The sequence below is a fragment of the Mytilus edulis genome, chromosome 1, assembly GCF_963676685.1.
Source record: "Mytilus edulis chromosome 1, xbMytEdul2.2, whole genome shotgun sequence".
Lineage (NCBI taxonomy): Eukaryota > Metazoa > Mollusca > Bivalvia > Mytilida > Mytilidae > Mytilus > Mytilus edulis.
This window is the reverse complement of record NC_092344.1, coordinates 70,261,731-70,393,151: the sequence shown is the minus strand read 5'-3', so window position 1 is coordinate 70,393,151 and position 131,421 is coordinate 70,261,731. Positions and strand designations below refer to the sequence as shown.

Genomic DNA, 131,421 nt, shown 5'->3' with positions numbered 1-131,421 from the left:
GTAGAAAGTTGATGAACCAGTGGTATGTCAAAGAACGTCTCGTCTTTTTTCTAAAAAAGTTCATCGGAAGGTATCAAGACCTTGATGATAAATCATCCGTATCAACTTCACAAATAATACACGATGGTCTTGATGTATAGATTCTGCGTACTGATGTTGTTTATCATCTTAACAACGTGTTTTATAGTTTTTTCATTTGTCTTTGTTCTATTATTAATATTACTTTTACTGTTTAATGGTTTTGTGTGATATCCGTTTGACGTGGCTCGGTACTTATACATCTCGTCAATGTGTTTATATTGTCTTTCATATTTTGGTTGCCTGTTTTGTATATGCGACTTTTTGTATTTCTTTGGTTCTTATAACGTGACTCTGTACTTTGAAAGATCCCGTCAGTATGATATTGTTCTATTTTATGTCATGATATATATTTCTATTGTGAATTACAAAATACGTTGAACCATAAACGTCAAAATCATTCAATCGTGTAGTGGAATTAACTATTTGTGGATTCTTATAAATTCTATATATAACTTTTGGACTATTTTCAATCTCGGTCTATTTATGAAATTTATTCTTACATACTTTGATTTTTTAACCCTATATGCTAACATTGCCTATGCAAATAAAATTGTTTGTATGCACATTAAAAAGAGCGCACCTCAAAAGACTATCAACACGTTCACGCGGCTCGGTTTTGTGTAGTTTTCTGTCCTTTTTAAAGGTATTGTTTCTACACACAAAAATGTTTTTAACTCAAACTTCAAGGTGGAAATTGAGCGCGAGTGTATATAAACGTATCAGGTTTTGATGATACTTATGGATCAGATTGATCACACGTTTGGTTTTCTGTTTCTAATCTAAAGACACTTCAATTTTGCCTGCTGGTGTATATCTTGTACATGTAGCATGCCCGATGGTACACAACTCTTTCATCCAAGGAAAGCATATTATTTAAAGAAGGTAGTTGTAATCACCCTGTCGCACATCAAAATCTCTGCGTGTATCCATAGCTTCAATTTAACTTTTTTTCCCGAACGCTTGCAAACATATTAGTTGCTCTGACGTTGAACATTGACAAACAATGCGTTTTTCCCCATACAATATCATTATTCTCCTTTTGGGACTAGTAGGACTGTACTGGACTACCATAACTAGCCATTATCCAGATCAAAATCATATCCAAAGGATTCGGGTAAACTGTTATAAAATTTAAACAACAAAAATAAAACTTATTAAAGAAAAAACAAAAAAAACCTACTATATAAAATCAAGTCACACTTCAAAAAACTCAAAAATAATCAACGAATCAAAGAAAATGTACAAAATATTTGTAAAGTAAAACGGCCTTTTGACGAACTTGGTAGATGGTACATGTAACTATAATGATTGAGCTGATTGGCAGGATATAAAATTTCCGTAATAAAAACAAGGTACTAGTGATGCTTTTGTTTTTCAGTTTTTGACAAAACTGTTTAAGAAAAAATTGATGCAAACTATACTTTATTGTAGTTAAACATGTGTAGGCATTATATTTGTGATTATTTTTGCCCGAGCGATTGTGGTAAAACTACAATGAAGTATAGCTTGCATCAATTATTTCGATTCTGATTAGGACAATTAACGTAATTTCTATGTCTGATCTGTATAGGTTTAAAGCGTTTGTGTAGGCTCTTTGACGAACCTCCCTTTTTTGTATATAAACAAGCAAACGACTGGCAATGTGATTTTTCAGAGGAAGACGTTTTCAACAGCCAGCATGAACGGTTGTCGTATCTAGGTCAATTATGTCAATTTCGAAGTGCAACACATGACAGTCATAATAAATTAATTGATTACAACATGTGCATCATTTAAGAGTTTGGAAGTGTTTTAAGTTGATGAAATATATTAAATTCACCAATCTGCAGTAGTCAATATACGCATGTGCAAACAAATGTTATTGGATTAAGATCATGGGTTTATCATTGTGTTTATTCACAAAGCGAAAGAAGCAAGTGATAAAGGAATAGGAATTTGACCATATAGATTTGCATGAAGTATCACAATAATGTAATTGTTCCTCGCAAATGGCAAATACTGATTTTTGATCCTATGTTTTCCTCTTCTTTTTTTTTTAAAAAAAAACGCTAAAATCTCAACCTAAAACAGCTAACTTTAAATTTAAAAATTGTATTCAGGAATTGTATTATATATATGTCTTCATGATTCCGATGATCCTTGATAATATGTGTATTTCATACACAAATGTTCCCACGCGTTAGCTTCATTGAAAAACATGATTTTGCTTAAATCAAGTTATTTTATACCTAGTACAGTAACTAAGGTGTACAAGTGTGTAATACTATGACTGCTGTTGGTAACCATTGTAAATCTTTATTTCATTAATTTATTTATTTTTAAAAATCTTATATAGTAAATACAAAAGTAAGCAGTGAAAAGAGAAAATGGGGTGCTTTCCACATTCCAAAAGGAAGTTAAAACTAAAAGTCTACAAGTAAAGAAAGTAGTTCTACCCCTCCCCCTTTTTAAGGTAAGAAAAGGGGAGGTTCATGTGTACCTTGTACTTTAAATTAAAGTCTGTTATTATTTAAGGAGGAAGTAATCATATTGTTTAACTTTCGGACAGTATTTTTTTTTCATTTCGGAATTGTATGGTATAATAATGGTTTCACCCTAATACAATGTATAGAGATAATTATACTGTATTTGATAAATATATATGCTTTACAGGTTAAAGGTATGAAATAATATCGGATTTAACTTGAAATTGACATATAATAGCTCGGGAAATTGACAAATGTACTTCCTAGTTCTATTGTTTATTTACTGTGAAAGTATTTCTGATGTAAGGTACGTTTTCTAATTCTTCTTGTTAAACTATCATTTGTTATTGTCTTTACAAAATATATGCAAGTAGTAATACTCTGTATAAAATAATGAGGGTTACGTATCTTATCATTTCTATAGTATGAAAACATTTTTATTAGATTATTTGAATTTAGTTTTAAACATATTTTTTTTACAGGGGATTGGTAAATAAGTTATAACAACGTATATTAATTCCTACAACTCTGCTGGTGCGTGTGCTTCCTTGTAGTCTGTTCTTTTTCGAAATCTACAAGAGTGTCTTTTGCGTGCAAGAGATATAGCTCTCTCTTAACACGGGTAATAATCAGAAAAGTTCTATACTAAAACAGTTAATTAATAATTCGGAGTAGATTGCAAAGTTTTAGATATTAAAATCTTCTGTCCACAAAATAGGGTAGGAAATTTAAGAAAGGAAAAAAAAGAAAACTGTATAAAGAGAAAAAAAATCAATAAACATTGTATAACTTAAAGGATAGATTAAAATGGCTAAATAAACAAATTGAAGTAAAACATTTTAACAATAAAATACTTTACAATATTTAAGTATATCATAAATATCATAAACAATCTGTATTAATATTTGCACAAGATATTTGAAATTAGAATACACATCACATATGTCAGTAGTAAACATTGGGCATCAGTGACCGAGTGGTCTACGTAGTCAAACTACTGTATCACTAGCCTTCGAACCACACTGTTTTTGCGAGTTCCTTTTTCCGAACATAACAGGTGCGTTCGACTCCATTGTTATTAAGCACATGATGCCAGTATTCCTACCGAGGTTCTGTGGTTCCCGCCGGGTACACTGGCTTCCTCAACCAATAAAACACTGAACACAGCGAAAAAGTAAATACAGAAAGTATCGAATGTGGCGTTTCATAGAGAACAAGTTAAGAGTGGAGGTAAGATATGGGGTAATTTTATTACAACGTTTGCTATTTTAATTACATGTGTTTTTGTTGGTTTTTTCTCTTCAATTTTGTTCGTACAGAATGGTCCTTGTTCGCCGTTAAAATATTGATATTCATTCGGAACTTTAGGTGTTCTTAATTATAAATCTAAACATAGAAATATTTAAAAAGCATATTCATATCAAATAATTTCATGTCTAATTATTAACCGATCGCACGAGACTCTCGTGGGTAGTCAGGTTAATGTAGTTAAACACAACATAGTATAACTTAATATGTGTAGTTCCTTTTATTTTAGCAAATCATAAGTTCCGATTATACCTGCTGGACATTTTGCCATCTAATATGCTGCTCCTATTACTTATCAACACATCTGTTTTGTTGACAGTAACAGCTCAACGTAAGTTGAATTTAATTTTTGGTTACTGTAGAGATTTGTCTAGAATTTCAATAACGCCCGGGAAACAGACTACCTTGGTGGCCGAGTGGTCTACGTAGTCAATGTACTATATCACTAGTCTGTCAACAATGAAATTGTGAGTTCAAATCCGGTTCGAGCTTGTGCGTTCGACTAAAATATTAAATTTCTAGGATTTTCAGTTTTCCTACCGAAGGTTGGTGATTCTCTCCGGGCATTTTGGCTTCTGACCGCTACGAAATAGCACAATAACTATAAACGTTCCGTTAAACAACAATCAATTAACCAATCAGTAAGTCATTCGCTATATATAGGTTATGCATGGGAAAACCCGATTATGTGTACCACTGCTGGTGGACGTTTCGTCCCCGAGGGTATCACCAGCCCAGTAGTCAACATTTCGGTATATGCAATATGAAGACTCTCAATATAATGTAGCAGTAAAAGCCGTGGAGAAGAAACTTCGAATTGATTAATTAGAAATACACTTTATTTTTTTACTCGGCTCGAAACAGTTGTAGTAGCTCGCTAAAAGCTCGCTTACACATTGTTTCCTAGCCTCGTACCCATACTACAGCTGATAATTAAAGACACTAAACAGTTATTGTCTTTATCCTGCAATTAATTCTTTACGTTATTTGTATTTTGAAAGACACAAAAACACATGTTTTTGCATTTTTCTATTTGAAATCCCCATGAGGCCCGTGTAGTAATAAGATACATTAACCACGCATTCAACTGAGGACGGGTTCGCAAAAAAAGAATTTCGAATGGTCAACAATAATATACGCTCAAGGTGAATAATTATCTATTTTAACATAACAACAAATTTCAAAAGTAAAATCAAATAACAAAACATTGTCCAATTTGAAACAGGAGTGTACGAGTTGTCCTACGCTTCTGAATCGACGTAACATGCATGATTGTTTTTGTTACACAATCATACACATTTAATTTTTGAACTCGATTGTTGACATCGTAGAAAAGACTGCTGTTCATGTGTGTATGAAAATTGGTGTGATTCTTATTGCCATAAATAAATGTTCGAAAACAAACAGAACGTATAAAAGTAATTGATAATTCGCAATCAATACGTCTTTGGAATGCGACTGTAGTACACATTCTGAGGTCACAAAGGTTCATACAATACTCATTCTGGTAGTGGACGGAGCTTTAATGCCATATCTGTATAGTATACAGATCTGTAGGGCTATATCTGTATAGTAGAACACCCAATTGCAAGATTAATATACGTATGTTCAAGTAGTAAACAGAAACGCGAAGGTAACGGAATTTAACAGAGAAATTGTTTTTTTAAAAAAAGGTCAGACTTTGGAGAAAGATAGAAGGCTAAAACATTGTCCTGTTTTTCAGTGTCTTTTCTTTGATATCTTTTCTGAAATTCTCGATAAAATCTTCTACAAAAGTGATTCATCCTGCAACAGTTTAAATACTTTCAACCAAGCTGTAAATGCCCGCGATTTCGCGGGTCTGTACTAGTTTGAATACAGTAACATTTATTTTTTGTGTAAAATTGTTTGAACGTTTAATTAGGCTTAATATAATATAAATCAAAATTGTTTGCTAGTCTCTGTAATAAATGTAAGATAACTCTGGTCAATTTCCCCAACATTCTATCATTAAGGGGAGATAATGCAATTCTGATTTTATTTATGGTCTTACATAACATAAAGTATAACATGTTTTGTGTAGGTTCCAATTATAATTATTCACTTAAGCAAGCGGCATAAGTTTGAAGTTTCTAGAATAATGTGGTGGCTATGGCGTTATGTTTTTTGTAGTGCGTATTGTGTGTTTGTATTAGGGGTATTACACGTTTTTCATGAATTTTTCTTAAGGGATCGAGTAATTCATAAATATTAAAACAGCGTTACTGTTCATTTGAGTTCTGACATAAGTGTATACACCATATTTAAGCAACAAATGCCTTTACAAGTAATAAGATAATGATTATTTGATGCATACCACAACTTGAAACAGTGTATTCTTGACAGCAGAGTTTAACATGTGTTATTCACAGGCATATTGTACCTCAAATTAAAAGTAGAGAGAGAATTATTTTAATCATTACCAGAATACGGCCTTAAAGAGAGCAATTTCATGATTACTCGGAAGAAGATGCTCTTTCTGTGATTTTAGAGTATTTTTCTCATCACGCTAGAACACTTAATGATGCTGAGGATACTTTAGATTTGACCTTGCAAATCGATGATGGTCTGGCACGGTCGGAATATTCTGAAGTAACACAACAATATTTATAAGATTATTAGATAATTATTCATGTTGGTATATATTGATTTTAAACATTTCTAATCAAATAAATAAAATTATGAAAATGGACATGTATCATTGTCTTTAATAAACTAATAAAAAATGCTAAGATCTAGTACAAATTTTATAGATTTTTTAACGAATTTCAATTCATTAGAATACATGTAACTATATGTAATTAAAAGATGAAATTATAACCCTGTTCAAGAAAGACAACCAACACATTGGTAATATTCAAGGTCAGATTAATCTTCTTTCAACTTTCACCAAGAAAGGAAAACATTTTGAAGAGCTCTGAATTTATTGTTTTGGAAGGTCGCTCTGACAACATATCGGTTGCTTTTATTCTGCTCGCAGTTCTCAATATGTTACGTTATAATTTCTTGACATTTGTTTCATTAATAAAATCTAATTCTCCATTCAAAATAATTGTACACGATTCATCAGTGAATAACCTAGTACAACACGACCTAACTGTACATCTCCACCTTATTTCTCCAGTTTTCTTTACAATTGCCTGACGGAATTTGTGTTCTATAACAATGATGACCAGTTTTCCTCTATCCGACTCCATTTTCCTGAATGGTATATCAGACATCTTGACTCGTGAAACAATATTCTATTTCTAAACAATTAATTTTTTGGTGAGTTTTCTAACATTTGATGTGTTTTCGGTGATATCTTCAGTGGAAAGGTTAATTATAATAGTACATGTACATGTATTATATAGGTAAAACATGTAAAGGTATGATATAGGTAAAACATATTTACAGGTTAATGTGGCGCAATTTCATTTCATTTATTGGCGCAATTAATACCATCAAAATAAAAGAGATTGGCGCAATAAATACCTTTTTAAAACTTCAATTGGCGCAAATTAATTCTGCCCGTAAATCTATAGGGAAAACGGTAGTATTACATTTTCCCAGCATTAGGTTGGCCTTTTGTGTACCCAAGGCAGGTAAAGGAAGTCAAATTAGGAGCGCTGTGATTGGATGTAAGGGTACAATATATTTTTTTAATTATCTATGAATAAATGCAGTGTGTAAATTTACAATATAAATTTTAAAACCTATTGAAATATTTTTTAGAGAATTATTCGAAAAGGCTTCCAAAATTTCAAAAAAATGTTGTAAAATGACGGTGGTCATGGATAACATAAACAAGCTCCGTTGGAAATTGGTCATGATACTATTTGGCTTTAATTTTTAAAATAGAATAATAAAGTACTAACACCACACATAACTGTTTTATCCAGGTTTTTATTATAAAAAGTGGTAAATTTAGGAATTGTTAGTATTGTCGCCTATGGCAGAATAAATAGTACCGTTTTCCCTATAGGATAGTGATAGGTAATGAATGCCTACCCACAGTGAAATACAGTGGGGATCACTTCTAACCTCTCATTAAATCTGTCAGGAGAACTGTTCTAGAACAGTACGTAGAACTGTCAGCCTGACACCTTTTAGTCAGTTCTAGGTTAGAACTGTTCTAGCTAGAACTGATTTGGTCAGTTCTACCTAGAACTGATTTGGACAGTTCTACCTAGAACTGATCCTGACAGTTTTACCCTAGAACTGATCCTGACAGTTCTAGCTAGAACTGACCAGATATTTGGTCAGTTCTACTTGTAGAACAGTTCTACGGTTAGAATTGATTTCTAATTCTACGGCTAGAATTGATTTTTATAAATTCTACGGCCAGAATTGATTTATAAATTCTACGGCTAAAATTGATTTATAAATTCTACGGCTAAAATTGATTTATAAATTCTACGGCTAAAATTGATTTTTATAAATTATACGGCCAGAATTGATTTATTATTAACTCTACGGCTAAAATTGATTTATAAATTCTGCGGCTAAAATTGATTTATAAATTCTGCGGCGAAAATTGATTTATAAATTCTACGGCTAGAGTTGATTTATAAGTTTTAAGAACACTTTGCTATGGGTTTTTTTTGGAAAAAAAAGTTTGTTTCCAGTTTATGTAATGCTAAAATTGAAAGAAAAAAATTGTTTTCGGTTTGTCGCTAAAAAAATAGATTCTTCTTCGTCGAAGTCGAAAAAAAAGTTTGTACAGAAAAAAAAACCCATAGCCCCCCCCCCCCCCCCCCCCGAAAATCAAATGGTTGCTGCCTTAGAGAACATGTTTAACCTGTTAACCCCGCCATATTCTGCATGTATGTGCCTGTTCAAAGTCAGGAGCATATAATTCAGTGATTTTCTTTTGTTGATGTGTTACATAAATTTTTGTTTTTCTCTCAATTTTATACATAAATTAGGCCGTTAGTATTAGGGGGGGGGGGCATTATTATTTGAATTGTTTTACATTTGTTATTCCGGGAGTCAGGATGGCTCATTATCACGTGCACATAACAAAGTTTTCGGATCTCAATAACCAATGTAATATCTTTTTACGAGTAGTTTTTATACCTCGGACGACCTGTTTAACAAAAATCTTTTGACCGCATTAATCTAAACTGCCTTTATTTGCTTTTTCTTTCTGCAAATCTATATAGCTGCACAGTACTTCAGTTTTAATTTTAAGTCTAGAGGGACTGTAATATACAAGTAACAGCAATTTTGAAAAAAAAATGTAATTGTTCACATCAATTTATAGTGCCAGCATGCAGGGGCACCTAGATCCAGGCTGGGGGTCCCATTCATATGCATTGATGTTAAAAAAAAAAGTGGGGTTCCAACCCCTGGACCCCCATCCCCTTGATCCTCCAATGAGCATGTCCTTGTTTTATTCAAAATATTGAATCATAAACAAATATCAGTAGTTTTTATACTTCAGACTGAGTCGTGTAATAAAATCTTTTGACTGCATCAAACAAAACTTACCATATTTGCTTTTTATTATGTAAATCTATATAGCTGCACAGTAATTCAGTTATAATTTTAAGTCGAGAGGGACTGTAGTATATAAATAACTGCAATATTGGAAATCAATGACCATTTTTTCGCAGTAATTGAGGATGCCAGCATTTCCTATATTTATTCAAAATATGGCATCAGAAACAAATATCAGTAGTTTTCATACCTCAGACTGACTCATGTTACAAAATTATTTGTCTGTATCAATCAAAACTGACCATATTTGACAGCATCAACCAAAACTGACCATATTTGACCACATCAACCAAAACTGACCATATTTGCTCTTTTTTTTATACAACTCTTATAGTCGCATAGTAAATCTGTAATATTTTTATGTAAGGATGGAGTGTATAATGATTATAATACAAATGATCTATATTATAGGGTTATTGCATGAATATTGGGGAATATTGTTCCGAGTAGAATTTTATATTGCGCATGCTTATATTTTTATTGTTTTGATTGTTCAATATAAACATGATAAAGGAAAGCAACATTGGAAAACAAAATTATGCTCGCATCAGTTTAAAGTGCCAGCATGTCCTCTTTTTAATCAAAATTTTGAATCGTAAACTAATTTCAGTAGTTTTGATATCTCAGACTGACTCATGGCTATAACAAAATTATTTGTCTGCATCAACCAAAACCATGAAAACTGACCATATTTGACCGGATCAACCAAAACTGACCATATGTGACAGCATCAACCATAACTGACCATATTTACACTTTATAATGTAAATCTAAATATATGCCCAGGTGGTCGTGTGATCTAGCGGGACGGCTGCAGTGCAGGCGATTTGGTGTCACGATATCACAGTAGCATGGGTTCGAATCCCGGCGAGGGAAGAACCAAAAATTTGCGAATAAGCAAATTTACAGATCTAACATTGTTGGGTTGATGTTTAGACGAGTTGTATAAATATATTGCCGCATAGTAAATCACTTATACATGTAGTTACATATCATGATGGATTGTATAATTCAAATGACAGCAATATTGTAACACATTGGCTAAAAAAAAAATTTCACATCAATTTAGAGTACCAGCAATTTTCTGCAAGTCCTCTTTTTATTCAAAATATTGAATTGTAAACAAATTTCAGTAGTTTCGATATACATGTATCATACTGAGTCGTTTAAACAAAATTATTTGACCATATCAACCAAAACTGAACTTATTTACACTTATCATGTAAATATATATGGCCTCATTTTAAACCAATAAGATTTCTATGTCAGGAAGGATCGTATGATAAAAATGGCACAAACTTTGGAACACAATACACCTATATTGCTAATCCTGGCTGACCCGGCCTCTTGAACTTTTGAAGCATACAACAATCACTTTTCCATTGTGGCGTCAGATATTTTGTTTTATGATATCAAATTTTTACGGGAACCTGTGCGATATCCAGGAATGGCAGACAAATAGCGGTAAGGTGTAATTATATCATATCTAAAAATTTAGCGCACCCTTATTTTCTCTCTGTATCCATAATAATGAACCGTCACTAAAGTGACTTTTTAGTCAGTTAGTTTGTGGTGGTTTTTTTTTTAAACAAAACTATTTTACGGCATCATCCAACACTAACATGACTGATTCATATACTTTATTTTAAAATAAAAAGTACATGCATGGGAAGTTCTCTTCTTGGAATAGTATACAGTTATAACTGTTAATATAATTTGAAGACAAATGGAAGAACTTCAAGAAGGCAAAGACAAATGCATGATTTTGTTTGTAGCCGAACGTCCAGTGGCAAATGCTTCATGACATAACATCCGTATGAGGGTGTGGATACGGCTTACAAAATAGAGTATAATATGTAAATAATATGGAAATGAGAATAATCGGCGCCAGATACAAACGAAATGAAAATAGTGGAGTGCTAGAAAATAAAACGAATAATGGGGTGGTAAATCATGAAGAATAGAAAAGGAAAGAGAGAAGAAAGTCCCTAAAATTAGAAAAACAAGTATGAAGACACTTATCCAAACACTTTATTTGGCCTTTTAGGTTTTTTGGATTCGAGGTCACTGATGAGTCTTTTGTAGACGAAACGCGAGTCTGGCGTAAATACAAAATGTAATCCTGGTATTTATGATGAGTTTATTATAAACATTTTATTTATTTTTAATACATTTGAAGAAGAACTCTTATATTAAGATCACAAATGTAGTTTATAAAATAGCCAGAGCCGGTTGCATTCTTGCATCATGTCTTCATAAATCATCATTTTTTTCATGATCTACATGTACAGTGGAGACCACTTTTAACCTCTCATTAAATCTGTCAGAATCTGTCAGGAGAACTGTTCTAGGACAGTACGTAGAACTGTCAGCCTGACACCTTTTAGTCAGTTCTAGTTAGAACAGTTTTAACCTAGAACTGATGTGGTCAGTTCTACCTAGAACTGATTTGGACAGTTCTACCTAGAGCTGATCCTGACATGTCTACCCTAGAACAGTTTTAGACAGTTCTAGCAGTTCTAGCAGTACTTCAGTAATAAGTTAAGGTCAAAAGGGACTGTAGTATATAAATAATTGTAATATTGCAGAACAGTTTTAGACAGTTCTACCCTAGAACTGAACCTGACAGTTCTACCTAGAACTGATTCTGACAGTTCTACTTAAAACAGTTCTATGGTAGAACTGTTCTGGGTAGAACTGTTCTAGGACAGGTTAGAACAGTTCTATGAGAGATTATTCTGACAGTTCTAATGAGAGGTTAGAAGTGATCTCCACTGTATGTGCTGTATTATCAATAACAAATAATCAATTTTGGCGTGCATCGTTACGTACTATTTGAATTGAATGTTGAAAATCCATTCAGATATTATAACGGAAAGGAATTTACAAAATATTTCAAAAGTCCGTTCACATTTTTCGCGAAGTCGGTCAACATCTTTCACAGAATCGGTTTATAACTATCACGGAATTGGTTTAAAACATTCGCGGATTCGGTCAACAACTTTCACGGAATCGGTCCACAATTTTCGCAGAGTTTGCAAAAACATTTACGGGATTCGGTAATCTTACACGAGTAAGTACTGTTTCATTACACTGTAAAACTTGCAAGGAGTCGGGGTCCCGTATGGCTTTCCATAGTTTAAACATTGATATAATATTGTTGTTAAACTCTTATAGACCATTAACCTCTCACAGTACTAGTATTAAAAACTATATAACTATACACAAAGGGATATGTATTTAAAGCGAAAACATTTTGACATATTGTTTACATTTTATCCATGTTTGAATTATAATAATATCACAAAATCCGGTTACGATTTGACTTAATACCAATATCCCGATATTGTCAGGTAAATATGCTAGATCATACACTGCTGCAAAGTACAATCAGCACACAATTGACCTCTCAAATACATCGTGTGCAATTTAAGACGTATCATACAAATGAGGACATCCTTTATTGATAAAAATGCATTGGGGTCGAGATAATAATTGAACAACAGCTCATATGAAACACCGAGGGACCAACATACTGTTGGATATCGTAAAATCTAACGGATATCAAATGTACATCTAAATTAAGTGTATTATTTAAAGATCATAATATGCATTTTGACTATGTTCTACTTATTGTTTTAACAGACAACCTTGCCATATTTGGACAAGCTACCCAAAGTTCAACATATTCTACCGGTTACGCATCAAACGCCATATATCCACCATTATCCAATGAATGGGGTATTAATAAATGTTCTCACACAATAATTGGCAACACACCAGCGTGGTGGATGTTTCAATTTTCTTTCGAGTCGGCTTATATAACAGATATTAACATTTACTACAGAGAAGTGTGTAAGTATACACAAAAATATATAAATTCATAATATCAGTGTAGAACTTATATAATTAACTTTGCTGCAATTGTTTCCTACATGTACAACGCAAACAAATAATTTTGTTGGTAACATTAATTCTGTCATAGTTGAAAGCACCGTGCTATTTTATATTATTTTTATGAACATAAAAAATGTAACAACATGTATAACCAATTCAGAACAACAATTTTTTAGTAAGTACAATGTAAACTAGCATACATTATTTAGCACCAGCAAATGTTATTTGTTAAGGAAGTAAAACTTATTCCATGTTTGGGTGTCTTAAATTATCGCATTGGTTGAGAAATTTCCTTATGCTGAACGATTAATAATCACGGCGTCTCAATATTTTGCCTTAATTTTAACTTCACGGAAACCAGGTATATTCTGTATTAAACATGTATCACATTTCTTCATGCCAATTTTCAACCCATTTGAAACGTCTTCTAAGAAGGAACTGTCATTGGAACGACAAACACTTAGTCTACTAAAAACAAATTGTTTTCTGGAAATCTTAAGTTAGTAAAGTATAATTACTATGGAGCGCATTAATCCTCAGAGTGTAATGCAAACTGATAGACAAGTACATTTTGGCTCAACATGATCTAAATATATTTCTTTCCCCAAAAGCTTCATTTCTGCAAATTTGTTGGTTAGCTTGCCATGTTTAAGTAAAGAATGACACCAAAAGGAACTATTTTGTGTCAGAGTATGGCTATGTTTTATCTGACAATTGTAACACATACTGTATACTATTACTTCTGACAAAGATTATTCAATGGAAGAAAAAAAAATATTAGTCAAATATGATGGTCTTCAAATGCTGTGAGTTTACGTACGTGGTAAAATATGCATAATTAGGTAAGCTGAAAGATAATGTATTGATTTTTATAGCTTTTCCAATTCAAGAAAACTTCGTAAAATGATAAAAATAACATGGAAACACAAACAAATGATAAAACAAAGTGTTAAAGCCCTTTTTCGTAAATAAAAGTCGAACTAAATTTTCAGACAAAAAGTTCTGTACGAATACAAATGGAAACGGTAACCATCATTCCATAACATTGTATGTGTCTTATTTTTTCAAACGAATCAATACAGGTCATAACTTGCATCATACATGTTCGAACAGAAATTATGACCCTGTCTGTATATAAAATGACAGGCATTTGTCCGGTAAGTATGTTTGAATGTCACAATTTGAAACACATTTACAAACATAATCAAATCGATAAATACTAGCAGCCTAATTTGTAACAAACAATTTAAAAAAGACCAAACATTGCAGACATGAATCAACAACAACCACTGAATATTTATCTGGTTTGCTTAAACATTTTTTTCTTTCAATATAACGGTACTTTAAACAACTGTCATACATGTACACGTAAAGCTAGTTATAAAATAAGGTTTAATCAACAATTTTCTAAGAAAAATTCTCACCAAGTCAGGAATAAGACAGTTTCTTGCTATTCTTTCTTGTTGGTTGGTTACGTCTGATGTTTGATTTTGTCAGTTGTTCAATGATTTCCCTCTTTTAAACTCACCTGAACTCTTGGTCTTGAAAGTTTTTTTAATGTTGGTGGCTCGAATTTCTTACCTGCTCAGACATTTTATGATATGTCTTTATTGAATAATATCAGGGAGAATATCACGTCTCCGGTATTAATGTTAGAGGAGACACCTCGATGTAATTTTTTGGGGGGTTCGATAAAGTTTATTATTTTTAAAAAACAAAAAAGATTGCAAATTTAAATATAATATAACGTTGAATAATATACTAGTACAATCATTAACAAATTGTTATCATTGTTATATATAAAATAGTTTTAGGAAACCCTTTGCGTGTTTTGACTAGTGTCCCAGAAGGTTTTTTAGGCTTTTCTGGTAGCATGCTATTTCTAAATTCAGGATTAATCAAAAATGAGTATACACATGGTGACTATATGATTCTGATACCCTCTTATTTGCCTTTTTTCTCATATTGACAGTCTTGCGTACTCATTGGTTCGTTACGTTCGAACTTTTATATACTAGTTTCATTATTATTACAGTGGCTCGTCGTATGGATGGATTTAAGTTATATGTTACCAACACATCAACTATTCCACCTGACGGTTATCTTTGTTATGAAGATGGTCCAGGTCTTCCAAACATCACACAGACAATTCCTTGTCATGAACTTGGAAAATATGTCATTTATTACGATTCTACAGGATCGTGGGAAAACCCAGATCGCTACGATGGACCTGTTGTTGAGTTATGTTATGTTGCCATAAATGGTGGGTTTAACAGTAGTGTGTACATATATTGATTCTTCTGTAACAAAAGCACAAGTACTTTTAAGACTAAGCTGAGCTTATTAATACTCATCACAAATTTTTCGCGGCTATAGCTTGTCAGGGTACTTTATTTAAGCTGTATAATTCAATATATGTTGACTGTGATCTGTATGTGCTTTGTTTGAAATAAAGCATAGGAGAAACTGGTTTAGATATACAAAAGTAAGATATAGGGGAGAAGTGCTATAAGTAATAACAGTGTAGAAGTAAACTATATTGGTTCACATCAACAAACGATTTTGAATTTATACACCTATATTTTTTTTTTATTTTTACCTATTATGTCCGTTTATTTTTTTCACGCATCGTAGTCAATATAATGGATTTTTATGTGACTGTCATACAAGAGAGAGGTTCATCTTGCTTTATAACCCGTTAAATACACCATTTTCTACTTAAGAACATGCCTGTAACAAGTCAGGAGTATGACGGATCGTTTGTTTTGTATGACCTTTCAATTTTGCCATTTGCTTATGGACTATCCTTTTAGAATTTTTCTCGGAGCTCGGTAGTTTTATTATTATATTTATCTTTGTAATTTTTAAATAGGGGGAAATAAAATAGATCTTTCTACTTCCTTTTAAAATACAAATCATGTTTGTGTCTCGATCTTTAAATGAAGGATACATATTTTATAGAGCATTTTATATTAAATATTTTACAATCCGTTGCAGTTGAAATATTGTGTCATATAGATTATTTATTGATATCAATCGTTATTCACGTACAATAGAACTTAGATTTTTTTAGGATGTGAAAAAAGTAGTTGGGGAAGTACTTGCCAGTTTGTGTGTGCCGACAATTGTATAGAGCGAAATTGTTACCCTGGAAATGGTTCTTGTGTTTGGGGATGTGACCCTAAAAACTGTTTAAATGATATTTGCAATAAAAATACTGCAGTCTGTACCGACGGTTGTAAGGAAAGACGAACAGGAAGGTATTGTAACAAGTGTAAGTAATAGTGCATAAACAATATTCATTACAACCGTTTTTGTATTAGGCTTCCAATACTTTTGAAGCAAAAGGTACACGATCAAAGTTATTTTTCCAGAATATCCTGATTGCAAACTAAAATCAGTTTTAAAAAACAATTATATATTTATTATAAAAATTTGCAGCAATAGTTTTCCTTTCGAAACAACTTTTAAAATTAAAAAAGCAAACCAACCTGTGTTAAATTGTCCTTTGCTGGCAATAACTCCTACAGGGGTCAATTGCCATTTTTGGTCATATAATATATAGATTTTGTAGATCTTACTTTGCTGGACATTTTTGCTGTTTACAGTTTATCTTCAAAAATGTTCAAGATAATAACCAAAGACTGCAAAATTTCTTTAAAGTTAAGTGGCAGCAACCAAACAATAGGTTGTTCGGATTGTTTTAAAATTCCAGAGCTGAGAGATCCTACTTTTTGAACATTTTTACCCCATGTCAGATTTGCTCTAAACGTTTCTGAGATAGAAGCCAAAACTGCATTTGACACCTATGTTCTTGTTTTTACCATGGCGGCCATGTGTGTTAATGAATAAAACCTTCGGATACAATTAATAAACTAGATTCCTAAAGGAACATTCATTTAAATTCAGAAATATAAAGCACAATAGTTTCAAAGGAGATTTTTTTTTTAACGTTAGCAAACTTGTAAAACAAGTTGTGTAAAATTATCTTTTAAGGGCAATACCTCCTTATAGTGGTCAATTGACAATTTTGGTCATATATAGCTTTTTGTAGATCTTACTTTGCTGAACATTATTGATACACATCAATAATGTTCAGCAAAGTAAGTTTATAACTATCTATGATAACATTCAAGACAATAACAAAAAAACGGCAAAACTTCCTTAAAACTACAATTTCAATGGCTTTGGTTGATTCGTCTGAAAATTTCAAGACTGATAAATCTTGACAAATTAACCAATTTAATCACATGTCAGATTGGCTCTAAATGCCAAGATTCGAGATATAAACCAAAACTACATTTTACCTCTATGTTCTATTTTCAGCCATGGCGGCCATGTTTGTTGATGGATCAAATCTTGGGATATAATTGAAAAACAAGATACCCTAAGGGAACATTTAGTTTAAGTTTGATGGCATTTGGCCAAGTAGTTAACAACGACAGACGACGACAGACGACGACGACGACAGTCAACGGATGCCAAGTGAAGTGGAGATCACTTCTAACCTCTCATCAAATGTATATAAATAAATCAAAACAATATAATATATCTTCAACAATTCTCATCACAGCACTGTTTTAACATTCAGTGACGGCATAAATAACTGTTTTACTCTCCTGACAGATTTAAACAGTTCTGCTAACAGTTCTACAGTTAGAACTGATTTGGTCAGTTCTGATGACAGTTCTGCGACTAGAAGTGATTTAAACAGTTCTATCTAGAACAGTTTTATACAGTTCTACTAAGAACAGTTCTTGGGTAGAACTCTTGTAGGTAGAACAGTTCAATGACAGATTATTCTGACAGTTCGGATAAGAAGTAAGAGTGATCTCCACTATCAGCTCACAAGGTGTCCTTTGGCCCCCGATGAGTTAAAAACATATTTACGTGTCCTTATATAAATTGACATAAAAAAATTAATCTGTGTGGTATTCATTCTTATTATAGATAACATAGCATCTGAAGGGATGGTATGGCAGGTTCCCAGCGGTAGTATAGATGATGGTCTAGCAAATGATGGAATTGAAACAACATGTACAAAAATCACAGGACCTAATGTCAGATTTTATGTTGACCTAAAGGAGAAAAGTATTGTAACAGGAATATATATCATTTTAGGTATGTGACTAAAAAACATAGTCATGATACTAGTAAGTTATTTTACTCCTTTTTGGATAATTACATAGAGAAATCTTTTTTAGAATAAAGTTATATACATTCTTTTAATCATAAGTGTTCACAGTTTTTGTTTTTAATATCACCTCCATGTACAGTTTCTTGGGAATTTAAAAGACTGTTTCGCCATTTTCCTAAATGATTTTAAATGTGAATTTAAATGTTGCATAAGTTAATGAAACTTATACTGCATTCCTTATCGAGGTTTTGATTGTCGATAACTTATTTGAAGATTTTTGTTAATACAGATGAAAATCTGATGATAGAATAAAAAGTCATGAATCCTTTGAACTATCTTACGATTTATTATTAAATATTCGAAAGAAACCAACAGAAGTCAATTGAGGAATACGATATACCAGTTAAAAGATAACCTAAATTCGTTGAAATCCCTCGTTATATTTCCAACGACTCCAGATTACCTTCGTTATACAAATGTAAACAAATTGTTAAACAAACTAATATATGATCATAATAAAAAACAACAAATAGTAAGTTTGGATTTTGGCAATTTTTTGTCATGGATTTATTAGGACAGTTCAACTATGTATCAACCGGCCAACGAATTTGCATTCATCGACAATTTCTCATTAATGTCCAAGATAAAAACATTGAAGGAACCGTCATATGTTTTCTCCAAATGGCAACTGGGCTACCAGACGCCAACTGTGATAAATTCAGCCCTTCAGTAAAACTATGTATTCAGTTAACATTCTGTCCAATCCATGACGCCTCTTTTGACAATATCTGAAAATATACAACAAACAGCAGACAAATATTCTAAAAGGTGAGATAGGGCGGGTTTTTGTTTTCCTTTAGAGTTCAAATAACGCAATGAACAAATCACGAAAAGCATGCAATTTTATACCAAATAAAAGCAGGAAAACCGCTTATGAAAATGTAGGTTAACAAAAGACACTTAAGTCCGTCAAAATTAAAGAAAAGTCAACTCAAGTTTAACAGACGATACCCTCAATTTATTAAATTGATTTAATGCTGAATGATTAAATCTTATTAAAAACTGTGAAGGATGACTTACGATGTACGATATTCAAAGACAGTTGATAACAAACACCATTGACACAATACACGTTTGATGAATAAACCAGTAAAACATATCTAAATATGAGTTCCTTGTCATTACTGTCAGTTATGTTTTAAAAAAACACTACTTTTGTCCTAAAAAGGCTGCATTCAAATCAACTGATATAATTTTGCTGATCTGTTTTCAATTGCACACCCGTATAATACGCCAGTTTACGTTGTGATTCGTGCATTAAATACTGCCTGTGTGTTGGCATTGCAACATGGTTTCTAGGACTTTATACTACATATGTATTTTAATTAATTCTGTAGAGTGGGGAACATGATTTATTAATTAAGAAATAATTGATGCAAGCTATACTTTATTCTAGTTTTAACATGGGTAGGCATAATATTCGTGATTATTTTTGCCCGAGAGAAAGTGAGGGCTAAAATAACACGAATGTAATGACTACCCATGTTAAAACTACAATAAAGTATAGCTTGCATCAATTATTTCGATTCTAAATAGGACAATTAATGTAATTTCTATGTCCGATAAGTATAAGTGTAAAAGCGTTTGTAGGCTCTTCCATGAACCTCCCTTTTTTGTTTGTAAAGAAGCAAACGGCTGGCACTGTGATTTTTCAGAGGGAGGAGTTTAAACTGCCAGCATGAACGGCTGTCGTATCTAGGTCAAATATATCAATTTCGGAATGCAGCACGTTACAGTCATAATAAATGAATAAGTAACATCATGTGCATCATTTAAGAGTTTGAAAGTGTTTTGAAGTTAAGGAAATATATTAAATGCATGATAATTTGATAAAATTCATTATTCTGAAGAATTCAATATACGCATGTGCAAACAAATTTTATTGGAATTAGAGCATGGGTTTGTTCACATACCAAAAGAAGCACGTCATATTAGAATAAGTTATAATTGGCTAGCGTCAAGTTGACGTGAATTTCCTTAAATCATTCCCTTGTGTCTTATTACATATATGAGTTTTATGTTTCTGTTTTCTTATTTTTTAATTGGTGCTTAACTATAAAAAATTTATATCTAATGTTTATTGTTCGTTGGGATTTGTTTTTAACAATACGGTCCTAGCTAAGGCTGTTATTATTTATGTGTCTGTCCCAATTCAGTAGCCTGTAGTTGAGTGGTTGTCGTTTTCAAACATTTTGGTAACTTGAAATGTCTTTTTATTGTATACGCTTATCTCATATATTAGTAAGTATGTATTGTGAAACTGAAATAAAACATTTATTCTGTCTATTTTAGATGATAGAACAACAGAGGGTCATCATACTGTTTACGCTTCAAATACTAGCAATAACTTGAAGAGTGGAACTGTTTTATACAACGGAACATATCTGCCTACTGACATCAACGTTGAAGCCGTTTTTAGATTCCTAACTTATGTACCTTCATTTCACAGTCTAGTTACAGAACTTGAGTTATGTGAAATTGGGATTATAGGTGCGTGCTATTACATGTAGAAAACACAACGTTTTAAAATGGTTGTATATTCACAGTTGAAACGTTTAGAAAGTCTTAATAGTTTTTTCGCATAAAATTTTGGCCAGATTCGTAAGACTGTTCTTACACATTTTTCAAATATAGTGGATTAACATAAACAACTACAATTTAAAGTAATGTCTCCTGCTGTGGCAACGATACTTCTAAAATTGCGGCTACACACATTCCTAATGTCAACACAAAGGTGAGGGTTTCCTCCAAAAGTTGCACTTTTTTGTCTTTGGGTTTTGACATCCCTATGTTAGGTAAATTCTTCTCAAGAATTCGGTATGGCAAATATTCCTCAAGAATCCATCTAAATTAGAATAATTTACCCTTTTATTCAACACACAATAATTATCCAACGGCAGTAGGAATTCAACACTTTATCCGTATTCGTTGTGAAATAAATCAATCGACGACCTTAAAACCTGGGAGAAGAACCTAGTTTGTAGTTCATTCAGTGAATATTGTTTATCATCGTGCACTGGCTAACTCGATATCAAAGGTTTGCATTGTAAACCTCGTTTTTGCAGGGACACTGATATTTTACTGATTATCAGCTCGAATATCATCTCTATCTGGTAGGTTCTACTTTTATTCTTGCTGTCAAGGTCAGCATCAAAAGCTGAAAGTTCAACTTCTGTTAAACAATGTATACGGTATGATCTTTTATTGATAAAATAGCACAGTAAGAATCTGTTATGATGTATTATACATTGAGCCATCAATTTGGTTACACATATATTTCGACTATATTTTTTGATATAGGTTGTCCACCTACACATTATGGTCCATTCTGTAATACAACGTGTCCAGTAAATTGTTATGGACCATGTGACCTTGACAACGGGATTTGTAAATTTGGTTGTATGAATGGATGGACTGGTGATAGATGTGAAAACGGTAAAACATATGTTTTTTGCTTATACATGTACATTTATAGCGACTAAAAGGTTACATTAAGCCTAACTATTGAAATTATTTTGAATCAATTTGTAACCAATGCAATAAACGCGAATAAAAAAGATGTTAAACTAATGACAAATATTAAATACATTCATAAAAATACACAAAATAATTACTTACTTACTTAGTCCTTGTTATGCCTTTTGGCACATAGGGCAAGGACAAGTTGCCGCCACTCCTCTCTGTTTTCTGCTTTTTTCTCAATAGTTCCCCAGGTGTAACCTCTCTCTTTCATCTCTGTTTCTATTGTTCTACGCCATGTTGTTTTTGGTCGTCCTCTCTTCCTTTTTCCCTCTGGTGTCCATCTTAATGCAACTTTGGTCATATCTCCTTGTGGTTTTCTTAGGACATGACTAAGCCATCTCCATCTTTTCTGTAGCAGAGTTGTTTCGATATCTTGGCTTTTTGTTTTCTTATGAAGATCTTCATTTGTTATTTTGTTTGGCCAGTATATCTTCATGATTCTACGTAGGCAGGTGTTATGAAAGCTGGATAACCTGTTAATGTCTTTTTCGGTCATTCTCCAGCATTCAGCTCCATAAAATAAAACTGATGTTACACAGCTGTTATAGATTTTCAGTTTGGTCTTTTTTCTGATTGATGGTGTTTTCCAGATGTTTCTTAGTCTGTGAAAGGCTGATCTTGCCTTGCCAATTCTAGTTTTGATGTCCTGTTCAGCTCCACCTTCTGATGTTACAACACTACCTAGGTAAGTGAAGGACTGTACCAATTCCAGTTGTTCTCCATTTACTTTGATGTCTGGTGTATTAAGCATGTTTACTGTCATTATTTGTGTTTTCTTAGAGTTGATTTTCAAACCAACCATTCTGGCATTCTGTTCTAATCTCTCCGTTTTTTCTTTCATTTGATTTTCAGTATGGGATACTAATGCTAGATCATCTGCATAGTCTATATCCGCTAGGTTTGAAGTGAGTGTCCACCTTATTCCGTTGTTGGTATTTGACATTGTTGATTTCATCACCCAGTCGACTGCAATGATAAACAAGAGAGATGACATCACACATTCTTGCCTCACTCAAGATTTTACCAAAAAACTAGTGTCTTGGTCAGAGTCTACAGTGCATTTAAAGTTGTCGTAGAAGGCTTTGATGAGTTGTATTATTTTTTCAGGAATTCCATAGCTTTTTAAGATGGTCCATAATCCCTGTCTGTGTAAGCCAAAAGCCTTTTCAAAATCTACAAAGTTGATGATTATTTTTCTTTGCCATTCTGCACATTGTTCGAGGATGTTTCTGAGGACAAATATGTGGTCTATACAGCTTCGTCTTTGTCTAAAACCTGCCTGTTCTTGTCGCAGTGTTCTGTCTATAGCTGTTTTAATTCTTGAAATTAGGATTTTGCAAAATACTTTGCTGGGAATAGAGAGAAGAGTGATACCTCTCCAGTTATTGCAATTAGTAAGATCACCTTTCTTTGGTATCCTTATGATGTCACCTTCGGACCAGTTGTCTGGTATGATGTTGTTCTCCCAAATTTCTTTAAAAACTGGGTAAAGGATATCTGGTGTTTGCTTAACATCAGCTTTAAAGAGTTCAGCATTTAATTGGTCAATGCCTGGTGCCTTTCTATTCCTTAAACTTTTTAGTGCTCTCTGGATTTCTAGTTTGGTTGGCGCGTAAAGATCTATATCTAATTCTAATGGTGTTTTAGTCCGGCCGATCCGTGAAAAAAATGCTCAAAGAATGAGGAAAGCACCAATTTTTGCTTGATAGTACATTTTTGTGTACTGAGCAATTTTAGCTATGGACCCACCCTCAAAATTCAAAATGGCGGCTTATTTCAAGATGGCTGCCGTACGTTCTAAAATATTTTCCAATATTGCACAAACAAGTGGATTTGATGCTAGAAGCACAAAAATCAATATATTTGTATGACTTGGTGTACTTAGCAAGATTTTGTTTTGATCTATCTTAGAAATACAAAATGGCGGCTATTTTCAAAATGGCCGCCTTGAAAAATAAGCAAATATTCATTATTGAGAATTGACCTGAATATAAGCATTTTATTGATGTAAAGTGTAATTTATAGTATCTGTCCCAGTTCTGTCCTTTTTGTTTTTGCCTTCCTTGTCATTTCATACACAAAGTAGTTGCTTTCATAAAAAGCTGCAGTAGTAGCTTTCATTAAAAGCTGCAGTAGTAGCTTTCATTAAAAGCTGCACTGTTTGTTGTCTTGGGTCGTACATAAAAGCTGTGGTTTGGGATTTATCTGCCTTAAGATATTATTCAGTGCCTATCTTATTTCTTGGGTCGCAATATTTTGCTATTTGAGATATTAAAGAGTGAATTGAGAATCATTTAAACACATATCAGTGAAATGGCAGGAATTGAGGACAACACGGACAAGAACATTAAAATGGCAGAAGCTGAATCACTTGGGGATATTGAGAAACCCAAAGCTGAAGACGTTTTAACAGAGGACAGCTCAGAAATTACTATTAAACTATTGTACGAGGAATGTTTAGTAGATAGAAAATCTAATGCTTAAAGAACAGTTGAGATTTAACGCAATATAAAACAGAGCGAAGCGCGAATTGATAAAATATGTGTTGGTCTCATTACGTTTTAATTTGAACCGAAAGAGGCACTGAATATTAATAACGAACAGATGAAATCAATATCTCGGCAACTTCAGCAGTCTGAAGACATGATAGACCACAAGGCTAGTAATAATTGCTTGGCGGAATTGATGGTAAGACCAATACGATATTCAATGTTGTGGTTAGATGAATGGACAAGCTGACAACAACTGAGGAAGGAGACACAGTTCAATTTATAAGTGCATTTGAACAGCAGGGTACCTTCCAACAACTGGCATCTGTTGTAAATGAGTTATTGGACAATCGAAATAATGAAGTTAAGATTCCTGCAATGAACACATCATCTAGGCCAAAATGTGACCTTAGCCAGTACAACGCAAGTTTACAAAAAGTACACAACAAAATCCATGCCTTGGGTCTTTCCCCAATTGTAGTTCGCATGAACCATCAACCGCACCAACTCTGTTGAAGGTGTCTTCACCATAAGTCAAAAGTTCTATGTCAGGGCCCTTGGCCCTGCATAAGACAGTTCAAATTATTCAACAACAATCTCTATTTAAGAAAATACTATAAACCTCTAGTACTAATCAAGGATACCAGCAAAAAGGCTTATGTGTCTTCTTACGCACACTTACCATCTACTATGAGTCAAGAATATTTAGTTAAGAGCAGCACACAATTACAAAAACAATTGGCTGCAAGTGGATTCTATCAAGTTTCTCCAATGCTGAATGCAGTGCCTTTACTTACGGTATCATCCCCGTCGAGTCAAACGGCAAATCCCACATTTATCACTCCAATTATGACAACTTCGTCAGCTACTGGAGCTCTAATAGGCTTCCCATAACAGGAAGCTGACTCCACTGACCGATCCAGGAAAGGGCAGAGGAAATCAAAAGAGTGTGGCAACACCTCTTCTTCAGACTCCTCATTGGAGAGAGAATATACCCGATGGCAAGAAAATCTTGGTGCAAGGGACCGGAACCGAAGTCCACCTCCCAAAAATGCAACAACTCAATTGAAGAGGATCCATGACTTGGGCGGCGTTCATTTTCCAATTTGAACGAACTGTCGGTAGATGACAATGGTAAAACAGGAAAAATGTGTGTAGGCCCCAGATTGCCAGGCTGATGTTGGCTTTGAGAACGCTCGCAAGGTAAACACAGATGATGATTCCAAGGCCTTAAAAAAGCATTCATTTGAAACAGCGCTTCAGCAAGAAAGATCAGACCAGATTGGAACTATAGCAATCCGTCGAGGATGTAAAGACAAAGATTCTATAACACATGTTATAGAGAGGAACCCAGAAACATTAAACAAGGCGTTAAAACAACTGAAAACCTTAATAGCAAACCAGATGGCGATATTTTGATCAAAAAGTGACCAATTATGACCATCGACAAGTCTACTTTGCTGATGGCGCAGTATCACCGATCGACAAAAGAAATATGAGCAGTCCTTTGGATAATGAGGTGCATAACTTCACACAAATTGTCACAAAACTAGCTGATGTTATGCTTTCAACTAATCAGCATAACCGTGGATTGGCCGATTAATATAACCTCGGTTCTTCTGATCCAGTAATCATGGAAGATCACCAGTTAAGTGGAAGATCACCTGATCAATATACACGTGGAAGATCTCCTGAGCAATACAATCGCGGTAGATCGCAAGATAGAAATACACCCAACCTTAATGCCTATCGATCAGCAACACCCCCACTAAGCTAGAGATCATATGGCCCATAAAGACAACGGTTAGCATCTCCACGGACAAACTCCAGAAATCCCGTTTATTTCAGACAACGGTCACCTTCACCAGGATACGGAGCAAATCAAAGTGCAACCCAAACAATAGAGTCTTAAAACAGCAAAGGGTCGGGCCAGTAGGCCAACGCACGATTTCAAAGTCTATTGGCCATGAAACATCACCTCACCACAAAATCGATCAGATGCCAACGTCCTCGTCAGATATTGTCATCAGACGAATCATGTGAAAGAGTTTAGCAGTAAGAGGTACTATACATGACCAGAATGTAAGCGTGATTGTTGACACTACTGCAATGATAACATTAGTAAATGAGAAATTAATTCCGGCAAAAAATTTGAGATTTGGAGAACGTAGCGCTACGTGGTGTTGGTTAACAGCTTGTTATAGGGAAGATTATAAAAAACGACTCTCGACATTAATAGAGTACACATACAATGGGATGTGTGCAAAGAGCCATTAACAGACGATGTTATACGTAGGGTAGATATTATGGACACACTGAGCGCAGTGATAAACCTGAGTACTCCCACAATTACCATCAACAATAAAGTGATAAATGCGGCATTTGTTAACAATGAACACGAGATTTCAACTCAGCAAGTTTGCATAAAACGAACCATCACAGTTCCGCCAAACTCAAAAATGACTGTTACCATTAAAACTAATAAAAGTGCTGACCAGGAGTGCATTCTAGGACCATGCTCGCTGAATAGTTGCGAATTTGTTTCGCACGTAGTTGGAAAAGGAAATAGTTGCCCCTTAACCGTTTTAAGTGAAGGCAATCGTCTAATCCCCCTGAAGAAAGGTACACCTATTGATTACATAGAATAATTTGACGATGCAGTGCGTACGGCAGATGAAAACTCGATAAATGACTCAAGACGTGGCATTGAAGAGACACGAGACAGGTGCACTCGGCACTGCCTCAAAGTTCAGAGGAGTTACCTACTATTCAACCCAATTTAACCGACATATACTAACTTTCAATCGACTCGTTTAAACCTATTTCATTCCAACCATTCAAACTGAAAGCGTTTAAAGAACAATTACAATAACATGTAACATATTGATTAACATTTTGAATTTCTCTTTTTGTTTTTGTATATGCAGCCATATTTGCAAATGTGTGTGTTATAGAAATAACCAAATAATTTTTTTCTATATTTTAAAATTAATTGATAACAAATTTAAAAACATGAAGTCCATTTTTAAAGAATCATTACTTTAATTTCCGAAATTATATAGAATACCTATAGGACAATCTTGATATTTATACCGTTTTTCCGCCATCTTGAAAATGGCAGCCATATTGGATTTTTCAGAGTGGGTCCATAGCTGAAATCAAAGGCTATATAATCAAGAACTACTATGTAAAGTTTCATGCTTTCCTCATCAAGTGAGCAATTCTGCTCTATATCTGCACCAATCGGCCGGACTATTTCTGTGATATCGATGCTAACTGTATTTTCTGGTTCTTTTCCATTGAGAACTTCTTGAAAATGTTCTTTCCATCTTTCCTTTTGTTCTTTTTCGGATGATAATGTGTTGTTTTGTTTGTCTTTAATTGGCATGCTCTTATTAGTTTTCTTGTTGCATAGCTGTTTTACAACTTGGTAAACCTGTCCCATTCTCTGGTTGGATGCAGCATTTTCTGCTTCTTTTGCAAGGTCTTCTGTATACTTTATTTTGTCACTTCGTGTTGCTTTCTTCACTTTCTTATTGCATTCTGAGTATTCCTTCCTCAGCTTATCTTTTATTCTTTCTGAATACGTCTGACAGAGTTTGTTGTTTATTTCTTTTCTTTCATCAATCAATTTCCATGTTCCTTGTGTAATCCATTCTTTATGTATTTGTCTTTTATAGCCAAGAACTTTTTCACTGGTTTCTTTGTATATTTCTTCTACTTTTAACCATTTGTTGTTTATCGATGCTGGTTCTGATGCTTCTTCTATTGTGTCTTCTTAGGACCTGAAATCTGTTCTTTATCTTCAGGTTAAATTCTTGTTTTACTTTGATGTCTTGCAATTTATTTATATCAAATTTTCTTTTAATGGTTGTTGGTGAAGACATCTTTTTAAGTTTCAACTTTATATTGGCTGTTATTAGAAAGTGATCACTTGCAATGTCAGCTCCTCTCTTTACTCTGACATCTTGTAAGGATCTTTTCCATTTTCCATTGATCATAATGTGGTCTATTTGATTTTTGTCTCTTGCATTTGGCGAGTTCCAAGTTAGCTTGTGAATGTCTTTATGTGGGAAGATGGTTCCACCAATTACTAAGTTGTTAATTCCACAAAAGTCAACCAGAAGTTCTCCATTTTCATTCATTTGCCCACATCCATATTTACCAATTACTCTTTCATTTCCTGTATTATCGTTGCCAACCTTTGCATTTAAATCACCCATTACAATTGTCAAATCATGTGTTGGTACTTTTCTGATCTCAGCTTGCAAGGTGTTATAGAATTCATTTTTTACTTCCTCTTCCGCTTCATTTGTTGGTGCATAGCACTGAATAAAAGTTACTTTGCCTTTCTTTGCATGGAAACGGGCTCTTATAATTCTTTCATTTACAGGACTGTACTCAATAAGTGATTTTGCTGTTTGTTTGTTCCTAATTATAGCAACACCTTGTTGATGCTTGTTGTCTGTCCTTCCAGAATGTATGATTGTTTCTCCTGATCTTGCTATAGACTTTCCACAACCTGTCCATCTACATTCACTAATGCCTAGTAAGTGGAGCTTATAATTTTTCATTTCATTTAAAATTTGTGCTTGTTTTCCTGTTTCATTCATTGTACGAACATTCCAACATCCTACCTTCAGTTTTGTTCTCGTGTTCAGAATACCATTCCTGCTACTAGCTTCCTCTTGGCTTTACTGGCACCATTCATACTAGCATGTGATTGCTGGTATTCCGAGTGTCCGAGACGAGTTAAGTTTCTTGTCCTTGTTTCCGTAACTGTTTGTTTTTTGCGAGACGAGATAGTTGGTCTTGTGCTCAACCCCCAACCTGGAGGACCAGGAAATTTTCTTTCAAGGTTCTCTTCCTTTAGATCAGTTGTCGTCCCCGACTATGAGTTATGATCTACCCATGTTTCAATTCAGAGTTGTCTCTCCTAGATAGATAGTCATCCCTGACTACGACCTCTATCTGACCGTTTATTTTCCCATAACTGGGGCAAGCTAGGTTGATGAGTGCTAGGGCGAATCCACACACCGATGGGCCTACACACTGCATCTCTAGGGTCCTTGCTACTCCGAGATCTCCAACAGATTAGCCTGACTAACTAAGTAATCAGTATCCATGTGTTAACGCGAGGAGGATTCTGCTGGAGTCTTGATAATACAGAGGCTATGTACTGGCAGGAAAGGCTTACACACTCGGCTTTCTTTTCACAATAAATTGCTAGCCAGCGGCATAAGACATCCACAAGGGACAGTCCCATACACTAGACGCATGATATTACCCTGTGGTATACACCACCAACACACAAAATAATTACTGACGAGTTTTAAAAAGTTCTTAAAACGGAAACGGGATCTTCACATTGGAATTCACAAAGTCAAATATGTACAGCTTAAACGATATCGGGGACTGAAACCAAACCTTTTTTGTTTCTAGTAATTTATCGTAAAGTTTTCAGACTCGGTACGAGTTTACTCTGTACATTTTGGAATACCAATTATTCATGTATTAATTTTTCTATTTAGTTGGGTTTTTTTTTTTTTTTTTGGTCCAATTGATGTAAATCAAAATCTCCATGTATTCATATTTTCCAAAGATATGTTAAACCATATGATTTAAATGTTAACATTATTTCGTTACTACATATTGACAAATGAACTAGCCTACCAGCAGTGTCAACGAATGTAAAATTAAAGCTATGCTGTATTAATGGATTACACTAAAGTCAACCTAAGTGCGTTAAAAGCACACATAACCGAAACAAGGCTGTTATTGCTTTCATTATCATTGGTTGTCCGTGACGTTTTCATCATGGTGCAAAACTCTCATCTGACTGCAAGTTCAGATTCAAATGGAAAAGGGAATTCTGAATTTAAAGTAGATACCCTTAGCTCTATTTGGCAAAGCCTTTAAGCATTTTTGAGCCCTCTACACATTTTTATCAATAAAAGGTTTAAGAAATATTTGATTTTTGAACATAAATAAGCATTAGATCTTTTTTGTATATTCAATCGTAAATAATGAATAAGTTCATGAGAGATCTCAAGCTACTTAACAGATGGATCTCTCACACTTGCGGAGTACCTTAGTTTATTTTTCAGTTTCGCTTAAGTTTACGTTGCTTAATTTTTAGTAGTCTTTGCACCATTAATCAGCTGTTTATGTCTTTGAAAAACAAACAAAATAAAGTATTAAGAATTGTGAAGACGAACAACACAGTGTTTTGTCTAATTGTATATAGCTAAAGTGTTGAATTATTTTTCCGTTAAGTGTTTCATATGCATTTTTATTTGGTAAATTTTATCTTACAGAATGCACTTATGGTTCATACGGCAAAGATTGTCTTGAACAATGTTCAGCAAACTGTTGGTATACTAAATGCAATCACGTTACAGGCAAATGCATTGGTGGATGCAAGAATGGATGGCAGGGATTCAATTGTTCACAAAGTTTGTTCCTTATTTTCCAAACAATAGTCTAATTGATTACCTTTTATTCAATTACAAACAGAAGTTATTTCTTGAGATTTAGAAGTAACATATTAGGACTGACCGTTAACTTGAACTTGTACATTTGACGTTAGAAATACACACACTGTTCAATTCTACTTTTAATCAATGGTTTATTCCCTTACCAACTTTACATGTTTAGGTAATAACTGTGTCAGTTATTTCAGCGATTCATTTTTTGTTCTCTCTCAAATAATAAGAAATTTAATTAAAGATATATTTTGATGTGAAATTTGTATACATATTTTCAGCGTGTCCTAACGGTCAGTTTGGGAGAAACTGTTCTGGATTTTGTGACGGATGTGTATCAAGTATGTGTGATCATGTTAGTGGGTTGTGTGATAACACCACTAGCTGTAATCCTGGTTACGAACAAACCGCAAAATGCGACTTATGTAAGTAAAGTTATATAAAAACTGTGCGACAATTTCGAAGAATGAATTATAATCATATGAACGTAAATCCAAGATATCATACATTTGGTTATCATAGAAATACAAGTGTGCAAAATGCTTTTAATTACCTTTAAACTCTTAATGATTTAGTTGTTGTTCTCAATGAGGATAGGCATTTTACTTTTCTGAATAAGCGTAGACGTTTGAATATTTTTCAACTATAACAATCCGGAAATTTATATGTATAAACCACGATTAAGAACGGATGCCGATTTGATTCAAAGGTGGATTAAACTGGAAGAACTGTCAATATAGTTTGCCCTTGATACTTATATGACATACAATAAGCTGCTATCAGCAGGTTTTGAAGTCAGTGGTTCAGGGTATGTCTAAACCAGTTTTGTGAAGATCACTCGGTAAAACTATCAAACGTGGTAAACCATCACTACAAGAACATTCGCTGTTGTATAATGTTATAACAAGCAGTTGATGAAAACTTGTAATAGGAAATTGGTGTACAAATAGAAAGTCTTTATATAAGAATATTTTTGAATTTTTAATATTTTATTGAAAACTACGCTTTATTTTACCTCAGCTTGCGACGATGGAGAATTTGGTATTGGTTGTGCAAATAAATGCTACTGTCTTATCGCAACTTGCAGCAAGGCGGATGGAACATGTCCACCTGGAGGCTGTGAGGTGGGTTTCTATGGTAAATCATGTAACCAAGGTAAGACACATCCAAAATAGTAAAAGAGGGACGAAAGATACCAAAGGGACAGTCAAACTCATAAATCTAAAACAAACTGACAACGCCATGGCTAAAAATGAAAAAGACAAACAGAAAAACAATAGTATAGTACACATGACACAACATAGAAAACTAAAGAACAAACAATACGAACCCCACCAAAAACTAGGGGTGATCTCAGGTGCTCCGGAAGGGTAAGCAGATCCTGCTCCACATGTGGCACCCGTCGTGATTTCAAATCCGGTAAATATTCTAATTCGGTAGGTCACATTCATGAAAGGGAAGGGGATTGTTGTTACGACGTAAGGAACATATCCGATATCATTTGTGAAACGGTTATTCCATAACGGTCAACCAACTCGTGATGGCGTCTGTAAAATTTACGAAGGGATGATTTCAACTTCACCATTTGGAACTCTTGGTTTAATAGCTTCCTTGTGAGCAGTAACCATCTATCAATAAAATCTTGATAGGAAATGCAAGCACGGGAATATCGTATCAATTGGGAGATATATACCCCGTATGCAGGTGCTGCTGGAATGTTGCTACTTAGAAATGGAAAGTTCACAATTGAAAAGCTGAAATCATCTCTTTTGTCGTAACGTTTTGTTTTCAACCGACCCTCATTGTCAATTACTAGATGTAAGTCAAGATATGAAGCCGACTTAACTGTATCTGTAGTATCCTTTATCTCCAATTCGATGGGATAGATGCGTTCCACATAGTCACCAAATTTTGAATTGTTTAGTGAAAGAACGTCATCTATATAGCGGAAAGTAGAGTTAAAGGATATTGCTAACTTCTTATCTTTCTTCCTAAGAAGTTCCTGCATGAAGTCAGCCTCATAATAATAAAGAAACAAGTCGGCAAGTAGAGGGGCACAGTTTGTTCCCATTGGGATGCCAACAGTCTGTTGAAAAACACGTCCTCCGAACGTTACAAATATGTTGTCAATCAAGAAATCAAGCATCTTGATAATATCGGTTTCAGAGAATTTTTTGTTTGAATCAGAGTGATTCTTTACAAAGTATGATTTATCCATCCCTAAGACAAGATACTTGTATCTACGTTGGCCATTCTTTTTTATGAAGCAAAGTAATACCAACTCTTTTAATTTGTCTTTTAGTTTGGAATGTGGAATACTTGTTTACAGAGTAGAAAAGTCAAATGTTTTAATACTGTTACAAGATGAAAGAGAGTTAGACTGTATGTACTCTAAAAGATCTTTGGAATTTTTAAGTATCCACATCTGAATCACGCCACCTCTAGATTTTTAAAAATATTGATGAACAAAAATTCTTTTGAAAATGTTCCAGTAAGGCAAATACGAATAATAAGTAAACACTTTGTAAAACCCAATACCATTTTGTATTAACATAATGACAAAGCAGTACAGACATATATAAAAATAGGGAACATTTGTTTTTATCATTTCAAAAACGACAATACAGAATTTACTTATTCGACTGCTTTGAATCATGGGATTCGGGATCTACCTTCATTGTGGAACAGTTGTTCTTTCATAATGATTTTAAAACATGCATATGAGTTATTTGCATGTGTTCATGTAGGTTCCAATCAAACATTTTAGAAAATCTCAGCAAATTAACGTTGTCAGTCTGAATGATAATATGGTACTTCAATACAAGTCCAACTTTCACATCAATCATATAAACAATATTCGACCGTATTTTGGTAAAACATTCAAATATTTGTAATGCTTTGCGATACACCTTTTCAGAGTTAGAGTAAGGTTTCTATCCACCTTAACTTCTCTGAACTTGTTGACGCGTATGTTATGTCTACAATATAAACTTAGATTTTGAACAACATGTTACCCCGGTAAAGCTGTTAAAGCTTATGTTTTACTTTATTCGTAAGTCAAGATATGAAGCCGACTTAACTGTATCTGTAGTATCCTTTATCTCCAATTCGATGGGATAGATGCGTTCCACACAGTCACCCAATTTTGAATTGTTTAGTGAAAGAACGTCATCTATATAGCGGAAAGTAGAGTTACAGGATATTGCTAACTTCTTATCTTTCTTCCTAAGAAGTTCCTGCATGAAGTCAGCCTCATAATAATAAAGAAACAAGTCGGCAAGTAGAGGGGCACAGTTTGTTCCCATTGGGATGCCAACAGTCTGTTGAAAAACACGTCCTCCGAACGTTACAAATATGTTGTCAATCAAGAAATCAAGCATCTTGATAATATCGGTTTCAGAGAATTTTTTGTTTGAATCAGAGTGATTCTTTACAAAGTATGATTTATCCATCCCTAAGACAAGATACTTGTATCTACGTTGGCCATTCTTTTTTATGAAGCAAAGTAATACCAACTCTTTTAATTTGTCTTTTAGTTTGGAATGTGGAATACTTGTTTACAGAGTAGAAAAGTCAAATGTTTTAATACTGTTACAAGATGAAAGAGAGTTAGACTGTATGTACTCTAAAAGATCTTTGGAATTTTTAAGTATCCACATCTGAATCACGCCACCTCTAGATTTTTAAAAATATTGATGAACAAAAATTCTTTTGAAAATGTTCCAGTAAGGCAAATACGAATAATAAGTAAACACTTTGTAAAACCCAATACCATTTTGTATTAACATAATGACAAAGCAGTACAGACATATATAAAAATAGGGAACATTTGTTTTTATCATTTCAAAAACGACAATACAGAATTTACTTATTCGACTGCTTTGAATCATGGGATTCGGGATCTACCTTCATTGTGGAACAGTTGTTCTTTCATAATGATTTTAAAACATGCATATGAGTTATTTGCATGTGTTCATGTAGGTTCCAATCAAACATTTTAGAAAATCTCAGCAAATTAACGTTGTCAGTCTGAATGATAATATGGTACTTCAATACAAGTCCAACTTTCACATCAATCATATAAACAATATTCGACCGTATTTTGGTAAAACATTCAAATATTTGTAATGCTTTGCGATACACCTTTTCAGAGTTAGAGTAAGGTTTCTATCCACCTTAACTTCTCTGAACTTGTTGACGCGTATGTTATGTCTACAATATAAACTTAGATTTTGAACAACATGTTACCCCGGTAAAGCTGTTAAAGCTTATGTTTTACTTTATTCGTCCAAGACAAATAAAACTTTTAGTACAAATTACAATTTCCATTAGATGCTGCCATCTTTTCAAACACAAATATGTTGTATGATAAAAAAACTTCTCATTTTTTACCAATTATGAAATCATTCACAAATTGATAACTTCACAATTTTGCAGACTTATAGACAATCTGCAAACATATGCACACTCAAACTTCGAGGCCTTATATACTAGAAGTTGACCATGCGGTGTAGGATGTTCTAGTTTTTTAAGGCCGTACAATGGTCTATCTTTCCTTAAATCGGATTCATTGAAGCATCTTAGAAAGTTTTCTCTTTAGCACTCATATCATATATTCTAGTTTTGTATAATAATATATAATTTACACTTCGACATCAGAGAATTTTGTACGGTTTCTGATACACAAAATGAGTCTTGATTATATCACGGGAACGCATTGCAATTACAATTTAGAACATTGCATTTCCATTGCTAATAAATAAACCAATTAAAAGACATTACATAGCATATTTACCTGACGATATCAGGATATTGGTATTTAGTCAAATCTTAACCGAATTTGTGACACAATTAGAATTCTAAAATTAATAAAACGTAAACAACATGTCGAAATATTTAAGCTTGAAATAAATAAATTTTGGGATAAGTTAATGCAAGCACACGAGGTGTATAGTGTCCTTTACGATTACAGGTTTGTAATGTTTAACAACCATATTATATCAGTGTGTAAACACGTTAATTATGAGCTTTGAAAGTCAAGTAGTTCAAGCATTTTTCTGAGTAAGTGTTAAAAAATTTCAAACAAATATTCTTTACTGTGGTTAGCATTCATTAGTCGTCAGTATCTATAGATTAACAACTTGTGGTTATATTGATAATTTTGAATCTTCCTTGAAGGTGGCGGACAAATTCGCAGCTAAATAATTCGATTGATGTGTCATTTGTATACAAGAGTTATATTCCTTTGAACTATGAGTCTATGTTCAATTTCATAAAGTCAATATGTTGATTGTCTACCTTGAACAGGGTTATAAATTTATCTTATACATATAGTTTTTTTATTGAATTTAAAATCGTTTCAAAATCTGTAATATACTAGATTCTCGCATTTTTCATTAGTTGACCAAAGACATTTATGTATATATATAATTTCTTTTATTTGATTTGAAATGTTTAAAATTAATATATACCAATATAAAGAATTATTTTGTTATCTTATAAATATGTTTTATTTTTTGATAACTGAAATCATTCATACCGTGTTTATACGTCAAAAAATAAGCAAGGTCAATCAAATCTGCCTTCATCATCCCTAACTTTCTTAGAGCGATGAGACAAACTGCTCTAAATCACAGATCACAGGCACACTTTTCAGAATAAAAATTTCCTTTATTTATGAATGTAATGCTTCTTTTTGTAACTTCATTGAGGTGTAAAAGCGTTGACAAAAGTACATTTCGTATAAAGCGCAGAAATGTGCGCACGGTCAACGCTCTTACAACCCTATGAAGTTACAAAATTAAGCATTCGATACTTATAATTACATTTTTTTAGCTATGATCATGAAAACAAGATGTTTATATAATTTTTATTTAATTCCCCTGTGTTCTTTATTATGGGACCACGTGTTATCATGAATGGTAAGTTTTATTGAGTAATGCAATTGCTTTAGGAATAACACGTGATGTGCAGTTAGTCAATCAGAATAAAGTATTATAATGAAACATACATCTAATGGAATTATTATACCTTATTTTACCATTAAGGTAAATAGGGGGAAATATTCTGAAACAAGTGACTATGTCACAGAAAAAGCATCTTCCAAGTATTCATGAAATTGCTCTCTATTAAGGCCATATCCTGGAAATTATTTAAAAAAAACACTTTTTTCCTACTTTTAATTTGAGGTACAATATGCCGGTGAAAAACATTAATAGTGCTGTCAAGAATATACAGTTTCAAGTTGTGGTATGCTTTAAAGATGCCCAACAGCATTCGTCCTTCTACTCGTAAAGGCATTTGTTTCTAAGATCGATATGGTGTATACCATTATGCTAGAACTCAAATGAAACAGAAAGCTGATGTAACTTATCTGCTTTACTCGATCCCTTAAGACAAATACATGAAAGAAGTGCTACAACGCCTAACACAAACACAAAACAGTACACCATAGCCAACACTTTATTCCAAAAGCTTCTAACTGATGCCGAATGCTAGAATGTAAAATTGTAATTGGGACCTACCCAAAACAATTAGAACTTTTCTGAAAAAGACTATAAATGAAAACAGAACTATATCATCTTCCCGTAATGATTGAATGTTAGGAAAATTGACCAGAGTTATCTTACTTTAATCACAGAAAAAGGAAAGCAAACAATTTTTAATTTAAGCATAATTAACATTAAAACAGTTTTCCACTAACAAATAACGTTACCTTATTGAAATATAAGGACTTCGTTAGCTAAATCTATTAATTTTATTAGACATTATGATTTTTTATGACAATAGAGAAACATGCTACATTACATTCGATTAAATGGTGAAATGTCAGTACGTTTTACTCTTTTCAACTCCGACATATTTAACAATAATATAACTCCAAGCCTTCTCCAAACAATCATTTCGCCAAGGATTTATAAGTTTAAGAATGTATACATTAACAAACCAAATACTGGACAATGCTTGTGTTTTTATAACAAGGTTGGCATTTGTTTTGGTTATATTTTTGCGTTTCAAAATTTTTCGTTGATGTGATAGATAAACTCAATCCATGCTGAGCCTTACTTCTATTTACTTTTTTTATAACTTCCCAAGAAGTAAAAACGTTTCAATATCGTACACTTTATAAACATTGCATTATAGAAACCACGACATCGGTTAGTCAGATATTTATTTGTAGTTGTATTAAAGACAGTTAAGAATAGAAAGTTTAGATTTTTAGATTATCTGACGAGATGGTAAATCTTTATTGTGTAGTACTAGTAACACAAAAATGTAGGATTATTTCACGATATGTTTCAGAATGTAACAGTGGTACGTTTGGTCAACATTGTAAAAATGTATGTGAAGGATGTATATCTTCTATGTGTGACAGGATTGATGGATTGTGTAACAACACATCTGGGTGTGAACATGGTTATCTATACGACAAATACTGCAATAAAAGTACGTAGAATGATATATAATACTTTTATTGTACTTTCATATGAGTCAATTCACCATCGTTTCCTGAGCTCATAAATGTAATTCCATGAATATGTATTAGTTGTCGTAACCACTATCTTGTCCTTTTGTACTGGATTGCAACACATCTCTGATTTTGTACTTTTCATGAGCATTTGTTTGTACTTTCGAAATATTGTAAACACTTTAAAATGTTCAGTTGTATTGAGTGACTAGCTTTTCAAATGTAGAAGAATTTGTTATACACAATTAAGATGAGGATAGTAGAATCACTACATATATTTGATAAACATACTTTTTTCTTATTATTACCACTGTTTTAAACAATTAAAACTAAAACTACTTAAACTAGCTAAGATAGATTTAATATCATTTGAGCAAGACAGGCACACTGTTTATTAATTGTTTTACACTTTTTTTATACTCAGTTGATAATCAAGAATATCCGTTACTATATTGGCATATATAAATGTTTGTTTTATTATTTTACTAGCCTGTGACGATGGACATTTCGGTAAGAACTGCACAGGAAAGTGTTCTTGTTTGACTGGCACGTGCGACATTTCTACTGGAATATGTGGAGGTATTTTTTTCAGTATAATGAAATTTAACAAGACAGCTTTGTCAATGCTATTCCGATCTAATCATCTTATCTTTACTATTGATATAACAATTATTAGTATAACAATGAACATGACAAATTTACCAAGAAAAAAGTTATCAATAGTATAGCTATGCATAATATTCTGGTTTCTTTTTGCTAATAAAATTTTTAATATTAGTACATGCCCGACTTTCAACCCACAATTTGTTTTTAATAAAATGTCCTGTACTAAGTCAGGAAAATGATATATGCTATATGTGCTATATTAAAGATGAATTTCAAATAGGAAGTGAACAAACGTCTAACGTGGCTGCTATAGGTGGAAGTGTTGCTGCTTTCATAATTGTTGTGCTGATAATAGTGGCGGTATTTATCTTTTACAAGTAAGTTTAAATCTTAGTTAAGTAGAAAGTAAAATAACAAAAGCTCTGAGCTGCAATCAAAATTAATAAACGGAAAGTCCCTTATCAAATAACAAAATTAAAAGGTTAGATAAATCAAACGAATGGAAAGCAACTGTCATTTGTCATTATCATTGAGATATGACAGTTGTTATCCATTCGTTTGATGTGTTTGAGCTTTTGATTTTGCCATTTGATTAAGGACTTTCCGTTTTGAACTTTCCTTGGAGTTCAGTATTTTTATAATTTTACTTTTTCCTGACTGGGTACAGGCATTTCAAACGGTGGATTAAACCTCTGGTTACACAGCTAGCTAAACTTCTCACTTGTATGACAGTTACAAAAATATCAATAATTTTGACAACAATGTGTAAACTAAACAAACAGACATTAAGTCGTATTAGCTATATAGCAGCAAGATACAATTATCTTTTTCCTTTTAGAATGGCAATTAGAATGAATCACACGAAAACTGGTATCCTCACGATATTGACCAATTGGCACGTTAATATCCCATACTTATATTTTGAATTAATGACCGTTCTATTATTTTGTATACTCTGGTCTACTGTTATAAGGCAATTAACTGTAGATTTGTTTAAACTAGAGGAAAATCATTTAAAAAAGAAAACAATGCAAGATAAGAGTAGAGGACATGTGACCAATTTTAAAATGGTTTGTCTGAAGACCTAATTAGCATAATGTGATGAACATCAGGATTATCTGTGCGATCACAAACATGCTTTTAATATTTATATCTATCCAGGCATATTATAAGGTTTTTCTTATTACCCTACAAATAAATTCAAAAATTAAATCAACTTTACAATGTCGCGTACTTCTTACCAAATATAAAGAAATCATTTGAAGGTACACATGCAAAACACTAGCAAACAGCAGAAAAACAAAAATAACTAAAACACCGATCCCGAAGAAAATTCTAAACAAAGTTGAAAAATTAAAAGCACATACACGTCAAACGAATGGATAACAACTGTAAATAAAAAAAAAAACACGTCGAAATAACGTTAATGTTAATCATTTGCAAAAAGTCAGCTTGAAGATTTATGCAAGACATATTTTGATGAAAACAATTAATTTTGTAGTCTTAGTTTTTATTAGTTATGTAGGTTAGGTTAATCGCTATAGTTAAATGCACTTAATTGTAGTGTTAAAATCAGTGGTGACAGCAAAAATGAATAGTAAAACATCTTAAAATAGACGACACCTTTATTAATTTATTTACAATTTTCCATGGTTCCTAGTACTAGGTAATGGTTAAATAGTAGAACATCTTAAAATAGTCGACACTCATTAATTTATTTACAATTATCTATGGTTCCCACTACTAGGTAATGGTTTAAAAGTAGAATATCTTAAAACAGTCGACACTCATTAATTTATTTACAATTGTCCATGGTTCCCACTACTCGGTAATGGTTAAATGGTAAATCTTCTTTTTTCTTTACATTATTACTTTGCTGTATCAGGTGGATTAATCGATATCTTCATTTTTTCAATAACTATTTATAATACTGTGTATATTCTGAAGTTTGCTGTCTGAAGTTACACAGATGATAGGTATTCAAGCTTTAATTTTATAAAGTATTCACTATAAAGAGAATTCGTTATTAGTAATTCATCGTTTATTGGTTGAAACATTTTCTTTCGATAAGCTAAAATTCTCATGTATCATTTGACTGGCCGAGTTATACAACCAAATTGCTATCCAGTATCTCGCAAGATTCGAATTACGAATTACGCACATGCTTCAAACAAGAAAATGCAACTTTTTTTTATGAATGATCAATTTCGTTATTTTTATTCAAGCTCTCGAACGAAGCGTGTGTAGAAGAAGACATGCCAGACGTAATATATTAAATTTTGTATCTTAGATTTACAAACACATGAATTGACTTTGTGGGTATACCAAACGAGTTGATAATACACTCTATATAGGAAATGTGATGGGATTGCTAATATAACATTTATCCAACATAATGTAGCGATTAAAGCAACTATGGGTCATTTTATCAGTTATTGACAAGTTCTCATACCTCGTATCTTAAAAATCTTATACATCATTGTGTCGTCTTTTACTTTGCAGGCGCAGATTAATTGCATCAAAAGATACGGCTAAGAGGACAATGTCAAGCGATACGACTACTTACGGTGAGGAAAATGTTCTCGTTGGGTTTTTTTTCATTCTTAAAAAACAAAATAACGTTCTTTTAACCCAAGTTTTACTACTATTGAACCATAAATGAGGCCTCCATTACCTGCTGCATATACGCCTGTCCCAAGTCAGGAGCCTCTGGCCTTTGTTAGTCTTTTATTATTTTAATTTTAGTTTCTTGTGTACAATTTGGAAATTAGTATGGCGTTCATTATCACTGAACTAGTATATATTTGTTTAGGGGCCAGCTGAAGGACGCCTCCGGGTGCGGGAATTTCTCGCTACACTGAAGACCTGTTGGTGACCCTCTGCTGTTGTTTTTTATTTGGTCGGGTTGTTGTCTCTTTGGTTGGAAATTGCAATCCGCAACAAAATGTACTACTCTACATGTATTTGTTTGGTTGATTGTGTTGTCCCTGGTCACAATTAGTTATGTTGTAAGGTAAGAAAAGTAAAATGTTCAGATAGTGAGTATTTTGTATTTCTTCTGATTATAACAGACACAATAAAATCCATTGTATGGTTAATCGGCAGCTACGATTATGGCTCTAGTATATTAGCGGGGAAATAAAATTTGCTGCACTATTTTGCAATACCAGCGTACTTGATTTTTTTTCGTTTTTGAGTATCAATGATGAGACTGTTCAAACGTTCTGAACATTTTGTATTTCAAATTAAAAGTACAATATATGTTTCTTAGCTTTATACCACCCTAAATTCCTAAGATTACTCCAATTTTTGTCTGGGAATCGTATTTTGCAGTTTTTTTACGACAGCAGTTGGTCTTGTCATGTAGTCCTGTTGACCTTAACTTTAAGTCCTTTTAATTGCCTCTTTAGTAATAGCTAACTGTATTATATCAAGTATTAAGAGACATGATTGGTTTGTAAATAAAAAACTCGCAACTACAAACTGAAGGAAGTAGACCTTAGCATCATCGTTAGGCCTTCGGCACAGGCCAAAGTCATAAAGCAAAGTCAAAGCATTATATAAAAGGCACTATGCGGAAAAATACGATACAACTCAAATCAATTGTTTTAATTATGCTAGAAGAAAGAACGACATATACAAGTTTGACAGACAAATACCATGACAAATTCGACTGTTGATCTGGGACAGTGGTTTTACTTCACAACGAGCGAATAACTCAGTAAAAAGATGATCGACTCACAATATCGAGGCACTATCAAGACTTAAAAAGCAAAACAAATGAAAAATAAAAGTTACCTTACAAACAATAGTGTTTTGTTATCGTTTAGTGACTTTGATATCTTGATATTTGCAGTATTTCATTGAGATTGTTTTTCTGACAAACTTTGTATATGAATGGTAATCAACATCAACGCATTGCAACATCCATCTCAATCACAAATTGCATAAAAAAACTTCTTTAGAAGATTTAACAACAATAATTATATAATCATAACAATATATATCTTGTATGATAAAAAAAAGCTGCTGTTATTATAGTATAACCAATATTTGAGATAATTTAATCCAAATTGACGGCACGGCGACACTTTAAATTCAGTACTGAATGTTACCCGAATTCTATTACGTTGTAAAAGCAAAAAAACACGATAACATATGATAGAAAATATAATTCCGGGAAACTTAAACTTAGCTAAACGTGACGTCATACAAAGAAAAAGTTCAATATTTAACAGACATTTCATATGTTACAATTTACATAGAATACACCATATAGGCGAGTGACTTTAACCATAAAATTAAAATTTTAATGCACCTATCTAACACACGGCTAAATTATATATCATTTGAAAGCTACACTTCTGTACTATCTGTTTTGCCCGGTCGTAAAAAAATCGTTCGGTACAATTTCCGTCAAAACAAAATTAAAGGTCAAGGACGAATAAGTGCATATTTTCTAAGATTTCAGCCTGATTGCATAATATGACTTTCATATACTAAATTCACATATGCAAACAATTTAAACTTTAAGCAGAGAGATTAACAGTCATTATTAAAATGCATTTTTTAATATTTAAAGCGTGTTTTTGATAGAGAGCACATGTTTCCTGAAATTCGAGTAATAGTTAACAAAATGTGTGAAAACCCAAATTTGTCTTTCTGGTGCAAATACTAATCAATTAAAACTAAGTAAAACCCTGTAATGACTATCAAGGAAGTTTTTGACATCATAAAATTTCTTAAAATTATGCTTACTTCTAATCAAACAGCAAATCATAACAACTCATACAGTTGCCCAAAATACTGCCATCTGCGAAAAAAACAGCTTTTAAGCATTTCTTCCTATTTAAACATTGTATGTGGTCAATATAAGATTTAATAAACAAATTCTTAAGAATCTGAAAAATTTAGAGTAAAAAAATATGTGTGCGAATCATCTTATTGCTTGAAATAAAGGGGGTGAAACAAAGAGATTGCAATCTGCATTGTAACTACCAGACTGAAATAAACATATTTCGACTTTTCTAATTGTTTGATTTGTAGCTTCATTATCAATATTGATGTAGTGAAAAGACCTTTTATTTATTTAATGTGAATTGAAAATTAAGACCAAAATAAATAGAAAATAAATTGATGAAAATTGAAATTTCAAAGAATTTCAAAAACTAGTAAACATATTATAAAACTTGACTACTTGATTGCTTAAATTGCGTTGTTCATTGTTTACATGCATCAATTCATCAAATAAGAATAATTTTGAAGAAAAAATATCCATTAATACGCATTGATTCTAGTTACAACTAGACTTCCTGAATAGCTTGAATGACTAGTTCATTTTTCATACGAGGATGACTTCATGCAAGAGTTTCTGATGACGACTGAAAAGAAGCTATCATTATCTTGAAACTTCACTTTCCATTATATAGATGATGTCATCTCACTGAATACTGCAAAATTTGTGACAATGTTGGACTCGTATTTTCCATTGAAATTGAAAATAAAAGACTCAACAGATATAGTTTACTCTATCACGTATCTTGAAATCGATGATGAGGGTTGGTTGAGAACAAGTTTTACGACAAAAGGGAGGAGCATAAAACAACCCATCAAAACACCCCTTACTACCAAATTATAAACTTTTCATTTCTATGTAACAACATTATAGCAACGCCTGCATTTCTATACTACTAAAGGAGGAGACCGATTTCATTGAGCCTCAACTCTTCTGAAATAAAGGCAACTATAGTATACCGCTATTCAATAGTCATCAATCGATTTACTAGTAACTGAAATAAATCCGAGTCACAAAGCAAAACCTAGGAAAACGCATCAACTATAAGAGGAACACAACGATATAACAGAAACACTGAACTGCTACAAAAACAAACGCAAACATACAAAGAAACAGATTATTCGATACCAACTGCTATATGCCTGAATTGGTACAGGACATTTGAAGAAAAATGGTGGTTTAAACATGTTTTAAACCAGAGTTCAAATGCAAAGTTGAAATCATCCCTTTGAAAATTTCATGGACGCCACTACGAGTTGGTTGACAATTATGTGATATCTGTTTCGCCAGATGACGACTGATAAGTTCCATCGACGTAACCAAATTGCCGTCATTTCTGCCGTGAATGTCACCAACCGAATAAGCCTTGGCACCGAGTTAGAAAATACATGAGCCACAAGACGGGTAAAAGAAAGCCGTGGTGTAGTGGTTAGTGCATCGGACTACTAACACAAAGGTTCCTGGTTCGATTCCCGTTCCGTGATGAAAATTTCAGGGACTGAGTTTTCGACTCTTCCTTGACACCATTTGTGAGTATGGTCTTGAGGAAACGATGAAAGTCCGTCGGAAGGGGACGATAAATGGCTGACCCGTGTTAAGAGAGAGCCATATCTCTTGCACGTTAAACACCTTTGTAGATTTCGAACAAGAGCAGGCTAATGCCGCTACAAGGCATCACTCGCACCCGCAAAGTGGAAAGCGATTAATTTAAGTTGCAAAACTTGTTTCCCAATCCACTATAAATAAATATGTTTAAATTAAGACGGATGTCACATGTGGAACATGATCTGCCTACCTTTTGGGAGCCCTTGAGTTCACTCAAAAAAAATTTTGGGGGTTTGTGTTACTAAATCTTTAGTTTTATATGTTGTGTTTTGTATACTGTTGCTTGTCTTGTTCGTTTTTTTGCCCGGCTTTGTCAGTTCGTTTTTAATTATGAGTTTGATGTCCCTTTGATATATTTCGTCACTATTCAAGTAGTAAAAGGTTTAAAAATTATAGATCAGTGTAGCTAAATGTATCATGATAACGATTTGGTTCTATATATATATATCACCGTGAACAAATTAAGTTTTTTCGCAGATATTTGTCTTATTGCGTTAATCTTCTTCACATTACTTTGAGGTGGTTTTTTGGCCGATTTTCATTACTGCAAGTTAATGTCTTTAAAGTAAAATAATACCAAAGGGACAATCAACATCTCAAACCATGAATCAAGTAAAGTTAATTAAAACCATGAACAAAATAAAATTAAAGTCCAAGAGACGAACAACAGTCCAAAAAACACAACATACCATGAAAACGATCACTCCTAAAACAGCGAATGATCTTATGAGGTCAAGAAGGGTATTTAAATTTTTTATTTTGTTATTTCACAACTGCTTATAGTGTTTTACATACACAATGACATGCATTTGTATTTCAAAAGCTTATGTAGAAAATACTCAAAGCATCTTTTATTAAAATAATTAAAGCGATTAAACTTCTAAACACATTTAATATGACTTACTACGTATAACACGATTTTAAAATAAATAAGAAGCAGCCGCATTTTATTTAGTTCGTTTACATCCTGCTTTAGACAACCAAGTGTTTCTAAACAAGGTTACTTATTTCAATGTTGCCTACGATTTAGTAGCAAAGTAATGTTTGCATTTAAACATGATTACAAAAAGTAAAAAAATTGGACTTCGTAAAAAACATTTTTTAACCTAAATTACCTCGCATATATTATTTTCTTACTTTAAATACCCCTTCTTTTATTATGGAAAATCATTCTTCTCCCTGATATTGACAATTAGCAATGTGCTATTTTAACATAGATTAACAAAATAATCGCTATTTGCAGATGGCAGATTTTTGGGCAACTACAAACTCTTCAATAGAAGGCTGTTCCATGAACAATAATTAATAATTGCATCTTAAAATTACAAAACAAATATTCCTTGACCTAAAACATATACATTTATCTATTTTTTTAGCATACAAATATCGATTCCCCAAGATATATTTTTCTTTTTGAATAATTTTTCATTTTTTTAGGATTTGTGATAAATTTCAATTTTCGGGAAATTTTGCACATCGAATCTCTTATTTTTTGTTTGATTTGGAAATTATGTATCATGTTCCATAAAGTTCATATGATCTTTTGGAAAATTTTATGGTTCACGAATTAGAAAATGGCGTTTTATTTAGTAATCGCAAAAATTGGAATGTTTTTTCATGATCTTTGACCTTGATTTAACAAACATTGCACCGTACGATTTGTTTACGACCGGGCAAAACAGAAAGTACAGATTAACAGCTTTCGAATGATATATAATACAGCCGTGTGTTAGGTGGGTGCATTAAAGTCGTTAACTAAGCGTCTTTTTGAAATAAGTCACTCGCCTAATATACATCTGATTGGACATTACATGTAAGAGTTTGTTAATAGATTTTGTATTTAAAATGTAGAAACATTTTTTTTGAAAGGTTGAAATTTTAAGTTTTATGATCGTATTTGTATTTAATTAACATTCTCACGAAGATGATCGCTTTCATATAATTATGTTATATGAATATTTATTGCAGAAACTAGGAATACTACCGATAACTCACATCAGTAAGTGTATATAATTTTCGAAAAGTTTTTTTCACCCTTGAATTCTACATTCTTGTACATGTATATGAGTCTCGATTATAAAGTGTCTGTAAGTGGTACATAAATATCGAAAGCAATAAATGCCTAAGGTTAATGGGCATCATCATATTCAGTTGTAACAGCACTTTATGCAGCTGTGACAGCATTAATGTTCCGACAACTGCAGATAATTCTATCAAGACTGTGTATAATGTTGTGAATACTGCATACAATGTTTTAACCACTGCATATAATGTTAAAACGACTGCATATAATGTTGTGACCACTTCATACAAATTTCTGACCACTGCATATGATGTTGTAAAAACAGCATGTACTGTTGTGACCACTGCATGTTATTAATGCTGTCACGGATGCATATAATGATGGGACCACTGCATATATAGATGATCATCAACATAAGGCGGTCATGGCGTTCCATACAGAAACATCTAACAAGATTATTTATCATATTTGTTCGTCTGAGTTTACTTTCTTTCACTCTATAATTCAATTTTGTTAGTTTATAAATGGCACGTATACTTAAGCGAGGTTGACATTTAAGATAATACAAACACAAGTAGTCAGTTTTTCGTCATTGCTAATAACTAGAGGATATCATACATCTGTTATTCACTTTGATATCAACCAATTTATAAATGTTTAAGTTCAAACTTTGGTCAACCTTTTCTCCACTATATAAAAAATACAGAGAAGAAGCATTGCATTCTTATCATCGAACGAAGATGTGGAACAAATAAAACACGATACAATCAAATCTTGTAGTTTGCTGTGTTTTGTTTCGAAATATTTATTTGATTTGTTGAATCTTTGTCATGTAAACATGTTCATTCGAAAATTAGTACCTCTTTTGTTGTCTGTCAATAAAGATGATGGAATACTGATGAAATATTATTATGTATTTGTGAATGCATTCTTATGAAGTATTTATGTATCGCTTTGAATGATAATTTACGATTGGGAACAATGCCTATTCCTCTTAATGCTTTATCTGCTAATGAACTGTTACTCCCCAGGAGTATCACTTACTCGGAAGCCAGTGCTTTCTGTGCTCAAAGGCATATTGCTTGTGGTCCTTTTTGGTTTAATTAGCTCGTTAACGTATGCTTGTTTGGACTTTCTGGTTTTTAATCTCGAATCAATAACGATACGTTAAATGTGCATCTGGTGAAGGCAATTGGTACAGATTTTGTGTTTATGATAATCTGTTTTTAACAATTTAGTTTAAATCTGAACAACCGAAATTTAAAAATGATTTACCTAAAAAGTCAAAGGACATTTGTGTAATTCAGTGAACATTATATATATATATGATCCTTTACATGAATTCTAATGATTTGCATAATTAAAATGTACCACCCACACACTCCTCTTTTTATATGTGTTAGTTATTGTGTATGTAAAACTGCCATTATTTACATTTTCAAACTTTCAATGTTTGTCTTTTTATGCAGAAACGAGCAGCAGTATGATGACCTTATAAGAATGGACCCCGCATCACTATATCAGGATCTTATTCTAAATTCAGCATCAAATGAATATGAACAAATCGATAACTCATATGTAAACCTAAGCGTACAAATATAGCAATTGTTTGTTTTTTTCATTTTCTAAACAACTGCAGAATTATGTAAATATTGTTAACGTTAAACTCAATTTAAGATGCCTTTGAATAGGATAAATAAAGACAGTAAGGAACAGTATGACAAAAATAATGATGTATGCCATATTAAACAAAACTATAATGGAGGACAATAGCAGAACAATGAATGTTCTGAAACTCATAAGTGCTATTGCTGAAGGTTTCAAGAGTCATAATTCCTAAACATTTAAAACCGTAACCTCTTTTTTGTCAAAAGAAACAATGTTTTAACAATTTAAAAGCAAAGAAGAGTCTTCGATTGATTAAGCCGTGTTTTTAATTTCTTTATATCTATAATTAGACAAAACAAAATGAAGTTAAAATTGAAAACACATACAGAATAACAATTATTTGCATTATCACCAACTAAATCAGCTTCACATATATCTACATGTATTTTATGAATCTTCAAATAGTCTTATATAAAGAAGATAATTGCAAATAGTAGAATATAGGTTGTCTTTCTGTTGATATATACATTGCAATTTCCAATCGGAACTCCTTGAACAGCTAAAACTGGGCTACTTTCACAACTAAATTTCGCCAAAAAATATTTTCTAGAATGAAAATGCCATATGCACAACTATTTTATTCAATATTCTAAAGGGTTGTTCGTCATATTTTCAACATGTGTATGCCTTGAAATTCTACAAGTTCAAACTTATACTTTTATTATGTACTACTTTTCCCTTCAGGGTCTTTCTCAATATTATATCTAGCAGCTATCCATGTGTATTTATACTGGTAACATTCCCAAGTAGTGTCTCATATTTAAAACAAGTAGGTAAACAAAACAAAAGATCTCCCTAAAAGAAGGGTGTTTTGTCATCCACTTTTGATGTTAACTGTAATTCAAACAAGTTGGTTGACAATAATGAATTAATCGTATGGTCTTCAAAACTTCAATGGCCTCATCGATTATAAAGCCAAAATGGAACACGCAGAATTACAAAAATCTTTTACATCATAATGGTGTGAGACCAGTCGGATGGTTTTATACAAATATATCATGCTTACAAAGGGTATTTGCCAAAAATACCGGTTGAGAGGTACACATTTCCAGAGCCGTTAGGCGAGGGAAATTTGATTACCTAGAAACCGGTATTTTTGGCAAATACCCCTTGTAAGCATGATATAATTGTTTAATTCCACCGAATGTTCTACCTCAGAAAGTTTATTATAATTAAGTATCATATGAAATTTCGACTTGAATGTATAATTTTTGTATACACTGCAGCTGTGCTATTTGCGCAGTCAAATTGAATTGACCGTATAATCATTTCTTATCATTTTTTTATGTACAGTCACTGACTGTATATATCTCCCTTTTTATTATAATAAGCTGGTTCTCGGCTGACTACTACACTTTGTTCATCAGTTTCATTGAAGCGTAATACAAGTGGATTCCAGTTTTATGTGACCGGTTGACAATTCGTTTCCGTTGAGTTTTATTTATGACGTCACTCCAGGAATTTTTACGTCATTCGGTCCCAATTCAATAATGATGCTTTTTATCCTAAATATTTGATCTGGAACCATGAATTTGTCATATTAGAATAGAAATAATTCATTGACTTATTTTTAGACATGGTATTCCCCATCTGCCATGGTATTTGCTAGCAAATACCCTGGTATATGGAATTCCGTAATGGCAAATACTCCGGCAGAGAAAAGAAAATCTCAATATATATAGAAATTGGTGAAAAAAACCATGGTTCTCATCCAATCAAAATACAGCATTATTACATAAGGTGGAATTAAAGACAATATCATGACTATGTACTGATTTGTTATCATTATTAAAATCATAACATCAAAGTATTGTTATTTCATAATTAAATGAATTTATTAGATATACAATTTATTTCATAATTAAATGAATATATTAGATATACAATACATATTGTTACTCACATCTTGACTTACGTTTGAAACGTTACCAATGATTGCCTGTTGAAAACAAAACTTTACGACACAAGAGATAACTACATTTGCCTAATTGTGAATTTTCCATTTCGATATTCCAAAACTTGTATTTCCTATTATGATTTCCTTGGTAGATGGTTGCTGTTGTACACGAGGAAGCTATTATACCAAGAGTTTAAATTGGGGCAGTTGTAATTAACATCATCACATAATTGAATATCTGTTTCACTGATGACAACGGATATGTTCAAATTGTCATACGTATAATCTAGTCCCCTTTCGCCGAATTATACTTATCATTGTGTTTGTACTATGATGTGCAACACGACGGATGCAACATGTGGAGCAAGATCTGTTAACCCTTTCGAAGCACTTGAGATCGTCCCAAGTTGTTGGCGGGGCTCGCATTGCTCAGTCTTTAATGGTTTTTTTGTGTGTGTTCTGCATTTTTGTTAGTCTGTTGTTCTTTATTTCTACTCATAGCGTTGTCAGTTTATTTTCGAATTATGAGTTTTAATGTCCTTTTGGTATCTTTCGGCATACTTTCATAAAACATGTATCAGAAATTTAAAGGTTGATCAAAGCCAACACAAGGCGGATGTGAACTAATGTGCTGGGAAAGGATAAGGTCCTCAACTATAAACTTAATAAGTCAAACTTAGTTTTCACAAAGTGATAAAACGTGAACTTTAAAACAAAAACAGAACAATTATCTGGTTAACTTATTTAAAACAATCCAGGCCATTGCGTAACATATTTAGCTGAATGTATAGGTCACGATATTATTTTTAAAAGTGTGATGAAATGCTACAATAATATTGTGACAATAATTAAGTCACTTTGGTATCTTTCACCTCTTTGTATTCTTTAAACTCAAATTTATCTTGTTGATTTAACGTCCTAGTCCACTGAGTGATCCTACAATACAAGGTCTTCCAGAAATACTCTTTATTCGCCATGAAATTGGGAGCAGATGTCATTTATTACCTTTACTGAGACTACTTGGTTACAGTTATGATTGCCAATGATTGACGATTTTTTATGGAAAGGTTTAAAAAGTTGGCGGGTGGTTTAATTATTTTGATGTGTTTCCATATTGAAGGATTCAAGCGTACCTGGAAAGTTATTCGGGAAACATGTGTCGTGCACATTGAAAATATTGAACCAGAAAGATTTATGCACATTATGACATTTTTTTTAATGCTCTTTGTTGCTTCTCGTATGCTTACTCTGTTTCATCCAAAAAAAAAAAAAAAAAGTACATGTATTGCGAATTGAAAAATTAGAGTAACAACTCCAAGTCATATTTTGTATTAAAAAAATGGTATATTATAACGTGAGGTCTTATCGCTAAATAGAATGTTTACATTATAGCTGACTGAAAATAAACATTTATACTTGCTTCAATACTGCTTATACATCTGTCTATTTTACTTAACACTAACTCTAATAAAATAGGTAGAACGCATAGAATGTATATCATGCAAGATAGCATGACGAAAACTGTAGTATTGGATGCGTGTAGAATCTGTATAAAATGTATTTGTCAAAAAGATAAACAAATTTAAAGAACAGCTTTGTAGGGGGGAAAAAGGGGGGGGGGTTTCTTGATGAGTGTCAGTTCATTTAGCTTTTATTCCTGCAGACATCATATCTTCTCGTGCAATTTATGCTTCCTGGTAGAATAAAGGAAATAATTTTTATTATTTTATACAAAAAATATATGCATCAAAATGTATAAATTTAATGCCGTAAATTGAATTAAAAGAAATATGGTGCATATGTCAATGTTACAGCAACGAAAAGAGGAAAACGCCAAAAGATATCTTGTTGGCCAAATATTATTTTTTAAACAAACAGGTGTCCATACAATCTGTCAAACTCTGAACCGTCCCATGTTAACAAAATTTATCTCTACACTTAAAGAACAAAATTAAGATTGCAGCCAATTCTCCAACTAAAGAAAAACATTTCGAAAAGGTTACAGAACTATATTTAGGAATAAAAAATAAACATTTGGAAAAGGAAACAAACTTTTGAGATTTAAATAAAAACAGTTAGAAAAGGTTTAAGATCTATCTATGGGATAGACAAGTGAAAATTAGAAATTTTTTTTCAATCTTTACCTCTCCATATTTTTTTCACGATGTATCCTATATGGGTGGATGAAAATGTCCATCCAGTTCATCCAGTTCATCCAGTTCATAACCATATCATCTCCTGTGTGACACAATTTAATGTTTACATGTGTGTCAATTTTTTTTCCGTTTCCTGTTGTCATATTACGTCTCATTTGTTTTTGTCTAAGTTGTTCTCTATATAGACTCATTATCGATCATGTAAGTAGCAGTCTCAGTTTTATTTACATACATATAAGTGAACATCTTGAACGCCACTTCATATGTACTTGAACATTTCAAATGCGCCAAGAACCTAAATGGGAGATTTAACATACATTCGGAGGGGGGAATAATAGAATATTAAAAGGTTATACAAATCGTACGTCTGACTATATCAGATCTCTTTAAAATCTTCAGTTAGAAGTTATCTGTTTGCAAACGACATTTTTAACACAAATTATTCACACAGCTAGTTTACTCTATGCTACAACATTCTTTTTGGTCGGAGAATGGTATTGATAATATTAAATAACTGTTAAATATTTAATGGTATGACACATTCTCCATTTCCTTTCTCAATTTTATGTTTTAACTGAGCCTCAAGTTGTACCTAATAATCCGGAGATATAGTTAACATTTTTTTCAACATACAATTTCCGTTTAAGTTAGATAAAAAAAAAGATTTAATACACAATAATGACTACCCTTCCTCTACTTCCTGGTCTAGAACATATAATTAAATATAATTTGATTTTGAATAGAAATGTAAATGAAAATTGGACGTTTACAAAAAGACGTTTCTAGTAAGTACATTATGTTACATCCTTTAAAAAAAAAATTTTTTTGCAGATCGCTTTTCTCCATAGGTATAAAAGAGGGTAATAGCATACATGTACGAATATTTCATGTTGATTCCTTAGTATAAAAAATGTATTATCTGCCGATATTGTTACTAGTCTTAGTATTTTATTTATATACCGAAAGTAGAGCTTCGAAAAAAAGCTATCAGAATACTGATTTTCCTTATTTTTGTTAATTTCCAAGGGCCTTGGAGTCCCTTGGAGATCAGATTATTCAACATTAATCAGCAACACTCGTATTTTAAGCGTAGAAAAATGAATTCGACTCCTATCCTTATTGATAACAGTTCTGTCTAGATACTCCGACTGCCACCTCGAAAGAAAAAAAAGCTTTTAGGCTGCGTACCCGTCAACTTACATGTATTTGTTAAATATAAATCATTTATATTTCAAAGATTTTATACTTTTCTGACTACCAACTAGACTTTCTCAACTCACAACTAGACTTTCGTAACTCGCAACTCGACTTTCATGACACGGAACTCGACTTTCTTAACTCGCAACTCGACTTTTGTATCTCTCAGCTCGACTTATTTATTCGCAACTGGATATCAATTTTTTAGAAACCATCGAATTGTGCCTGTCAATCTATTTCTATACACTAGTCAACCTTCCCTACCTTATCTGAAGAAATACTACAGGTTTAATTATATATTTATAAATAATTTTTGGCCGTGATTTTATAATTTATAAATTACATATATGATGGACTATTGATAAGGGGGACTCCAAAAGGTTGAAAAATAAGCCGCTTAATTTAAAAGTTTCATGTTTTACTTTTAAAATATCTCTACCTCCGTCCGATGCCAACCAACCCAACCCTTCTGTTTCTTTTATAACATTTCATCGTATAAGTGCAAAATGTACTATACAAATATCTCAACATGGTTTACAATTATTGTGATATGTATAGCAGTGTTGTGATTGATAGAAAACAATCGCGTTTATATTGAAATGAAAGGTTACATTAAGTATATAGTAGTTAGTGTATTTCATACACAAAACATTCCCATGCTTTAAATTCAATGAACAAGTCATTTTCCTTAAAGCAAGTTATTTTACACCTAGTACAGTAACTAGAGTATACAAGTGTGTAATACGATGACTGATACAGGTGACCATTTAAAAGCTTCATTTCATTTATTTACATCTTTAATTCACATTTACATTCAAAAGTAAGCAGTGAAGAGAGAAAATGAGGTGCTATCATCAATAACAAAAAAGAGTTAAAACTACACGTCTAAAAAAAGAAAAAAAAAGTATTTCTAAAAGGTAGGAAAGGGGAGGCTCATGTTCACCTAGTTCTGGCTCCTTTATAATTATTTAAAACCGTTATTTTTTATGGTGTAAACAATTTTTCTGAACGTATTTTGTTTCAATTCGTAATTGTATAGTAGCTATTGTTTCACCTGAAACACAATGAACTGAGATAATAATACTGTACGAAATGTATCCATGGCTGGTTAAAGGTATAAAATAGTATCGATTAAACTTGAAATTGACATATAACTCGAGAAATGAACAGATGTACTTCCTAGTTCTATTGTATACTTACTGTGAAAGTATTCCTGATGTAAGGTACGTTTTCTTTTGTTAAAATATCACTTGTTTTTTTGTCTTCACGAAATATATGCAAGTAGTCATACAACATATACAAGTTGAAGATAAAGCATCTTATTATTTCTATAGTATGAATACATTTTATAAGATTATTTGCATTTGATTTAAAACATATTTATGTATAGTGGATTGTGATACAAGTACTTTCTTATATTAATCTTTTTTCCCGTTGCTGTTGCGAGCGCTGCCTTGTAGCGGCATCAGTCTGTTCTTTTTCGAAATTTACAAGAGTGTCTTTTACGTGCAATAGACATAGCTCTCTCTTTAAAGGGGTAAACCATTTAGCGTCTGATGGACTATTATCGTTTCTCAAGACTATACTCGCGAATGGTGTCCAATGAGAGCCGAAAATTCAATCCCCAAAATTTCGATCGAACAAGGAACCTTTGAGTATCCAATGCACTAACCACTACACCAAGGCTCCTGATCATTTGCATTTAAGTTTAAACATAATCAGGTAATCCTACCAAAGATTCATATCTAATATGTATTTGCATTAATCGTTTGTTTCATCCAATCAGACGAATATTTCGATCGGTATGCATCTTTTTGTATTAGTGATTCTAAAGCATCATGTTGCCGTTTTTGCACCAGAAGATTTTTAAATGTATGTACACAACTAGTACACATTTTTGATTAGGGGCTAGCTGAAGCCGGCCTCCGGGTGCAGGATTTTTTTAAATCCTTTGGTGACCCTGGCCTGCTGTCTGATCTTTTGTCGGGTTGCTGTCTCTTTGACGCATTCCGCGTTTTCATTCTCAATTTTAAGTCGACGTAAAAGTTCAATTTACAATGAATCATATCCAAATAATATGTCTCTCATTCAAGGAAATCATTTATGTTTAGACATGTACATGCAATTAATTACTCTTTGGAGCATTAAATTGTAATTACAAAATATTATCATGTGATTTTTTTTATGAATTTGCATATTACGTTACAGTCCGTTTATAAGTAATATTTTCTAAACTTTGCCCATTCCGTGTTTTCAGAACCCAATTGGCCAAAACATCACGTTACACGTATCATCAAATAAGTTCCTGTTCGAGATATTCTTTTGGAGTATAAGGGGTGAAGACAGGTCAATGAACGATACTTCGAATAACACAATAAACAATCATTATAAAAAGATCACAATCGTCATACATGAATACATTGTTATAGAAGATTTTGTCAACTTCTAGCGGAAACCGAGATCGCGATGGAAGATTTTAGTATAATGATTTAATTCATAATTGGGAAACTTAGTAACCAGTTAAATATTTCATATCCGAGATACAAGGAATAACGACTTGATGACGATTGAAAACGGGAGCGGTTTAGCAAAATTGCCGATCACTTTTCTGATATCAGAAAACAGATTGATTTGGAAAATAGATCCTTTGCAACAATAGCATGTTCTTCCAAAAAATGGGGGACACGACGTCGTGAATTGATTGAATTTACTTGCATGTAATATTTTGAACATCGAAAAAAGACAGGCATTATGTTTGTTAACCATATTAATATCATTATGTGAAAAATCTACACGAAAATCCGTATTTAGGTGACATAAATCAATTTTATTCAAAACCTGGTCTGTTAATGGGTCGGATGTATAAAACTTGGTCTGTTAATTGGTCTGTTAAGAGTTATGAATGACAATACAAGTATAATTTGATTGCTATATGTGGTGTTATCCGAACAAATGGGTACGCTCAAGACGAGTGGCTAAAATATACAGAAACAACACATGAACAATGAAACATATATTTAGAAAATTGATAAAAATGGTTGTAATATTAAAGTAATATTAATTCCATCCAAGAATGGTCACACATATCATGTGGATTCTGTTTTATTGTCATGAATGAAACCAATTCGTCATCTACATTGGTAACCAGTATATAAATCAGATCTGTGATATAGATACAATGGATAAGCGTTGATTCTTGAAAAAGAAACCAGATTCAGATTCAATAGTTTATTAAAGTCTCACCACATACAACATGATTAAAACAAGATACAATTATAAAATTAATTATACAGTAAACATAGTTAAAACAATTAAATACATGTATGTGCCATTCTTAAAAGAATTATGAGAGACTATTAAAATACAAATAATACTTATTCATTTTATAAAAAACTACAAATACAGTAGTTAATGATATAAAATACTGTTTCTCCTTGTTAAAATGTTATTGCAGGTTTTGGCAACAATATTACAAATATTGGTATTTTTAAACATATATATAAATTTTTCTTCATCAGACAAGTTTAAAAACATATCATTATGACACAATATATCAATAAAAAGAGCATGTCTTAGATCTTCATACAAGGGACAATTTAAAAGTACATGTTTTTCATCCTCTAAAACATTGCAGTTAAAACAGACTCTTTCGTCTAGATTTTTTCTTTCATATCGACCAGTTTCAATTTTTAATGGTGCTACACCACATCTAAACTTTGAAAAAGCACTACGATGGCGCAGTGGCATTTTTTGTAGCAAATATTGCTCAGTGTTATAAGTATGTTTAAAAAGTTTATATGTTCTCAATTTACAACCGGTACTATATGAAAAAATTCTGGTACACCAGTCTTTTTTATATTTATCAAACATTTTCTCTTCTAACTGAGATATACTATAACTATCAAGAAAATTTTCATTTATTTTACAATATCTTTCAAAATCAAATGATTTCAACATCTCCATAACTTTGTAGCACCAATTTTTTAATTTACAACTACCTTTCATCACTGACCATTTAAAAACTTTATAATTAATTCTATTATTGTCCATTTTTGTACATTTGGACCAGTGTCTAAAAATATTTATCCACTGTTTAACACATGGTGGTTTCCAGCCCATGTCACCTGACACAGCATCGTTTGGGGTATATTTACCCACACCCATGTAGAAACGCATGGCGCGATTCTGTACTGCAGTGATGCACGAGAAATCTCTCGTGCCCCAAATAGACGAGCCATAATTTATGACTGACCAAACCATCGTATCAAATAGCTTTGTGTAGATATTGTGCTGAAAACCACCATGTGCTTTACATTTAACAATAAGTAAACCTAATGCCCTACTTGCTGACCTGGCTACAGCTTTTGCCATTAATTGGTAGTCTAAAAACTCTGTTAACAATAAACCTAAGTTCGCAGGGCGAATGGTTTGTTTTTCATGAATCAACGTTTATCCATTGTATCTATCACTTAAACTATTGTGATAATGTCTTTTGAAAATTAAAGTCTATTCTTAATTAGACGGTATTGTAAGTGAGTTTAATTAACCATGATAATATTGTGTCAAACGATCCATAACAATAAATTAGATATCACAATTAAATATTTAAACAAATACAAATATATTATAACACAACACGTCTGCCCTTAAAGATCTTCATATCATCAGACATCCGAATGCTATCTGTTTTTACAAAATAAGACATATTCGAACTTATTTCTATTTGACTTGATCTTAATGGAAATGGAGAATGTGTCAAAGGGACAACAACCCGACAAAAACATTATATATAGTGCATATAATAAGCATGTTTCCGGAATTTCTAGCAATAAGCCTAATTCAAGACATATCACGATTTTCTAGCATAGGAATTTTCGAATTAAAATTTGTAAAATTATGTAGTAAAACAGATAAAATCATATAATATTAATTTATAAAACAAAAATGGACCATTATTATGCAATCCATTTTTGTTTTCTTTGAAACATATGGAATAGCAAACCATTTTCCGATAATAAACGACCAAAATCGCTTTTATACACAAAATATCCACAATAACATTCAAAACAAGAACAAAAAAACTGGAAATCTAGACTAGTTTGGAACAACAAAAAGAATTCAGGGAGTCGAACCTAAACAGACAAGTCCTTAGCTTTAACTCATTTATCTTAACTACGAAACCTCGTGGCTATCAACTTATACTATACGATTACCTATTATGTACTATATATTAAGGTACAAGTCATGTGTGTCCGTTGTACCGATGTATATCATATATTTATTTATATATATATAAAATAGACTTTTAAATCGTAACCGATTGGTAGCCCAGAGGTTTCGTCGATATGTTAATGTCAGTAACAAGTTACAAAACTTATGGACGGGTTCGATTCCCAGTGAAGGCATATAGAAATTACAAAAATTAAAGGTAAGTTTTTAAAAATAATTGCATTAGTGAACAGAAATCAGGAAATTAGGTCTCGGTTATTGTATAGAAAGGTATATACTATGAAAATTAGAGCGAGGGGCTTTGCCCCAAGCTCTTATTTTCATAGTATATACCTTTCTATACAATATCCAATTTAGCACATATTTACAACTTGAGTAATCCTGTAATTAGTCTATTGATATGTTTTTGCTGACTGGATGTAGCTCAAATACGTAGTTTTGTAAATCTACTCGCTATAATATCATTGTAAAAATGGGATTTCAAAAGGCCCTTGACTTTAGAATGTACAGAAGGTAGCTGCTGGTGTAAGTATGTTTATTGATATGAACGAAGCGTTGTTTTACTATACATGTACTTATTTACATGGTAAGATGACAAAATGAATTGACCAAGAGCAGACAATTCTTAAATTGAAGTGAAAGCTTTACATTCTTGAAATCATTTTTTTTATTTCACATAAAACCTAAAACTATCACAAACAGTTGGATCCCCCTCCCACATCTTTGGTTGAAACACCTTTTAAAAATGACTGGATCTGCCCCTGGTAATTGTACCCAAAGGTAGTCTAGTGGATAGTTTATATGCATGAAATATTTGTCACTGGACATTAGGCAACCAATTATCGACCAACTTATGAGTAAATATATCAAATTGCTTTTATTATTAATAATTTCCCTTCAAAAGATTCATGGTTGACTTTTTTTGTGTACAAAGTAATTGCATGGAAGATAAAGGATTACACATTTTAGATTGAGTTGTACTTTAATCAAGGTATAAAGCACCATTATTATTACTCTTTATTTAAATGAAAGAAACTTTTTTAATTGTCAAAATAAAATTTAGATCAAAAGATTGATTAGTAGGATGTTAAAAATCTGTTTGAAAGCTAATTACAAACTATTTAGTTAAATTTGGAACACATCATTTATTTCAAAATAGCCAGTAGCAATTTTTGTTCTAATATCTTGATTACAATACAATGAAATCTTACCCTTGTGGTTATTCATGCGTAGTTACTTAGTACACGGAAAAAGTATGTACTATGAAAATAAGAAGGCAAATTCAAGCAATTTGATTGGACGAGAAGTTGTAAGTATGTGCTAATTAATTCAAACTTAATGATAATAGGAACACAAAGGAAACAATAGAATATGATCTGGTGAGTCCATTTCAGCGACGGATTTAGGAAGCGTTGATTCTAGAAAAAGAATCCACGGTAAATTAATAGGCTGACGTCACCACAATGGTTTAAATAAACTTCGTATGTTTTTTATTTTAGCATGAAGAGAAAAAATTGGAAGTTACTTTGTAGCGATGAAACATCGCGGAAAATTCAAATTTATAAAACATTTAAACAAATTATTAACCCTCTGCTGTTGTTTTTTATTTGGGCGGGTTGTTGTCTCTTTGACACATTCCCCATTTCCATTCTCAATTTTATTATACCATGTGTAACATATTCAAAATTTAGTCTTCACTTTTAAACATTTTTTTATCTAATGGACTGAAATATGTTTATAATTGCATACTAATGTAAATAAACCTGTCAACATCAACCTTTCTCTACACCAACCTGAAGGTAACTCGATACAAAAACAAGCACGTTTGCGGACTGCTAGTCGGCTAAATAGCTTACAATGGAAATACATCATTACTCGAAATCAAAATTAATATTATGCATTTGTTGTGATTTCCAAGAAAATAAAACATTCTTTTTCTTACACATTAAAGTTAATCAGCACCCAACACAAATATTGATAGAAAAGAAAACTTACTAAATAAATGTCGATGTATTGTTTAGAACCATGTCCTACTAACGAATAGAAAACAACGGTAATATTCTTTACTTGGTACAGACATTTCCTTAGGCAGAAAATGACAATGATGACAAGATAGAAAAAACAATGCATATCGGAAAACGCATGGAAATTAACCAGATGCATTGCAACACATGACAGATAAATAGTTGTTGCAGACTTTGAACAGACTAAAAAAATAAAGCTGATTGATAACGTAAATAATAAATACATACATATTCCAGCGGCCAATCCATATCACGCTACTAAGTATATTGAAGTGACACACCCTTCAACAAAATGCAAAGACAGTCAAAATAAAAATGTTCTTACTAGAAGGGTACTGTTGCACCGTATTGTCATTTTTCTACACAAGTACATCTTATTCTTTTAAACCTTTTCAATGGGAAAATATACAGGTTTCAAAACTATTGTCATGGCTAAATATCTCTTAACTGACACAATTTAAATTGTCCAACCCATTTACAGACTTTATTCCCGTAATATTCATTAAAATATGGTATTACTTAAGTTGTATTACTATTATGAAATATTTACTAATGTCGATTCATTTTTAGAACCAAAGTACTATTTTGTGTCATTTAAATGATATCTAAAAAAAAATCAGCCTTTTATCAAAAAAAATGTTATGCGTATAAGCATAAATACCAAATACTTGCGCGACGCCTTTTACTGAAAACTGCGCAGGCTATGAAACCTTTTTAACAGGTGGAAAATGTTCTGTTATATATATCATTTTGTTAGACAATTTTTTTTTTATTTGGTTCTTATAATATGCCAAAAATCTGTATATTTAAAGGGGCAAATTCATATTCACCGATTTTAATCAAATTCTCATATTTGATTTATAACAATGTAAAACAGTTATCCAAACTATTAAAAGTCTACATTAAACAACTAACAGGGCACGGGCATGACAAAAACGTAGCTTCGTTTCGTGTGTATTTGAGTCTAGACGCCATCTAATTAATTATCGAGTTGACTTCTAAAGTCATCCGATGACCATATAAGCGATGTAAACATAAATATAGAAATAAATAGATTAAGCAAACTCGTGCTGTTGAATTATTCTAGGTCTATTTAATTTCATATTATAGATGAACAAAAAATGTTTATCATCGTTTTTATCTGTATAAGAATTTTTTTGTGGATCGAATCAGTCAATCAAATGATTTACCTTTGTTTCACTTTCAATGTTGACATAATTTCCTTTAAATATCTTTACACATACAAATCACGTGTTATCCATCTCAAGCTAAGGGGTTAAATTAAAGTTCAAATGAATACGGATTCAATGAGGTCGATTTATTCACTTGCAAGTGAATAATTCATAATCAATTTATTTTTGTTGGCTCATTTTGACAAAATTGAACCATATTGGCTGCTAAAAGCGAATTATTTCATTATTTGCATTTCATTAATGATTGAGCAAAAAAAAACCAACATATTATTTTTTTCATATATCTCGTAGCTAGTGACCCTTTAATTAACAGAGTTTAACATTAAATTGTGCGTTTTTACTCTTAACATATGTATAACTGACCCGATTAACAGACCAACCGCCCATATAGCCGCATACTCAATATAAATTAACCGACCAATCTCTCGATTAGCCGAGTGACGGCCGTGTAGGAATACGAGGACCTATATATTTTTATATCGTTACATTTATTATTAAAATTGTGTTAGCGCAATTTTATATTTCGCAGAGTTTTTCTTTAATAGTTAACATTGGCAAATGGGCTATTCATACATTTTTATCTTCTCGAGAAATGGCATTTTAAAATGAAAACATGTTAACGAGTTCTAAATGATTACAAATAATCTTATAATAGAAATAAAAAAAGATATCGCTCAATAGAGGTTTCTCATCATCTTACGAACGGACGAAAATCACCTTAACTTGGCGTAACTTGCCGTAACGAGAAAAGAGGGAGCACTCATTTATTGAATGATTAAAGACTATCGGATGTGCACTTCCTTTCATTAAGATATGCATACAGGGTTCTTTGAAAACATTTTGAGTTGTGGATATATTATTATAATGAATGCGAGTTCTCTCTGATGTGTACTTTGTGAATTAATGTCCTTTTTTGTTGAGATGGAAGGGACAATGAGTATTTTTGAAAGCTAGGCGCAGATCAAAGGTAAAAAGTCCTGCGCAAAAAAGAGGTACTAGTAAATTGAATCTAGGAGTGAACGACTCTAGAAAAAAAAACGGTTTTTAATTTTGGGTTCGAGATAACTTTGTTGCCTCAAAGCTCTAAAATCATAATGGTCAGTTCTTCACCTTACATAATTATTATTGAACTATTTTCTACCTAAATGGCAAGAAAATGAATAATGGGAACTACTGAAATATTAAGTAGATATTTGAGAGAAAAAAAAGTTCACTTGAAAAGATATTCTGTAATGTATTGTTGATTTTTGTTTTATTTTCAAGGCCTTTCTTATCTTTTTTCTCAATGTTTTTGTTATCGTACACAAAAGTCATATAAGTATATTAGTATAATTAAATTTTTTGATGCACATTTTAATAACTATATTACAATCATTTTTGTTGTTGCTGTAGCACTCATACTTTCCATTAGAATACACACAACTCGATTACTTACGATATAACTGATTCCCCCAAAAAAGACATTTAAAACATATAAATAAATAGCGGTTTTAACGACATATATCATATCAAAGATGCATAAACAAATTCAATGCCGCCTTTTCTTGCCGTTAGGAGTGGTTACTAATATTTATTATTGAGTACTATCGAATAAATGTGGAGATAAATGAAGAAATTTAACTGTCTTAAACGACATCTTATATCTTTATCTTTTTTTATTTAATATACATTGTATTTATTGAAGTTGCTTTACACTTATGTATGTATTAACATTAATAAGAATATATGAAAAAAGGGTTAGGGTTAACGAGTTTTTGTGTTAGACCTTTCTTGTCACCTTTAATTTGTTAATGAAGTGACCTTTCAAAATTCCTCTTTATTATTTGTCCACAAATACGTAAAGGAAAAGATTAGTCTACTTTGTTTGAACTATAAGAATTAGCTAAGGCCATATGCACTGCTGATATATTAGTCGGTGCGGCCTATAAATCAACGCAAAACATCTCTATAATACAGTGATCTGCTTGTCTCACGCAGATACAAATGTATAGAGCTGTTTTTTATTAAGTCCAGCACGCTTGGGTGTAAAGTCTAGCGCTGTAGATGTAAAGTCGAGCGTTAGAGATGTTTAGTCTAGAGTTGGAGATTAAAATATTAAAGTTGTGACCTCTCAATCACTTTTCAATCCTTTATCAAATGTTAAAATCGTCGTGAAATGCATGGAATACTCGCCACTGAACGTTTTATTAGAAAAACATCCAACAATCACTCAGTAAAATGCGAACCAAATGCAACGAATATCAAAAACATTGTTCTTTTTAAAAGGATAAGGGAAATAAATCGAACGCATATTCGACATGTAAATAAACGGAACTCAACGTAAGGTTACGCAACATTCTAAGACAACACAAAACAAATTGGAACACTAATGTTTAACCACAGCAATAAATTACAAGGTTGCAAAACGAAAATTACATTGTTTACTGGTGTTTTTAAACACGCTGCAATATCGGTAGAAATTTTTACTGCATAAAATTAAAGCTCCCTACATGTAACTATACGTTCGTCGAGTTTCGTCCGTTCGTAATATGTTGAGAAACCTCTAATTTCCTTATTGCTTTAAGTGTCTTGTGAATACTTACTTACTAAGTAAAGTTGGGTAAGATATGGGGTGAATTAATTTTTCTTGCAACGTTTGCTATTTTAATTACAAGTGGTTTTTGTGGGTCTTTTTTCTCATCTTATATTTGTACGAAATAATCGTTATTCACCTTTGAAATATATACATATGGAACTTAATTTACCAGTTAAACCTGTTTTAAGAGACCACTTAAGGGAGAGCAAAAAAGTGGTCTCTTACATGTAAGACAGGTAGTAGAAGTAAGTCTTTTAATACAGGTTCAATTTATATGAAATGTACCACCGAGGGATCTAAAATTGGTGGTCTTTTAACACAGGTTGTTTGCTTAATATAGCTGGTCTCTTAAGCAGGTTTGACTGTATTTTAAATTTCATCGTCAACACACTTTCGATCAGTGAACGGTTCGTCTCATATATTTCTTTGTTTTCGAGATTCCGTACTATGTTCGTTATTTTTTTTTTAAATCTTAATCAAACAGTTAATATATGAATAAAGAAATGCTTCGGCATGGGATTTCAATGAGAAGGGCGTTTATTCCTTGGTTTAAAGAAATATATCTGTATAATATCTGTGAAATTTCTGTATACATGATTTTGTAAAATGTCTGATTCCACAAAAAAACACCAATGGATGACAATCTGTCACTCAATAACGCAAAAATAAAATAACATCATTTTCAGATAACAATAATGATATCGTTGACAGGTCAAAGACAGGACAAGAAAAATTTCATACCCTTTTTTTTCGAAGGTACCAATTTTCATGAATTTGAAATCTTTTGAAGGTTATAATTAATAGACGAAACAAGAACATTTTACTTTTACAAGTGATGTGATTGGAAACAATAAAATAAAAAAAGCAAAGATGACAACGTAGGGAAATAGAAGATTGGATATTTAAAAATAAAACGAATGGATTCCCATATTTAGGTAGATAAATGTAACTTATAAATTAACTTTGTTCGAAACACAACAAAGATTATTTACTTTAAAATATATACTTTTTAGACCATTAATGCATCCATAGGAAATTTAGGTTTTCCCGTGGGGACTGGAAATCCCAATTACCCATGGAAAATTTATTTTGAAAGTACATGTGAGCTTCTGGGGTGACATGTGTCATATGCCATTGTTTATCCCCTTTTATTGCCTTACTGTTGTTTTTTACAATATTTTATTAAATTGTTACTAGTCAAAAGGCAATTATAGAATGTCAAATTTGTCTCGCACAGTGTCAAGTACTTTCTTGAATATCGGATTTCGTGGTTTTGCCAAATTCTGCATTGAATATATATTTCTGTTCACAGATATCCACCAGATCCACAAAGACTATAGTATCCCATGAATAATAATGAATTCACAGTAGTTTTATTATAATTGCTATGACTTTACATATAAACTAGAACACACCCGTGATATCGCGGGTCCGTGACTGAATTAAAGTATATAACTATGCGCAAGCCTTATTTTAGTATTAGTACGGTCATCTGATAAAGTCATGCCGATTAAACCCCTAGTTTTTGGTGGGGTTCGTGTTGTTTATTCTTTAGTTTTCTATGTTGTGTCATGTGTACTATTGTTTTTCTGTTTGTCTTTTTCATTTTTAGCCATGGCGTTGTCAGTTTGTTTTAGATTTATGAGTTTGACTGTCCCTTTGGTATCTTTCGTCCCTCTTTTATAAGATACAAATTTTTTTCTGGCTATCAAATCTTTCTGTTTGAATCCGTCGAACTGGAACTTATCAATTATTGGTAATATTAATTATTTAGAAAACAAAAGGTCCTGGAATGGAGTATTTTTTAATCAACAGCATAGTCCTTTATTAGTAATAAATAAAGTTGAATTCTTTGATTCGCTGTTTTACGTCATGCCCGCTAACAAATTGAAAACTGTTCCTATACGCCTTATTTTCAGTCACAGATTATTAGTATTCGTATTGTTATCTTAGAAAGTCTTACTGATTAAAATACTACAATAGGTAACAATTTGACAATTTAGTAGTGTCAACCCTGTGATAATGACCCGTGTATATATCATATTAATCCTAACTACACCGTTTGGTGGTGCGCCTGTCAGATGCGGAACGTACAGTTAAGGTAATAGGTAACAGGTGAATATACTATTGGTATCGGTATCGGGCTCGACCCGGAACTTCTTAATTATTGGCAGTATTAATTACGTGGAAAACAAAAGGGCCTGGAGTGGTGTAATTTTTAATCTACACCTTTGTACTATATTAGTTATATATAAAGTTGAATTCTGTGATTCGTCGTTTTTACGTGATGACGGCTGACAAATTGTACCTCGTAATTTTAGTATTATAGATGTATGGGCAGGGCACATAGCATGTTAATTGCTCTACTGTTTACACAAATTAAGATGTTACCCTGTCCCGATGCAAAGTTCAAGTAAAAAAACTAAAAGTTCTAATAGAAAAATAATAATGTTTTGTACATGTATTATGTAAGATTTCACAATGTATAAAGACAAACTTTTTACAAGATTCTAGATGCATAACTTTGTCATTCGCCTCAGCTATCACAATTAACGGAACACGGTTGACAATATTGTGGGTACGAGGATACAATAAATATAAAAAACCCGATATTGATCTATTTATCTATTGCTTATTTGTGCGCATCAAGGAAAATTATACTAAAGTCGAAGTAGATGATATTTATCTCTTGTGAATCAAATCAACAATGACAGGAAGTGCAGTTCAAACTAATTCACATAGTTTGTCGCAAGGTTTTAAAATGTTGATTATTTAGAAAGTTTACAACAGGAAATATCAGTGAAAATTAATTCAAGAAGTTTGTCGGGGTTTTCCACGAAGGCTGTCTCTCAGCTCTTAATCCTTGAATAAGCTTCAGATTTTCAAATATTTTGGCCTCGATCAGCACTGAAGCTGAATTGCGCATCTGGTGCAGAAAAATTGGTACCTTTTATGGTATTACAAAAATTTTCAGTAAAGCATTGTACACCTTTCCATTTTCTACTGGCATGCCCCGCCCGCCCCCCTTTATAGCAACACATGGCAACCCAGCATCGTAGGTCAAGCTAATCAACAAAATGGCGGTTATATTATGAATACTAAATAATTATAGCAAAGTGAAGAATTTGTAATAACAAAATTAATATAAAGAAGAGCAATATTTTGTGCATATATTTGTTTTTGTGTTAAAGTATGATGAAGTTACTCCTGAAGGGTTGAGAGATAGATTTATTTTTGCAGAAAATTATGTCCATTTATACAAAATAAATAGAAACAATTAAAATATTGCAAATTTGAAGCTATTGGATTACCCTCATTCCCCAAAAATGTAGTTTTAACAACAAGATATAGAATATAACATTACATGATTCCACAAAACAATGTGACTCATTTATACATCATCAACACGGACAATTTCTTACTGCTATCTTATCCCCGCCTATTAACCCACGTGAATGGGGGCGGATCTTTTTTCAAGGTTTATAACATGTCTAAACCTAAAAATTCTTCAGCCACCCAATGTGAGCTCAACAAAGGCACGTAGCTAAGAGAATCACTCAATGTGAACTCAAAAATGGCACGTCGTTTTAATAGAAATGCTAAAAGCAAAAATTCCGATTCTACAATAAAAAAGAACGGAATAAATACAATATGCAGCAAAGAACTGCACTTGCGAAAAAGCATATAATTAATCTATCAAAACGCAGATTATCAAATCAGGAATATATCCTGTTTGCGAAAGGCTTGAAATTTATACCAACGCCGTCAAGCAAAAATGCAAAAATGTCTATACTAAAAGACTACAATGAATTTGCTAGAAAATTACGATGTCGGTATATGTTCAGTAAAGAAAAAACTGACCTTCATCCATTTCGTAGCAATACAAGATATAAAGCTGCCTCTACGTGCCATACGTTGGAAAATTAAATAGATTTAACCAAGCCTGAATTGTTTTTTCTATCAATAGAAAGAAATGTAAAAAACAATCTTACTAAGGGCGAAAGAATAGCGCTACCCAATTTGAAGAATGATGAAACAATAGTAATAAAAAAGGCAGATAAAAATTCAAATTATGTTATTTTAGACAGGCTAGACTACATAACAGAAGTCACTAGACAACTAAATACTCAACATTACTGCCAATTAGATTCATTTAAGGTAGCACAATACAAAGATTTTATAACTCCAACTCCCAAGTTTTAAAATGCTGTAACTTTCTTAATAAAGCTTGAAAATTTATAAAAGTGGTAGTTTTGGATATCTAACAGATTACTCTTTCAAATAAATGCAATGTTAGTATTATGCAACATTTATGTAACCAATTATAATGTTAACTGTGTCTAAAATATTTTCCACCAAATTTCAACTTTCAAATGAAATTAGCTTCTGCATAGGTATCCCTAGAGGGTTGATTTTATCATATGTTGTTCCTATGGCCTATATCTACAAAACGGTGTCTCAGAACAAATTTTACACCTAATTAATCATTATCTTCTTTTATGTGGTTAGGATGTTTACACTAATTAGAGATTTATGAGAGAATGGAATACCATAGAGACAATCTGAGACACCCTTTTGAAGCCCAAAATGTGTTGATTAAGATTTCGGTAAAATTTTCTGTATAGTGAAAGATGATAGAGCTAAATTCATTCAAGTGAACTTACCCAGATTTTGCCACTAATTACATAATAATTGATTACGTAATGATTGCATAATAAAAATATTGCATTCATTTAAAAGATAAATCTTTTATCTATCTATATATACCTCTTTTATTATTTTCTATGCATTCATAAGAAAGTTTTAGCATTTCAAAGGTTAGTGATTGGAAGTAAAAAAATCTTTGTATTGTGCTACCTTAAAATGGCAGAACTAAAAATCCAAGTCATTGAGTATGTTAAATCATTATACGACCAAGGCATAATCGACGAAATATCATTTAAATTTTTAACAAATGGTCAAAAATTAAGAGATGCACGATTAGGGAGAATTTATATTCTTCCACCAATTCACCGTCTTTAAATAGAGACGTTTAAACAAATACAACATGATGGATTAAATGAATTAAATATAATTCCACCTGGCAGACCAATAATATCACAGTGTGGTTCTGTAACTGAACTTATAGGTCATTACGTTGACTATTGTCTTATAACAATAGTTCAAAATCAGTCTACATATATAAAAGATACTACATTTATTACAATTCGACGAAGACTGTGTACAAATATTCAATACAACACCAATAGTTGCGTATAGCAAACATAAAAGTATTGGAGGATGCTTAGTAGATCAAAGTTAAAGACTTTAACATAAAATTGACAGTTGGACCCCTGATGATGAATAATTTTCATATTTGATTATATTCAAATAATGCATCTTAAAATGACCATCCCAAGCTTAACTGCCGAAACACGACATTATTTGTGTCGGGTCCTATCATGCAATATGGGATGCGTGGTTGCATGGGTGTTTTTTTTTATAACAAAATATCCCAACGCAACTTATACAATGTCTTCCTTTCCCACCAAAGCACATTTATAACGAAAAGGTAATGTTTAAACATTTACCCACCGTACGAGACACTCACTGTATCAAGGTCAGGGTCGTAGACATTTTTTTAAAACCAGTACTAAACATACATTGACCTATAATGGCTTACTTTTATAAATTGTTATTTGGATGGAGAGTTGTCTCATTGGCACTCATACCACATATTCCTATATCTATGTATTGTTCCTTTATTTTTTTTTAGCAAAACATAAGTTCCAAACTGTACCTGCTGGACATTTTGCCATCTATTATGCTGCTCGTGTTACTTATCCATACATCTGTTTTGCTGCGAGTTACAGCGCAACGTAAGTTCAATCGAATGTTGGGTTATTTATCGAGATGAGGTTCTCTTTAACATTTATTTACACCGATCACTTATTTGAGCAACGAGTCATTTCTTTAGGGTGTTGCTAAACGGCGGAAACGGAAAACGGAACGGAAACGGAAACGGAAAGAAATATTTTTATGGACGGAATTTAAGGGGGAAAATGGAAAGAACTACGAACATCAATAACGACTGATGTAACGAAATCACATGTAACAATTATGTTGACAATAGAATAGGAGCTAGATATAAACAAAAAATAGCAAACAGTTTTGGAAATACATAACAGCTATAAAAAACACGAGGCTATAAAAATCACGTGCCATTCATCTTGGTTTATGTACATTTTAACAAAAGGAACCCTCCAACATTATAGACTTGAATAGTTCATGACAAAAATCACTCTATCTTTTTTAGTTTTTAACCCAAAACACAAGAAAGGATAAAAAAAAGTCGTCATCTAAGGGCAATCATTACTTTAAAAGTCTATTTACTATAACGGAAATTTTGACTTGTCAGTAGATCTTATCTTGCTGATCATTTTTTTGTTTGAAAGTTTCTTGCTATCGCTTATAATTTTCAAGTTAATTGGCAAAAACACCAAAGATTGGTACAATCATTTAGAGCAAAAACTCCAATAACGAGTCGACTAACGATTTCGCCGGACATTTTGACCTCCTTGTAGATCTTGTCTTGATTGCAATTTTTGCTATTAAAAGTTTCTATCTTTTTATTATATATTTCAATATAAAAGGCAATCATGGAAAGTGGTAAAATTCGTTATATCAGGGCGATAACTCCTATAAGAAACCATTTGACCGTTTTGACGTGAATGGACATTTGGTAGAGCTCAACATTCTAAACATGTCTTTCACATCAGGTTTTAGCTATTCATAGCGGTTTTCGATAGACAGCACTCGCATTTTATCCCTATGTCGGCTATCTTGGCTGGCAGCAGTGGCAGACAGGGTTATCCAGCACACTTTTTAAACTAGATACACGGTAACACCAAAGATTATTGTTTCCAAGTTTAACCAAAGCTGTCAGACGACTTCCTTTAAGACAAGTGTTCGGTCACATTTGGCTTAGTAATTTCAGACAAGATTTTTGAAAAGTAAATTAAGACGAAAACGGAAGAGTCACGAGTGACGAGAAAAGCTCACTTGGTAGGACCAGGTCAGTTCATGAAAAAGAACTTTCAAAGTATACCACCACTAAACACTGAAGCAAATATAAAAAAGAAGATGTGGTATGATTGCCAATGAGTCAAATCTCCACGAGAGACCAAATGACACAGAAATTAACAACTATAGGTCACCGTACGGCCTTCAACAATGAGCAAAGCCCATACCGCATAGTCAGCTATAAAAGGCCCCGAAATGACAATGTAAAACAATTCAAACGAGAAAACTACCGGCCTAATTCATGTACAAAAAATGAACGAAAACCAATTATGTAACACTTAAACAAACGACAACCACTGAATTACAGGCTCCTGACTTGGGACAGGCACATACATACAGTATGTGGCGGGGTTAAACATGTTAGCGGGATCCCAATCCTCCCCCTAACCTGGGACAGTGGTATAACGGTACAACATAAGAACGAACTATAAAAATCAGTTGAAAAAGGCTTAACTCATTAGATGGATAAAAATACAAATACTACAAATACAAGTGGACGTGGCCCGGTAAGTCCACCAGCAGAAAACGACCAAGACAGAGCAGAAACATTGAATGAACAATTCACTATAATTGTATCAACTATGAAGACATCAACTAAATATGTACCACTAAACAAACAGTTATATCCAAAATGGAAAGATATAATAACTTAAGTAAGGACGAGAAAAAAATTAGAATATGGACTCAATACATCAAAATTATGAGGGCCAGAAGAAACGAGCCATAGATTGTCTAAAACATATGTAGTATGACTACTTTCATATATTTCGTAAAGACAAAAAAACAAGTGATAACTTAACTAAAGAAAACGTACCTTAGCAGGTATCATATCATTACTCACCAATTTTTCAACAGTCATCAATACAAGCTTATTACCTGATGAATGAACAACAGCAGACATTTGTGCATTTGCGCTAAGTATCTCAAACATGCATTCTCTGCAAGATGCTCTAACATAACGTATGCTCCAATATAATGTGTAACCGGCTAGAATATTATAATATCATCGATGCTTTTCGTAAATATCCCAGTTGCAACTATGTGCTGTAATCAATGATTGCGTCAATAACATCGGTAAAAACACGTTATAAATATATTCATGTTGTATTTTGAAAAAGGCCCATATAAACTACTTAAATCGAAATTAAACAGTAACAAGAAATCAGGTTAAACACAATGTTTACTCATTCCTATGCGTTGTCAGTTTATTTTCGAGTTGTGAGTTTGAATGTCCCTTTGGTATCTTTTGACTGTCCTTTAATGTTTTCAACTGTAGTAAAAAGTATAATCACAAAAAATACTGAACTCCGAGGAAAATTCTAAACGGAAAGTCCCTAATCAAATGGCAAAATCATAAGCTCAAACACATCAAACGAATAGATAACAACTTTCATATTCCTGACTTGGTACAGAATTTTCATATGTAGAAAATAGTGGATTAACCATGGTTTTAAAGCTAGCTTAACCTCTCACTTGTATGACAGTCGAATCAAATACCATTATATTGACAACGATGTGTGAACAAAATAAACACAATAGGTAAAAATGTCACAAATATGGGTACAACAGTAACACGAACCCCACCAAAAACTGAATGAGTGACACTATTTTCAATTGTAATATTATGAAATAAAACTCACGGCTACCTTAGAGGGATTGCATTTTCAAAGAAGAACCGGTTAGCGGCATGATATTTAAAGCAATGTGGACAATTTGAGTTTGAAAACCCTAGGACATGACTACGACTTACTTGGTAAGGGCATTGTGCAAATCGTATATCCATGTAGGCTACTAATTTTCCGCCACTTGTTTCACATCAATTCGTATTTATTGATTTGAAATTTCAGGAGATGTCATGCGTTTCCGACGTTAATACCAAACAGTGTACTTCAGTATTGTAATCGGGTGAGAAAGGCTTTTTATAGTGAGTGATTTTGTCAATTTTAAGTGTATTCCAGTTTCTATTCTACTTCCAGGGTTTCCATCATTGTCCCATTTGGTTTCTTTAACGTTTCCTTTCCATTATACAAGAAAAGATACAACCAAAATCACCAATGCAGAACAACGCAACAAGATACACCACATCACTAATTTTGATTCAAGGCAAATTATAAAAAGAAACAAAGAAAAGACGATCAAAAGCATTCCTCCAAAATTTTATTATTCACAACCTATCTATAGAATCGAGGCCAATGTCCAACTTTTTAGGCCGTATGTATTTTTTTTTCGTGTTGTTGGGTAACTATCTTAATGACATTTATCCAACATTTTTTTTAATAAAGACGAGCAGACTATACTGACTCGCATGAACGACGAACGTATAACCTTATCAGATATTTCAAAAACATAGTCTCATCATCTCCTCCTAATTATTTCAATACTTTATTGCTTTAAAATCTTTTATTTTAATTTGATTCATGTTTTTCTTTCTTGTAAACATGTGTTATACTATATAAAACATGTCTATGTAGATGAAATAACCAAAAAGAAAAAACGTTAATTCTTTCTGTTTCCGTTTTCCGTTTCCGTTCCGTATTCCGTTACGTTTTCCGTTTCCGCCGTTTAGCAACACTCATTTCTTTACCATGTTTACATATGTCCCTTGTGCTTTATTTTTCTCTGTGATCAATTAACTTACATCCCAGCTCCTTTTTTCTTCCAGGGGTGATCTGAGCCGGATCACCCCTACCAGATCACCCCAGCTTGAGTTTCTTTGTTTTGCATGCTTTCCTTTGTTCTGTAACATTTTGGCGGGAATGTAAAATCTACTATCAAACTATAATTAATTATACGGAAAAGATTATCTATCAAAATTTACGTAGAAAAACTCCAGTGTCTATGCTGGGATTCGAACTCAAGACCTTTAGCATATCAACCTACGACACATACCACTACAACAGAAGGACTGGATACCAACTATCAGTAATTTAACATACTTAAAGGAAGCCAGACATTTTTATAAGACGGGCGAGTTGGCAGACCTTTAATTTATTCAGTGGGGTTTTAACCCTTTTTGGTACCAGTCTTGTATTACAACCCCAGTTTCCGGTGCATGTCAAAACATGGAGGGAAACGAAATAGTGCCTTTTTTCTGATTTTTTTCTGAACTCAATTTTTTCTGTTTGATTATAGGTTTATGCTGAATTGAAACATATATATATAGACTTTAAAAAAATCTTGCATCTTTTGGGGGATATCAATTCAGAAAAGTGGAAGGATATCATGTTTACTGGAAGTGGTGCGGCCTAGTAAAAACAGCAAACAGAAAGTAGAAAAATAATGTTTTGACTTCAGGGTTACGTAATTTTTTATTCTTCGTGGCAAGACCCACTTTTTTTTCTCGATTAAATCAGAATTTCACATTAGTACATACATGATATGAACGTGATTTTTTTTTTCTATGTAGCATTTTTAATTTTTATTATTTCAAAGATCAGCTGTTTAACATGTAAGCCTATGGAGCAGTCAATTACAAGACTGCAACCTTTTGTAAATAAGTGAGTTGTCAGACTGATTGTTCAATTTGATTTTACATTTTTTCAAAAGTGGGGCGAGTCGGTAAACAAGAGTGGGGCGTTTTTTTTATAAAGTGGCGAGTTGACATTGTTTCATATTTAATCATCGTGTTCGTGGGTCATAAAGGGTATACATTATATAGTAATATATAAAGCATTTTATAATGGTTGTGTGGCGTTCTAAACTAAATTATGAACTGTAAATGGTTTTTCGTCTAATCTAAAACAGCTGGGATGTAAAATAGACTGTTATCCCATTCAGACTTTATCTTACACTGACACACCGCGTCCTCATGGGATAACTATTAGAGTAAATGTTATACATCATTTAGCAATTTAACTCTCATTTTTTCATATGTTGAGGTCTTTGAGCTTATTGCATCTAATAAAACAAAACAAAGCAGTGGTTTTTAATTCAGAGATCTATCTATTATTTAGATTTTTACGTTTTTTTCATAATATTTGTATGATATTGAAAACTCAATATTTGTGAAAGTGAAAGAGAAGTAACTGTACTCTTTTTACTTCGGCAATATTGTTGTCTGTCATTTGTAAGGCATAGTTTACTGTAGATTGCTAAGGTCATGACAAAATTGCGCCCGTTACTCTCGACTAAGATGTGTATATTTCTGTTAGAAGAAGGGATGTGTGTATATTTCATTAAAATAGCATTCGTGTCATTAGAGGACAGATTTATACATTCAACAAATTTTGACTGCTCAAAGAGACCGATTACAATTTAAAACTTATTTTATCGAAGGGGATACACTATATTGATAAAAATGAATTCGGGTTAATGAGATAGTTATTGAACAGAATAGAATATAATAGAATATTTTTATTTCCCAAATTACAGGGCCCACAAAGGGCATAAAATCAGATACAATTGATTTACATAATTGGTAACAATAACAATAATTGCGACATACATATATATTTAGTATATAAGCATTGGTCAGAATCAGAGCCAAAAACCACACATATATTGTGAATAAAAGAATAAAGTTACATTATATGCATTTATTCTCAAATCATTTACTTCACTTACATTGTAGTGTCAATATTCACACCTGATCTCCTTTATTCAAAACAGTCACAAATATAGCAGCCCAGTTTTTCCATAAGAGTGACATTTTCTTGGGTCAAGTGTCATACAAATTAAGAAGATTTATTTAAATTTATTAAATTATAACAATTGTAAAACATTTTCCCTTTGAATATCATAAAGAGGGCATTCTAATAAAAACAAGAGGCTCTCAAGAGCCTGAATCGCTCACCTTAATTTTTTTGGTTAAATCTCTCATCAATGATTATTTTGGCTTTTCAATTTATTTAAATGTTCTTTGAATCGTCCTATTTTCTTCAAAAGCAAAAAAAAAATCATTTTCTCCTATGTTCTATTCTAGCCATAGGAGCTATGTTTCTGACATACAAGGAAATGAAATATAAAATTTATACTAAATACTCTGAAACTCATTTAGCCTAAGTTTGGCTGAAATTGATACAGCAGTTTCAAAGGAGAAGATTTTTTAAAGTAAGTCAACATGATGAACAAATTGTGAAAAAAGTCTTTAAAGGGCAATAACTCCTTAAGGGGTCAATTGACAATTTTGGTCAAATTGACTTATTTGTAGATCTTACTTTGCTTAACATTTTTGCTATTAACAGTTTATCTGTATCTATAATAATATTCAAGATAATAACCAAAAACTGCAAAATTTCTTTAAAATCATCAATTCAGGGGCATTATACCTGAAAAACCAGTTACCCAATTCGGCTGAAAATTTCAGGACAGGTAGACCTTGACCTAATAAATACTTTAACTTCTTGTCTTATTTGCTCTAAATGCTGGAGTTTTTGAGATATAAGCCAAAAACTGCATTTTACCCTGTGTTCTATTTTTAGCCATGACGGCCATGTTTTTTGACGAAATAAAAAATAAAGCACAAACTTTATTTTATACACCCTACTGATCATTCAGTTGAAGTTTGGTTGGATTTGGTTTAGTAGTTTTAGAGGAGAAGATTTTTTAAAGTTAGCAAATATGATGAACAAATTGTGAAAAATTGTCATTAAAGGACAATAACCCCTTAAGGGGTCAATTGACAATTTTGGTCATATTAACTTATTTGTAGATCTTACTTTGCTGATCATTTTTGCTGTTTACAGTTTATCTTTATCTATAATAATATTCAAGATAATGACCAAAAACTGCAAAATTTCCTTAAAATTACCAATTAAGTGGCAGCAACCCAACAATGGTTTGTTTGATTCATCTGAAAATTTCAGGGCTGATAGATCTTGACCTAATGATCATTTTTACTATGTCAGATTTGCTCTAAATGCTTTCGTTTTTGAGATATAAGCCAAAAACTGCATTTGACCCCTATGTTCTATTTTAAGTAACGGCGGCCATGTTTTTTGACGGATCAAAAATCGAAGCAAACACTTTGTGCAGGATAATCTAAGGAACAATCATGCTAAGTTTCATTCAAATCCATTCAGTAGTTTCAGAGGAGAAGATGTTTGAAAAATTGTTAACGACGACAGACGACGACGACGACGACGACGGACGCCAAGTGATGAGAAAAGCTCACATGGCCTTTTAGGCCAGGTAAGCTAAAAATGAAACTCATCTTCGACTTTACCAAGTGATCAATTTGAACAAAGACGCTCAGCTCTTTCTATATGTTTTTTTGAATATCTGTCTGTCTCAATTTTTAAAGAGTGAACGCTTATTTTTAACTTACAAATTGACAATCCTGTAGCTCTAAATATGTTTCTTTTTTAAAACATTTTTTTATAGAAAAATAAGTACCAAGCTTCCCTTTTTTCCGAGTTAATTGTTTGATACTTCAGTGTATTCCAAAATGTTAAATAACTTTTACATAGTTTATTTTTAACATACTGACATAAAGAACCAATTGATTGGTCAAAATTTGGTAATTCAATCTCTCTCTGAATATAATCTATACTAGAGTACCATGTATTTACATTAGAAATATGTAACTGTCTACAATATATAAATGCATCAAATAATAATCCTTCTTTCAAACCTTCCAGTCTATGACAATATTTTAACATTGATAAAATTATAGTAAAATAAATAGGAAATCTACTAAGCACTGACATCACAGCTATATTACTTGACTTTCTGTTTACACCAAGAATATATTTCATAAATTTGTTATGAGCTTTTTCAGAAGAATCCTGACCAAAAACTTTTTCTAATATATAATCATTATCTTTTTTTACACGCAGCTGAATCAGTACGAAACATTCCCCATATTTCACTGCCATAAAATAGTATGGGTTGAATTGTATGTTCATAAAGATGTAAAAAAGTGGCAATACTAGGGTTAGATGATGACAAGCATCTCTGTACCTTAAATTATGATTTTAAAGATTTGTTGTATAATTCATCTTTACACTGCTTGAATATACCACAAGATGTAAATGTGATTCCAAGATATCTATATAATTTTGCACATTCAATCTCTTTACCTCCAAAATGTAAAAAGCATTTCAAAACATTTCCGGGCTTGTTAAAAATTATACTTTTTGTCTTTTTTAAATTAACATCAAAACTCCACTCTAAACAATATTCATGTAACATATTAATTCTCTTTTGCAAGCCTTCCTGTGTTTCTGAAAAAATTACTACATCATCAGCATACATAAGACAATCTACTCTACGGTTAATAATATTTACTGGATCAGGACAAGATAAAAAATTGTCAGGTAGATCATTGATAAATATTTTGTAAATATTTGGGCTTAAAACATCACCTTGTCTAACCCCTATAAAAGATTTAAAACATGGGGTCATTTCATGATCAATTTTTACACAGAGGTCACTTTTATTATGTATACATATCTTTAATGAAAGAATAAAACTTTCCAGTACTATTTTTTGTTAATAGCGTATATCTGATACCCTCATGAATCACTTTATCAAAAGCCTGTTTAAAATCTACAAAACAGGCAAATAGTTTACCCCCCTTTTTACTTATAATTATATCTATCAATAATGGTTTTTTAAACAAAACATGATCAGATGGTCTACCTTTTTTTTGAAAATCCAATTTGACATGGATTAATCAATGATTACTTTACCAAAAAATAATCAAGTCTGTTATTCAAAACAGAGTTAAACAAATTACCAACACAAGAGTTAATGGCAATGCCACGATAATTATCTGTTTTACTTGGATCACCAGACTTAAAAACAGCAGATAAATAAACTGATGACCACTGCATTGGATATATACCAGATGAAAATACATGGTTAAACAGCTTCTGAATTAAAGGATTTAAAACTAAACTTCCTGCCTTTATCATCTCATTAGGTATACCATCCATACCTGAGGATTTGCCACTTTTGAGTTAAGATATTGATTCAAATATTTCTTAAGTAGAGAATCTATAATCTAATTCATAGAAAGTTTTATTTTTTTCCATATTTTCTATCTTAGAATTAATTTTTTAAATTCTTGTGTCACTGATTGAAGGAGATTTATTCAAATCTGAAAAATGATTAAACCAGGTTTCTGGTTCTGCTGACTTTCTTTTACTATCATCTGTAGACTCCTTTAAAGAATAAATAAGTTTCCAGTATTGTTTTGGATCAGAATCTCTTAAATTGTCAAGACTTTTCAGGATGGACTGTTTAAATGTGCGCATTTTATATATACGCAATTTATTATAGTCTCTGTATCATTTATAATATGAACCTCTGACGATAGGATCATACGGAAATTTTGACAATAATTCACCTTTTGATACTAGAGTTTTCCTCTTTACACCTAAATCAGAATCAACCCATTTACAATTAGGTCTTCTTTTTTTAGATGATTTATGGCGAAAAATATTTGCCTTTGTACACAAAATGTAGCAGCAACATTTATAATATTAAAAAAATCAGAAACTGCTCTCTCTGAATCTTCAATGTCATAATCATGATTCATAAAATTATTTAAAAGAGTTTTGCAAACAGGGTGGCAAAGTGTAATACTATCTTCAAATTTACTTGTTGATGAATTTGTCCACTTATAACCACCTGGAAATGCATGCATTTTAAATTTATTAACAGATAAATGTGAAGAATAAGTTGCTAAAATTCCAAGAGACAACTTACAATGACAATCTGAAAATTTTAGGATGAAATCTGATATTTTGAAAGATAAAATTTTAGGTAAAAGTGCTTCTGAAACAATAACATAATCTACAACACTAGATCCTCATTTACATATCATCGAGGGGATATAGCATACTATGTTATGCAATACAAACATAAACAGTACTGTATGACTACTCTTGGATATCGTAATATCAAACGGATATCAAATGATTATCTAATTTAAGTGCATTATTTAAACAACATGATTATATATACTAGTATGTATCTCGATTTTTTTATAGAGAACCTTGCAAGATTTGGACAGGCTAGACAAAGTACAACGCAAAGTAGTGGTGTCGCACAAAATGCCATAAATCCACCAATATCCAATGCATGGGGTTTTGATAAATGTACTCACACAAGAATTGGCAATAGACCTGCTTGGTGGATGTTTACATTTTTCCTCGAGTCTGTTTATATAACAGATATTACTATTTACTACAGAAAAGACTGTAAGTATACTAAAAGAATATATAACTGCAAACTCACTCCTCTAAAATACGTTACTGCATACGTGTGAAATAGAAATTGTATGAATTGAAGTTTAAAGTTGCTTCTTTATTGCAATGAACTGGATTTGCAAAAATTAATGTTTTACTATAAGTATATATCAAATTTGTTTATAAAAAAGCATGAGAACGTTTACTATAAAATGTGATGATCAACATGCCATATGTGAAATTGTCAAACAAATATGATGTATGCACATTTTTAACCTATGTTGGAGTTGTCCCTGAAATTGTAATTTATATAAAATTTAAAAAAAAAAACTAAGTTTTTAATACGATAAGGTAGAATTGACCAGCAGGTCAATTAAATTAATCCTATCTCATCCTATAACATTTTCAGAAAAAGTACCGTTTTTGAGTTTTGCCCCTGAAATGCCAAGTCATATTGATTGCAAATTTTGCAATTTTGGGGTATTATCTTGAAAACTATAGTACTAGAGCAATTTTTACTCAGTAAGAATGAAAAGAACAGTAACACCGTGTAGAACGCTACATGCGGGGTTTCGGCTATGTTTGACACGGGGTGGCAATTTCGAAGCGAAGAAAAACTATAAAATTAAGTATCAAAATTTCTTTTTTTAGAATTCTTAGTACCACATAATGTATTGCACGAAAGGAACTGAAACATAATCTATTTCCTGCAACCAGAAGCAATCGTTTCCAGTGCTCTGTTTTCTCAAACACCTCTCCCTAGTTTTCCGTGTTGCAGATTTTGAGGCTTCATATGCAAATTTCTGGATAAACAACTACTTTAGACGACTTCTCCCTGTATCATTTATATAGAATTCTAAAAAAAAAAGAAATTTTGATACTTGAACTTTCTTTAATAGTTTTTCGCTTCAAAATTGCCACTCCGTGTCAAACATAGCCGACAGCCCGCATTTGGCGTTCTACACCGTGCGTAAGACCTTCAAATAAAAATCAACACGGACGCATTGTCAATTAATTATGTGTAAGATGTTTGCCCTTGCAAAAATCGCTATATTGATTTTGTGAAGAAACTCTTAGCTATATAAGGATAAAGAAAAATTTACTTTTAACTATTGTAAAATCAAATGTGTTCAGCAAAATAAAGTCTTCAAATCGACCAATAAGGATAAATTGTACTATTTTGATATGAGCGTCACTGATGAGTCTTATGTAGACGAACCGCGCGTCTGGCGTACTAAATTATAATCCTGGTACTTTTGATAACTATTTACACCACTGGGTCGATACCACTGCTGGTGGACGTTTCGTACCCGAGGGTATCACCAGCCCAGTAGTCAGCACTTCGGTGTTGACATGAATATCAATAATGTGATCATTTTTATAAATTTCCTGATACAAAACTTTGAATTTTTCGAAAAAAATAAGGATTTTCTTGTCCCAGGAATAGATTACCTTAGCCGTATTTGGCACAACCTTGTGGAATTTTGGATCCTCTATGCTCTTCAACTTTGTATTGTTTGGCTTTATAACTATTTTGATATGAACGTCACTGATGAGTCTTATGTAGACGAAACGCGCGTCTGGCGTACTAAATTATAATCCTGGTACTTTTGATAACTATTTACACCACTGGGTCGATGCCACTGCTGGTGGACGTTTCGTCCCCGAGGGTATCACCAGCCCAGTAGTCAGCACTTCGGTGTTGACATGAATATCAATAATGTGATCATTTTTATAAATTTACTGATACAAAACTTTGAATTTTTCGAAAAAACTAAGGATTTTCTTGTCCCAGGAATAGATTACCTTAGCCGTATTTAGCACAACTTTTTGGAATTTTGGATCCTCTATGCTCTTTAACTTTGTATTGTTTGGCTTTATAACTATTTTGATATGACAAGAAGTTTATTAATACACTCAGGCACATTGTGTGCAACAAGAGCAACAAAATGTAGTATACAAAATAATACATTGGTCAATAAATGTTACAAATAAAAATAACGCAACTCTTTTATCGAAAAAGAGGTTTTCAGTTTTTGTGAAGTAAGTTCAGGATAGTACTAGCGTAGAGTTAAATTTTTAAGATAGATTATTGATAGAGTTCATGCACCTCGGATTGATTTAATATTGGCCAGGCTTTACGAATGAGGTTCGTCAGAATCAATTCTGTTCAACTTCTGATTTTTCCGTTGTTTTAGTATCGGACGATTCCATGGGTAGAAATCACTGGGTTGCGTTGAATTAATTAATGGACTTTTATCTGCATCGATATTATGAGCGTCACTGATGACTCTTATGTAGACGAAACGCGCGTCTGGCGTACTAAATTATAATCCTGGTACTTTTGATAACTATTAACTATATCTATTATAGGGTTTTCTTGACCTTAAAAAACGTTGGCTATATGAGTTAGTTGTTGAGCTTGACATTTGGTTATTTATGATTTTTTTTTTCTTCATTTTCTGCAGATATCACTATTATAATAGATATAGAGAAATTGGAAAATAAAAAGATGTTAAAAACAATAAGATCTGCAAATAAGTAAAAGTGCTTTATTTTCGACTGATTGTTTTTGGAAGTTATTTCCCTTTAAAGGTGCACTAGCTGTCAAATTCATGTCTACCAATTTGACTCAAATTCTCATATTTGATTTATAACCATGTTTATTATTTATCCTAATTATAAAAACCCTAATTTAAAAATAACGCCATTTAAATAATTATCGAGCTGACCTCCGAAGACCTCCGAGGGTCATTTAATTGATATAAACATAAATATAGACATAAATAGAAAGTGAACTCGTGCAATTGGATTTTTTTTAGGTCTGTTTAATTTCATATTATAGATTAAAAATTTATGTTAATCATCGTTTTTACCTGTATAAGAATGGAGGGTTTTTTTGTGGATCGAATTAGTCAATGAAATGATTAATCTTTGTTTCACTTTCAATGTTGACATTATTCTCCTTTAAAAATCCATCTCTAGCTAAGGGATTAAATTGGAGTTTACATGAATGTAATTTCAACCGTTTGAAGGAACTGAATTAGATTGAAATTAATTTCTTCTAGTTATATAGACCGTTATTCATATTCCCGCGCTTCATAGTACATAACCATTCGACACGACAGGGCCGACTCGATTAGACGTGTTTCCCAGTTAAAATGTTCATCTTGCTTATGTGAATATATTTGATGTTATATTTAATGTTTTGATTTCAGTAGTATTTATAAAGTACAATGTACGGACTATATTTTGTCGTTGTGATATTATGTATCATAATGTTCAATTAAAATCAGCACATGGCACTGTCGTGTGGGAATTCAATTTGAACTTTAGTTTGGTTTTTATTAGTCTTATGCGTATAGAGTAGGGTAGCCTATAGGCGTAAGTATTGTAGAAGAAATATGGATTCAATGAGGCCGAATTATTCACTTGCAAGTGGATAATTCATCATCAATGTGTCTTAGCTTTATTTGAGAAAATTGAACTCTACTGGCAGGTAAAAGCTAATTATTATTTCACTATTTAACTTTCATTATGGATTGAACCAAAAAAATTAACTTCAGATTTTTTATATATCTCAGTGCCCCGTTAAAGATGCTATTCCGGTTTCGATTTTTTTATAGACAACTTCTGTCTTTTTTAAATTATTGATGATAAGCAGTAGATGTTAGTCAGATGTCCAATGTTGAAAAAAAATACAATTTATTATTTTGGCTGTAGTTTCAAGGTGCGATCATTAAAACACGGTAGATTTGTGTATGTTAGGAATGTTTGTTTCACCTTCTTCCTCTATATTTTGTCTATGTAGTTAATCAATTAGAATACAAACTCAAACAAAACTCTTCTAATGATCTACTAATGAATTTATAGTCGACACCAATTTTTATTGATGAAGACTAATCTATGTTTACAAACACTATCAACATTACGGTGTATAAAGCTTTGTCATTATCATCAGTTGGAAATACAAGAGTAAAACCACAACAGAACCCATGGATTGTTGGGTTGACAAAATTGGAAAGTGGCAAATTTTAATAGAAGTAAAACCTGTATGTTGTTTACAACCAAACACTTTTAAGCTGAGTTTTACTGTGCGTGTTGCTGTGTGTTTGTTCTGTCTACATTGGCTAGAGGTATAGGGGGAGGATTGAGATATCTCAAAACACGTTTAACCCCACTGTCCCAAGTCAGGAGCCTCTGGCCTTTGTTAGTCTTGTAAGATTTTTGATTTTGGTTCATTTATATATTTCGGAGTTTGAAGCGACGCTCATTTTCACTGACCTAGTACGCATTTTTGTTTAGGGGCCAGCTGATACACGCTTCTGGGTACTGGATTTTCTAGCTGTGTTGAAAAACCATTGGTGGCCTTCGGCCGTTTTCTGCTTGATGGTCGAGTTGTTGTCTCTTTGACACATTCCCCATTTCCATTCTCAATTTAATTGAAAGTTAGTAAAAAAATTTAATAATCATATTTAACCTTGTTTTTATCTAAGGTTGTCTGTGACGGTGCTATATCAGGTTGCTGTTGTTGGTGGTTTCGGTTAAGTTGGTTTTTTTTGCGGTGCTTAATAAGTTTTTCAGTGCCGGTTCTCATCAAAATTTGCCTGGAATGTGCATATGTGCTATATTGTTAGTTATTGACGATGCATACTATGTTTGTTGGTGATTGGGCTTAGGTTGTTAGCGACAATTGCAATGTTTTATTTCTATGTGAACCTGTGATCTCTGGTGGCCGACTCTAGCACTAGAAAGGCAGCGGCACTTCAACTTTGTGTTGATTTGGCTTTTTAACTATTTTGATCTGAGCGTCACTGATGAGTCTTATGTAGACGAAACGCGCGTCTGGCGTATAAAATTATAATCCTGGTACTTTTGATAACTATTTAATATAATATAATAGATTGTTAGAAATAACAACAAAGCTGTTTAACAGTTTAAAATATAAAAATCAGTCATCATGACAAGATCAGAAAACAACCGAAGGCCCCCAATTGGTCTTTAATAAAGCCAGAAAATCGAGATATTACCTCTCAATAATTTTTATCTATTTCTCTCATTTTGTTCTCATTTGTTAAATTCAGTCTGTAAATACAAATTAGAGAGAAACAATAAAAAGATAAAAAGTCAGCAAAATAATAGCCTCAAGTCAACATGGCCGATGTGTCATACAAATCAAAATACTAGCTGCAATAGATGGGTATAAAGTGTGAACAGTAAAATAATCATTATAAGAAGACGTACCAAAATGCCACTAAAAAGATAAACAAAAAAAAACCCAATAAATATCAATTGAGCGATTCAGGCGCTGGGAGACGTTTTTTAGGGTTTGTGGGCTTTTTCATATATGTACACTAACTGTTTTATTCCAGCGTCACTCCTGAGTTTTTTGTAGACGAAACGTGCGTCTGGCAATCAAATTTTAATCCTGGTTCTCTCTAATTCGTATTTTATATTGTTTCTCTCTAATTTGTATTTACATGTATCTACGATAAGTTTATTGTTACCGTTTCTACTCGTTAATCTGTGATTAAGTTTTTTTTATCAAAATTTTAACCATTTTAGTACATGACTTTGTATAATCATTCATTGTTGCAACTTTTATTGCACTATATAGGCTATTAAGATATACATTCGAAAGATGCATTCCTTAGTATTATTTATAAATTATTTTGAAATTTTTAAACAGAAAATAAAAAAAAAACCACAATAATCGAAGTTCATGCCATTGCTTAAATGATTAAGAAAAAAGGACACCAATTCCCGCGGGTAAAGTTAAAGTAAGATGGATTTATCATTACATTTTCTAAAAAGTGTTCGGTACTAATATATGCTAAGCTCTCTTAATATCTGGCTTTGTGCGTTCCTGCTAAAAGGTAGCCAAGGAAGAAGGGTAACCAAGAAAAGCGTTTCTATATAGTCAGTTGTTTTAATGTATGTGATGTATGCTTGAACAGTTTTGGCTACTGTATCCCAATTATTGTTACAATATCTTATAATAATAATAAAAAAAACAAAAAAAAACCCAGATTTTGTATGATTACCAATGAGACATGTATCTAAATGGATGTTAGCAATTTAAAACAATCATACGGCCTTCAACAATGAGAATACCAATACTGTATAGTCGACTGCAAAAGGCCCCCAACAAGACAAATGCGAAACTAGCAGCCTAGTTTATAGCCAAAATATTTTACAAAAAGGCAAATATTATAGTCATACATTATCCAACAACCACCACTGAATGTCGGTTATGTGGAACATGTGTAGCAGGATATGCTTACCCTTCCGGAGCACCTGAGATCACCCCTAGTTTTTGGTGAGGTTCGTGTTGCTTATTCTTTAGTTTTCTATGTTGTGTCATGTGTGCTATTGTTTGTCTGTTTGTCTTTTTTTCATTTTTAGCCATGGCGTTGTCCGTTTATTTTCGATTTATGAGTTTGACTGTCCCTCTGGTATCTTTTGTCCCTCTTTTATGGTTTCTAAAACAATTTCAGTATAATAGAACTATCAACAATTGTCACACAAGTGGCAAGTTTATAAAACTATAATACCAGGTTCCTATGAAAATGTCTGTACCAAGTCAGGAATATGACAGTTGTTTTCCATCTGTTCCGTTGGTAGATTATGTAACGCTAACGTTTGATTTTTTCCGTGTGTCCTTTTTCCATTATTTGTTGTCAGTCGTCTGTCGTCGTCGGCCGCTAACCTTTTTACAAAGATCACCTCATTTGAAACTACATGTCAAAAATTGTAACTGTCTAATTTCTTAAAAACCACCATAAACACAGAAAAAGCATCAATCTACAAGTACGATTAGATCTACGTTGTGTCTTTTGACATAAAAAAAAAATGAGTTGTTGCCCTTAAAAGACGAATTTTACAACTTTTTGTTCATATATGCCTATTATCTCAAAAGTTAAAGTAGATACTAGACAGAAACCTGAAATAACAAATAGGATGAGCAAATCACGATCTACATATAAGTCAAATGATCATAATTGTTAGTCGACACCCGTAATGAACTTATTGCTCTTTAATTTCTTTTTTTACAAAATACTCAATTATGTTTCTCATTTCTGCCTATTAAATTGAATACTACAAATAATGGTCAGCAGGATAATGATGATTTTTACCAAAAAGAGGCCATATTGCGTGTAGACACATCTATTGATGAAACCTATACTATATGGGTCATTTTCAAAAAATGTCGAATTTTGAAATTGAAAAATTTATTAAACGTTACTTATTCAAACAACCCTCTACATAAGCAAATCAAAACAAACAGTACTTTAAGAACAACATATCAAAAGATGCAATCTTAACGATGTCATACAAGAATATCTTGAAATTTTTTTTGATCGATGGTACAATATTTTGTCTATCCTGTTACCATTTTCAAAAGAAATTTTGGGTTATTAAGAAAAGGTTTAGATAAAATGTTAAGCTTGTTTTATGTTAAGGTTTTCAAGAGAATAAACTTCTATATATATTCATTCTGTAAAATAATAGATTATTTGCCAATTTTCTAGGTTGTACTGAAAAATGGCTCTATGAATTGGTTTTCAAAGGTTGAAAAATTACCACCAGTTATGCAAGTCTAAGATAGCAATTTATATTGTTCGGCCTTTTTTCACCCTTTCAAATAAACCCATCATCAAATAAATCCCTCATAAGTTAATTTACTTTTCTCTTTATTTCTTTGGTAACAGGAACGTACGTTTCTGATATATCACTATATAAAAGTCTATCCTGTTACCTTTTTGTCTATCGTCCCGATATCAGTATTGCACCTGCAAATACTTAAGTGGGAAGAGTAAGACGTTATAACCTTAAAGATGAGTTCAAACAATGAAATATTTCATTCGTTTTCCACCTACATGTTAAGATAAAAAATTTAACGACGTTTTTGTCTATAATTGTCTATCCTGTTACTGTAACCATAGCCACCATAGTAACAGGATATACATAACAGGATAGACAAATTTCTTCGTTTTTGATTGCTGTTGTGAAATAACTACTCCCTTTGCTGAAGTGATTATGGTTTTCTATTGTGAATTTGGTTTCCAACACGTAATTGCACTTTTTACAACCATACTGTTAGTGTAATTAATCAAAATGGTTGGTAACAGCATAGACATGAAAAAAAGTACGCTCTATTTTTTTCACTAAATGTCTTGAAATTTCTTTTTTCAGACTCTACACTGTCGTTCAAGAAACGAGGCGTTTTAAATGTAAAGATTACTTTGCATTTTTGAAATCAACACTGACTGATTCGATATTCATAGGGAGAATAATTTAACGACTGATTTAAGTAGCGGTAACAGGATAGACACGAACCTCCTGTACGCTGATTGAATTTAGTTTGTAGATAATCTGTTACATATAATGATAAAGAAGCTACGATTTTGCGTTAGAATTATAATAAACGTTCTTAAAAAGTCCCTTTTGCAGATATCAAGGCGATCAAAAAATCGGAAAAAAATCATTTGAAATGTGTTTTTCTGACAATGTACGCACACAAATACCCCCAAAATCGGACTTAAATGCAGTTTAAACTTATCAAAATAGGTATAGTGTGTTTATTCTAATGTTCTGAATCACAAATCCGACAAGCTTTCATTTAAACCATTAAAACTGAAATTTCCATTAGAAATAAAAATTTTAGCATGGGTGTACTGAAAATTCGACATCTTTTGAAAATGACCCATATGTTGCCTTCTTAATGTCCTTAATGTGTTCGTGTCGGAGGTTGCTTTCTAATTGGTGTGTAACCTACATCTCCTACAGTTTTAATTCCGTTTGTTGTACTTTTAAATCTGTGTATGAAAAATCATACCTAAAATGGTTATTGTGTATTGTATATTGTAACATTAATGGTAAACTTTCATTTGATCTTCTAGTGAGTTAATTCGGTTATTTTTAGAGGAGTGCGTTAACTGAATGATTATTTAGTTATTTCACTCTCCAATCCCTTGTCTTTCTTTTCCTCAATAATATGCTTAGAGGAAGATTGACCGATGAGAGATGTACAGAGACACTTGTTTCTATCAATTGAGAGGTCGCCTATCCATAGGTAAAATATATTAATAGTCGACTTTCCCATGTAGAGATGTACCTAAATCAAAAATATTAAGTAAGCAGAAAAAAAATGTTTCACTTTTCAATCTTTAACTCTCCCCATCTCCCCTTCCAATTCTACTGTTACAGTATTAATTTTTGAAGACATGTAGCATCAAAACAAAATCTGATTGATCTGTGTATACTCCTCACGATGTTTTGATACAAACTTAAATATGATCCTCATTAAATTCGAACCCAAAATAATTATAAATATTTTATATACCACCGTTTGATTGGAAAATATATCATGTTTTAGCATAAAATCGTCAAAAATTGTTTTTTAGTCTCGATCGCTACACTCGGTGATATTTTTTATTTTTTGGGGAATTACACCAATTCCGGGTCCGCCCCTTAAAGTAAGAGTACTTTTAACTGTGCAATATATCTGAGGTAGTTAATGCAACCTTTGCCAGATTATAGCACAGTAAAAATAAAGAGATTTTACCCATGTCCTGTGTTAATAATAATTTAAATTGTTTAATCGAAATATCATTGTGACAGAAATTGTTTTCCAGGGTTTAATCTCTTTAAACTACAATGTATCTATAGATTTTAATTAGTAATCAGAGGTCATCTCTTGTGGTCTTGGATGTTTTACTCTGATTTTCCATGTTTGGGCCTCGAACTCGTACTGAATCTATAGACAAAAAGATTTCAATTGAAATGAAATTTAACGTAAAATAATAGACCAGCATAATTATTAATAAATTGTCATAAATGTATAAATATTGACAGACACCTTTACACTGATTGTTTTAGTACGTTCGAACTTATACTAGTTTCATTGTAATTACAGTAGCTCGTCGAATGGATGGATTTAAATTATATGTGTCCAACACATCAACTATTCAACATGACAGTTATCTCTGTTATGAAGATGGTCCTGGTCTTCCAAACATCACACAAACAATTCCTTGTTATGAACTTGGAAAATATGTCATTTATTACGATGATAAAGGATCTACAGAATCAAATGGTCGCGTTGATGGACCTGTTGTTGAGTTATGTTACGTTGCCATTAATGGTAGGTTTAATAGTGATGTGTACAGATACGTGATCTTCTATAACACAGGCTCAAGTTCATTTCAGTACTTAGCTGTGCTTATCTATAATTTTCACATGTTTATCGGTTACAGCTTTTCAGGTTATTTTTAAAGTTTATGATTCAACAAATGTTGGCTGTGATCTATGTGAGCTTCGTTTGAAATAAAGCATAGAAAAAAACTGGTTTGAATGTTCAAAAGTAAGATAAACGGAAAAGTGCATTAAGCAATAAGAGCATAGGGAGAAGAAACTATATTGGGCCACATTAGCATAAGATAGTGTGAATTTGTACCACGATTTTTTTTTACATATTTACATATTATGTCCGTTTATTTTCCACACGTCGTTGTCAATAAAATGGAAGGGTATGTGACTGTCATATAAGTAAGAGGTTTATCTAGCAATAAAACCAGGTTTTATCCACCATTTTCTACATAAGAAAAGGCCTGTACAAATTCAGAAGTATGACAGTTGTTATCCATTTGTTTGATCTGTTTGACCTTTTGATTTTGACATTTGCTTATTGACTAGATATTAGAAGATGTGGTATGAATGCCAATGAATACAACCTTACACCCAAGACACAATTTATAAAAGTAAACCATTAGAAGGTAAAAGTACGGTCTTTAACACGGAGTCCTTGGCTCACACCAAACAGCAAGCTATAAAGGGCCAAGAAAATACTAGACAAGTGTTAAACAATTCAAACGGGAACACCAACGGTCTGATTTATATATATAAAAAAAACAACGGGAAACGAGAAATCACTTATGAGCCACATCAACAAACGACAACTACTGAACATATTTAGATTCGTTTTAATGGTACCAAACCTTCACCCTTATCTGAAACAGTAGTGTAACATCACAACATAGAAAGACACACTATGAAAATATCCGTTCATTATTTTCTCCGGGGTTCTGTAGTTTTGTTATTTCACTTTGTTTTATAAAATATGGGTGGGGGAAACTAAAATTCATTTTTTAAGTATCGTAATGAACCAGATCTCTGTAACATAATTTTTTAAACACAAATCGTTTTTGTGTCTCGATCTTTAAATGAAAGATACATATAAAGAAAAGCATTGTATGTACAATATTTTACAATCCGTTGCAGTTGTAATATATTGTTATATAAAGATCATTTATTGATATCAATCGTTATTTACGTACACTAGAACTTGAAATTTTCTAGGATGTGAAAAGAGTAGTTGGGGAAGTACTTGCCAGTATTTGTGTGCCGAAAATTGTATAGAGCGACATTGTTACCCTGGAAATGGTTCTTGTGTTTGGGGGTGTAACCCTAAAAACTGTTTGAATGATATTTGCAATAAAGATACTGCAGTCTGTACCAACGGTTGTAAGGAAAGTCGAACAGGAAGGTATTGTAACAAGTGTAAGTAATGGTATTTAAACAATATTCATACTTTGTGATTAAGGAAATTCTATATTTAGCATTTTTTTTTTAAATTTAAGGTTACTCATTTATCTTACCTTGATGAAACTTCTATGCGATTTTAAGTAATACGCCGCGTGACAAATGATCTTACGTGGTCTGCTTGTTATACATGATATTTTTTGACTCTTATCGAACCTAGGGTTGAAACATCAACCGGCAAAGTGAACAATAAAAATAGTTTGAATATTGTTTTTGTCTTTTTCAATTTTAAGTAACAGATTTCATCTTTCTATATGGTTTTTGCTATTCTGCTTAGTTTTTTTTTATCCTAACAACCGTTTCTGTATTTGGATTGCAATACTTTTGAAGTCAAAAAAATTATCGACCAAAATTAGTCCAGAAACTCCTGTCTTGTATACTAACGTCAGTTTCAAATACAAAAATATATGTTTTAGTAAAGATTTGCCAGAATTTGTTTCTTCTCAAAACAAACTTGCATGTTTAAATTTAAGTTTTCTATCTAAATTGACATATATTTCGTATATCTATTTTCTCATTTTATTGTCATATAAAAACATGAATTTGACTCAGCTTGGTATTCATTTTTATCATAGATAACATAGCATATGATGGTCATGTCGGGCAGGTTCCAAGTGGTAGTACAGATGATGGTCTAGCAAATGATGGAATTGAAACAACATGTGTCAAAACCACCGGACCTAATGTAAGATTTCATGTTGACCTTAAGGAGAAAAGTATTGTTACAGGAATGTATATCATTTTAGCAGGTATGTAACTTTAAAAAAAACATACGATATTATGCCTTTCAGATATTTACATCGGGAAACGTTTTTAAAAATAAAGGTATATACATGTATCATGCTTTTAATTATTAGTGTTTAAAGTTTTTGTTTTTAATATCACCTTCATATACACTGTCTTTGGGTATTTAAAAGACTGTTTTACCAATTTCCTGAATGATTTTAAATATGATTATATATGTTGCATAAGGTAATGAAACTTGTACTGCATTCCCAATCAAAGTTTGATTTGTCGTTAACTCATTTCACGACTTTTAATACCGATGAAATTTGGTGATACTTGTAGAAGTAAAACATAATAATGAATCATTTGACCTTTCTTACGATTTATTGAAAACTGTGAAGACTGACATAATATATAAGATATTCCAAGACACTTGCTAACAGACAACATTGACACAATGCACGTTGGATGCATAAACCAGTCAACAATATCAAAATATTAGTTTCTTGTCATTACTGTCATTACTTTAAAAACAAAACACCTACTTTTGTTCTCAAAATGATGAATTTAAATCAACTGATAAAATTATTTTCAATTTATTTTTAATTTTGCACCCGTATAAACCACCACAATGAACCTTCATAAAATCATAAAAATGATATCAATATACATTATTATTATAAAATTATTATAGTACATTGATGTTGCAATATCATTCCAATGACTGATTGCAAGACTTTAATCATGTGCTGTTTTGAAGGGATTTAAAATAATAAAAAAAATCACTCATTACGATATGCACTACAAATGAAACTAAAATCAATGTGTAGGTCTGTTAAAAAAAAAGAGTAAACAAACAAATGATTTATATCGGAGTTTGCTTTAGATTGTTTCACATTTAAAAAAAAGATATATAAAAAAGACATTGTTGATCGTCTGCTTTTATCAAGAATAAAGCTCAATTATACCCGCTAAATACAAAATGTGTACGATCAACACTATCTATCTTGCAATTAAAATACGTAAAGGTATTTACATGTATAAACCTGATGACAGTCAACTAAATTAAAGCATATAGATGTATATTTCGCTGAATCGGCATAAGCAAACATCAATTAGTCAATTTTTTTTTTGGTGTTTTGTCGAACCTAGATTTAAAAGTCTTGTCCTGTGAAGTGTACCTGCCTCCATTTCAGAATATAGCGTTGTTTTATATATAAACAAAACATGTACCATTATTGCTTATATACACTTAAATAATCAATTGATAATTTTGTTAAAATGATAGATTTAAATTATTGGTACATTTTTTTAACTGCCCGCACAATTTATAAAACACGTCAGATTTATTTTGTTTCATTTTATTGATATGTTTGATAACCAAAAGTAAGCAATCATGTCAAACAAAACTAGCTATCATCATGGTTATCGCCGACATGTGGATACATATGTAGACTGAAGCCTTATAAAGTGGGTTTTGTAAGAAAATATTATTTGGGTCTGGTTATTTAATTAGTTATCAAAGGTACCAGGCTTATAATTGTATACGCCAGACGCGCGTTTCGTCTACATAAAACTCATCAGTGACGCTCAGATCAAAAATGTTTGAAAGCCAAAATTAGTACAAAGTTGAAGATAATTGAGGACCCAAAATTCCAAAAAGGTGTGCCAAACACGATTTGTAAGGAGCTTCTATTCTATTTTCGAAAATAAAAAGAGAATAGTGATCTTCATATCATAATATATCTGTGTAAAAAGTAAAATCACAACAGTACTGAACTCCGACGAAAATTAAAAAAGGAAAGTCCCTTATCAAATTGCAAAATCAAACGCCCAAACACATCAAACGAATGGATAACGACTGTCATGTTCCTGGTTTGATACAGGCATTTTCTTATCTGAAATGGGGAAGTGAACCTGATTGTATAGCTAGCTAAACCTCTCACTTATATGACAGTCACATCAAATTCCTTTATATTGAAAACGATGCGTGAACAAAACATTTTACAAAATTGAAAAAAATTCTTATGTCATCTCATTGATTGTAATGAAAAGGTGGTATTGTCGGTCTGCTTCATTACCAGGCTTATACATATTTGAATACACATAGAAAGTTGTGAAGCCACAAGGCAACAAAACATGGAATGATCAAAATACTTTTTATGATTTAGTTGGTTTTATTAGCTTTTTAACACTTTTTAGGCTTTTTTATTTTTGAATAATTTGGCCTAAAGCATCACTGAAAAGAAATTAATATCAACATACGCCACTAGTATTGTAAAACTGGTTTCTTTATATACTTATTCTTAAATGTTATCAAGTAAGCAACGTAATAAAATCTTAAATAATGTTAGTATCGCTACTGAAATTGATTTGTTCTAATCAAATGACAACTACATATGTCTATTTATGAGCCCACATTGTCCTATATTCTGTCGAAACTGTTTACATATGTGTTGGCATTACAACAAGGTTTCTAAGACTATTGGTGACGTCTTTATACTAAATCCGATATATGTGTACTGATTGATACTGTAGAGAGGGGTAGAACTTGATATATTTATCCGTTATAACTGGTTTTGAACTAGCGTCCATTTTATTTTTGCGAATTTCTTTAAACCGGTGCCTTGTGTCTTATTAGTTTTATGTTTGTGTTTTTTTCTTATATATATTTGTGCTGATCTATCCAGGAAAGCGATTTATATCTTATTTTTAATGTTTGTTTGTTTGTTTGTTTTAGCAACACGGTCCCTGACTAACGGTGTTTAGGGCTCACACATTTTATTTAAAAAGACACATTGTGTTTGTGTCTGTCCCAATTCAGAAGCCTGCAGTTCAGTGGTTGTCGTTGTCATTTTTCACTTTGGTAAACTAAAATTATTTTATACGGTTATCTCCTATATCAATAAGTTTATATTGTGAAACTAAAATTAAGCATTTATTCTACCGTTTTTAGATGGCACAACAACAGATGGTTATCATACTGTTTACGCTTCAAATACTAGCAATACCTGGACTAGTGGAACAGTTTTATACAATGGGACACATCTACCTACTGATATCTACTTTGACGCCGTTTTTAGGTTCCTAACTTATGTACCTCCAGTTCACAGTCCAGTTACAGAACTTGAGCTATGTGAAATTGGGATTATAGGTGCGTGCTTTTACATGTAAAACGTTTTGAAATGGCTTTATATTAACATTTGAAACGTTTAGGAAGTCTTACGTCCAGGTATTTTTATCCAATTGTTTATGATAATATTCTTTACAAAGCACAAAAATGTCGACATTCACCTCAAAAGCTAACAAAACCTTTAAACAGACTATTTAATAAGAAGGGATATGGTAACGATACTGTTGTTAGGTCATTAAAGGTTGCATATTTTGGCTTTAATATTAATTCACTTATAGGGTCTTTGCATCGGAAATAAACACATTATCAGAAACCAGTTGTTGGCATAATAAGGGTTATGTTCTCATATATTTTATGATGGTATAATATTTGCCCCCTTATTGGAGGGGTTGTACTTGATATTCATATGATGAGACATAATCTTTCAAGTTTAATTGAGGTCTGTAGCTGGCATGTCAGTAACTGCTATAGTAGTCATTTGATAATTTATGTATCTTTATCATTTTGTTTAGTTTCTTTTGTTACCTATTCTGACATCGGACTCGGACTTCTTTTGAACTGAGTTTTACTGTGCGTATTGTTGTGTTTTTTTACTACATTGCCTAGAGGTATAGGGGGAGGATTGAGATCTCAAAAGCATGTTTAACCTCGCTGCATCCAAGTCAGGAGCCTCTAGCCTTTGTTAGTCTTGTATGTTTTTTTATTTGAGTTTCTTGTGTATATTTCGAAGTTTAGTATGACGTTCATTATCACTGAACTAGTATACATTTTGTTTAGGGGCCATCTGGAGCACACCTCCTGGTGCGGGAGTTTCTCTCTGCATTGAAGGCCTTCGGCTGTTGTCTGCTCTTTGGTCGGGTTGTTGTCTATTTGACACATTCTCCATTTTCATTCTCAATTTTATATTTTTTTAATTTATGAATGTTTAAATATGTATTTAATTTATTATATTGATGCTGCATACTCAGTCTGACCGCCCGTTGCACACACCAGATGCGTTTTTTACTGGGCGTATTGTTGTGTGTTTCTTTTTTTCTACATTGGCTAGAGGTATAGGGGATTGTTGAGATCTCAAAAAACATGTTAAACCTCTGGCCTTTGGTAGTCTTGTATGATATTTAATGTATGTTTTTTGTGTATATTTCGGAGTTAAGTATGACGTTCATTATCAATGAACTAGTATACATTTTTGTTAAGGGGCCAGCTGAAGCACACCTCCGGGTGCAGGAGTTTCTCGCTGCATTGAGGACCCATTGGTGGAATGTTGCTGTTGTCTGCTCTTTGGTCGGGTTGTTGTCTATTTGACACATTCCCCATTTTCATTCTCAATTTTATATTTTTTTAATTTATGAATGTTTAAACATGTATTTAATTTGTTATATTGATGCTGCATACTCAGTCTGATCGCCCATTGCACACACCAGCTGCGTTTTTTACTGTGCGTATTGTTGTGTGTTTGTTTTTTTCTACATTGGCTAGAGGTATAGGGGATTGTTGAGATCTCAAAAAAATATTAAACCTCTGGCCTTTGGTAGTCATGTATGATATTTAATGTAAGTTTTTTGTGTATATTTCGGAGTTAAGTATGACGTTCATTATCAATGAACTAGTATGCATTTTTGTTAAGGGGCCAGCTGAAGCACACTTCCGGGTGCAGGAGTTTCTCGCTACATTGAGGACCCATTGGTGGAATTTTGCTGTTGTCTGCTCTTTGGTCGAGTTTTTATGTCTTTGACACATTACCCATTTTCATTCTTATTTGTATTGATATTCTGTTTTTTTCATAAACTCTTAACTACATTTTAAAGACTGTTCTTACATATTTCTCAAATATAGTAAATTTTGATTAAAAAACAAACTACTGCTATTTAAAGTTCTGTCTCCTGCTGTGGCAACGATTCTTCTTAAATTGCAAAAATTCCTAATGTCAACACGACGTTGAGGGTTTCCTTCAAAAGTTAATGGTGTTTGGGTTTTGACATCCCTATGTAAGCTAAATTTCTTCTCAAGAATTTGGTAGGGCAACTACTCCTCAGGAATCCACCTTGAAGAGTCTCATATCCTCCTCTATTTAATACACTATAATGATCCAAAGGCTAATTCTAGCCTTCATTCGTATTCGTTGCGAAATAAAATCAATCGCTGACAATACAACGTGGGAGAAGAACTTATCAAGCCGACTTTCGGTGTTTGTAGGTTAATTCAGTGAAAACCTTATATCATCGTTCACTATCTCACTTAATATCAAAGGTTTGCATTGTAAACCTCAACCGTTTACGATGTCAATGCACATGTGCAGGGATACTGATATTTTACTGATTATCAGCTCGAATATCATCTGACTCTTGTAGGTTCTACTTTTATTCTTGCTGTTAAGGTCAGCATCAAAAGCTGAAAGTTCAACTTCTATTATACGGTATGAGTAATTAATAAATTTGCTCAGAAAGAATCTATTATAATGTGATATACATTGTGCCATCAATTTGGTTAAACCATTATTACGACTATATTTTTTTTGTTATAGGTTGTCCACCTTCACATTATGGTCCGCTCTGTAAAACAACGTGCCCCAAAAATTGTAATGGACCATGTGACCTTGAAAGCGGGATTTGTATACTTGGTTGTATGAATGGGTGGACTGATGTAAAATGTGACAAAGGTAAAAACATCATATGTTTTACTTATACATTTATAGCGTTGAGTAGGTTATATAATTTGTTAGTCTAACTATTGTAGAAATCAGCACAACTGTATTTTGAATCATTCCTTTACCATAAAAGAAGCGAATAAAGAAAATGATCTTAACCTCATGACAAATGTTAAGTACATTTATAAAAATATTAACACTTTATAGTTCATTTCTCACCGTGATGATGTTCAAATATATAGCTCAACCAATTTCAGGGACTGTAACCAAATCTTTATTGTTTGCGTTTAATCAATCGTAAAGTTTTTTCAAACTCGGTACCAGTTTACGCTGTACATTTCGGAATAACGCCTATTTATTTTTTTGGATTTTTCTATTTAAAATTTTTTTTTTTTTTTTTTGGCCTCATTGTATTCATACTTTTTCGAGATATGTAAAATCATATGATTCAAAGCGTAACATTATTTACTCCCGAAATATTTACAAATGGGCTAGTCTACCAGCAGTTTTGACAAATGGAAAATAAGATTGTAGTACCGTTGTATCAATTCATTACAATAAAGTCAACCAGCATATTTCAAAAGCACACATAACACAATCAACGATATACTTGGTTTCATTACCTTCGGTTGTTTGTGACGCTTTCTTTATGGTGCACAAACTTTTATTTGACTGCAAATTCAGAACAGTTTTAGCATTGATTCAAGTGGAAAAAGGAATAGGTCAGAATTTTTTAGCACTCAAATCTTTTTTTAACACTAAAAAGTCTGAGAAACTTTCGATTTTAGAACATACATAAACATTAGTTTTTGTTTCTTTTTTCTTATATTTGATGTGAGATCATGAATAAATTTATTAGAGTATACAAGCTACTTTACAGTTTGAGAAGTTCTTAAGTTTATTACCTGTTAAGTCTGCGTTGCTTAATATTTAGTTGTCTATGCATTGTTAATCATCTGTTGATGTTCAGTTTCTTTTCTGTCTTTCTCGGATATTTATCATTTGAAAAGTACACAAGAAGGAAGTATTATGAATGGGGAAGACGAACAACAAAATTTTTCGTCAAATTGTATCTAGTTTATTATTTTTATTCTATAAGTGTAACATATAAATTTCTATGTAGTACATTTTATCTTACAGAATGCAATAATGGTTTATATGGCAAAGATTGTCTTGAAGAGTGTTCAGCAAACTGTTGGAATACTACATGCAACCACGTCACAGGCAAATGCATTGGTGGATGCAAGGATGGATGGCGGGGATTCAATTGTTCACAAAGTATGTTGTTTTTATTTTCCAAGAAACAATCTATTTGATTACATTTTGATACAAATCTCGACCGCAGAAATGTATCTTATAAGTACATATAAATTAATTTTTCGACTCACAGAATATAGTGTTCTGTTTCATATTTATAGATATATTTTGATGTTAAAATTTGTATACATATTTTCAGCGTGTCCTGTAGGACAGTTTGGGAGAAATTGTACTGGATTTTGTCAGGGATGTGTATCAAGTATGTGTCATCATATTAGTGGGTTGTGTGATAACACCACTAGTTGTAATCCTGGTTATGAACACACCGTAAAATGCGACATATGTAAGTAAAGTTTAGTATATCAAAACTGTGACAATTTTTTTTAAAGAATAAATGCTTATTGTAAATCGAAGACATCGTATATTTAGTAAACATGGAAATACAGGTGTGTGATATGCTCATAATTAACTTTAAACTCCTAATGATTTTGTTGTAGTTCGCCATGAATATAGGCATTTTTTGTCTTTTCTGAATTAGCGTAGACATTGGAATGTACACGGATAGTGATTTGATTCAAAGATGGATTAAAATGAAAGAACAGTAAATATAATTTACCATTGGTACGGATATGACAAACATCAAGCTGCTATCAGCAGGTTTTTACGTCAGTGATGCAGGGTATATCTAAACCAGTTTTGTAAAGATCACTCGGTAAAAATATCAAACGTGGTAAACCATTACAACACAAGAGACAATCGCTTTTGTCGTTTGTTTCAAACAGTCGATTGAAACTATTGATAGGAAATTGGTGTACAAATAGAAAGTTTTTATAAAAGAATATTTTAGAATTTTAAATTTTTTAATTTTGAAAACTACGCTTTATTTTACCTCAGCCTGTGACGATGGAGACTTTGGTATTGGTTGTGCACAGACATGTTACTGTCTTAGTGCACCTTGCAGCACGTCGGATGGAATATGTCCACCTGGAGGGTGTGAGGCGGGATTCCATGGTAAATCATGTAATAAAGGTAAGAATCATCCAAAATAGAAAAATACTCAGATTTTCAAATTATTTGTGAACAAAATATTTTCCAAAATGTCACAGTAAGGCTCAGTACCATTTTATATAAACATATTGACAAATCAGTACAGACATATCTCTTTGTTAAAACGGAACATTTGTTTTTTTATCATTTTAAATTAGAAAATACAGAACTGACTTATTCGACTGCTTTGAATCGTGCGTTTCAGGATTTACCTAAAACGTTGAAACGTTGTTGTTGCATAATAATTTTGAAACATACATATGAGTTATTATCATGTTTTCATGTAGGTTCCAATTGAACATTTAGGAAAAGCTCAGGAAATTGACGTTGTTAGTCTGAATGATAATATTAGTCCTTTTAAACAAGTCCAAACTTCACATCAGTCATATAATAAAGCTCCACGCAGTATATTGTAAGACCATTCAAACTTTTGTAATACGCGAGTGAGAGACAAGTTTTTATCCACCTTCATCTCTCTGAAATTTTTTGATGACTCGTAATTAAGGTAAACGATATAAATCCTAATCTAAAAAATATATTACACCGGGTGCAGTTTAAGCTGATGTTTCCTTTTTTCGTCTTAGAAAACTTGAGTACAATTTTTATTTTCAAAAAGGAAATATCCATGTTTTACCATCATAAGCCCATTCACAAATTCCCAATCACCATTTTCAGACAAATAGACGAACACAAAAGAAATACATATTCCATTCGAAATGATTTAATGTCTGATTCACTATATATTTATATGAAAAAATATATAAATTGACCACGTGCGTCTTGTAGGAATGAACCAGTTAAATTCATTTTGTCGAGTATTAAGTAAATTTTAGTAGAAGAGAGAACGTTACAGGACGCATATGCCTCTCACGAGTATCTGTTTGCTTTTTATCATTACTTGATGTTTTGTTTTATATCATGTTAGTTGTTTTGTTTGCCGATTGTGGAACTAATTTGTCATGCCATTTTCATCTGAATTTAGCAGTTTATTCTAAAGGAGTGCTGTAACACTACTCTCCAAGGTTAGGTGAGGGATGGGCACACAAACATCTTCAATATTCAACATTCTATATTTGTGCATCTCCCAAATCAGTAGCCTGCATTTTTGTGTTTGTCGTTCTTTTTGCCCGTCATATTTGTTTTTGTTAAATATTTGATCATTGGCCATTTTTTTTAGTATAACCTATTTTGGCGTGTTGGAGCCTTGTATGATTGACTATTTCGTACGGTATGTTGTCATTGTTGAAGGGCGTACAATGATCTATTGTTGCTTAAATTTGCGTCATTTGGCAAAGTTGGCAATCGTATCAAATCTCTAATTTTGTGTTGTAACATAATTTACACTTCCAAATTAAATCATTTCGAACGGTTTCTGATAATCAAAATGAATTTTGATTATATCATCGGAATGCGTTGCAGCTAAATTTTGGCACACATTATTTCAGTTGGCAATTCATTCTTCAATTTAAAAATGTGATTACAGTCGCTAAAATAGCGAATTATCACAACGTATTTACTTCTGAACTCATACAGCAAAGGCTTGATAGGATTTGGATTTGTGAGTATGCATTCAATGGCAAAACAAAAACTGCGCAACACTTGTTTTTATAACAAGGTAGGCATATATTTTTTTGTTCGTTGATATGTGGACAGACTGTTGGTTTTCTGCAAACACGTTCTCAAAGATTCTGTTTCCAGTTCAAAAATTGTTCAGTAATGCAATTTTATCAATTTATTATTATTATCGATAAATTATTTCTCCAAAAGTGGAAAAATATGTACCGTTTCCTTATTCCATTATGTGTCCCGGTCAACTACGTGTCCTGTATTTTAATCTTTTTTTCTCATTAAGTAAACGAAAACCAATGAATCAAAGGAGTTATATCATTAAACACATATAAACCTATTGAAACAATCAGTTTTGAAATTGTGAAAAAAATACCTACCGAAGATGAAAGAAAAAATAATCAACTTTACATATTGACCATGAATCAATTACTCAGTTAAGCTCACACTTAATCTGGACATATTCTTTCGATTGAAATAGTTGTTTTGTTTAATATACAATTTTAGACTGGTTTGATGTTTTATTTATGTTATACATATTACTTATTGCATTTATGCGCGTTACTACATTTCCAGTTACATATTATTTTGGATAAACAATCTGTCCGCAAAATTACGACCTGAAATAATTTGCAGTTGTTGTACTGTATAATATTTTGAATTTCTTTCAAAAAAAATATATACCGTATACTTTATAAAACAAGTTATTATTAAACATATTTTGACTATTTTACCTATTGTGTCTGTTTTGTTCAGACATCGTTGTAGATATGACGGAATTTGATGCGACTGTCATTCAAGTTTAGCGCTTTAAAACCAGATTCAATCCACCATTTTCTACATTTGTAAATGCCTGTACCAATTCAAGAATATGACAGTTGTTGTCCATTCGTTTGGTGTGTTTTATCATTTGATTTTGCCTTTGATTACGGACTTTCCGTTTTGAATTTTCCTCTGACTTTTTATAGAATTCACGATTTAGGTTGGCAAGATATTCATTTGTTGTTTTCAAGTTACATACACATGTACCATTATTTCTACGCTATATTTCAGAATGTAACAGTGGTACGTTTGGTCAAAATTGTGACAATGTCTGTATAGGATGTATATCTTCTATGTGTGACTCCATTGAAGGATTATGTAAAAACACGACTGGATGTAAACCTGGTTATCTATACGACAAATACTGCAATAAAAGTACGTAAAATATTTTATATAAAACTTTCTTTATTCTTTCCTGTGAGTCAATCCACCATCGTTTCCTCGGCTTATAAGTGTATTAATCCATGCATATGTTTTAATTATCGTAACCACCATCTTGTCCTCTTTTAATCGATTGCCATATCTCCGAATTTGAACTTACCATGAGCTATAAGTTAAAGACAAATGATTTATAGTTAAAAAAAGATAGAACACTTTGAAAAACAATTTTTTCTGTTTGGGATCTGTTTGTACTTTTGAAACATTGCAAACAATATAAAATGTTTAGTTGAATTGGGTGACTAGTTATTCAAATGTAGAAGAATTTGTTATACATAATTAACATGAGGATAGTAGAATCACTACAAATATTTGATAAACATACTTTTTAAACAATTAAAACTTATACTACTTAAACTAGCTCAAATACATTTAACATCATTTGAGCAAGACAGGCACACTGTTTATCAATTGTTAACACTTTTTTATACTTTCTTGATAATCAAGAATATCCGTTACTTTGTTGACATATCCAAATATTTGTTTAATTATTTTACTAGCCTGTGACGATGGACATTTTGGTAAGAACTGCACCGGAAAGTGTAATTGTTTGACTGGAACGTGCGACATATTTGCTGGAATATGTGAAGGTAATTTGTTCAATATATGAAATTTAACAAGAAATTTGTGCTCATGCTAATCCGATCTAATCATTCTATCTTTAATATTGATATAACAATTATTGAATTAACAATGAACATGATAAACTTACCGAGAATCAAGTGATCAACAGTATAGCTATGCATAGTATTATGGTTACTTTTTGTTCATACACTTTTAAATGTTAATACATACCCGGCTTTGAAATGTTTTGTCTTCCGAGTTCCTGATGGAGGCATAATATTATCGAGAACCACACTACAGACGAAACAACTTTGTTCATAAGTTTTAATGTTCTTTTGGTATCTTTTGCCTCCCTTTAACATACTTGAGTATTATATTGAAATACCGCTTTGCATGCAAGATTAAGCGGAAATATCTGCAAAATTCAATCGAAGAGAAATATCAATATATATTCACATCATATGATCCTTTGGAATAGACTTGACGGTGGGTTTTTATTATGATTGATCAATAATACATATAAATTGTAAAATCTGGACAAAAATATTAAGAAATGAAGTTCATATGCCGTCATCCTTACCGGTTAGACACGTTGTCTTTGATTTTAAACTTGCATGTTAAATATCTCCAGGTGAAAATATAATCTCACTAGGACACATAATTGTCAATCAGATTTAACTCCTTAATGCCTAACTATCTTAAAAGCATGAAAAATACATTTTATAAACAATGGTTTGCTCTAGACTAGGATAGATTCCAAGACCTCCAATACTCGAGAAAATACTTTTTTTCTGGGATATAAGAGAGCGTTCACTTACGTTTTAATATACAAAAAAGGAAAGTATGATAAGTAAACTTTGATAAAGTCAAAAACAATTATGCAATTTGTCAATTTACACACGTTATATTATTGTTTATAACAGATAAGTTAAGAAAAATAACATTTTGATTGACATTTTGTTCTACATTTTTGCATCAAGATTTAAAGCTTCGTATATGTAATATGAAACTAAATTACTACAGGCAGCCTTAATTTTAAATCCGATTATAAATCCATAAATATGGATCTGGGGATTTTCTGACGATTTTTTGTTACTATATTAATCACTACAAAAGAGGGACGAAAGATACCAGAGGGACAGTCAAACTCATAAATCGGAAATCAACTGACAACACCACGGCTAAAAATGAAAAAAGACAAACAGACAAACAAAGTACACATGACACAACATATAAAACTAAAGAATAAGCAACACGAACCCCACCAAAAACTGGGGGTGATCTCAAGAGCTCCGGAAGGATAAGCAGATCCTTCTCCACATGTGGCACCCGTCGTGTTTCTCATGTTATAACAAATCCGGTAAATAGTCTAATTCGGTAGGTCACATTCATGAAAGGGAAGAGGATTGTAGTTACTACGTGAGGAACATATCCGATAATATCTCAAATAATACACGATGGTCTTGATGTATAAATTTTGCGTACTGATGTTGTGTATCATCTTAACAACATGCTTTATTGTTCTTTTATTTGTTTTTGTTCTATTATTAAGATTACTTTTACTGTTGAATGGTTTTATGTGATATCCGTTTGACGTGGCTCGGTACTTATACATCTCGTCAATGTGTTTGTATTGGCTTTCATTTTTTGGTGATTTGTTTTGTATATGTGACTCTTTGTATTTCTTTTGTGCTTATAACGTGACTCTGTACTTTAAAAGATCCCGTCAGTATGATATTTGTCTATAATATGTCATATGTCATTATGATATATTTCTATTATGAATTACTATATATGTTGAACCACAAACGTCAAAATCAATCAATGGCGTAGTGGAATTAACAATTTTTGGATTCTCATAAATTCTATGTATAACTTTTGGACTAGTTTGAATCTCGGTCTATTTCTGTAATTTATTCTTACATACTTTTGATTTTTTAACCCTGTATGCGTACATTGCCTATGAAAATTTTAAAATTGTTTGTATTCACATTGAACGACAAATTTATGTGACGTATATAATTTTTCTGACGTCAGACACTCAAATCAATCCATGTGTTCTTAGACAGTAGATGTTTTTGTGTCCTGTTAAATTGTTTCTTTTAAAAGTTTTGGATTCTCATAAATTCTATGTATAACTTTTGGACTAGTTTGAATCTCGGTCTATTTCTTTAATTTATTCTTACATACTTTTGATTTTTTAACCCTGTATACGTACATTGTCTATATAGAATTTAAAATTGTTTGTATGCACATTGAACGACAAATTTATGTGACGTATATAATTTTTCTGACGTCAGACACTCAAATCAATCCATGTGTTCGTAGATAGTAGATGTTTTTGTGTCCTGTTAAGTTGTTATACGGTGATGACTGATGTTCCCATATTTTGACTATTTTATTAATTGTGACTGTTTATTTAACGCATCATGTAAATGTAGCGGAATTTGATGAGACTGTTATTAAAGTGAGAGGGTTAGCGCTATAGAACCAGGTTTAATCCACCATTTTCTACATTTGAAAATGCCTGTACCAAGTCAGGAATATGACAGTTCTTGTCCATTCGTTTTTGATGCGTTTTGTTTTTTGATTTTGCCATGTGATTATGGACTTTTCAAATTGATTTTCCTCTGAGTTCAGTATTTTTGTGATTTTACTTTTTATCCGATGTCATCTGTGAAACGGTTATTTCATAACGGCCAACCAACTCGTGATGGTGTCCGTAAAATTTACGAAGGGATGATTTCAACTTCACCATTTGGAACTCTTGGTATAAAAGCTTCCTTGTGAGCAGCAACCCTCTATCAAGAAAATCATGATAGGAAATACAAGCACGGGAATATCGTATCAATTGGGAGATATATACCTCGTATACAGGTGCTGCTTGAATGTTGCTACCAAGAAATGAAAAGTTTACAATTGGAAAGCTGAAATCATCTCTTTTGTCGTAAAGTTATGATTTCAACCGACCCTTATTGTTAATTTCTAGATTTAAGTCAAGATATGAGGCCGACTTAACTGTATCTGTTGTATCCTTTATCTCTAGTTCGATTGGATAGATGCGTTCAATATAGTCACCAAATTTTGAATTATTTAGTGAGAGAACATCATCTATATAGCGGAAAGTAGAGTTAAGGATATTGCTTACTTCTTATCTTTCTTCCTAAAAAGTTCCTGTATGAAGTCAGCCTCATTATAATAAAGAAACAAGTCGGCAAGAAGAGGGGCACAATTGGTTCCCATTGGAAAGCCGACAGTCTGTATACTTGTATGTTAAATAACATTGTGAGTGCAAATATGTAAATTTCAACATCTTCTTAGCCTTAAATTGCCATCGAAAGTACCATTATCACGAACGAGTCTATACTACATCATTTTTTTCATTTACCATTGGAACTATTTGATTTTGATACAATTGAAGATATTGGTAATGAAGAGTGTTTGTACATAAATCTATATTTAAGTATGGTATGTTGCGTTAGTCAATAGGTTTGTCTAAATTTCATGATTTTATTGAACGGACAATATTTTTTTTCATTATTACAGATGGATCTGAATCGCGAATAGAAGAGCCGTCGAACACAGCTGCTATAGGTGGAGGTGTTTCTGCGGTAATATTAGTTGTGATCTTATTGGTGGTGGTATTTATAGTTTACAAGTAAGTTGTAATAATACTTAAATTTCTCATGTAAGTATTTTACAGCAAATAACACTGACTATTTATTCGCTTGAAGTGATCAATAGCAGGTATCATATTTTGATTGATTTAATCATATACTAATTTGTCTGTGTCTATGTTTACTTTTTTGTCGCTAACACAAATGGACAAGTTTGATTTTTTAAATCATAACGAAGAATCCAAAGTGACATTTAAACTCACAATTCAAAGACAAACCGATAAAGCTATGGCTGAAAAAAGAACAAAATACAAACAACAGTTTTGAAAATTAGAATTAAAGTCTTAATAAATGTTTGTGAATAAAAAAAGCAATGCATATATGTATGGAACGAAAAGTTTATAAACAAATAACATATAAATGATTAAAAAGTCAATTGTTCATGAACAATTGAAAGGTCTATCCTTTTTTCTTTTATTGATAGCCTTCTTAGTTAAAAAATATATGGTTACTAAGGACTTTTATGTTCATAACAAGTGGTTGTTATGGACAAAAATCATTCCTAAGGATAAAAATATCACTTCCAGTATTAAAAATGTCAAATGTTCTATTCATAGTCTTTCAAGTTAAAAAATAAAGTGATTGCTAAGGACTTATATGTCGTTGCTATGGACAAAAATGTCATTTCAAGTATTAAAAATTTCATTGTTATATTATTCATAGCCTTCTAAGTTTAAAAATATATGGTTGCTAAGGGGTTTTATGTCGTTGCTAGGAACTTTGACCTCTGACCTTGACCTCATTTTATAAATCTTATTATGCTGAACATTTCTGCATTTCAAAGTTTCTTTCTATCTCTAACCTCTTTTGAGTTATAAACAAAAAATCATCATTTCGGACCCGAAAAACAGTTTTGGTGCCCAAGATCCATAATAGTTGGTCCAATAATTTTGGACCCAACATAACAAATGTAGATGTCACAAAGACACACATTTTCTTTGTCACATTTTATCAGCCATCTTTTACAATTATTGAGTAAAGCCGATAACAAGCTAAGGTCAAAATCTAGGTCATGACCTTGACCTTTGACCGTAGGTCAGTTTTCATAGTCACGTTAATTGATTATCATTGGTGAGGATCCTAGGTGGCTACCACTTACAGTTTTTGAGTTTTAGTGGCCAACCGACATCGGTTAATTTTTTGAAGGGCCATAACCCTACCAATGAGTCGTTGGATCTTTTTGATCCATATTAACGAAGAACCAGGTCTGTTAACATCGTTTAACCATTGTGGTTTTAAGAGGGCGATAACAGATCTGTAAATATTCCAGTTGTATTTGATTCCCATGCTTCACTACCTTGTTGTAAAATTTACATTCCATTTGTTGAGTCAAACGTCATTTTGAAGTTCGCTTATGGAGTACTTGATCGTTTGTTTATTCATTTGTATGATGTCTAACTAATTAAAGACATACAAAAACAATTTTAAATGAATAAACAATAATCATAAGTAATTCAAAACAGACAACGTCAAGGAAACAAAACGAAAGAATATTATAGTCAAGGAACATAAAAAGGGGTATGTCACAGAATTTTTTTCCAGTGTTATTCGCTGAACTTTAACTAAAAACGGGAAAATAGTCATTGTGGGGCCCTTTATAGTTTGCTGTTCGACGTGAGCCAATGTTCGTGTTGAAGGCCGTACTTTGACCTATATTGATTAATATGTTATCCTTTCTAATGTTTATACTTTGTGACTTGGTTGGGGAGTTGTATCATTTGCACTCCTACCTCATCTTCTTATTTATATTGTATTACTGATTAAACAGATCCAGCAATGTATTATATAAGTATAAGATGATGTGGTATGAATGTTTTCAAATTTATCAAGGAAATCAAACTAATTATACATATAACGTGTTTTCTACTAGTATTTTATTTTTGTAGACGTAGATTAATGTCTACAAAAGATAAATATGTACACCGGAAGAAATCAAGCAGTCAGACTTCCATGAGTGAGCAAACTTTTTTCAAAGTATTTTCACACACTTAGTTTCTTATTAACAAAAGAAAGAACATCTTGAACTTTAACCAAAAGTAATATGGAACAGGCGTTGATACTTTATTCAGTTATCTTACGTTTCCATGATAAACCGGACAGGTACATTTGGAGAATAAGGCATGTACTGTGTTGCTAGAAAAGAACATTACATGATTTTAATTGTCATGAGCAAGACACTGCATGACATTTCTGTAATTTTTCGGGTTTTTTTGTCACTTGTTATGTTGTAAGCTCAGCAAATCCATATGAACTGATGATCATTTTTTTTTTTGTAATTTCATTTAATTACTAAAAATAGAGAATCAAATCGAGGAATGTGTCAAAGAGACACAACAACTCGACCAATGAGCAGAAAACAACAAAGAGTTTACAAAATGATACTCTATGTCATGAAGCTTTATCAACGCATATCAATGATATAGTTTTAACATTCAATATGCGACTGGATTATAAAATATATATTTAGCAATCAATCATCTGTGTAGGGAAATTTAATCATAAAATTTAAACTTGCATTATGCGACTGGTGTCATTCAGTTTCTTTCATTCGTGTTATGTACAAATGTCTTAATATGTAAAACGTCATCAACGATAATATTTTAATTCGGTGTAACGTGAATTGAACTTCTGTCCTTGGCTACGCAGTTAATCAACAGGTTGTATGGTTTATTTAAAGCTCAGTGTTTATGTCTTTTACAGTAATTCGTCAATGGTTGACCGCAATTCTTGTTTCCCTTATCATCAATTTATTTTAAAAGAAGATTCTAGGAAAAATAATTTGAACATAACATGTTAATGTACAAAAACTGCATGTAGGGAATATCCTTCTTATATGCAGATAAACTTACTGTCTTCACATCACATTTCAATATATTGTTAGGTTTACAAAAACAAAACGGTAATGGAAATGAATATGCAAATGTGAATATAGATGATAAAGTAGATACGGAAGATGTGACTTTTACCCTGAAAGACAGAGAAGATACCGATCTACAGATAGACGAAATTGGCGATGAAAATGTGTACTCTAATGTAACAAGCAAACTCGATATATCTATGTACCAGATACAGATTGAAAACCTGAAGAAGGCTATAATTGAGAACCAGATAGACGATGGTTTCAAGAAAGAGTATGAGGTAAATAATTGCGTGAATCTTTTACGTTTTTAATGCAAAAAGTATATTTTATAAAATTGAGAATGGAAATTGGGAATGTGTCAAAGAGAAAACATCTCGACCACAGAGTAGAAAACAGTCGAATGACATCAAGGGTCTTCAATTCATCGTGAACAATCCGCACCCGGAGTCGTATGTTTATTCAACATGTTGCATGATCTAATCGTTTCAAGATGGTATCCCGTATTTCTATATATTATCATAGATGTGACTCTTGTCTTGGGTTAAACTCCTAAGTATAGCACATTTAAGCTTAAATTGCTATTCAACACATAAGATTTAATTCAGAGAATCATTTCTTCAGAAGCGTATTACAAATAAAGTATTTAACGCTGTTGATATACTTATGAACTTTGCGGAAGTGAAAGATAGTACTAACATTTTCTCTTTTGCCTGTTTTTAGATGTTACCTAGAGGACTTTTGTATGCACATGTTGAAGGTTCCAAAGAGGAAAATAAAGTTAAAAATCGTTTTCTCTCAACATGGCCGTGTATGTAAAATAGTAGAAAATATATATATGAAAATATTGTGCATACTTTTGTGAAAACACCTGACTAGTCATTTCAAGACATAAAACAGGAAACATAAGACATTCAAATCTTAATCTATGAAAAATAAAACGATTTTGACGTATCATGTCTGCAAAACAAAATATTCAGATATTAAAGGTAAATATTAACGACAACAAGAACATTTTAGAGCAACGTGACAATTTTTCAGAAGACAGAATTATATATAATATTTCTGTATTTTTGTTTTTGATATAAAAAGATGTGGTATGAGTGTTAATGAGACAACTCTCCATACTAGTCACAATTTGAACAAGGATTTTGTGTTATACCTTTTTTGGTTAGTGTTATATATTATATCATCTGACCGAATACACCTACTTATGTTATTCCTTTAACCATAATGCAACGGCTTTTTCGACAAATCTTCAGATTTAAATAATTAATATATCTGTTAAAAGTATATTTTCATTTTTTTTTGGTTTTTTTATTGCAATTTTTCAAATAAGGAACTGATTACATGTAAACACGGACTTTCAAAGTTTAAGATAAGTGATATTACTTAATTTTTATTACTTTTTTAATACGAATATTATTTTATATTTTGTATAATGTATATATTATTTTACATCTTTGAAGATGACCATTCAAGAGTTGTTCTGAAGGGAGACACGAAACATGATTATATAAATGCTAGTTACATAGATGTAAGTTTTAAATACCTCTCTGAATAATTATCAGGTTTAAGAGTAAATATGCGATATTGTTAGAGAGAGCAATTCAAAAACCAATGCAATAAATGACAATACGTCGTTGAACGGACATTTACAGTTGTAATAGATCATTTATGAACTTCTAGCCGAACAAGAACACACATAATATATTTAATATATTTTAACCTTATATTTTACCTGTTTTAGTGTAGTTGTAAAGCAAAATTATATCCGGTTGGAATTTGATCCGGAGGAAAAAATGACACAGTAGTTGTTGTTATTTTTTTATCCGGAGGAAAATATTTCCCTAGGATATTTTTTCCTTTGCCGTGAAATTCTATCTGGGTAGTTAACTTATTGAATAGTTATTAGAAAAACTTATCCTTTAAAAATACTATGAAATAATAATAGTGTATTTGAAATAAAGCGAAATTGTTTTAAAAAAAAAATGGATTATATTGGGGAAATAATTTCACAAATTATCCTTGAAAAAATTTCCTGAAATATTCAAGTCAATATCATTCTTTTAAAATGAAAATTATCATGAAACATAGGGAAGAAAACCAGAAGTAATTCCAAAGATCGTAATTTTGAAAATAATATCATGATAAATAAGGTTAGTGAAATACATGTAAAAGTGAGTTGTTTTCAGATCTCAGTACAAATCTAAATTTAAAAGTAAGGTAGAAATATAGTTGCATCACTACTGTTAAAAATATATAAATAGTTTTGTCTGAGGACAGAGTTGGATGTAGTTGTTGATTATATGGAAATCAGATAAATCATAGCATAACAATATATTGGAACAAAAGCATGTTTAACAGCTGGATAGTTTTTACCTGTGACATATTATATGTCTTATTAAATCAAGTTGTAAGTCATCTTTTTATATAAACGAATATATAAAAATAAGATTCAAGGAAAAATTTCACTATAAAATAGATTCAGAAATATTTTATATTAATATCTTTAAAATATAAATTGCTCATAATTACCTCCCTTTGATAAATTATGCAAATTTGGTCTACCTTTGTGAAATATTTTATGATTATAGTCGGGTATATATTGATTGTGAGTAACTTACATACAGTAGTAGTTAATGGGACTCTATTTCACAGGGTTCTGTGAAATATAGTACGGCAAATATATACCAGTATATACTATCCGCATAACACAGATAGATTTTCACTCCTCTGGAAAAAATTAACCTGTGAAATACCATGCCTGGAAAAAAATTACCGAGACAAATTATGCTCAGAATAAAATATCACATAGGAAGAAATAAACCGTTACATAGTATCTAAATTCGAAAAACTATTTTTCATCAATAATATAAAGATAGATTAATGAACCACAAACAGATGACACAGTCACATTCTACTTTCACTTTTGGATGTTTCGAATCTAAATAATACAAGCTGAACATAATCTTTGAGACCATCGCGAGTTGGTTCACCGTTATGGAATATCTGTTATATAGATGATATCAGATATGCTCCCTATGTCGTGACTACAATCCCGACCCCTTTTCATGAATGTGACCTACCGAATTAGACTTTTACCTTTATTTATTACATTTTTACCTATTGTGTCTGTTTGTTTTGTTCACGCATCACGCATTATCAATATTATTAAATTTGATGCGACTGTCGTACAAATGAGAGGTTAAGCACTATAAGGTCCGAGTGCACAGTTATTTCGTAGTGCATTTATTTCTTTTAGACAATAAATAAAAATTAAAAAAATCCCACCTGCGCTTTCTCAATAATATTTTCATAGTTTGTTGTACTACTTTTGAGACAAATTATATCAAAATTATAGAAAACGTCATCAGCTCTAACTCAAAATATGGACAGTTTTATGTTAATGGGGTCTTGAAATCTTTTGACAGCTTCCAAGTGCTAATTTTTTACCTTTTTCAGTTGGACCTAATCACTACTTTACATTAATATTTATGACCCAAATTTTTTTACAGTGTCATTTCACCCCCCAACTTGCTATATGAGGCATAAAACATGGACATAAATTTGGAAGGGGTATAACAAAAATTGGCAAGTAACCCACTGTCCACACAAAGGACGATAACTGTGTACTCGGACCATAAAACCAGGTTCAATCTACCATTTCCTACATTTGAAAATGTCTGTACCAAGTCAGGAATATGACAGTTGTGGTCCATTCGTTTGATGTGTTTTATCATTTTAATTGCAATGTGATTAGGGACTTTCCGATTGAATTTTCCTCGGAGTTCAGTATTTTTTTTATTTTACTTTTTTTTTAATCTTCACTTTGTATAATTACAGAACTACGAAAGGGAAAAGGCATATATAGCAGCACAAGGTTCGTAAAATATTTATATGGTTGTATGTCTCTTTTAGAATTATACAATTTATAGATTATTTAGATTTGCAATCATTTAAAGCACCTTTAAACTAAGGAACTGGTGTTTAGAAAATTATTGATTTCAATATTGTGTTTCACTGAGTAAAATATATTGTAAAAAGTTAATTTATTATTAAAGTAGTAAATTAATCATACTCATGTTAAACATCACTCTGATATCTGTCGTTTCCATGATATGTTTGTTTTTATTTAAATGATATTCTTGCCTTTTTTCTGCTCTGTGATTTTTCATATGTTTTTTTCCTTTGTTTGACATGCATAGTGTTTTTTTTAAATTAAGTTTTATGTCAGCATTATCGACTGCAAGGTCGAACAGTACAACTTCAGCGATATCAACAAAAATACTGAACTCCGAGGAAAATTCAAAACGTAAAGTTCATTTATTAAATGGCAAAAACAAAATATCAAACACATTTAACGAATGGTTAACAGCTTTAATATTCCTGACTTGTTACATACATTTTCTTAGGTAAAACTAGCTAAACTCATGTGGATGCCAGTCGCATAAAATATAATTTATATGTTGATTTTGTTTGTCTCTTAAGAGCTTGTCTCACAGAAAACCATGCAAAAGTGTCCAGGAGTGAATTTTGCAGAATCTCTTTAAATTTGGTACAAACACCACTTAGGCCAAGCCAATATCACTTGCAAAATGTTGCTTAAATTTTATCGGATAGCCGAGTTTTGTAGCGCCATCTATTTTCACCATTTTTTTACGGGAAAATTGCCAAATTCAAGGTTTTTTTAAGGATTTAATTCCTACAAATAATCAATTCTAGCCATGATAAATATCTCTTTTGCCCAATGCATGTGATAAAGCATTATTAAGGAAATAAAAAAATGTATGTAATAAATATATTTATCACATATTTGTAATGAATACGTCGGGTTTTGCATATGCAATAATCTCAAAATTGCCCGGGGCAAAAAAGAGTATATTGATATTGTGCCCTGATTCTAAATGACGTCACTTCATTGTATCCCTAACGACACGTTTGTGGTCAAATGTTTAAGGTTTTACCTTTTATCTTTCTTTAAATTGTTATAATTGACCTTTTTTTCTCTTTTCTGCAGAACATAAATATGTGATAAAAAGATTATAACATGTCTTTTCCATATTGGCCCTGGTATCATCCCTCGACCCGTATCGGCCCTCGGAAATAGCTATTTTACCAAATTTAGGACCTGAAGAAATGCTAAAATATAGAAAAGGTGAAGCTGTAATTAAAAGATGAATATATCAAAATGTACTACTATGATAGCTTAAAGAAATATAAAAAATCCACCCACGGCAAATATTTAGAAATATATTTATTATATATCACTGTACGGCTATTTTTTATAGTATTTTTATAATAATTTTCATGAAACAAAATCTTTTTCTTAACACATAGCCACAAATCAGGGTGCAACTCTTTTCAAAATGAGTGATTTTATACTTCAACTGCTGTTTCTTATTAATTAAAAGCAAAATCATAGTAAAAACGATATTCAAAGTACTAAAAGCTCTCACGGAAAGCTCTATTTAACAAATAAAAAAAAAGGTTTGATTCAAAATCCAAATTCCCAAATCTGAAACTGCTAAAATAATCATAATGAAATATAAGCACAGAAATGTGTAGGGTCCCCATATTTATGCAAATGTAATGTTGTTGGAAATCTTTCATGCTACTCATAAACATTCATTTGTGTGTAATTATGCATGTTATTCAGTATTTTGATCCAGTGTACCTGCTATTGAGGCTGTCAAATTAGAAAAACACAAATAATATCATTTATAGTTAAAATGAAAAAAGTTTGGTTACATGTGTAGGTCAGGTTTGAAAGGTGATGACAGACGAATTTGTTGTAAATTTTTAACAAAAAAAAAACCCATCAGAATATTTTTTTCCAGTGTAAATTACACAAAATTTTAGCCTTTTTTGTTTGTTTTTATACACTAAGACACTGAATTCTTTACTTTTATTTTTTAAGCCCATAATGACATTCAAATCATAATCATGATTATAGAATTGATAGTTCTTAAAATCATTGATACCAGCTGACTTGGCAAAAACTTATCAACTTTCAGTTTACAGCAAAAGTAGCCATACCATTGTCCTTGTACTATTCTGTGAATTGTCACTTCCATTCTGGCTTATAATTTTCATTGTATATTCACGAAAGCAATACCAACACATATAATATCTACCATGAAGAGCATAATTCTCATTTTGGGTAGTTTCTCTCTATCATCACTTATTCACTTTAATCTTCAGAAACTAACTTATCCAATTTACATGATTTAGGCAACTATTGTAGTTTATGTAATTTGGAGCTTCATTTTGACTATAGCTAATTACCATGATAATATAAATTTTGAATTTTTCCAGTTTCACAGATAAATGTACATGTATAAGTAGTTTAAGACTTGCAGTGTAAATCTTAATACTTTTCTCTTACTGCGATATAGCCATTCCAACTCCATCTTCTGAATATTTGCTGACATATTATTCAGTATCTTATGTAACTGCTAAGTTTAATGTATCGACCATATCCACACATGAATATTTGCACTTTGAATCCTGGAAATTCAGTCTTGTCCTATTCTATTAAACATGTACTTGAATTTTTATCCATGTGAAACATTTTGTACATGTTTTTTCAAGTTTAAAATTCCTCCACAACTTCTAGGATTACAGCTGTGGTTAAATTTCATTAATACTAAAGATATTTCATCACAGGCCCAGGCCCATAGCCAGAAATTTCCAAGGGAAGGTAACATTAACTTGCGATAGTAATCTGGGAGGAGGGGGTAGGGTGACTTTCGTACAAATCCCTCGAACCCCCTGGCTATGATTGTTATGTATTGGCAGACCCTTCTTTAGTTTTTTTATATTAGATATGCACAGTGATTCATTTGTTATATTTTTTATATTATTATTTACCTGCTGTACATTCTGCAGACCTGCTTTAAACTTGGCGTTCGTTGTGGTCATAATAGCAACAGCAAACTAAATTCATTCTCCACTTAGCCTCATAATCTATCGGTGTCTCCTCTACGTTTCTGTAATATCTCCTTATATAACACCCAGTCTGTCAGTGTCAGTAACAGGACATTGATATTGTAGAGCTGAAGCACTGACTGACAAAATGTGAGAAAACTCAAGACTTGTCTCTACATATTGCAACATTGACATCAATACAAAGTAAGATGTATATTTATGCCAATCAAAGAGCTTAGGTAAGGTCCTACTAACACAAAAAAAGCTTAGTTGCTAGTTTCAGGGAAGTCTGCATCTGAACAGTTACCTTTTTTATATCTTATTTATTCAGATGTTATACTTTTGCAAAGTATTTTTTGTTGATAAAATCTTTTAAATAATCAAAATTGAACATTCAAAATTATTATAACATCATATTTTGTTCAATATATACCCAAAATTGGTTTAGTAAAAATGTGAGAAAAGGGCTTGAGGTTGGGTTTAAAGAAGAAAATCAGGATATTTTTACTAATTTGCCATGGATGGATTTTTTATATTTTTTTGATCCAATAAAAATTTTGTGGAAAGAAATTGATATCAGGTATTTCTGTCTTCACCTTTTCGAAAACCAGTGACTTGAAGTTGGCTAATAAATGACATATACAAAATAAGGCATCAAAGAGAGCACCCTTTAACAGTGCAAAAAAATAAGAAATGCTTTATAAATGCGTAATTTATGATCTTTTAAATATATTTCCACAATATAAATGGCTTGAAACCCAATAGAACTAATTTAGTGACTTTTAAAGTACTTTCAAATAAACATATAGTTGAAGGATTTTTGGCTAATTTTATCCAATTATGCAAATTAGCTTGTTACTAAAAATAGACACAATTCAGAGAAGTCTAAAATATATTTTCTGGTTTCCATTGAACCTAAGATATGAAACAACTTCATTAGCTGATATAGTTTAACCAACCTCCTGGACGATTTTTTTAAATTTTGCATGGTTTTCTGTGAGACAAGCTCTAAACAGTATTCATATGATTTTTTCCGACTTAGTCGGTATAGTTTCGGTTTGTGCCCTTTGAACTTAAGGACGCTTAACTATGGCAACAGAATACGCATGCACGAAAATCCTTTCTGTGATTGGACAAAATGCTGTCATGGTGGGTGATTTGGTTGTGTTTGAAAAAACGTCTCGTTACTTAATATCGTGATGGAAAGCAAGTGAAAAACTATAAATATTTGAACTAGATCTTACAAAGATTTATATTTTTATTAAAATAATTGTTTCTCCAATAGCTCTTTGCATCCGTGACAGCTGTTTTTTCGGGACAATTATATAATTTTTAATGTAAACTTTGTTGTACGAACGTATTTGACTTTTAGAACGCACCTACGCATGTGAGATTTCCGCGGGGTTTTGGTGAATGTAAACAGAAAGATACGAGGACCGAGAATACTGAACACAAACAGAGAAAACGTTATTTAAATTGTATATTTGTGCTTCTGAAGGTTATCGAAATGATAGTTTTAAACATATACTCAAATTTAAATACGTCTGATATCTTTTTTAAAGATAGTTCTTGTTTTATTTAAGATTGATTTAATAAAATTGTTTTGAAAGAATATTTTTCCTTTCATATACATTGTATAACTCATTTTAAGCAGATACGGCACTTTAAGGATGACTGCAGCTTAAACAAGTTGATAACTTATACTTAAGATATAGTATTACAACAAAATTACTTACCTTGCTCAGTACGAAAAGAAATTAAGTTGATCATGATAGTTGATAGACAATAGCTTTAGAAATTTGTAAAATACTACTTACAATGACTTAGAGCTATTTTTTTTTTTTTTATTATTTTTTTTATACATGTTTAAGTACAACTATGTTTAATATGCATTTGAACTAGTTATTTTAAAAGTTTTTCATTATATTAAGGTCCAAAAAAGGTTACATTGAGAGATTTCTGGCATATGATATGGCAGGAAAATGTTGGGAAAATAGTGATGGTAACACAACTGATAGAAAATAGAAAGGTAAGCTGAATTTACTGCATTTTCCGAGTGCTTGTCTAGTAAAATTTTATCTTTGAAGTATTTCAAATGATTTCAATTTATTTGTAATTTGATTAGAACATTTTCAACTTAATATACGCATAGATGGTCTAATAAGTAGCATTTAATATTCTGTAAAACTTTTAAATTATTTTTTCTGAAATTAGTGTCATCAATTTATATTTTTAACTATTGAAGAAAAATAAATGCATATAGTCTGATATGAATGCAAAAATCAACAAGATTTTTTCCATTGCCTGAAGTCTATATGCTAATTCATGTCTGTATATCTTCAGGCAAAATGTGAAAGATATTGGCCTAAAACAGTAACAGAACCACTAGTTGTAAACAATTTCATAGTTACAATGAAAGAGGAAATAGAGCAAACAGTTTATGTGTACAGGTCGCTGACAGTATTGAACAAAAACGTAGGGGGTATATTTAATTTCTTTTCTGTTTCTAAAAAAAAAAAACAAATATGTCCTGACATTTACTATCCCAAACAAACACGTTTAAACGCAATCTTAAATCAGGCATGTTCGTAAGAAAACATCATAAGTGGATAAGTTATATCGGTTGTGGATAATATATTGTTGTCATCACATGATTGTTGCTGTGTTTCCAGCGTCAAGAAAAAGTTCTGAGAGATATATCATATAAATGTTTGATAATAAATTGATTGGGTCCTTAGTAAAAAATGTATACTTACACATGCATGTTTAAATCATTTAAATTAATAGAAATAACATTAATGGAGTGTAAGTAATTTTAACAAGCAAACAATAAGTCAATTTGCATGTGGTAATCAACTTGCTTATTTCTTCTTGTTTGCATATGTTCTAAGCAGGTATGTGTGGCTATCACGAAGGGCTTTTTATTATTATTATGATCGGTCACATTTAGCTTTTTATTTATCATGTTCACCGATACTGATGAAAAATAAATTCTCAAATTCATTTTATACCTTGCACTTTGAATTACGATCAGTTGCATTGAACTTTTGATATACTGTATGTCATTCAGATAAACTGTGCCATGTGCAGGTCTTATGACAATAATACCAGTTGTCTTATTTTAGACTGCACAAGAAAGAACAATTCATCATTTTCATTTTACTCAATGGCCGGACCATGGTGTCCCCGACAACATAAAACTGGTAAAATTTTACAGAAAAGTCAGGAGTCAAAAATGCAATCAACATGGACCAATGCTGGTCCATTGCAGGTATGTATGACAACAACACACCTTGACCATTGGTTCTTAATTATACATCAAGTTTCACATGCATTGTACACAACATATAACAAAAACTCTTCCTGGAATAGCAGTCGTACCAAAATATCAGCTTAATGTTAAATCGTATTTTGTACAGATGTTAACACTACAGTTTTGTGATTTTACTTTTTTTGTTACAAAATAATATTTTAAATAAAAACAAATTCGTTGAACCTCAGAACATGATTAAAGGCATTAGTAAATTTTAATCATCACCTCTTAGTTGGTCATTAAATGTGTTTGTTGGATGGTTCCCAAATACTGTTGTTTGAGTAGTCATTTTTCTATAGATATAGAATTTCTTGGACTATTATTTAATCCTAGGTAAACTATTGAGTGTTGTATGCTAGTAACACAACGACACATAATACGTAAAATAGGTGAAGTTGTGTGTTCCCAATTTTAGTCCTTCTAGTGTGTATTTCAATAGAATTAAAGAGTAAAGTTCATGCATGTTCATGCATGTTCATGGGGAGATAAAAAAGAATGATTAAGTATTCTTTTTTTATTATGTTATTCTACATTAAAATCAACACAAAATGTTTAGTCCTTTGCTAGTTATTTATTGTATTTGCTGTATGCGTTTATAACCTTTGACGACCCCAGAAATTTAATGTCTATACCAAGTACGATGGGATAAATCGGCGTTACAGGAGAACGTTCACCTTATCTCACCCAGTTAATTAATAACAGTAAATCTCAGCGCGTACAGAAATTGTCTCGTCTACACTGATGTGATTCTATTTATGCAGTGTATTAATCAAAACACTTTTTCATTTCTCAAGCGCTGGAATTGGACGGACAGGGACATTTATAGCTATAGATGCATTATATGAAAATGGAAAGAAAGTTGGTCATGTAAATATAATGGAGTATATACAGATGGCAAGAAAAGACAGAATAAACATGGTTCAAACACATGTAGGTAACATTGTTGTAGAAAGATCATGCACGGCTACACTTTGGATGATACCCGCATATAGCTTTTTGTAAAGCATTCGCTATTAAATTGGCAAAGTTCACTTGAATTTTTAACTTCACTTTGAGTTTTAAATCTGAATTGATTATTTGATAAATGACGCATATTCTTAGAAAGGGTTTTTATAAAAGGGCAAAGCTTTTAAACAGATCAAAACAAAACTGTTCTGTCATTCATTAAACTCAAACCAACCCACACTTCGAAAACAAAATGTTGCACCTCTCGAATTAGGTGTAAACTCGGTAATACGTCAAATGTGAATGGTGGCATTCGATGACAAGAGCGTGAAACTGTGATTACAATTGGCATATATCCGTCGTGTACTGTAAAACAGATATTCCATAACTGTCAACTAATTCTTCATAGCGTTCGTAAAATTTTCGAAAAGAGGATTCCAACTTCACAACTTTGAACTCTTGGTTAGATAGATTCCTTGTGACATCAGTCTTATATGTAGGAAACCATGATAGAAAATGCATGGTTTATAACTTGCAGAGATATACTCCAAATGCAGGCGCTGCTAGGCAGTTGCTACATAGAAATGAAAGGTTCACAACTGAGAAGCTGAAGTCATCCCGATTGTAGTAAAGTGTTGTTCGCAACCGCCCCATAGTGTTTATTTCAAGATTTAAGCTAAATGTAACATAAGTTGTACGTCTTGTTAATGTCAATTACAGGAACAATATGAAGGAGTCTTTGAAGCCTTATTAGAACTGTTTACTGTACCAGAAACGGCTATTCCAAAGAATGGATTTTGTCAATACATTTCAGATCATGAACAAGCAACCTTACCACGAAATCAAGATCTGTATAAAAGTCAATTTCAGGTAAATGTATTTATGGATTTTCTTTTGGATTGGAAACATGTTCTATTTCATATCTTAATAATAATGACACAAAACTCAGACGTGCACTCAGAAAAAACATTGAAGCAAATCAGGGTTTTTAAACATTCATTTAGAACACTCAACTTTGTAAGAAAATACGGACAACATTGTTTTTCAGTGGTTGTCGTTTGTTGATGTGGTTCGAAAGTGTTTCTCGTTTCTCTTTTTTTTACATAAATTAGACCGTTGGTTTTCCTATTTGAGTTGGTTTTCCGATTTGAGTTGTTTTACACTAGTCATATATTGAAGCCTTTATAGCTTGCTGTGAGGTGTGAGCAAAGACTTCGTGTTAAAGACCGTACTTTGACTTATTATGGTTTACTTTTAACACATTGTGACTTAGATGGAGATTCGTATCATTGGCACTAATACCAAATCTTTTTTTTTCTATGTACAATGGAATTTTTGTATTTTTCAATTGTAGTTATAATACCATTTTACCTTTGTTTGTATGTCTTTGGCAGGGCTGAACATGAGTACATTTCTGCATTTGCATTTTCACTTTATACAATAGCATGAATAATTCGTTGTCTTTTCGATCTTTCGTTTCATATAGAGATTGGAAGCACTAAGACCTTTGTATCCTCCTTCAGCTTTTACTGCCGCAACATCAAAGGAAAACATATCCAAAAATTCAGCAAATAAAATATTTCCACGTAAGTACTTATTTTGTCTGTTTATTAAATTTCCATGTGGCCACAATCCAACGACAGTTTGTTATACGCGTGGTATGAGAGTTATGATAGTTATGATAGTTACATACAGGACCTTGCATGTTCATAAAACACAAAAAATACATTTCACATAAATGAATTAAAGAAAAAGAGTAGATTGCATATGAAATGCCAAGTTTCACTGGAGTGTATCAATTATGAAGTTTTTATTGTATTTTGTTTTAGACGACAGATATAGACCGTACCTCATGTCATATGGTAAAACACATAATGATTACATCAACGCAGTAATCATACCAGTAAGTATTTTCTTTTTGTTCCACTTTATTGTTTTAAGTTTCAATAAAGTAACATATCGAGAAACATTCGAGAAAATACTTAGTATTTATTACTAAGTTAAATATGTTTCAATATTTTCATCGTATTTAGAACCAACGAGTGAATAAACCAATATTTATATGTCATATAAATTTTTTTTTTACATACAAACCTGTGCCATTAGTACTGAACCGTCCGTGTTTGCAGAATATTCCTCTAGCAGATGGTATACTGGTACCCTTATGCATTGTTGACAATACGTTTAACATTTTACCTTCGCCAAAAGGCTCTTTTGCATTGATCTCGTAGTTATAAAACTTTTGAGAACCCTTCTGTTTTGACGTTCTCCTACGTTTGAGTATTCATTTGTTACTTCTTAAACTTTAAATTCAGATAACATGCGTCGTGAGTACCATGCAAATATAACAACATGCTACTGTGTTTTTCTGCTCCTATAATTTTCGGTGTTTCAAAAGTCGAAACAATTGCCAAATACTTGGAATTCATATTTTAAGAAAATCAATTTTCGAAGCTATGAATTACATGCAGGCTGTAGTTCATGCTTTATTTATGGTTTTCAAAGCCAAAAAAATAGTAGCACATAATAATTTATAATAACAGGGTTGGGTTCTTTTTCTCTGTCCCATACAGCCGAATCATACTGTTACACTATCGAACCTGTTGTATAGTAAAGGTAAACTTGTATATTAAAATTGAAATATCATTTGCCCTATTTCATAACATAACAATGCAATACATTTTTTTTCACAGGGATATGCAGAGAATAGTAAATTTTTAGTAACACAATGTCCTTCAGAGAAAACAGTTGTTGATTTCTGGACAATGGTGTATGACCATGATTCTAACATTGTGGTATTGTTGGACCAGTTGAACAAGGTAATAGGTTTATTTGATAATTTTGTGAGTTTATTTGATGTGTAATGTCACAATCCCGTTAATTTGATAACAATTCAAAACAATAAAACGGACGAGACTTTTTGAAAAAAAACTTCCATTTCGCTGCATTAATCAAATTTCGACACACAGCAATCAAAGGTTATCTTAAAAAAAACCAGAAATATTAGACAACTTTTATTCACTTAAGATTGAGAAAAAAAAAGTATAATCACAAAAATACTGAATTCCGAGGAAAATTTGAGAAGGAAAGTCCCTAATCAAATGGCGAAAACAAAACCTAAAAAGCATCAAACGAATGGATAACACTGTATTTATTCCTGACTTGGTATATGTATTTTCTTATGTAGAAATATGTTGTTTAAATCTAGCTTAACCGTGCATTACTGTTCACAATAATTAAAGACATATCAGATAAGTAATTTACTATAATTTGAATATTAAAAAAAATTGTAGTTAATTTGACAATTCACACTGTTATTAGATTTTTTTTATTTAATTTGCATAACTTATAATAATGAAAGACTGTAAATATACAATTGTATTTTACCAGAATGCTCCGTTATGGGATGAAAAACAGGAAGTTCTGGAGTTTGAACTATTTTCTATTTTGCAAGAAGATGCATCTAATACAGAGGAGTTACAGTTGACTTTATATCATAAGGTGAATATAAAGGTTCCACAAATTCACTACATCATATAAATGTTTTTATACTTAAAGTTGATGTGAACGTGTAAATATTTTTATTTTTTTCAAAGAATTGTATAAAACAGTAAACTCTTAAGCTTGAACAGCAAATCTGTGATATAACATTTTAACTCTCTTTCATCCTCAGAAAAAGGACCAGAGGAGCATTACTGTTTTTTCGGCAAGTAAATTGAACGTTGCAAGTGTTACAAAGCTTTCATCAAGCATTCTGCTAGGTCTTTTAAAAAAAGTAGAAGACTGCTGGAAAAAAGACAAAGGTTCCATTACTGTTGTTAGCAGGTACGTTTAATGATTTACTTTTATAAATTGTGACTTCGATGGAGAGTTGTCTCATTGGCACTTATTGTGAATAGTAAAATAATGTAAGTGTAGTTATGTTGTAGTAATTTTGTCTTTTTAATGAAATACGAATTGAACGAGAGAAAATTTGAATATCATTTATGTTTAAATGAACTTGTAGAAACACAAACAAAGTGCGTATATGCGTAAGAGCTCAAAATGTAAAGATGCTTGTTGTTTGGTGTGAGCCCAGTCTCCGTGTTGAAGGCCGTAAATTGACCTATAATGGTTTACTTTTATAAATTGTTATTTGGATGGAGAGTTGTCTCATTGGCACTCAAACCACATCTTTCTATATCAAGATAGTTTAGTATATGCAATATTTACAGTAACTGTTAACTTTTAGTACTAAGTACAAAGAAACAAACACAATGTTTGGATACGGAATGCGGCAGTGACCAATTATTGTTAACCACAAAATAATAACATATATAAGAATTTAAGGTCATGTAACTAAAATAAACTATATAATAACAAAATACAAAACACTGGCATCTCATAACAGCAACAATATAATCTACAAACAATGACGTAACGCTCGCAATATTGCCAAATTTCATCATTCCAGTTTTTCTTTCTCTGGAATAAAAAAAAACGTCTTATACTTGACTATCTGTAGCGCTTCATCTGAGGGTCCCTGGACCTTGTGGAAAATATGTCACATTCATAAATTTAAATCAAACTTTGTAGATAACACTTTATGTTCGAACAATCGCCGGATTCGGAAGAAGACCAGATATACATTCATTTTCAACGTCCATATCCGTAAATATAGATAGTTTAACAACCTTCAGTACTTTTAACACCCTTAAGTAACCAGTAAACCATAATATTGCGCCCCATGGTGTACTGGGATACATGTACTTCATGATGTTAAAGTATCGATATATACGGATATGAACGCAGATAACTTTTATCAATTCTAGTTATTTTCAATTTAACAATGTGTATGCTACTTCTATTGCTGGTTATAGGAAAACGTGAACCGTTATTATTTTTTTACAGCGACGGTTGCACTAAAATTGGACTATTTGTTGCACTGTATCTTGCTTTAGAAAAATTGGAGATAGACGATGAAGTTGATGTTTTTCAATTGGTTAGAGCAATGCAAGTTAGACGTCCTGAATTTTTTATGAAACTAGTAAGTTTTTTGTGTAAATTTTATATATTAATACAACGTTTCAGATATAAAAATGTTTACGTCTGATAACATGTTGTTATACTGTTCCACCGTACAAAAACAAATTAATAAACAAATCAGATTTATCCTGAATATACAGAGCTATCAGTTTAATTAAGGTAAAATGTAATTCTTTTTTAAATAAACGTTTTGTTGTCCTAACATGAACATATCTGCATGTACAACTATACATAGAACTAATTATTGAATGGCATAAACATTACAGATGGAGACACACTTCAGAAAATTCCATTCGTATATTCAGAATGAAATGAACAGTAACTTAAAGAGACGACGACTGGTTTAAAGACACGGGAACCATAACAATTACACTTTAGCCCTGTTCAATCATTTAAACAATGTTAAAGTTTAATGAAAAATGGAAATTAAATTGCAAATTTGTTTTTTTTTCTAAACACATAAACATCCAAAGATGGTCTGTCATAATCCTTACTTAGAGCATGTACATTCGCTTCAAACATGACTGATAAGCCGTTTAATTGTTCCAAAACTCCAACTTAAAAAAGTGAGAAAATATTCACAATAGTCTATATAGAACGGTTTGTTTACTACATGGCTGATATTTTCTTTCTTTCTTTAAGGATCAGTATGAATATATCTACAAGTGTATCAAGGAACATTTAGAAGAAATAGACTCGTTATATGCCAATCTTTAGTGATGTGAAACTCTTATATGTATACACATAAGAATGTCTCTTGTAAAAATGCATATGAAGATAAAGTTATTATAGTTTAAAAGCTGTAAATCCAAAGAGAACAAATGGATAAGTCCAAGTTATACGTTGTTTTATTTTTTAATTTTTTTTTATACTTCTAACTGTCACATATATTTAACAGAATTTTATATAAACATCACCCAAACATGCATTCATGCAAAGCCTTCATGAATCACACATGCATATGTTTTTGTAGTCATACACTATTCATTTGTTCAATTAGCTGCTGAACCGTAGCTCTTAGGTCCTTATGATATTTTTTGACAATTTGCGGACCAAAGAACGACAGATTTCTAATTTCAAACGCTCGAAATTGCAACCCAGTTTCAGGAGTCTCCTCCATGAAATATAAACCCTTCTTTCGTCTATAGATAGATACAGACATCTTATTTAATCTTGAAATCTGTGATCAAGAATTTGTAATTTGGTTACTAAACATTTCCATGTTTAACGCATACATTAAACTTTACAACTACACATACGAGAAACTAAACAGACAAGAAACTTTAAATGAATAATCTTAAATGATGGGCCGACATCGGAGTTCCTTTACTGTGACCGCCCAATAGTACTGGTGTTCACCTAAAAAAGTATTTGTTACGATCAGAGAATGGAAAAAATTATTGCATACATGTATATCATAAAAAATTTGATATTTCCTTTTTTTTATTTGATGCATTATATGAACAAATTTAGTCATGTTTGTCATCTTTGGAAGATCAAACCAATTTAATCATATGTAAATAAATTGTGTTTATGCTCCGCGACCGACATTGAACCTTCTTAATCCCATTATGGTTATATCTAATTATTAGAGGTAATCATCTTATATTGAAAAATATACATATGAAGACTGAAAGGGACATGTTTGTTGAGTTTGTTTGAACTGAACATCCCTGATGTTATTCTGGTGTCACATTTGTTACATTTGTACATCACAAGTTATAAATCATATTTAATTGGACTTATTGTCGTTGAAGGTTACACATTTAATATAAGTATAAAGAGATAAAAACATGCCTTTTTCATATTTGTCGTACTATTAAACCGCAATGGATGTTTGCTGTCTTGTATAAATTCTCTAGTAGATATCGGTATAGTGAAAAGACAGATATAAATAAAGGATGTCTTAATTTTTAAATAATATCTAGTTTTTAATTTCTATATTTTGCTGGAAGTTTCTGTATGGTAAATATATGCTAATATACATTTTCCACCATATTTTTGTGTATGAATTGACATACTCATTTACTGATTTTTTTCCATGCTGTATGTTTTGTAACTGATTTTAATTATAATCATTGATAATATGTGTCTACTTACTAATTTCTTGAAGTTTCCTCTTACAGAGAACATGCACTATCTAATCACTATACATGTACATAATTATATTAAGAAAACTGCCAGCAAATTTATTTTCAGTTTTATTTTATATCATATTTTCCATTAGTATCAGTTAAAATCAATGTTAAAACCCGTTGTAAATGATATGAAAGTTTACCTTGAATAAGAATACCATTACGCTTATTGTAGCTAATTTAAAACAATAAATAAGAAATACTTACGTTGGTTTTTTATAAAGTTCTCAATGAACATACAGTACATGTACATAGTCCTAGTTTTATGATATCCTGGGATTGTTTTAGCCAATTTTCCCTTATTGTTCTTTATACATATGTAAAAACTCATTATCGCTCAAGTAAGTAGTAGACCAAGGCCGTGTTCACATTGACCAAAACTCGGTGTTTCGTTAATGTAACTCCCACTTAAACTAAACACAATTACGTTCCAATTTATAAAACTCAATGTTTACATGTAGTGTAAATCATGTTTTGTCTTCATGCAGTCGATAGTCAATGGAGGCCTTGTGTAGGTTAAGTGTACACAAAATTAGGCATTTAGAAGAAACATTCTACCATGTATATCTAAGGAAGAAACGATTTTTGAATACAATTGATATTTATAACAATTATTAATAAAGTTCTTTACAGAAATATTTGTCTAAACTTGATATATGTTAATTTGTTAGAAAAACAAAACTGAAGGTAGCTTTATTAACTCCTTATCAAAACTCAAAGCATCATCATTGCCGACCACATAATTCATTTAAAAAGGTCTTACAGAATCGACTGGACGTACATGCAAATATTTGCCACTGATATTTACTCAGACAACGATTCACTCATAAATGCATTACTAAAGAAGTGTGAGGTAAATTGTACTGTTTGTCTGGTTTATCAGATCCATTAAAATACACTAAGAAATAAAAAAAAATTACCCCCTCCCTTTGCTAAATACCATTCGAACCAAACAGAAAAGATAAAAATTCGGTTATCCTTAGCATCGCAATCCTTGTTTTTCTTCGTCTGTAAGCACGCTGCTGCAGCCTACGTTTTCTAATGCGTAATCGAGATATCTTTCTTATCTCTAAACTACTGCAAATCATCAAAATTGCTTTCATAACGGAGCAACCACTTAAAGTAAAAAAAAAGGTAGTATACAATATTTTCGATGCTAG

General features: G+C 32.0%; 4 protein-coding genes across 4 annotated transcripts; 3 read left to right on the top strand and 1 right to left on the bottom strand.

Annotated features, from left to right (window-relative positions):
• Positions 1-14,851: 14,851 nt before the first annotated feature.
• LOC139481884 (multiple epidermal growth factor-like domains protein 10) lies at positions 14,852-21,929 on the top strand. The gene is made up of 6 exons (XM_071265438.1): positions 14,852-14,921; positions 15,286-15,513; positions 16,324-16,524; positions 18,201-18,371; positions 20,740-20,937; positions 21,748-21,929. Exons 1-6 carry the CDS (start codon positions 14,852-14,854, stop codon positions 21,927-21,929), a joined length of 1,050 nt encoding a protein of 349 aa, XP_071121539.1.
• A 4,523-nt stretch (positions 21,930-26,452) lies between these two features.
• LOC139481714 (uncharacterized) lies at positions 26,453-29,071 on the bottom strand. The gene is made up of 3 exons (XM_071265223.1): positions 28,393-29,071; positions 27,552-28,235; positions 26,453-26,562 (listed from the first exon to the last, which is right to left on the bottom strand). The coding sequence occupies exons 1-3, from the start codon at positions 29,069-29,071 to the stop codon at positions 26,453-26,455; spliced, it is 1,473 nt and encodes a 490-aa protein (XP_071121324.1).
• A 1,709-nt stretch (positions 29,072-30,780) lies between these two features.
• LOC139488366 (receptor-type tyrosine-protein phosphatase epsilon-like) lies at positions 30,781-130,553 on the top strand. Its single transcript, XM_071273904.1, has 23 exons — positions 30,781-30,913; positions 101,142-101,285; positions 101,837-101,971; positions 104,609-104,752; positions 105,316-105,405; positions 108,926-109,037; positions 110,943-111,010; positions 111,938-112,194; positions 112,637-112,724; positions 113,383-113,450; positions 115,760-115,796; positions 120,775-120,872; positions 121,187-121,318; positions 121,969-122,114; positions 122,951-123,086; positions 123,822-123,971; positions 124,588-124,687; positions 124,931-125,004; positions 125,795-125,920; positions 126,492-126,602; positions 126,775-126,926; positions 127,992-128,127; positions 128,769-130,553. Exons 2-23 carry the CDS (start codon positions 101,204-101,206, stop codon positions 128,841-128,843), a joined length of 2,517 nt encoding a protein of 838 aa, XP_071130005.1. The 5' UTR covers positions 30,781-30,913; positions 101,142-101,203; the 3' UTR covers positions 128,844-130,553.
• Positions 91,506-101,001, top strand: LOC139520648 (uncharacterized). Its single transcript, XM_071313484.1, has 5 exons — positions 91,506-91,722; positions 93,755-93,928; positions 96,862-97,059; positions 99,563-99,697; positions 100,826-101,001. Exons 1-5 carry the CDS (start codon positions 91,506-91,508, stop codon positions 100,999-101,001), a joined length of 900 nt encoding a protein of 299 aa, XP_071169585.1.
• Positions 130,554-131,421: the final 868 nt, after the last annotated feature.

Excerpts from the sequence above, each read along its gene's own strand:
- LOC139488366 (XM_071273904.1), top strand. The coding sequence starts at position 101,204 with ATGTGTCATCATATTAGTGGGTTGTGTGATAACACCACTAGTTGTAAT. Across the intron at positions 111,011-111,937 it reads AAGCAGTCAGACTTCCATGA|GTTTACAAAAACAAAACGGT; the intron begins GTGAGCAAACTT and ends ATATATTGTTAG. Across the intron at positions 126,927-127,991 it reads TCCATTACTGTTGTTAGCAG|CGACGGTTGCACTAAAATTG; the intron begins GTACGTTTAATG and ends ATTTTTTTACAG.
- LOC139481884 (XM_071265438.1), top strand. The coding sequence starts at position 14,852 with ATGTCTTTATTGAATAATATCAGGGAGAATATCACGTCTCCGGTATTA. Across the intron at positions 14,922-15,285 it reads GTTAGAGGAGACACCTCGAT|TGGCTCGTCGTATGGATGGA; the intron begins GTAATTTTTTGG and ends TTATTATTACAG. Across the intron at positions 20,938-21,747 it reads ATGTGAAATTGGGATTATAG|GTTGTCCACCTACACATTAT; the intron begins GTGCGTGCTATT and ends TTTTTGATATAG.
- LOC139481714 (XM_071265223.1), bottom strand. The coding sequence starts at position 29,071 with ATGAATGAAACAGGAAAACAAGCACAAATTTTAAATGAAATGAAAAAT. Across the intron at positions 28,236-28,392 it reads GAGAGGAGCTGACATTGCAA|AAGACACAATAGAAGAAGCA; the intron begins GTGATCACTTTC and ends TCAGGTCCTAAG. Across the intron at positions 26,563-27,551 it reads TTCAAGATGGCGGAAAAACG|TAGTGTCAACAATCACGCTT; the intron begins GTATAAATATCA and ends TTATCATTGCAG.
- LOC139520648 (XM_071313484.1), top strand. The coding sequence starts at position 91,506 with ATGGATGGATTTAAATTATATGTGTCCAACACATCAACTATTCAACAT. Across the intron at positions 91,723-93,754 it reads ATGTTACGTTGCCATTAATG|ATAACATAGCATATGATGGT; the intron begins GTAGGTTTAATA and ends TTTTTATCATAG. Across the intron at positions 99,698-100,825 it reads TGATGTAAAATGTGACAAAG|AATGCAATAATGGTTTATAT; the intron begins GTAAAAACATCA and ends TTTATCTTACAG.